We start from the raw sequence: 108,660 nt of genomic DNA on the forward strand, positions 1-108,660 counted from the left end.
ATTCTTCTTGGTTCCATTTCACATTGTTTTAGTGTTTTGTTGTATTGTTTGTAATAGTGATATCACAATTGGAATTGGAATTGGAAATTGATTTATTTGAAAAAAACAAAAGTAGGTATTTGTGCTTGGGATAAAAGTATTAATTAATCATGTGAGCTGAACACATTTTCCTTGTTTTCTGTGTTCCTGCATAATAAATAATACATATTAGATATTTTATTTTTTGGGGAAGTCCTTGTATTTATTTTTTATTGACTGCCAAATCATCATCATATCATTATTGAATCTGTGGGACAGCGCCTGTTTCTGGTTGGTTCTTGAATGCGAAGTTAAAGGGTTCATTGCAACTTAAAACTTCTAGTTGAATAAGGCCTTACAACAGACGGGCCAAATTCTTCTTTCATTATTTATAATTTGTTGAGACGTTTGCATCTTCTCCCTGTGTCAGGGTGGGTTTACTCTGGATTCTCTAGGTTCCTCCCACAGCCCATATACAGGTGCAGGTGCTCTCAATTGCTCTTGGTGTGAATGTGAGTGTGAATGGTTGTCTGTCTGTATGTGTAAGCGCTGTAATAGACTGGCAACCTGTCCAGGGTGTAACCCATCTCTTGCCAATGTCATCTGGGATCAACTCCAGCCCCCTCGCAACCCTGAATAGGCTTATCGGTTACAGATGATGGATTTAAAAAATGGTAGATGGAGTTTTCAAGGACATGAATATTAGGGGTGTCCTAGGGGATCAGGACACCTTCCATGGAGACTGACAGTAAGCCTCTGCCTTCTGTCGACCACCCAACACATAACAACAGCCTGGCCTTTAGACCTCTCATCGGCCTCTCTGACGGAAAGGTAACACTGCAGACTTTGTATGATAAGGACTGGACAAGTAATAAAGTTGCCACTGCTGGGTGGAAAAGTGCATGACACAGACAACGTTCAGCCTTGACGGTTAGGCGTCCACCCACAGCGGCTTAACTAACTGGAATCCTCTGTTGACGCACTGATCTGGCAGGGCTTAACTGGTGGCTCAATACAGCAAGCAGAGGAAATAGGAACACATCCAGGAGGCTTTACTCACTGTGTGTCGTTTGCATTGCATTCCCAATCATACACATCACACAGTGTATTGATATACTATACGTGTGTGTGCCCATACACACATAAAGTGGAAGTTCCATCAGAAAGTGAAGGACAGACTCAGAGACTGAAAAGCAGAAAATAAACAAGCACATCTATTCATAATACACAAAAGAGTGAGAAACAGAGAGCGAGAGAGAGAATTATTTTATTATTCCAAATAAATTAGATTCTCAGAAGCAGAAGAGACATTCATCAGCCAGGGATGACACAAAGTCAACTGAACCTTAAAGGTCCAATATGTAGGAATTTCTCCCATCTAGCGTTGAGATCATATATCGCAATCAACTCTCTCGCACCACGCAGTTCAAAGTACGTATTACAGCTACGGTAGCCTTCACGCTTCAAAGCCAGTCTCTTGCTCTTTTCAATATCATTTTTCTTTTTCTGGGCAAAGAAGAAGACTCCTGCTCCTGAAATTTGGATTTTGAATACGTGCGGTCCTCCATGTTTCGTTCTTCAAACTTGCCGGGGCCGGGAAGCTACGATACCCATTAGCAGCATTAGCAGCACCTGTGAGTTTATCATGTGACAGCGAAAACGCGAAAGGCGGAGCAGTATATCCTGTATGTCCCTTACAGTACAGATCCATTTGTCCGTGCAACGCGTCGCGACGTCACTCTATTCCTATGGGTGACGTCAAGCGACTTCAACGTGCATGCAAAGCATTCCGGGAAGGCGGCGCTGCAAAATGCTGCGCGTCCAAAAGCTGGCCGATGCCCATCTTTATGCAAATGAATCTGTTAAACACGACGCGACTATCCAGTAGAAGTAGACAAATCTTTCAAACTAACCTTTGTCGATCTGAAATGAAGACAGATTCAGCAACTGTATGGCCTATCTCTCGCTTAAAAACAGCAGGCAGATTATAATGCAGGTGATGTATGAATCAAACAAAAACCTAAATTCTAGCATTGGAGTAATGAACTGAATGTTTGACAAAATGTGAGAAATCCCTTTTGCTGCAAATGTAAACCGCGAGGAGAGAGCAAAACTGTACCAGGACTGATATTTAGAAGGTCTGAGATGGGGAGCGCTGAACTTTGAGCACAGTAGGGGTCAAAGCAAACACAAACACACGTTGCTATTTTTACTCACCAAGCCGCTTAGAAGTATTTCATAACATCAGTTTATATTTTTACACCACTAAGCAAACATCTGTTCATATTCAGTCATCATCCTTTAAATTCAATTGGTTCTGAGGATGAACTACACTGTAGGTTCAGCGGTCATGCGTTTGTCTGCCAAAATGTTCTCTACATTTTTTCCCGCTTTGTCTGTAATTAATTTGGACTGTCTGTGTTTGTTAAGAGTTACAAATACAAACAACAAATTGACAATTGTAAAATATAAAGATGGAATGCAGCCACTATTGCACTATTGCCAACATTTCAAGACAATTATACTATATATGTATATATATATATGTGTGTTGGGGAGTAACGGAATACATGTAACGGCGTTACGTATTCAGAATACAAATTATGAGTAACTGTATTCCGTTACAGTTACAATTTAAATCGTTGGTATTTAGAATACAGTTACATTGTTGAAATCAATGGATTACATGACGATACTTCTCTGTTTCACGAGTTTATTCACTCTGACTAAATTAAGGCAACTCTATGCATTTTCCAGAAGCCCCGATATGAAATCGAAAAAAATAGCTATTTGCGTGATCAGTCACAATGGAATCGGAACCGGCACGACAGAGCCAGGGCAGCAATAAGTTTCTATCTTGGAAATTCAAACAGCATTTCACAGGGAGAATGAAATATAACTGTGCAGTGCAACCGGTGCTTGCCAGCAACCAACCTCCTTTCAGCGTCCAAATTACTCCACCTCCAACCTGAAGAAGCATCTTAAAGTAAGCTATTGTTTTAATTAGCCAAGGGTAGTCGTCTGCTGTAGTTTTACTGGTCACCTTGCTATTTTAACATTGACGTGCCCTAGACTAGCCCCGTTTGACATGCTAGCTAACGTTAGCTAAAATTAGCTCGTGGTAGCAAGACTGCGGTTAGATTTTTGTAGTATGCAGTTCGGGACTACCAATACAATAATCTATCTGCTTGTTCAGGTACACATTCAGCTAGTTGGAATAAAAAGAACACACCATTATAGGCCTGTTTAGTAAGCTGGATGTGATAGCTGCATTCCTACACTTATAAAACGCAATTCAATGTGGAAGTAATCCTGAAGTAATCCAAGTATTCAGAATACGTTACTCAGATTGAGTAACGTAACGGAATACGTTACAAATTACATTTGTGGGCATGTATTCTGTGTTCTGTAACGAAATACGTTTTGAAAGTATCCTTCCCAACACTGTATATATATATATATATATATATATATATATATATATATATATATATATATATATATATATGTATATATATATATATATATATGTATATGTGATCAATAACAAATATTGTCCCTTTTGCCAGAGTTATACATACATATTCTACTAAGCGAATCCGAGATGAGCCCACATTTTGGTTTACTGATAAAAAGGATCAAATATATAAAGGATATTGGCAGTCTAACCTTGAAAACACCATACCTGGTGGACTCTGATCACTTTCTGAATGCAATACAGTAAAGCCAGTTAAATAACAACTTCAAAGGAGCAGACAAATACCAACCATTGTTACACACCAAGGTGATATAGGAAGACAAACAAAAAAAACTATCAAGCTGATTGAACCCAAAATAAGGGCTTTGTTTTGTTTATGCTCATGAATTCAGGACATCCTCTGCTTTGTCTGTATTAGATTTCCTTTGCATTAAGAAAACACTTGTGCTTCACTACTATTCCACTTGACTCCAGGGAAACAAGTGATGCAGAATAACTAGGTTTACAGTATGTATCTCTCTGTGTAATGCCATTTGATTTGTGTGTCCAGGCGTTATTCTGCCAGCAGCAGTTTCAGTTAAACTTTCTGTTGTTAGTAGCAGCTACTACTACTGGCACTGCTGTTTCCACAGAAGTTCAACAGAAATGTTGTTACATCCTCCATTTTGTCAGATCTGTGACCAGTTTACAAGCATCTTTTATCCAACATTATTTATAAGTACTCAATTTATTGTAGCTATTTTGTAACTGTATGTAATTTTAGATATTAGTTTTTCTGCGATTGGTTTAGTTTAACAGAGCTAGCCTGTATACAGTACTAGCTCTGTCTGAATAAAAAATAGGTTGCTAATGCATACATTTTAGGTAGTTATTTTGCCCTTTTTCTTTTACTCTTGTGGACTTGTATGTTGCCTAGATTAGTTATTAATAGTAAATATACAACATTAGTATTCTAGTAGGATAAACGGGAAGGTAATCAAGGTCCTCCAAAATGATAACAAGGAAGGACAAAAAATATATAATATAGATAATAGAGGCTATATATATTATTAAAAGAATCCAATATGTTTCAACCGCTGTATCTTCGCCATATCATTTTGGAGAGCCTGGATTGCCTTCCTGTTTATCCTGTTTGATTACCCGTTTCCCAAGAGCACCAGACACTTGATCTATGTTTGAGTATACAGAGCAACCAGTAATCTCTTCTTTCTTCCTCATTAGTATTCTAGTCTTGTACTTAATGTTCTTTCTTATTTGTGGTAATTTGTTTTTTCCTAGCATGAGCGATCCATTTGACAGTTGGTCTATACTGTTTCTGAATTCGTAGTTTTTCTAATTTACCATCATTATCATTAAATGAGTTGTTGTATTATCCAATGTGGTTTTCATAGTTTCATATTTGTTTCCAGTAAGAACTTTTGAAGGCCAACATTTGTCTTAAGCTTTCATTGGAAGTATGTTTTGCTCGCTGCACCTACATACATAATGAGGAAAGCGGATGCATAACAAAAAAAAAAAAGGTAACAGGAAATGTATAACTTTAAAATGATATCTGGATGAGGATGTGTGATCTATATCAGTGGTTGCATGTTGCAGCATGCCTTGTTAACTGTTCTGGCATGCAGAAAAAACCCTGTGTTTTTTTCAACTTTTTCATTTCTACATTGGGGTTTATGTTGTGTTGCCTATACAACAAACCAAGGTTGTGTATTACTTTGTTTAACCTTTTTGAAGATATTGTTCAATAATATGGGCCGTAATATTGTTTCATCAGCGTGATTTGAGCCGTGTCAAGACTCAGTGCTGCCCAATAAAATAAATGACTGCATGGGGCTTCTTTTTCAAATTAACATAATATTTAATACTTGCAATATTTTTCAAGCTCCATTATCATTTAATATCGTTATTGACTACACCCTATACCGAGGGCAGACATCATGTTCATGGAAATATCCAGAGTACTTTGGATGTATATTTGGAAATTTCTAGCTTTGCTTTGCTCTACCCAGTATTCTAGGTCACACTCCTTTCCTGCATACCTTTCATGACTCAATTTAAGGTGAAGGTTCAACCTTTGCTAATTAGTTAATCAGAATCAGTCGTGCCACTCCCATGATTAGGTTAGTATCCGGTTATCAACTGTGTGAAGTATGGAAAGTGCATAACTTTGTGTGTGTATGTGTGAGTTGTTTTTTTGGTGGGGATGGTTATGCTGAAAGGAAGTCATATGACGCCATCATTATAAACGTTCATGTTGGAGCAACCCTTAGATTCTTGAGCGATTGTTTCATTTCCTATTATGATAGTTACTTACACACTTGGGGCCCTGTTTTAACGATCTGAAACGCAAGTGTGAAACGCAAAACGCAAGTAGCTTTGTGGGCGGATCTTGGGTGCTGTTGTTATTATACCGGCGGGATAAATTACTCTTGCGCCCGACGCAAATCTTAAATGGGTTGGTCTGAAGTAGCTAGGTGTGGTTTGTGCGTAACGTGAAAATGACCAATCAGAGCGTCATCTCACATTCTCTTTAAGAGCAGGCCGCTTGTTCCGTGGCGGATCGCTATTATGACGGCGGATTTGCCGGCGATGTTGCTGCGGCCTCTCGGGCGCATCTCCTTAAGTCTGGAGAGGATTGCTGCAGCCATGGAGCGTGGGCCTCCAAACGCACCACCTGCACCTGTTGTGCCCCTTCCTCCTCCCCCCACTCCATCTCCGTCCACCCGCTCCATCAGGAGCGCATCGCGCATTGCCACTCCCGGACCAGATTCCGCCGAGGTGTCCAATCTCACCGTAGTTCAACATCACGTCTCCTTAAGTCCTCTAATATGTCCTCATTTATGTCATCAACACATCATGACGTTCATGGAATGGCAAAAACACAACAAGCCACAAAGAATGCTGCGACTTTTTGAGGATTGTACTGTAAAATGCCTCCTGATCTATCCAAACACATGAAGCGCATTTTCAGTAATATTTTTCTTTGTAATTATGTATGGTTTTCAAAAATGTGAACTGCTGTAGATGAGAGAAGTGTATGCGCGTTGTGCACACGCTACATTATGGCCAAACATGCGCCCCTAAAATAGCATCTGAATAACGCGCTACTGACTTTAGACTAGCGCCACTGACTTTAGACCAGGTTTTTCCTGGTCAGTGGCGGAATTGTTTTCTGAAACTGCAAAATAGCACCACGTAACGTTTGCGACGGAACACGCCTCCTCTTTTCGCTGAACCGCCCCCGGGAGGCAAATACATTCCCTAATTTACCGACGTGCGTCTGTGGAGGGATAAGTCTGCTGTGCGTCGGGTGCAAAATAGGAATGATACATGCGTCGGTGTACAAAGGCGATTGCGCTGAGTGCAAGATAGGGCCCTTGGTGTGGTATGTTATTTACAATATGTGATTCATTGTGAGCACCAGTTCCCCTGAGGCCACAGGAGCTGATTACTTGTGAGGCAGCCGCCCCTTAGGTGTGTTCCTGCAGACACAGTGTATAGCCTACACAGTATGAGACCTGTGGCTGGTCAAATAAACACCAGGCATATAATCAAGCTAAATGCAATTAATGAATAGCATGTACTGAGTAGGTTTAAAATAATAATAATAATTTAAGAAACTACCAGCATGTCAATATCAAGGCCGTAGTGAAGACCAACTAGCCCACTGATGCATTCAACAAGACGAGAAAGTGAATAAGGCATCTTTTAGAACATAAATAGTACTGCATTATAAAAACACCCAAGGAAGTCCCTTGGTGTGGGTGTTACTAGTAGGTTTTGCTTGTTTTTCTGTATATTAAGTGTTTTGAGTTACGTACAAGGGGCTTAAAATCAAATGTTTTCTTCTTCTTATTATTATTATTATTATTAGGAACTAGAATGAAATACAAACTTGGATACAAAAGAAGAAAAAAAACACTACACAGTGGTTTATTCTATTATTTACAACTCTGGAGACTCTTTTGTGTCCATTTCAACAACTGAAAGGGTTTCCAAATTTGTTTTGCTTATTAAGGTTTTCTAACTAGAATGTGAGCATGTGTTTGATCTACCAGTGTGAAGTTGCATTGTGATTCAGCTAAAGATTACAGCTGTTCAACTTTATTGATTATCTACGTATTTACTAATTTTACGTATTGTTTTAGATATAGATGGAGAATTTTCCTCCTTTGGATATTGAACATTTTTCCATGATTTTTATAATTTATGCAGTCTATCACACAAAAATCTCCAAATGTTGATATTCTCCTAAATTCTCAGTCATTGTTTATTTTTATGCCCCAAGTCTGCATGAACATCTCATTACGGGCAGATATTTTAACTTGTCCTAATATTGTAGGAAAAGCACAGGTGTTACAAATAACATTATTGTTGATTCTGTTCTATTCAAGTGTACTAGTATGCCATGACAGTGTGACGGTGAGCCAGCATGCATACCCTGAAACTGAAGAATGATTAATAAACTTTGACTAACTTGACTTGAGGCAGTTAAATTGAATTCAGCTGTCATTCATTTTATTATTCACCCCTATGCTTTTTCTACTGTGCCATGTCAAAATATTTTCTGTGAAAAAGGACAATGACGCTTGGAAACCCACCCATGTGCTGGTGCTGGGCATTTAGGAAAACTTACAGATAATCAAGATCACATGTTTTAACAGTTTTGCAACTTGATTTAACAAATATGCTTTCATATTCTTCTGCACTGCGGAAACAACATTATGCAACCCCCCCCGCCAATGCTCCTGTTCTATGTATTGTAGACACAGTTAGCCCATGATCAGCCAGCCGGCTGATGTCTGTGGCAGATGGCATTAGAAACAGATTCTATCGGTCAGGGTTCAGCTCCATTTGGGTCTATTAACTGATGCTCTATGTGACCTGTGTATGTGTGTGCATGTGTTAATGCATACATAAATGTGTGTGAGTGTGGGGAGAGAGAGCATTGAGTATGTGTGTCAGTGAAGGTAATCCCTCTACTCCTGTTAAAACAACTAAAAACTACTTATTACATTGGCATGGCGACGTGTGTCTGTCTGCTTGTATTCATGTGCGCGTGTGTGTGTATGGGATTAGTCTATTGTAAAACTAGCCATCCCGCAACAGAGAGCTAGACAGACGGCAACATTTTACCCCATTACACACTAATTTTTAAATCTTCTGTCCATCCCATCTGTGTGGCCTGTGACCTCCTCAGTGACTGTGATACAGCTTGCAGACTGGCTAAGCTGTAACAGTAATCACAAAATGAACTGGACGTTGATGAAATAACATTTTGTTTATTGATGAGCACTGTAGCAAGAAAAATTAAAGAGATTCTTCGAAGAGCACAACAAAATTTGAGGCAGTGGTCTCGCTCTGTGATTTCTTTGTTCATTTGTTACCCAAAAGTTACAGAGAGTAAGAAAATGAGGGATTGAAATCTATAACATCACGATAATTGGAGAAAACTTCTTATGCAAGCTTTGAAGATTTTAGCTCTCAGGAGGCACACAATCTTATTAGGGAGAAGAATGTAATGGCATGTGGCTCCTACTCTCCATTATGCCACAATGATATGCAAACTTTTGTAAGGATAGCACACATTTTCTGTACTATTGGTTGACACTGTGTAGAAATGCATATTCTCAGATGCATTAAATAACTGTCAGAGCTAATTTCTCCATTAATTATCCATCCACCCATCCATTTTTGAGACCTAATATCACTTCAGAGTTGCAGTGCATAGAAACAGGGTGACATAAGCATATGATCTGGAAACGGTGCCCATTTACTTGTTTACACAATCTTGTTTCTGGTCCAAAATAAGTAAGATATCAGATCTGAAACTAAAAAATGTGAATGTATACTCACATCTTCAAGAAGACTCTATGGCACATTAGAGCTTCAGATCAGCTCTTTGAAGTGCTGCTATGGTGATGATATGATGGGAATGGATATGGATGGAAATGTGTGTGTGTGTGTGTGTGTGTGTGTGTGTGTGTGTGTGGGTGTACGTGCTGGTGACAGAGATCCCATATATGGATCCCATTAGTTTTTTTTTGCGTACGTTTGTACACAATCCTCATTTTGGGGTGAGGCTCATTTGGGACCACACCCTGGAGACCGCAGGCTGTGCAACGCTCCCCAGTTCCCGCTAGCACAACCGTCCCCTGTCAGGCCAGCGCCCTGTCATCCAGTGTGTGTGTGTGACTGGACTGAGAGAGTGCGAGGAATACAAAGCAGAGAGACACAAGCAGCAGACACAGCATAGACAGCAGCAACAGTACCAACACAAGGCACTGTGAAACAAAGCCAAAAAAACGAGATAATGGAGACAGAATAAAACCTCGCCCTTCCGTGTAAGACCGGTGTTTGTGCTGTGTAGCTATAGGCTACACAGCCTATAGCTACACAGTGTAGGCCTATGTGCTGAGTGTAGGCCTATGTTATAAAGGACAGTTGACTGGCTGAGTTTTTCCTTTGCAGGCTTGCCCGGAGAAGAGGAGTGAGGTTCCTGGGTAGAGGAAGCACGGACCCCTTGTTTTAGCCTGTCGTTTTTACTTGCATTATTTTATAGATATATGTTTTAGCTGTGTTTTGGACTTGTGTCTCTTGTTGTAGTTGACAAATACACTGTTTTTAAGATTTATTATCCTAGTTTTAAAAATAAACATTGTTATTCCTTATCAGTTTGACTCGAATTCCCTTTTAAACATTGCTGTTTTTTTTACTGCTCTCCTCCCGATGAAAAGAACCTGGCTTTTAATGTTTTTTTTAAGTGTTTGTGGCAGATGTGAGATGTGAACAAGGACAATTTGTGCATATGCACTGATGCAAGTGTGAATGCAAGGTATCTTTGACACATCTAGGATAACTGTTGCCTCCTGTTTCCAGTCTTTTGCTAAGCTTTGTTTGCACATCCTGGATCTCTGTACATAAAATTAATCACAAAGCTGTAAGACAGGAAATAAGCATATTTCTCAATATGATGCTGTGTTCCCATTATATTTGCATAAGTCACAGCAGCAGTAGTAATGGGAAGCAAGAACTGTAAAGAGATTGTTACATTTCAATTCATTTAATTGCCTGTAAATATCAGCATACCTTGCTTGAATCCTGAACAAGCTATACTTTAATAAACAGCACAAAGAAACAAATGGGTGAGTGCCACACAGTGTGTTCTACTAGACCGTCTTAGCTGTTGAGCATTGGGTATGTCTTTGTTGAAGGAGTTCAGCCAAGTTATTTTGGAGCGGCAGTGTGTTTTATTGTGTTTTGAGCTGTGCCTTCCCCGTCCTTGCTGTTAACTGCATGCTTTATTTCTGGTAGCTTTGCCAAAAATGCAAAACACCCAAAAGAGCTAATTTCCTCAGTTTATAATTTGATAATGTCAAGTTGGATTTATCCACTAAACTGTTGTAGAATTTGTTTGTTGTAGAATGTTTCAATACTAATCAAAGAGGCTGCATCATATCTGGCTAGCAGGGAGACCCAGGCCTCTGAATCACTTGGGCAATCGGACTGAAAATATATTTAAAAAAAAGCATACACAAGGAGCTGTGTTGGTGTGGGCATTGCTTCGGGCACTGGTAGTAGTAATACAAAGAAATAGGATCCAGGAAGTGTAGTTGGAGTACATCATTCAGAAATGTGTAGGATTTTACAACTGGGGAAAGTTATCACAGTGACAGTGAATTACCTGAGTCATGGATTCCAGCTATGTAAGCCTGTTGGCCAAACATCATTCTTTGGACACAGATCCACTGATAAAACCTCATTCTATGTATTTCCTTGCCATTAGTATTGCCTGGTTTGTACCATGAAGTAAAACCATTGTGAAGGCACCCTAAGCTGTGTGTTTCAATGTGAATCCTAGGTATACATGCATGCATGGGTCCAGATGGAGACAGGTAATAAGGACAGGGAAAGAGCGATAACTAATATGTGGTAATGAGAGTCAGCTCTAAAAGCTCTAAATGGTTTCTTGTAATTATTTCTTCTCACATGCTAAAGGATGTAAATTGAGTGGAATACAATAGGCACATGTGAGGAGTGAGGTAGCTACACAGGGTATGTTCAACTGATAGAGAGAGATGCATGCTGGAGAGAGTGCTTCTGCCTGACAACTATATATAATCCACTCTGGATTTGAATGATTTGGACTGTATATTTTTATATTATATTATATTTTCATCCCAACTGCATTTTTATGTACCCTTTCTCCCTTTCCCTGTCCCGTGACTCACTGAGGGTTAAAGGTGTCAGGGGTGCATTGCACAATATAGCAATTAGAAGAACTGTATGCTGCATTCCCTGGTGTCTATGTATCACAAGTACATTTTTTTTTCATTTAATTTAATTTTATTATGTAAAAGCCTACAGATCACAGAGACAATGGATGGTGAATTTAATGGCAAGGATGCAAGGTAGCTTCTTTTAATGTCAGTGGTGGTTTTCCTCTCCTTCCTTAATCCAGGGAGACCTACAGATTGGATGCACTTCATCAGTAATTTAAGGACAATAAGAATATGCCACTCAAGCTGCCGTAAGCAACATTTACAACCCAGTGCCCAACTCTGCTCATCTAATTAACTAAGCATCTGTTTAATTATGCCTCATCCATTAAGCCCTTAACAGTGACCACAATTGATGTCAGCAGTGACCATAACACATGTCAGCAATGATGTATATAATGACACTGCTGTGTCTGATGTGTTCAGATCATCTTCTTAAATCCCTGTAGTCCTAATGTTGCTTTCCTTCCCTTCCTCTTGTTATAAAACCTGAACTCACACAGTATACACACTCTGCTGCAAAAACAAGTGCAAAAAAAAACAACAGGAGGATGCGCCAGAGACTTGGCTTAAAAACTGTTACGGGGGACCATTACATAAGCTTCAACTTTGTGTAATAATAAACCAGGCTTTTCTCAACTCTTCCCACAAGCCTATAAAAGTAGCAACACCTCCATGAGAGACAAAGTAAGTAATGTATGCCAAAGTAGTATGGTGAAAGAGTGATTTGAAGCTTGTGTTAAATGTTTATTAATGTTTAAGTCTTGTTATTCCTTAACTTACATTTAAATCACCCAGCAGAACTGACAATTGGCGGTTCCTAAGGATTAGCTAACAACCAATCAGCAGCATGCAGGCTGGTGTAAACAGGGGAAAAAAAACATGTCTTCTTTCAGCCAAGCTCAGCTCAGTGTGGCTCAGTGGTTCTGCCCCGCCATGCAGCCCAGTTTTTGCCTTTTGATTTAAGGATTGTTTGGGATTTAAAGCAAAACATACATGTACAGGACTTCTATTTTCAAAAGCAATTGAAAAGAATTGTTGTTTCCTAGGGGTATTTGCCTGGAAAAAAGCATTTTTTTCCCTTTAATAACTGAGAACAATGTAAATCTCTAAGTGATGTTATGTTTACTTTAATGCCTGCATAGTACTGACCTCTGTTGGTGGATGTATGGCAGCACAGAGTTGGCTTCTACATCCAAGATCTCCTGACATGAAATATTGTCCCATTGTTGTTGATTTCAAAATCATCATCAATGACCTATTGCTCTTTATTCTTCTTCTACTCTATCAGTAGCCATGCCAATATAACAATCAATTTTCCTAGAAAAATACATGGCCTTTCAATAGCACACACATACACACTCACAAAGTCTGTAGTCTGAATGTCAGGCGGAATATTAGATGCTGACTATTGGCGGGCTACTTGAGGATTAGGCGGATGAGCTCATCTCCCCCGACAAGCTGAAATAGAAATGAGGGCTTTAATCCGAAGTGGAAGGGCTACTGGCACAGAGTGGAATATATGCAATTTGGTATTGTTCCTCAGTTTTGTAATCCACCATTACAATAGTATAGAGCCTGTCTGTATGCAATATAGCATACTAGTGAAAAGTAAAGCTCATGCAGCCCATCTCACTGACCCACAATAATTTAATCCATGCAGGGTGACACAGTTAATGTGCCACAAAAAGTATGAACAGACACAGCCATGGCTTCAAACATTATTATGAAAACTAATGACTCACTCCATAAAATCAGTGATGCTCGTTAAACAGCTGAAGAAATGCATGTGCAGTGACATTACATTTTAAAAGGTGGGTGAGCAGTATGCAATTGACCCGACTATGGTCTATTTTTGTACTGGATTTATGCCAGTTCACGCTCCTTCTAAAATGTTGATACTGCTGTCTCATGGTTTTAAGTGGAACTGCATGCTGTGAATGTGCTACAGCCCTTCTCTTGTACATGGATGGATACAACAAATGTAGATGGATTTGTTAAGGATTTTATGACATATCATAATAAATAGTGATCTAAAAGTGAATAAAATGTTCAATAAATCCTAACTTTTAAGTCAAATAGAGTATAAATAATACAATGATTCAGTAAAAGTAAAAGGTGAACTATTTCTTTATTTCATAGTTAAATACTGACAGGTGATTTTTTATAAAAGTTTTTTTTTTCTTGTGCTCAGGCAGCTGACAACATACATTACCTTTACTGAACGTGACATCATTGTTGTCCACCAGCATCATCAGTGATCATTAGCTGTTGTCAGCACCAGCACCTCTGTAGAAAATATGTCATATGATTGCTCTTTGTGTCATGAGAAAATTGCAGATTCAGACAATGGTAACAACTGTTTGGAGGCTCTCCCTGGTCTTTTGCACCCTAGTTCAACCATATCTTGGAGGTACAAACGTTGCCCCTTCCATTATTTGTTTATTAAAACCTGTGACATAAAAATACAAAAAATTTCAACGCTGTTTTTGCATCTGAATTGGAACAATGTCACATCATACAAAAACACAACAGAGGAACAGATTATATGTCTGTATTTATTTTCATCAGAACACAATTTTAATCATTGTAGCAGTAGTTTTCATACTTTTTGAAAAGATCATGACTTGTGAGACTGTTTTTATAAATCATTTCATCAAAGTTGTTTGTAAAAAAATTAAAGAAGTTACTTGAACTAAAGCATCTATAATATTACAATATACTGGTAGTATAATAGTAATCATAATAATCATAATCGCAATGATACTTCTATATGACTTTGAACCTTTTTCATTTCTATAATCATAAATCTTTCGCTTTCACACACACAGAACCACAACCTTTCACAATAAGGTTGCGAAGCTGAGGACGAGTCTATAGGTTAAACGTCACCACATTCTCTTTAAACATCAATGATTTCAGACGCTCAAAAAAAAAAAAGAATTAGAAGAAGAAGAAGAAGAAAGTAACAGCATGACATCAACTTAAAATACACAAGAAAACCTGAATGCAAAGACATACATTGTTCAGCATACTAGGGAACATATTTACAACCAAAAAAGGAATGGGCTTCTGCATAGATCCACAGGATAGAGAACGGAACTATTGGGAAAACAGAGAGAGGCTGAGAGGGAGTGAAAGAGGGCAATATTTGTGTACATACCATTTGGTGGTGAGTGAACATGGGGGGTTAGTGGCAATAGGCATACATAGTCTACGTATATGTGCAGGGGAAAAACACAAAATGTATTTTTGTAGGTTGGTGTTATGGAAAATGACAGACCATACCCTACGACTGCTACAGACCATTGTTAGGGATCTAGTCTGAATCTATAGGACCCTAGACAATTTCTTCTCAGTATATTGCAGTAAAAAGTGACAAACCAAAACACACAACAGATAAAATGATCACAGCGGAGTAACTGTTGCGTGCATGCCTGCATTACAAACGGAAGTCAAATCAGAGACTTACATCAGTCAAATCTAATTCTATTAATGTCTGGAAGAAACCTTGCACACAAGGTTCATCCTTGGTGCTAAGATATCTGAAGTGGCATGAAGGCCAATACATATGCACAGCATTCCCAGCCATGCAACCAGCGTGAGGATGGTATGAATTCAGGTCCATCAGTTGGTTTGTGATGGCTGTTACATCACAGCATGAATTGCTGACATGGTAGGCAGAATGAAATCACATGTATGTATTGAAGAGATCCCTTACTGTACATCTGTTTGGGTTGTGTGAGGCTTATGAGATGCAATCTATCGATTGCTAACATGGCACATTTCTCTGACACTGACAGACCCTGTTTTCCTCCTGTTGTCCATTATGTTTGATCATGAAAAGCAGCGTGTGATGTCAGATTGGAATTGACTTTATATTTTACTGAATATAAGGTATGCTTTGGCACCAGTTTAAGGTCATTGTCCACTTCATTCCCCTGCCCTTCTCTGCACTCATTTTTCAGTTCAGACCAAGGTTGGGGGTTCTTCTATTAGGCAAGTGCAGGGGAAAAAAATAGATCTACCCCTACCCTAGTCTGTTTTGGGTCTTGGGGCATTGACACAGTTACATATTGTACAGTACAATGGTTTCATACTACAGTCCATGCAGCTTTAGGGCTGCAGTGAATGAGACAACTAATGTAGCAGGTCCCTGTGGGTCTAAAGACAATGCTGGTTTGCCACACCTGTCCTGCAGGCCCTTTCTGTATTTGCACACACACACACACATACACACACACACACACACATATGCATGCACGCACACACACACATATGCATGCATGCACGCACACACGCACGCATGCATGCACACACACGCGCACGCACACACACACATATGCATGCACGCACACACACACATATGCATGCACGCACACGCACGCACGCATGCATGCACACACACACGCACGCACGCACGCACGCACGCACGCACAATCACTTTTTCCTCCAGCGCTCGGCCTTCCTGATTCCTGTGTATGACACTCCTCATGTGATGACAGTCTTTGTGTGATGACAGTCCTTGTGTGATGACAGTCCTTGTGTGAAAAGTCTTTAGCAGCAGCAGCAGCAGCAGCAATATAAAAGAATAAAAATATCTCCATCTACTGGTAACCAATAGAATAGCAGCATTTTTCTGTTACTGACTGCAGCCATCCAAGATGGGCATGGGTGTGCTGTTCTGAATGAGTTCCTTTTAATGTATTTCATGCAAGCAGTAATGGTAAGGTCTAGCGGGGGCAGGGTCTAAACTGAATATATGTCAAAATAAGCCAATATACTGGTTGTATATGAATAATGATGTATTTTAAATTCTCATATAAGCTGTATAATAAAATTCTTGACATCAAATTGGACATCTCATTTAAGAAATCAGAGAGTGGAAAAGAATGCATTCAACAACATTTTATCTTTAAATACCTGATCTCACAGCCTTGTTCATCGAAGAGACAAAACAAAATTGAGAAACTAAAGAAGAAGTCAGCCCTTGAGGTCATACCATTCCTCTGACATTCCAAGTGTCAGCTGACTTGGACGATTATCAGGTTATGCCATTAGTGCTAACTCAAACAGTGACATGCTCCTCTCTCTGGATTTGTTTCTGTACCTGCTCTCCGGCAACAGCCAGTGGAATGCCTCTGCACTACAGGTATACCAGTTTAAAAAGAAACAGGAAGTGAGCCAAGTTTTACCCTTTGTCTTCTAACAATTTTGCATGTGCATGTGATTATGATGTTTGTACTGTATATCTTAATAAGCCCTTTACTTAATGAAACATTAGTTTGATGTTTTGAGGAGAAAAGTAGAGGACAGTGGGCATGCTACAGGAGCTGATTTGGGATCAGATGTGGAGTGCGGAGTGGGGCTGAGGACAATCAACATAAGAGACATAACATTGCAAAGAGCCTCCACATGCAGTTCATGAAAATCGATTACACGTTTGGATTCAACAGAAACAAACTGTTGATGATATGTAGAGTATCATTCTATACGTACTGTATGGCCAGGGAATGGGGTAGTATAATATATCTACTGTATTAGTAGACTGGGGATTTTCCTTTATGCTACTGCAAGTAGCATGTTACATTTCTAGTGAGACTTTGACATTTTATCTTCATAATAACTGCATGAGACTTACAGTTGACTCATTATAAAAAAAAAAGTTCTTAAAGGTAATATCCAGTCATCATGTTTCTTATAAATAAAAAGGCCTGAGGTTAAAATGACACCACTGATATACGTAGATGTCAGTTTTGTTTCGTAAATTGAGTTTTTGTTTGAGTGATGATATAATAAAATTATTAGTACTTGAACTGCTGGTCACCAGCAGGGAGAAGGAAAAGAACCAAGGGTCTTGAGGCAGAAGAGAACAAGGAGCCTTCAGTCCCCATTGTTTTTAGTTGTTGTGGACATTATTTTGACTGGATAGTACCTTTAAAATTTTAAAACTAAAATAACAAAAGCTTCTTCGTCTGGAACAACAACGAATATTAAATATTGATCCGGTGCTATAATCTTGATGTTGGTTAACTTTGCTGAGCAATGTTGCTGATAAGTGGCCACAATCTGAATGAGGTTTTTGTAAAATGCCTGAAATAACATCTTCGGTTAAGACAAGCTTGACAGTTTTATGTTTTGTTTTATGAGATAAAATCCTATCTGTGTTGTTTTTGTTTGCTGTGTATTAGTTGAACAACTCTTTAAACTCTTTAAAAAGTCAACAATAAAAGATCTATAGCAAAATATTCATGTTATATTCTGGAAATTTAATAGCTAACAGTTATTTAAGGTATAAAAATTTCAACTATAATTATTAAATGGTAATGAACCAAAAATTACCAACACCAATGATACGATTCCCTCTTAATTGTGTCAGTATGTTAATTAAAAGCTATCTACATTTCTGTAAATTTGTTATTATGTAAAATTATTTTCCAAGTGGCTCAGCCCTATGGTAGTGTTAACCTGAAGCTTGAATATCATTATGGTTTGATACAGCTTGGGTCTTACTTGTATAGTTTTTGTCATCAGTTTTATTGATTATGATAACATTTTACTTAACCAAGTAACTGCTGAGATCAGGCAACACACCAACATCACTATAATGAAGTCCAATGGGGCAAGAAACTCAAGCAGTCAGATGACATATATTAAACATAAATTAGAGACAAGCTATCAGTTCTTTGTATTTGGCGTAAAACTAAAAGTTAGTGCACCCAAAATGATTATAATAATCCTTCATTACGCAGGAAAACTGTGTGCACACACTCAGCCTTCATTCTTTCTGCCATATAAGTATTTTCCCCTGTCAGACTTCAGTGATATGAATCATAGTCAAAACTATTAAAAGAGGTCCCAAGTTGTAATAAAATTGAGATATCAATGTTGGCGATATTGAAAGCATACATGCTGTTTGTTCCTGATGTGTTTCAAAGTTTAGCAGGTGTAAGCTGTTTACTGATTTACAGAAATGTTTAGATCTGTGTTAATAGGTGAATATTATCTCACAAAACAAAGCGTAGGAAAACCTTAAACCTCCATTAAACACAGTCCTCATTATGGACATCAAAACCACATTCAAAACCCAGTCAAGTTTGACTGGGATTGCGGCCAACAAACCAGCATGACAGAGCTATAATAAGTGACATCTTTGGGGGGGGGGGTTCCATAAAACATCATCGCTGCAACAGCCTGTTAGCTAGACTTTTAGGGTACATGTCAGCAACACACACTCACCCTCTCATACACTCACATACACACATGTGTAAAGACATGCATGCACACACACGCCCACGCAAACCCACACACACAGTAAATCTAGAAACACAAACCATTGCACACACACAAACTTGCAGTTAATAATTTTTTTTACACATTGTCTGTCTTATTTAGAGAACGCATTTCTTCCTGTATGAGAGAACCAGAAACAAACACAAAGGATGAACATTAGAAAGAGAATATGATTGTGTTATTCCATAGTCAGCCAGTGCAACAGAAACCAATAATTGGAACACAGTGTAAAAAAGCGTAGTGAGAGAAACTCAGCCATGGGAAGCCGACCTTCCCACTCAACAAAGGCTGAGGCATTGTCCCCTTCCTATCTAAGGGACTGGTTGAGTCCCTTAGTATGTCTGTTTGTTTCCTTATTTATTTGTTTTGATTGAGTTGTGTGTCTTTCGTCTTACAGCGTCCCACAATTTCCATTTGCCAGAAAGCGTTGCAGAATGTCCACAGGCACACAGCTCCAGCCGTTCGCACAACTGCGGCTGTATTTTTCCACATTGGTTGCCATGGTGAGGGAGTCCCCCACCCCAACCACCTCACATCCTCCTGGCAGCTCTATCACTCCTCATTGGCAGGGCTTTCCTCCAGAGGCGTAATGGCAGGGAGGCCCAGTCCTGTTGCATTGTGGGATGCAGTGAGGCTGGCAACAGTGTGTAGGAGGACAAGGACCAGGAGGCAGAGTTTGAGCCGGCTGTTACACAGTCTGCAGGCTGCAGAGGAGCTGAGGGAGGTACGGTGCTGGCATGGTGGGTGAGTTCTTTTCAGGGTCCCCCGGGAACGGTTGTCCACTTTCAAGTCCCACCGCACGTCACAGCACTCTGCATCTGGGTCAACACCTGATGGATAGTCCTCCAGCAGCCCTGGGGGTTGTTTTGGGGGAAGGGGGGTGGTGGTGGTGGTGGAGATATAAACAGTTAGCGCACACGTTGTCTTAAAGATGCTGCATGTAGCATTTTTATTTTTTTTTTATAAATCCTGTACTTGCTTCCTGTCACAAAAAGAGTATTGCTGCTTGTCCAGCTTCCCCCACAAGCACTGCTTTGAGAACCAAAAGACATAAAAGACAATAACAACGATGGATCTCAGTGATTATAAATTACTATGAACTTGATCATTCTTGAAATTATCATCTGAAAGCACCGTGGCCAAGAGACCTCAGTGCACTGCAATGTCAGAAAACAAGCAAATGAAAAAAAAACACAATAGTAAACATTGATGCCTAATTTTCCAACACACAATTATTTGTTCCCAAATGATCAGTTTTTAGTGTCCCCTACATTTTTTTGTGTGTTTTCCTTAATCTGCTTTTGTTTCATTTACATGCAGTTGTAGCTGAAACAAGTATTCAACTAGTACATTGAAAGAAAATCAATAGAATAGTTTTGATAGTCAATAATCACTTTTTCAAGCAGAAATACAAAACAACTCAATGTTTACAGCTTCTGAATTATCTATATTTTTATACTTTTCATATATTCTGACATTTTATTCTTATATATGCCTTAGATATCCATAATTGTCCAAATACTATTAAAACACATCAATGAGCTCCACTGTTACACTGGGAGACAAGATGTTTCATTATGATAAACACTGGCATTGGTTGTTTATGTTGACTCAATCCTGCATACACCTGCCGTAAGTACTCACTAGTGCAGCGAAAAAAAACTACAGTGCCCTGCTGTTTTAGGAAATTATGTAGCTTTTTTTTTAAATGTAAGTATATACAAATATGTGATTAGTTTTTTAAAGATTTAGTTTGATGGCAGGAATGGGCTTGGGGCTGAGAGCTACAGACAATCAGAAACTATTTAGAGATGGACTAACACAGCGGTGGTTTTGGCCTTTAGTTGCAAAACAAAACAAAACAAAAAGAATATTGCCAGCGACAAAGATAAAAGCAAACTGTTTAGCATTCTTCATAAATACAAAAATCAGTTCAAATGATCAAAAGAAAAACGCACACAAATAGGAAACACAAACGCTACTTTTGATTTCTTCTGCCATACTGTACGTGAATTTAACTTAATGTTCAACATGACCACCAGAGGGCAGTATCAACATGTGATGTAAGAGTGTGTCTTTTTATTAATCATGTTCTTGGGACAAAACTCTGCTCACACAGTTATACTCTGTACCCCACTCACTCATCTTCCATGGAGACAAAAATCTTTTATTAACCTTTTATTTCTTATTTAGATTTGTGTGTGTGTGTGTATGTGTGTGTGCGTGCGTGTGTGCGTGCGAGCGAGTGTGAGTGCATGTGTGTGCGAGTGTGTGTGTGTGTGTGTGTGTGTCCAGGGCTGGAAATAAGCACTTCATTCACTAACACTGACCCACAGAGTGCTTTATGCTGTTCAGTATACGAAACACACAGACTTGTTGTCACAGTGTTGTGCTGTGAGTAATTGGACAGAATTTGTTGTTATGGTGTATCACCCTGTAGTCTGATGATTAAACGGAACATCCTGTAACTGTAAAGTCACGAGTGTTCACTTTGTGTGACTATCAGAGGTTGTGTCCTATTGAAATATCATTGAGCAGGACACTAGGCTCACTATTTGCTCATATGTGTTCGCTCATTGTACAGTAAGTTACTGTGGTAGAAAACGTATAAATGTATGCTTATATATGAATGTTCTTTAATATCTGCATGAAGGATTTTCCAAAGGCATCATAGCATTTGGAGGATAATTGGATGTCTGTGTGCTGATAGTTTAATGTGGACATATCAGACCTTATTTGGCATTCTTTTAGAGATATTACTTTATTTCCAAGAGTTGTTTTCTGTGCATGCATGTATGTAAGAAAGTAGGATGGTTTTTATCATTTTTTATATTGTTCCATTTGTATTTCTGCACACTTAACTCAGATCTCAGTCTCCTGATATTTCATTGATTCTTCCTCTGCATCAGAAAAGCCTCAACATTACTCAGGTCAAGAGCATGATCCACAGTACACGGGCTGGGCAGAAGCAGTAGAGGTTCGAAAAGCTTGCTACTTGTAGCTTTGATTCCCAGGATTTAGGGAAGTAATGCTTTTTTATCCCTCAAATAGTCAACAAAGCACTTCACCCTAACTGCTTAGTTGAGTTGTTGAGTACTTAAGTTACACTGGGCAGCTGTATGTACTGTACTGATGCTAATCTTTAAAATAAGGTTAAAAATAAAACAAACACAGGAGCTACAAACAAACAGAAGAATGCATAAACTGTAAGATGATGTATTTTGTGTACCTGTGCATATAAAACTGGGGCTTCCTCCATGAATGAGATCATCATTGTCGGGCAGGACAAAGGGGCACCGCTGCTGCACCTCCAGACAGTACTGACCACAGGGGATTCGCTTACTGCAGTGCATCTGGGTGGTCTGGAAGTACTGAGAACACAGCCAGGGCTTATAAACCATCTGGTGGGAGACAAAGAGGTGAGGGCATGGGAGAGAGAAAAACAGGTGGAGGGGGTGCAGAGAGAGGATATTGATGAGTTAGGAAGGGTTGCATTGGATAAAACGTATGCACACATGCCCACTCTCCCATGTATGTGCATCATCCACGACCTCTACAGCTATTGATTCACACAGGACTGAGCAGATATCCTGGTGATCCTGATATCCACTGTTTAATGAATGTGGCTGTTGCTGGGCAGCCATCACTTTGTCAGTAAATATACAGTATTACCCAACATCTTCTTCCGAACAACTGAGTATCACTGTGTACTGCAGCTGCATTTTATAGTTTTACAGATTGCCTTAAAAAATGTTCAGTAAAAACTTGAACAAAAAATCTCTCAGTTATTTAGTTTGAAAACAACAAAACTCAGAGTGAGATTCAGATTCTGTATAAAATATAAATTGTACACTGGGATCCCAGATTTAGTAGTAATTAAACTTATTATTTTTTGTTAAAAACCATATTCATTACTAAATCACATTAGTTGTTTGTAATAATCAGCTTAAGTATGCATTACACAGATCATATAAAGCAGAGATAACTAAGGATGTTGAGTTTCTGTATGGGAGGGGTGGGGTCATTTGAACTGTTCGGCTCATGGGAAAAACAATATCTTCTGAACGGTTTCTGTCCTAGTTAAAGTGTGTTTTTATGGGTGTACATTTATGTTATCTAGGTTTTAGCAGAGCCGGTCTACAGAGAGCCATTTCACTCCCTATTTAGCTCACTCCGTATGTACCGAATTTGGTTGCAGTTCCACCAGAGTTCCACTGGGGGTGATCGCAGGAGAGTGCAAAATGAATGGGACTCTATGGAGCTAGACGGCTAAATTTGTCTCTTTCACCTGATTGTCGTTGAGTTTTTGCAAGTTCAACATGGATTATAGGTTGAAAGTTGAATGAACAAGTACTTATGTCCTTTTGATTTCTTACAGGTTGAGTCGTTGTTGCCCATAACACGCTAGCATTCTGCTAATGAATGCTGATTGGTCAGTGAAGGACTGATTACGACCAGAGATCCCGCTTGACAGCATCCGAAGCGGAACCAGAATGTCAGAGTCAATATTTCGGCGTGGTCTTTAAAACATTAGCAAACCTCTTTCTAGCACGTGTATTGACAGGGAGAGCCGAACCTGTCAGCTGTGTTGTCGATGCCTCAAGAGAAAAAAGAAAGCGACTCAGAGCTTGCCGTAAAGCAGTATCTCTGGCCGTACGATGTGTATGACGTCATTGACTTTTTGTTCTAAAAAGCCACTTTAATAAAATAAAACACCCAACAGTGTGTATTTTCTTAGCCTCCCCTTTCGAATAAAACATCCAAATTACAAAAAAAAAATGATATCCTGAGAAAAGTGGATTTTGAGGGGTATAGCTCCATAGACCACCGTTAATTCTGCACTCACCTGTGAGCGCCCCCTATATGGAACCAGAGTGGAACTGCAACCAGTTTAGAAGTCGGAAGTATCCAGAGAGTGGAACTTCTTCCCTTCTTAGAATTTCTTTGGTTTTAGGTTTGTATGGTTGATTTAGTGTTCATGTTTATCTACATTTATTGCTGGACCATGGCCAAGACCTGGGTGGGGACTGATGGGGTCTGGGGAGTGAGAAAGCATGCAGAGGGGACATACACACTGATTGGAAATCAGTAACTCTGATGCTTGAGTGATATGTTCCAAGCAGAACTAATCATTACAATGATTAGTGTGCTTTTGATGGTGTGTGATTTTGCAACATTTGGTGTAGATCTGATACCAAGTAAAAACAGGGCCAATATTGCCGATACCTATTAAAGATTAAGGAGGATGAATTTTCACATGCTTGTATAATTTTGTTGTGTTTGTTAGAATATATTTTGTGAGAGTAAAGTAAGAGGTTTTTAGAGTTCATGAAGCTGACCTTGTTGTCTCCACTTCTCTGGGTTATGAGAGGCCATCCGGTTTTAAAGTGATAAGACATTATAAAAGGAGTGTGAGAGTTGGGGGGGACGGACACAACAATGCTGCAGTGTTTTGTAAGCGCGAAATTTGTGAAACAGAGTATGGAAATGGCCTTGGCTCTCACAACTCCTTAAGTCTGCAGAAGATTAGAACACACAGGTATTCAAATCCAACAATGGCAACTTGTCTCTTTTGACCTGAGAATGGGAGAGGCTGAGGTCATATTTCCATGCAGTGTGTTACATATCGTTAGGAGCCAGCTGGAGTCAGAAGATCTGGACTGTATCCAAACTGATGACTGCACCACCAGGGATGGGACAGAATTGAATAAATAAGACAGTATTTTAACTTAGCACCACCAGATGCTGGGGGAATCTTTGTCTGTTTGCTAGGTGAAAGATAGACCTGTATTGAAGTATCTGATCCATATGCATACACTCTTGTATTCTGCAATATCATTCACTAAAGCTTGTTATAATTGTAATTGAACGAATCCTGAGTTTTATTTCTCTGACCTGCCAGTAAATCAACACTATTCAGAGTGTAGTGACCATCGAATTGGAGTCAGATTAAGTCTGGCCTTTATAGGGCCAGACTGGTCACTGGTCACAATTTTAGCATAAAATCCTTCATGTTACAGTGCCTTTTCACAATTATACAGCTTGCCATTGTTTTATTTTTGGCCTGAAATAGATAGATGATATAGCCACACAGCACTCTTATTCCTCTCTGCCATTCTTCTGCCATCTCTGTTTGCCTGGCGCTGATGATTCACGTGACGGTACAACATCAAATCACAAGAGGGCGGAGGAGGTGCAAAGTGTTTCTGCTCCGCGATGTGACAGGAGCGGCACTTACACAGACACAGACAGCCAATTCGCCGAAGAAATGTATATAATTCATTATTTTTAAAGTCATACTTTCATAAAGGAAAATAAACATTTATATATAATATTTTTGATAAGTAGCCTAATGTTTTATATTTGTTATGTTTCTTTGCATGTTTAAAGCTGTAGTGCGTAGTCGCCCCCATGAGGAATTCTAAGTAAAGACAACTAAACTATTGGCGTATCCACAATGATACAAGCCTTCCGTGAACATGCACCACCTCCACCCCTCCTCCACGCAGTTGCTAGTAGCCAAGGAGGACACGGAGGATTATAAAAACATGATGGACTCCTCAGAAAAGGTAATTATCTTCACTTGATTTTCTGTGTGCGAAAGTCGCCGGACGACGCCAGTTTCTGAACATAGCCTTACTGAGAAATTCTGAGAGTTGTGTGGAGCTGATAGTCTTAATTGGCTTTATATCAACTCATTTGGCAATGGCTTGAATGTAACGGACATTCATTAATATAAAAAAAGTTACGCTCTAAATCTTTAACTTAACATAGAAAAAAAAATTATAATTTATGTTTACTGATGATTTTTGGTAATGACTACTAATGTAAACTTGATCTGTCTACTGCATCAATCTACGGTTCTGTGTAAATACAACTTGACCTGTTGTTTCACCTTTTGCAAAAACTTAAACGGTTTCCACGAAATTGTCTAGTAAAGTCAACTAATTGGAGATAACATTCTACAAGAAAGTGCACATCTAAACAGTTGCCAAATTAAAAGGCAATTACGTCAACTGGTCGGAATATTGCTATTATCCCAATAAACATTTTTTCTTATCATATATTAAAAATGATACCGGTATTGTGAATGATATGATATGGCACACCCCTAACCCCCACCACCAAAAATCATAACATATTATGATTAAAGATTAAAACCTGTTATCACTCTCAAATAAATGCAGGGACTAGCATTAGACATTAATTAAATATAAGCTACAGTACTGTTTTTGAAGCTATTCAGGATTTGTTTACATCAGTCATGTAAAATTGGCCCACAGTATAATAATCAATAACAATCCAGAAAATCAAACAAAAGCAATCTTTATGACAACTGAGCAAGTGGGCCTTCAAAAATCAAAACACCAAATCGGATGACCTATTACTACAAAATGACAACTCTTTTAATACATTATAAACAGTCAACAATCTAAGTTATTAGTGGTATCCAATGCTGTTAGGTTTCTTTACATCATTAATGCTTGCAAACTAACATTTATTATGTAACACAAACACTGGTGCTGTGTTAAAACAAAAATTACAAATTGCATTGTAAATTAAGGTATGTACATGTATGTGAGATTGGATCAAATATACAGTATATGGTCAGAACAATGGACATAACCAATATTATGTAATGTTGATGTTTGTGTATGGTAATTTGATAATTTATTCTCACCCATTTTCTCAACTCTAAAAGTGGGGACACATTATTTACTTACCACCTTATATTTTTTTCTCAGGCGATAAGCTAGTCACCTCATTGTGCAGTATTACCACCTGCAGCAATTTTCCAGTATTTCCTGTGAAACACTCCAGGGAAGACACTTGCTGCGAGGCAAGCCAGCACCTGCTATGAGCTAATTGTCGCGCCAAAAAACATATATTATATCACTCCCCCACAGATACTTACAGTACAGTACATTTTGCTCTTGTGGTTGGGTGCAAGTGTGTTTGTGTGTATGTGTGTGTGCGTGTGTGTGTGTGTGTGTGTGTGTGTGTGTGTATGTGTATGTGTGTGTGTGTGTGTGTGTGTGTGTGCGTGCGTGTGTGTGTGTGTGTGCCAAAAAGAGAAGAAGAGAGCAAGATTGAACATGTATGTTGACATATTTTTATAATAGTAATGTAGAGCACATCGGAAATATACACAAAATAGCACACAAAATGGAATAGAAATATACTAATACAAAATTTAAGAAGATTTAACCAAAAAAGACTGCATGGATGGACAGTATAGGTAAAAAAAACTTGCTTTCTGAAATGAAATATTAGTCAAACTGAATGTAGATGGTTGCAATCCAGCCATTATTGTGACAGTCTGGTACCTTCTTATGGCCACAATGAGATGTCATTTTGTTTTCTGGAATGTATCATATCATTATGTAATTGTGCAAATATTGCTTCAACACAACATAATAATTGCTTGGTTGAATCATCATCATCATCATGTCATGCTTATTGTGTACTGAGAGGCATATACAATATGCATGACTGAATGTGCACATATGGACATTCTGTACACATGCACAGATACTGTACAGTAAATTGCTTGCGCTAACAATTAGATTTCCAGTTAAAGATAAGGTTGCTTCCCAAGGACACCACACACACACACACACACACACACACACACACACACACACACACACACACACACACACACATACACACACACTGCCCTTCTCTCTAATCTATCACTGTGTGAATGTCACAAACGAAAATGACCTAATATCACATCTGTTACATACAGCATTAGATAAATATTTCTAAATTATTAACTAAACGGTGTATGTGTGAATGTAAGTGTCCGTGTATGTGTGAGAGTACACGGTTGACTTTTGCATTTTGCCTGTGCTACACATTTTCCACCTCATGTCCTCCTGTTCCAAGTGTTTGGACAACTTCTCATCCTGTAGCTGTCAGCACGGGGAGATAAAGACAAACTGGGCGTAATTCAGCAGCATATCACATTACACTAACAATGTCACTGGCAATGAGTGTCAAATAGTGTCTTTTTTGTTTCCCCCCCACTCAGCAGCATCTCAGAAACAACGTTAAAGTCGAGGCCTGTCTGTTCATCAAAATCAAATAGCTCAATAATCAATAATATCCAAACTGAAGAAATTATCTTTAAACGGTGCATAAATCAGCCCCTTAGCTTTGACTTGAGCCTAGCAGAAAAGGTCTCATAAGTGGCAACCATTTTCGTATTGTTTCACATTTCGTTACATTAGAACTCAAGCCAGTATTTAGTCATGCTTATTTACTAGAACCAAGAAGATCAGTAGGTTATATCTAGCTGACACCTAGCGACTAGAACAAAAAAGGGCAAGCGTGCCCTGTGAGCCTGCCAGTCAACCGGACATCTCTCTGAAGTGCAACAGATGTGGTGTAGAAATCACGTCTCTCTTTGGCCCTTTGCTACACAGTCATGTCCTTTTGCACTCAGTCCCACTTAGTGAAGCCCACTGCTGCTGCTGCATACGAGATCTCCACTCCCTCAACCATCCGTCTACAGTAGACCCATGACAAGTAATTTATCATCCTGCTGTCAAATCCCAGAGAGGGAGAAGGAGACAGCGAGTGATAGAGATAGGTAGAGAAGTGGCGTGATAGAGATAGTGGTAGGATGGACTCTTTCTCTCCCTTATATAACTTTTTCCAATCTAGTGTGTTCTCTCAACACCCTTGGGGAGAGAATAAAATACTGCCTTTTCCTCAATCACTGACTCAGTGAGTTAGAGGTCAGCCAGCTGGCTCTCAATTTTATATTCTTCTTTTTCTATCGCCTTTCACTTCCTTTTACATCTCGCTTTTGCTGTCTGAACTCCTGTCACTGTGTCATCTTTCCCATTGAGTGCCACAGCGACATAGTCTCACAATACAGGCCTCACAGTTTAATTTGCGCGTTCACTGTAAATTCTCAGATAGAAGCACGCGTGAAAAACCTACAAGATGTATTTTCAAACAATGGTGGCAAACTAGAATGTACAACACAGGATCGCAACACTAATTCATTTCTTCAGTATAGTATGTAATATGTATGTCAATTTGACCATTCTTTAAATTTAGGATAATTACACACCACATCAGTACACGAACATAGTCGTGCTATACTTACTGCTCTGTTGCATTGACTTTCTCTTATTAACAGAACTATTCCTTCACTAATTATTTACAATTGCTTCTACTTTGCTGTTTTTTCCCATCCTTTCCATGCATTTGGGGCTAGTGGAAAATGTACATTGCTTTGGATAAAAGCGTCTGTCAAATGAAGGTATATAAATGCAATGCATGTAAATGAATAGATGCAATGTACAAGAATATCCTCATGGAGATAAAGAACAAATGTATTACAGTAACTTGCTTGGACAATAGGTTGAACATTCTCCAAGTACCTTAGTTGATCACAAACCTCCATTTCAACAGCAACTGCGTTAGTTTAGTTGCAATCTCTTTGCACAATGCAGAGGCGGCATTACAGTAAAGCAATTAAAGGGAATGTCAAGAAGACAGTGGAAATAAACAGATACAAATGTGTTCTAGCCAACAACTTCAGTGAATATTTGTGGTCGTCTGAGTTGTATCACTCAATTCGCATACAGAGACCATGGACTGTATAAAGAAAGGGTTTTGATGAAATGTGTCTATCTGATCCATGCAATCACACACAGAGTTGGTGCTTCTTGAAACAGAAGAAGTCAGTCGGTAAACCTGTGCATTGCTTGTGGCTGGAAGACTCAAAACACTCCAGTGGTCAGTTTGTTTTTGAAATTTGAAAAAAAGACAATTGAAAACATTAGGCTGAAACCACAATCCAATCTGCAGCTCTACTGTACAATACATTGCAAATCATTTTTGTATCGCAAAATATAATGCCACAATATTTATTTACACCCACTCTCCTCACTGCTCTCCACTAGTTAGCTTGCCTGTTGGTTATCTGCAGAGTTGAGACTCCGCTGTCTCCTATTGGATTATTTCATAACAATTAGGCTAATAAGGTTGTAATTGATGGAAGGCCTTACCCTGCCCTGTGGTATTGGTTTTAAGTGGCCCCGGATGGCCCTGCTTTGTCAGTGCCTCGTCCACAATGTTTTATCTGTACTTGTGGTTGTGGCCAATCTGCTGACAGGGGCTGAGGGCACTGGTAGCAACACACCAGCTTATTGCATCTCATTCCTCTTCAACATGCAGTTCAATACAGTAGTGCTACAGAGAGGCACAGACACACATAAGCACATGTAGAGTCTCATGAGCTGCCATGTCAATTACAACTAACAAAGCCATTCACTGCTTCACTGCATTCAAGCTATCCTCTTTTCTTTTATCCTCTTTTCTGCTCTGCTTATTTAAATGATCCTCAGCTTAAATAATGGACCAGGAGAAGTGTACAGCACAACAGCCTGGTATTAGCATACTTGTAAGTTGTGACAAACTAGGGTATGGGAGTAAAACAACAGAATGGAAATTATGAAAAATGTGTGAATTCAGATTAAGCCTCATTTTCTCTGCTTTTTACCAATTTTGTTTTGGTTTTCTGATTTTTACACTCGTTCATACTGATCACGCAGATGACACTCAAATGTTGTCTCAAACCAAATGCTGTTAGGTCTCCTGCTGCAAAAAGTAGCCCACTACAAGATGGGGGCTGAAGGGTCAAATCGCAAAGGTTACACCAAATATAGTCTGAAAAACACACATATGTAAACAAACGAGTGTGCATGGCTAAACTCACCGGTAAGTCAATGAATGCAATGAAGCACGAAATTAAACACAAAGAAAAAACAAACCATGGTTCTCTGCAAGGAAAGTGCATGTATAATCAATTGCATATCAGTGCATAACTAGCCTGCGTATGTGTGTATGTGCATTTCTTTTTTATTTACAGCAAAAACATGCTGAATAGTCTGGGGCGCCAGCACGTGGCAAGCATGCAAACAGTGTTAACAGCAGTTATATAGAGAAAATGTAACGTAGCTAATGATCTAAACAACAAGACAGACTGAAATAAACAGGCAGGTTTAGCCAAGGTGGTTCGAGGAGCGAGGCTGAAGCCACAACACGGTTCATTGATTGAAAGAGAAGTGGTGCAGAAAGCACTCATGCAACTCCCTGAGAGGCACCTATTTGATTACATTTGCACACACATGCAACTAGAAAAGCTAAACACACCTCATATCTTTTAATATGGGCTGCTCATTTGGCAAACAAATGCTAATGTATTTACCACAAGCCAAGGACATTCAGTAGTATGTTGAGTGAGTTTATTAAAAGGAGAACATATTCAAACAAACTTAAAAAATAGAAAATAGAATAATCTCAGACAACAGACAGCACCACGTTCACCAGACAGTTATGCTGAGACATTTGACAGGGCACATTTCAATGTAGTGGGGTTCTCAGTGAAAAGCGGAAAATACAACAAGCATTATGAGTGCTGAATTGTAAAATAGCAGCAGAACAGGGATACATGAAAAATTAATGAATGAAAGATATGGTCATGGCAGTGTGTGAATTAATAATTAAATAATGAATTTCCTCCACGCAGGAAGTGTTCACTGGTTACAAGAGTGTGTCAGGTGGAGCAGGTGTGAGCGTCCAAGACGATCCGTTTCAGGTCCTACTGTCAGGATGTCATTCTGTCTGGACCAGTTAATAAAGCTATCACCTGTTATAGCTCCCATCAGACACACATCTATAAACATGAACTGTGTGAGTGAAATTTCACTCTAATTCTATTAAGGTGATGATTGTACAGTACAATATTATAAAAGAGAAAAGGTTGCCGTGGTTATGACGTACAGTGTTGTGCATTAGGTAAAAGTGAACTGAACGATTCAGTTTGCGACTTATGAACTTGAACCTATAATGCTCACGCAGCACCCAAGGATTTACAGCACCCGGTATGCCGGTGTCATGTCGAAGACAGTTTACTCATCAATCTTTGATTCCCCATACCTAAATCTGAGCCAAACCCTAACTACTTAGGGGGTGCTATGGGAAACATAGTTTTAACAGGAGGGAAACACTATCTGACAAATTAGGGTTAAAAAAATAAATAAAAAATGGTCGAACCAAACCGAACGTCAACCACATCAGCAACAAATTTGAAATGACACATTGAGTAGAGGCATCTGACCAAACTCAGAGCAGCTTATTAAAAACAAAACAAACAAAAAAACAGAAGAAATAAACGTGAACTTTGAACTTAGTTCAAAATTCGAAGTGAACTATGAACGTGAACTAGTTCATTTCAATCAGTGTGAACTGAACTTTGAGCTAAGTCTTATTTAATTACACTGATGACGTCGTAATTTGGGCCTTATTCACAACTGAACTCCCTTTTAGGCATGGCTCTAGACCTTATGGATTTCCAGAAAATGTTGTACAGATATTTGTGGTTCACAGACAATTTTGCTGATCTTTAGTCTTTTCCTCTAACACCACAAACAGATTGACATAACAAATAAAGTTAAGCAAAAGTTTTATCAGGAAAACTGTATTTGGTGGTCCTGGTAGTCTAAGCCCTAAAATGCCTCTATGAGAATACAAAGAGCAGAGAGAGTGTTAGAAGGTACAACGATGAACAATTATGGATCTGAGGATGGAGATAGATGAAAAAGAAGGAGGACATTTTCCACAGGGAGCATATCCATATGCACAAAACATTTGCCCTAAAACTCATTTTATTGATTAATCAAGGTTATCTGGATGTAATTCATCGGCACTGTCATGCTGACACTTACACTGATAATTCATTTGACAAAGATAATTATCAGCAAGATGGGCCTACTGTGAGTGAGAGTGATGAATCAACACCCACTGCAGTCGTACAGCCTGCTGTTAGCTCTACTAGGCCATGCTTGTATGCATGTGTGCGTGTGTATCTGCAGCTCAGTTATCAACTCTCTCTGCTTCTGTAGGGTCCCATTCCTGCATCCCCCAGCCATGCAAACCTGTTAAATACTGTAAGTAATCCCAGCAACAGACAGCTGTTCACCATAGCTGCACAGTATCACAGGGAAATCCCTTTCTCTTTACGAGAGCACTTATCTCTCCTGCTGCTATACATGTCCCCCCCACACACACACACCACCCCACCTCACTGCCCCATTGTCTCCCTCTGCAGTGTACTGCAGCAGTTGGATGAAAAATTACTTGGAGGGGGGAGGGGGGGCAAGGTTGCCAGCAGAGACATACCAGATAAACACACTCACTCTGTACTGTCTTTTGTTTGTGTGTTGTTTATTTAGCTTGCTCTTTACTGTTTCTTGTACATGTAAAGCATGTAGAACAGAGAGCAAGAGTTAGAGACAGACAAGCATGGGCATTGGTGTCTTTACAGGTCATCATTACAGTATTCCTATCCTACTGTTGTCAGTAGCTTGTTATCAGAAGGCTTTCTGGCAGCTACGCCAGCCATGTCTGGCCCTGCGGATCAGATCACTCGTAATTAAGCTCATGTCATAATTGGTCAGTTGTATACCTTTTTGTTTTGAAGGTACAGTATATAATAAATCAAATGGCACAGTACAAACATGTGCATCCGTACATACAAAACCTTTCCTTATGTAACTGACATCTTCATTCAAAGAAAATCATTCCATCCATGTTTGTCTGGCACAGGCATAAAAGATAAATATAGAGAAAGGATGCAGGAATCTTCAAAGGGTGTCACTAAAGTTAATCTCTGCTTTAGTAATTAATATTTCGATTTTTTCGTACAGTTTAAGACTAAAATGTCAACCCATTTCAACAAGATTGTTGCTTTCTGTAAAGAAAGGTCATGCAGTAACTGTATGTCGATTTGTGTTCCAGTTGTTTCTGCTTAACTCAGTAAATCCTCTACACTGTTGCTAAATGTGATGTGACATCTAATTCATTAGCTACATTTTTAAGATTACATCATAGCATCACTTATAAAAAAGTAAAAGAAAAAGTAAATTCTGAAAACATTTTGCCATAAAAAGATATTGTAACAATTATGTTCACTGCGGCTAACAAAGTTTAAACATTGGTTTAATTTCATTGTTTTGTAGCCAGAGTTGCTACTGTATGCCGCATTCAAGTGTAAATGGCACAGTTCAATTACTGCATTGTTCTATTTGAGAAATGACATTTCCTTATCTTCCCTATTGTCTTTGTTCCAACTCACTATTACTAATGACCTTTAAAAGTCACTCTCTGTTACCCTCTAACCCATTGTCCCAAATCATATTTAAGCTAATAAAATATAATACCATTATACGGACAAAAATACATTTAATAATAAATAATAATAAACCAACATCATACACATATTTCACTTGTTTTCTATAGCATTTAATGTCTGCATGACAACATTGTAATGACCTCTCTCTTTATACTAAATGGCTTTGCCCTACATGTTTTAGAGGCGCCAAAGTTTATAAACAATATTAGTCAATATGTTAATGGAAGTCCCAGAATTAGAAGAGTAGATTTACTTTTACATGAATACAAATAAGGTGCTGTGAACATGAAGCCTGGAACATGTAAGATACAGAAACAAATATTGATGTCTGTGAAAATCCTTACTGCTCATACAAGTAAATGCACATACGTATATGCACAATCTCTTGGAACGCAGCAGAAAACCAACTCTATCAAATGTTTAATTATCAAATGAGCAGCTACCAGAGCTAAGGAGGTATTGATAATGGAGGTCTTGTCTGGGCAGGTCCAGCTACAGTCAGTTGTGAACCCAAGACTAGCTGCTAAAGTACATCACACACACACACACACACACACACACACACACACACACACACACACACACACATCACACACTCACACACTCACACACTATCTTAGCTGTCCATCGTGTTCGATGAAGACGCTTGCTCCAGCGATGGGGGTGGGAGGGGGGTTGGTTCAGCGACCTTGCCGCTGGTGCCACTTCTCGTGGGCGTAGAGTCCGATCCTTTAGCTGCACACTCGTCCGCAGATGGAGCATGGGAAGCCAGATGCCAGGGGGGTACCAGCCGCCCGCTGGTGTCTCTTGATGCACCTCTCGGATCGTCGGTCAGGGTTGGTTTGGTGTATTTGAGAGACTGCAGTGGCACAGGTGACCTGCTAGGCTGATCTGTCGAGTTCCAGAGATTCAAGCTGCGTGAGAGGAATGTTCACTCTCTTTAGGAGGTCTCTGATGTAGTCCTTGAAGCGCCGCTTTTGCCCTCCAGCGGAGTGCTTGGCGCCCATTAGTTGACTGTAGAGGACTTGACGGGGCAGGCGGTGTTCAGGCATGCGTATGGTGTGCCCTATCCAGCGCAGATGTTTTTTGGCCACAACTGCTTCCATACAGATTGAGTCAGTGTTGCTGAGGATATCTGTATGGGGGATTCGATCTTCCCAGGACAAGCTGAGGATCTTCTGTAGGCAGTGGATATGGAAGGCCTCTAGGTTGATGAAATGCTGGTGGTATGGGGTCCAAGACTCTGCCCCATAAAGCAGAGTGAAGAGACATACCGCGTTGTAAACAGCCACCTTGGTGCCGATCTTCAGGTTACGGTTTTCAAAAACCCTGCTGCGTAGGCGACCAAAAGATGATGAGGCTTTATTTATCCGGATGTGTATTTCTGTGTCAAGGGAGCAGCATGAGGACAAAGTGGAGCCGAGGTTAAGTGAAGTGGTCCACTGTTTTAAATGGAACACCATTTATGTGAAAACTGGGGGGTGTGGGGGCAGGGGTAGTGAGATGGGACATGACCTTGGTTTTTTGAATGTTGACCTGTAGGCCAAAGGATTGGTACAGACTTGATATTGTGTTAAGGGCGTGCTGCATAGAGTCCGGGCTGTGAGCTAAGACAGCACAGTCGTCAGCATGACGCTCACAGATTTGGCGGGTCTTTGTCTTTGTGTGGGCCTGGAGCCGACGGATGTTGAAAAGGCTTCCACCAAGTCAGTATTCCACATGGACACCGTCTTCATGTCCCATGACACAGTGGAAGAAGCAGGTGATGGCAGAGAGGAGGATGTTAAAGAGCACCGGAGCCAACACAAAGCCTTGCTTCAGCCCAACGTTTACCTCGAAAAACTCTGACTGGAGTTCTCCCATGAGCACTCTGGCTTACATCCCGTCATGCAAATGCTGTAGAATGTGGAGAAACTTGGGTGGTACCCCAAGTTTGGAGAGGTGTTTCCAGAGCAGCTCACGGTTGATGGTGTCAAAAGCTTTGCTAAGGTCGGTGAAGGCTACGTAAAGGTCTTTGTGATGTTCTCTGCTCTTCTCTTGCAGCTGCCTCAAGACAAAAACCACGTCTGTCGTGGATCTGGGCTTCTGGAAGCCACACTGTGTTTCCGGAAGCACAGCTTCCGAGATGTGCTCAACCAGTCTGCTGAGCATGATCTTGGCCAGGACTTTCCCTGAGGAGAGATATCCCACGGCTGTTGCCGCAGACTGCTCTGTCTCCTTTCTGTTTGTAAATGACCACAATGTTAGCATCCTTCCAGTCCTGTGGGAGGGTCCCATGTTCCCAGATGTTTTGAATCAGGAGGTGCAGGCGATGCGTGAGGGTGTATCCTCCGTGTTTGAAAACCTCTGCAGGGATTCCATCGGGTCCAGTGCTTTTGTTGTTCTTCATCCCAGCAATAGCTTGCCGGATTTCTGAGTAAAGTGATGGAGTGTCCAAGTGCGTGATTGGTGGCAGGTCTGGGAGATTATCCAGAATATGTGGGTCGACAGGGCTGGTGTGGTTGAAGAGACTCTCTAAACGATTTGCCCAATGGGCAAGAATCTTGAAGAGCACGGACCCGTCAGCTTATCAGACTGGGGCAATGGCCCGCTTCCTGGGGCTGTGCAATGCTTTTATGGCATTTCTTGCGCCTTTTGCACCCACCAGGTGTCCTCCATAGTCCGGAGGGCTCGCTGGGTTTCTGTTCTTGCAGCAGTAAAGGTGGTTTTAAGGGTGGGAGATCCAGGGCAGGACAGGAGAGCTTTGTGGCCTCATGCTTGGTTTTTAGGAGTAACTGTATCCCAGCTGAGTTGCAATAAAACCAGTCCTGGTGACCTTTCTTTGATTGGCCAAGCACCTCTGAGGCTGCACTATGAATAGCCTGGCGCAGAGCTGGCCAGTCGGTTGTTTCCTCCGGGAGCTTGTTAAGGTTTTCAGCAAGGAGCAGTCGGAGGTTGTCTTTGGTGGTGAGGCTATTCAGTGCTATACAGTTGAGTTTCTTGTTTGGAGCAGTCCTTGGGCCACGGGGTTGAATGCTCATGAGTAGTTTGGATTTGACCATGAGATGGTCAGTCCAGCACTCAGCTCCGCGCATAACACTGGTGGTGAGGACAGCTTGTCTGTCCTTTTGATGGACAATCACATAGTCAAGGAGGTGCCAATGTTTTGAGCGGGGGTGCTGCCAGGTGGTCTTAAACCTGTTCTTCATCTTGAAGATGGTGTTAGTGATGACGAGCTGGTGCTCTGCACAGAGGGAGAGGAGTCTGAGCCCGTTGTGTTTCATTTTCCCCACACCATGCTGGCCAATGACTTTACTCCATACCAGGTGCTACGTGCCCACTCTAGCATTGAAATCTCCCATGAGTATGAGCCTGTCCGTAACCAGGGTTTTCTGTAGGATGGCGTCAAGAGCTCTGTAGAAATCCTCTTTGATGTTGTGCTCGGCTTCAAGAGTTGGGGCGTATGCACTGATGAGAGTGGCGAAGCGTTCCTTTGCCAGGGGGATGCACCATGTCATCAGTCTTTCATTGATGCCGATGGGGGATTCCGGAATGCGCTGCAGCAGTTTAGACTTCACAGCAAAGCCAACTCCATGGTTACGGCCAGTGCCTTCGGGGACCCCCTTCCAGAAGAAGGTGTACCCAGCACCAACCTCTGTCAGGGAGTCCTCCCCATGTAGTCTGGTCTTGCTGAGAGCTGCTATGTCGATGTTGTACCTTGTGAGCTCCAGTGCCACCAGTGCTGTCCTGCGGTGGGGCCTGTCAGGAGTTACGGCCACACACACGCACACACACACACACACACACACACACACACACACACACACACACACACACACACACATCCTGTGTAGAGAGAGGTTTGACTCTTATGAACCTTATTAATGCTGAACCTCTCAGAGAATCAAGCCTGCTGTAAATAAATTAAGTTTATTCGCTAATTCGGTACAATTAAATGCATACATATACAACAATCATGTGATTAACTATATTTTTGTGAAAATCAAAATGTAGACATCTGACATCAGAAATCTATAGTTCTACTTTCTTTATAAACTCATTCTTATTGTAGTGAATTTGTTTGTACGTTATCAAAACAGAGTAGTTGAGGTAAAAGCGGTTTACACATTTGGAGAAACATGGACTACCCATGTGTCCTCAGAGTTGATTGGAGGTCACAAAACTCGATAAATTACAGTAATACACTGACTCTGTAAATAGCTACCAAATGAAATGGTGAATTGAATATAATGTTATCATATTAAATAAATAAAATTACAGGTGAATACGTAAATTAGATACTGAAGTGTTAGAACCAATTACCCAAATTGCATGATTTCACAGTGATCAGATGAAATTTTCAACAAATATTTTTACTTTGACTTTATTAGATCAGCCTGACATTTACTCATCAACAAGAAATGTAAACAAGTTGATTTATTGCAATTTTACTTGCCAAGGATTTTTTTAACTCATTGCTGCACATGCAACTGCTTTTAACACAACTTAATTTGATTAATATCTGTGTGTCATTCAAGCTGACATCTTACCACCCATCAATGTGAAGTATCTATAGACATATGTTGCCATTGAACATGTTGCATATGCAAATTTACATGCGTACTTGCATGGGGCATAACACATTTTGATGGTCTCTAAACAGTGTTGGGCGTAACGTATTGGTTGCGCGACCGGTACAAGTCGATACAGACATTACATACACTACACCGTGTAATGCCGATGACCTGATGATGTGCATTCAACCAGCGCTGGACTCATTCATAATGAATCAGCCGTCACTCTGTGAGTAGAGAATCCAGTCTGCAGTGTAGTTCAGACACTAATAAACCAGAGATTGGCTTTATGGTCAAAGATAGTTTTTGTATAATTAACTTCAGTCTCTGCCAGAGACGCCTGCTTTTAAAAGTAACGTAAAAGTCCCAAGTAAAAAGTTACTTTCCATAAGGGGTAACTAAGTAAAATAACATTACTTTTTTAAGAAGTAACGAATAACGGACAAACAATACTTTTTAAAAGTAACTTCCCCAACACTGTCTCTAACAGAACCTATGGAATCAATGAAAAGTTTAACATTTTTGGCATTTTCATTGTTACGAATTACATGACAAACCATCGGGACAAACAAATGAAGTGCAATGCATTTGGGATTGCACTAAATAATGTTACTTTAAAAGCAGCCTCTAATTAAAGGTGGCTGTGAAAGCAAAAATCAAATTAACCACAAATGCACAACATCATTTGATAGCTATCGATTACACCTCTCAAATCAGATTATAGGCTACTATGGTGAACAGTCTATATATTGTTTGTGCCTATTGGCTGTGTATAGCAATGCAGAGCCTGTTTTGGGCACACACATTCATACTTCACTTGCACATTCATATACTTCACTTGCATATACATATATACTTCACTTATACATACATGCATACTTCACTTGTGCATACATATATATTTCACTTGCACATGCATGCATAACATGTTTGAGTATGTATGTATGTGTGCATAATATTTTATCTATGTGCATGGGGCTAGTGGTTGGTATGGTGGTGTGGGTAAACACAGGCCTTTAACTCATGAGGTCAGGATTCGAGTCCACTTCCAAACCTAGAGACTTATTTACACTGATTATAACAAACTTACTATTTTGACCTAAACCATGATCTTTTCCTAATACTAACCAAATGTTTTTGCTTGGATTCACAACGTAACCACGTGTGACGTTAACTTGAAGATGCTACAACAAGGTGGCACACTAACCGCCAATAACATAAAGGTAGAGGTTGAGACAGGTGGAGGCTAAATGCATTATGGCAGTGAATAATGCGGCTCATGTCAAAGCTGTCTCTTTCATTGCTCATAATTCCTTCTGTGATCAATCCATTGCAACAGCTGTGGAAAACAATATTAGTCAAGTATCAGAATTGCCAGATGTAAAGTGCTGGGATGAAGTTGGGATAAATCCTGACATCCAGTGTTTCTCTCACAGCTATTTACACCCAGGCCCCACCCCCCTGGCTGTTTGTAGAGAATCGGGAAGGTCATTGTGGTGGATGAATGGGTCAAAAACAGGACTTTCACTTAGGAGACTTTCACTTTGCATCCCATGAACAACTTTTTTTTACATTAAGCTGACTTGTTATTTTCTGAGATTCGCAACTTCCTTTATGTTCTCGGCGTTATGATTCCCACGGTTGTGTGTTTTACTGATTTTGCCATTTCCTTTATCAAAACATTAAATTATCATTTTCTTTTTTAGCTTGTGGAGCGAAACAGCACCCCTCTGCCACTGCGTGCGTGGAGCAGTCCTGTCTGTGCTCTGTTGTGGTTAGTAAAATGCTACGAATGCCCAAAGGAGGCCAGCTTTTTCTGGCATCCCCAAGAGAAAAAGTAAACATTTTCAGCCAATCAGATTGAGGCCAGGTTTGACTGAGCTTGACATTGAATGGTCAAATCATCTTAAATAAAAAAACAGAGAGGCCAGGTTGAACCTGGATTCTCACCAGACACTTACTTCAGACCAGATGCGTAACTATGGTAACTACACGTACGCAGTGGTGCCAGCCGACGTTAGCTAACAGTAAGTTATAGCGGCAAGATTACACAATGTATGGTGATCTTGAGTTTTTTGTGAAAAATGACTTCACTGAACTTGCTTTTGAGCTGCAATGAAAATTAAACACAACGGTAGGCCTACACCGAAGGGGACTTATGTTTTGACGCATTGTATTTTTGACTTTGTTTACACAAGAACACTCAGCGACAAACACAAATCAACAGAGAACCCTGTTATGAAACATTATCAAACAAGTGTAGGCTCTGTTGTAAGGCTAGCGGTGCTCAGTTAGCACAATGACAGCATGTTAGAAAGCACAGCCGAAATTATGTGTAATAAACGGAGTAACATAGTGTTAGCCACGATGCTAACAGCATTGATAACCAAACCACACGGTGCTACTCTTACTGCTATCATTTCTATTTCAGTGGTTTATAAGCAACCTGTTTCTTGTCCCGTTAATGAGAATACAGATGTTAATATATGAAGTCAATGTGGATTCTGACAGCTGGATTAACATTAGCTGTCTACATGAAGCTCCCAGCTGAGGTCCTATAACGTTAACGTTAAGCCGTGACTCATTAAGGAAACAAGAACGAGCAAATTAATGACAACAGAAGCATTTTGACTTGGTGGATGTCAATTTTAAATTCATGTTAAAACAGTACTACTAACGTTACTCAATATTTCTACCGTAAAGTTAGCTCCGTGCCCTAAGATATGACAATGTCTTGCGTTGACTTCTTTATTGACTGACAACTTATTTTTTATGTAGTGCTGGTGCATAAAAATGACAAATAAAGGAATTTTGAATCTTGTGTTACTCACTCCCGCTAACTTTATTGTTCATCAGAAGTAACGTGACAAAAGCATTTAGTTTTGACATGCGGGTAGGTGTGAGAAGGGTGAGATTTGCTAACGCTGGCCAACACATTTATAAAAAATACACATTTGAACAGTAATTTCAGCATTTGATTAGTATTGATTGTTATGTGATACTCTTCGAATTACAGTCGACTTCAGGAATTAAGTCATTACGTAACCATAAAGGCAATGTGATCTCCATACTAAGCTCACTGGCTTCCTCGGTAAAATTTGCCACGCACCGCCACTGCAGACTTGAACCCCGGTCTCCTAAGTGAAAATCCTGTGTTTACCCAAACCACCAATCCCACGCACATACATACATATTTATGCACACATACATACTCATACATGTTATGCATGCATGTGCAAGTGAAGTATGCATGTATGTGCAAGTCAAAGTATGCATGTATATGCAAGTGGTTAATACCAGACAGTATATATGTATGTGCAAGTGAAGTATGTACACGTGTTTAGTACCGTATATTTGTATGTGCAAGTGAAGTATTCAATTTTTGCCTAGGTGGCTTCTCATATATGCCCTGCCAGCCCTAGATGACTATACACACTTGAAAAGCTTTGTAAGTTTTGTCAGTTGGTGTTGACGGAGACTATGAAAAGATGCATATGAAAATTTAGGTGAAACATTTCCCGATCAAACGTAAAGTGAAGAAGCTGCCATGACACGGCTTGTGATGGGTAAGCTGATATTCTAACCAATGTTTCACTATATTCTGATGTTGTAGATTGCGAAACAGCACCACGAACGACCATAAAACACATCATTCCTGACTATTTTTGGAACAGCTCAGGTCAACCAAAACATGTGTTGTCAGCATGACTTCTGATAAGATTAATTTAGAATAGCATTATCCACCAAAAAGGAGCAAACTCAAGGGCAATGCTCCATGTTATGTTCATGTGAACCTATACACATGCGCACACATGTAGGTACATACACATGCATGTACAAACACTGTGGAACATGTCACTATAGAGAAGTCAAGCTCTCTGTTCTGCAGCGGTTGCAGTTTGAATAATCATATAACCTGCCTCCTACAAAGTACTGTTGAAAATAACATTTCCATTCCCACAGAGGAATATGCAGTGGTCCCTATGGGAATCATTCCTAATGGACCAGGGTCTCCATAGAGCCAGAGATGTCATTAGTCCCTGTTTTGACCTCAATGAATCATTACCCTGAGTCACAACCCCTAAATCCCTCAGTATGTCTTCTGCTGTCACTCTGATTACCTTCCCTCATATTCCCGTCTTTACTAGTTCCTCTGGATACAGTGTGACATTCCGCCTCATCCAAACTACACATCTATTGACTCACCCATTTGTTCACAGAGACTACATTTTGACTCTTTCTAGCAACAGCACTACAGCACACAGGTAACTTTTCTTCTCTGACATTTTTACCCAACTACATCTCTTGATCAAAGCTTTCCATCTCTCTGATGTTTTCTTTTTATCTCACATATGGACGGGAAAGTGGGCCAGGATTGGTCAATGTTTAAAATGCAGGACAAAATTAGAAAGGAATGGTAGAATCCGATGTCACATCGTCTGGGTCAAGCCTGAGACATAGCTGCTTTGCTGCCCCCAATTAGACCAAAAACTACAGGCGAAAAGTTTGAGTCTGATATATTCAACCAGGCCACATTCCACCCCTGTGCTTTTTATCTGTCAGAGAAAGAAAGGAGGTGGGAGAGCAAGAGAGAAATGGGGAGATGCAAACATTAGAACAGGAGGAAGGAGAGACTGAAGATAAATTGGTCAGCCCTCCCCCACCTCTCTCCCTCCCTTTGCCTCTCTCTCTCTCTCTCTCTCTCTCTCTCTCTCTCTCTCTCTCTCGGGACTGCTGTGTGCGAGACTGCAGATAGATTCTGATGTTCTCATTTATTTCTTAATGATTGGGTTAGTATGCAGCTTGTGCTCTGCAATGCTGTGCTTAGACAGAAAGCAAGATCACAGAGGCACACAAGCATATACATGGACGCTCATACACACATACACTGCAAGATGAAAGGATTATAACAGATATCTAATGCATGCAATGATAGATAGATAGATAGATAGATAGATAGATAGATAGATAGATAGATAGATAGATAGATAGATAGATAGATAGATATGGTACCAGAGATAACTCTATATTTTGCAAAGCACATACTGTATATATTTGATCAGCATTAAGTCAGTTGGAATTCTGCTGTGCATTATTCTAAATTACACCACAACTGAAGGGAAAGTACAAGATCCAGGAACAGCCTTAGAGTGCACTCGTATGCAAAGGGTGGATTAAGGTAAGAGAGGGGACAGAGAAAGAGAAAGATGGTACTTGTAATGACATGTCATTTTATCATGGGTGCTTCATGCTTGAATTTCCAGGATGGACTATGTTTTTAGTAAACAGCCATATCATTTGAATATTTAATTGAGGACAATGACTAGCTTGTTTGCTTACTTATTAATCTGATTGCTGCTGCCAGAATAAACTGCAGCTCTGTATCATGGAGAGAGTTGTACAGTACAAGCAGAGGAGTGCAGAACAGAGCAGCCCCCACACTGCTGGTAGGCCTACTGCAGGGGAAAGCATCACATTTACACTGAAATAAAATAATAGCTTGGAGATTATCATCATGATCGGGTTAAGCATTCAAGGCCTTAGAAGATATGCACCTACAGTAAATGCATACTCAGTGTTTCTGTGTATCCATGACATGTCTTATCAACCTAAGTAGAGAGCAGCACTGCTCTAATAAAAATCACTGAAAGCTCAAACAGCTATGAATATAAAGCTCCCATTTCAGAATTACACAGTAGTAACAGACTGTTTTATAAAACCCCAATCTACTTGCCTAATCATAGCTAAGCTACTGTAGGCGCGGTAGGTCTGTCAAGCTTTGGATTTCTAAAGCTGCTTGATAAACAGACTTTAGCATAACGTTAGCAGCTCTGTCCTGCTCTGTATTGAATTTGCTTAATTTTCCCAGAGATGACAATGCCAAACGCATTAGTAAGTCATTAAAGCCTTTTCTCATGTAAAAGTGAAACATATTGTTTGATAACACAATAAAGTTAAAGTTAAATCTAATGTTTACTTAAGTAACTTAGGTATTTCCTTAATATAGTAGCTACCTGGGCTAACAAGCTGTTTCTTTATCTCTAGGTAGAACACATGATTCATCACCTGGTGAAGATACTTTTTACATTGGACTGGAATATATATATACCTTTACAAGAGGCTATGTAGGAGCATGGCTGCATCCCATTACCTGCTGGCTTATTATAACTCAAGAACCCACTTCAACTGTCATCGCATATCATTGATAAACACCATATAACAGAATACACTCACATTTAGAGAAAAACAGAGATACAGTAATGGGCAAGGGTTTAAGAAAAATGTGCAGTGTGGTGTTTCAAGGCTTGTATCGTCACATCCAATATTTATCTGAGACAAGAACATGGCTGTAATTCCATTGGGCTGTGATAACTAAATGGACAATCTACTAGCGTCATTGGCTGGCAGAGCGCGAGTCTGGAGGCCCGGCCCGCCACTGCTTGGGGGAGTTGATATATGAGAGGATGAGAGGAAAGCAAAAGGGAGGAGAGTTGCTTAGGGGCAGCACCAGCAGCTTCCCATAATAGTAACACTGCAATACCCATGACTACTATGTTGTATGTACAGCGCCGGTGTACAGGCGTAGCAGAGTTTTATATAAATAATGGTACGGTGTGTGTGTGTGTGTGTGTGTGTGTGTGTGTGTGTGTGTGTGTGTGTGTGTGTGTGTGTGTGTGTGTGTGTGTGTGTGTGTGTGTGTGTGTGTGTGTGTGTGTGTGTGTGAGTGCCTGCGTGCGTGCATTTGCTCTTCATAATCCAGAGATTTTCCACTCTGCTGCCTCCATTGTGAGGAGGAGAGAACACAGGAACTCTTGGTGCGCTCTGCTCCACTTCCAAACACAAGCTCCATGTAACAAAGGCTAATACTACACTTCAGCCTCATCAAGTATATGTGTCCTCTTCAGCTCTAATCACTGTCACCCACTCATAGAGGGCTTGCTTAATGAGGAATATTCTCACCAACCGTCTGCTGTGCTTAAAGTGCAACACTCTTTTCTGTGCACAGCAATACAAGATAACCCATATCTCGCTTTAATAATTGATAGCCCATATCGCCCCGCAGTTCATGATCTGCTCAGTTGGACATTAAAGCTCAGGGCCCTTTTCACATAAATCTTCCGAGGATAGGGGTTAGTGCAGAGCTGTAGTAGGATCACAAGCCAGGTCATGTGACCATATATCTTTCAGAATTGGCTGCAATATTCTGCATTTCTATTGTTGTTAACAAATCCCATGAAAATGTTTCTCAATGCTTTCTGTGGCTCTCAGCCCCAAGCCCATCCATCTATTCAGGACATAAATCTTTAAATATGGCTCTGACACTTTCATTTTTTAAGAAAGGCATTGTAGTTTTTTACTCAAACAGGAGTAAATAGTGCATTGGTTGGGGACTATTTTCACAATTTAAAGCAGAAGGACAGGATATATACAGTGTATGTCGAATTGACCTCAAATGTAGGTTCTTGATTATGAAGGAAGATTTTGCTCAGTGCAACAGTTTGGCTCATTGATGTGCTTTAAATGGTTTTTGAACAACAATGGAAGTCTATGGTCCAGAGGAATGAGCTATTCAGGCTTTGTTTGCAGACAATACTACTTACAATTTACCATTTACAGTTTGTGTAACAGTTTGTTGTCTTCTTGCTGACATATTGGGGGCCGTTGGGTCAATCACTGCAAGCATTTGTGGACAAAATTTGTTCAAATAAAGAAACTTTATTTCAAACTCAAGTCAAGAACCCAAAGTTTTCAAAGTAACAAAACATTTCAGGCTAGATTTGGAAGAAATGTGTCTAAAATTATTCTGAAGACATCCACAAATCTCCAAATCCATAAACACCTGCACATAATCGTATTTGTGTATGTGGCACTTTGATCCAGTGTAGTCCATATTTCTGAGATTATCAAATTGAAAATTATTTATGTAAATGCTGTAAGGGTTTGCCTAGTTATTGTGTGTTGGTGTTTACACTGCTTGCCGCTTGGCCATCTTGCTGTCGGACTAATATTAGCCGGTTTGCTGTCTTGTGTTGTTGCACTTGCTTGATGTTTGTCTGTGTTAGCAAAGTTGTCGACTTGCAAGTTTTTGATCATGACTAATGCAATCATAACAAATGCACGAGTACAGCAGTCCATATTTAGGTTGTCGGTGTATAAGTGAATTACACTCTGAAAATGTAGAGGCACCGTTTTGCAAAAAATACTAATACTACATAATGTGCTGTAATGTTGCTTCAATGTTCTCTGTGTAAATTCGGTACAAATTTTAGACACAATGGTGTGCTACCACTGGGGCTATGATCATTCACTGTACTGTTCCAAGTAATCCACCTAACTAATTATAAATATCTCTTATTATTCCCTAATATTCCAGTGATCTCCCAATGTTGCACTCACCCACATTTGTGTTTTCCTTTTTCTTTCTGACCTTGACTATTACTTTGCCATCTTTTCCCAATTTCAGTTCAATTTTTCTTACCATTTGCAATCTCTCTTATGTTCTCTCATGTATTTTTGTCCATTCGCTCCTCTGATTTGCCACTCTGACAATCCTACAAATAAAGGTGGGGATAAGTAAGATAGATTCTGTGTGGCAGAGTAGTATCTGAGTATGGAGACCCAGCTTGCAGAGCTATGACATTCTGTTTAATGAAATTGAAAATGTTGAGCATATTTCTGCCGAGTCACAATCTATTCTATCATGTAAATGAGTCAGTAAGTGTTACTCCTGGGAATTTATGAAAGCAGGGCAAACTTTTATGAAGAGCGTAAAATTGATGCTGTGTCCTCCACTGGACTGCCTGCAGAGGCCGGACTTGTAGCTAACAGAGTTACCATGACATTATGAATGGACAGTTATTAACAGCTTTTCAAAAAGGTAACAAAGCTGCACTTGCTGTTGTTGGCATAAATAGTGTGCTGACCTTCTTCAGGTCATTCTCTGGCAGCTGTAATGATCCCACCAGGTCTTGCTTTCGGAGATCTTTACTGACAAAAAACAATCATGGGTAATATACTCAGGCCTCTAAACATCCTTATACACGTACATAGCCCACTTTCCTCTCCACTCCTGGTGTCTATGCACTCTTCTAGGAGCTCACATTTCCAACATTTGCATTTAAATTGAAAACAGAGTAAGTAATTCCTTAATTCCCTGAGAATTTACAGTCCCAGATGACCCCACTCCACAGTGTCCTCCCACATACATCTACAAGAACAGAACAATCTTTTCCTGGATACCACTGTGTGCTTGACACCTCCTCTTCCTCCCCCACATACTATGCACAAAAGGGTGTACACGTACACACATGCACATACATGAATAAACACTGAACACGCTTTTACACACACCAAGTCATGTCAGTGTCAGAAGAGGATGTGTGAGGATTTGTATTGTCATAAGGAGGAGCATGCTCATGCACTGCTGTGAGCTCTTTGATTTCTTAGTGATGAGTCTGTTAGTGGGCAGTCGCTGTGGCTTTGGAGGTTAAACCTGATCCTGAATCACATATTACAGTTTTTTTCGATTGCTAAACAACACTGGTCACAACTGAAGCCGCGTGTGAAAAACTACAGTCTGCATTACCAATAGTCACCTGAGCTAAACAGTTCACATCACCTGCAAAACTCATTCCAAGCAACACAACTCTTCACACGTCTCAAAACAGACTCAGTGCAGCCAACCAAATATGAACAATCCTCACTGAGACAACACACTGTAGTGGGGTTTCCATCAACGTATTTTTATGCACATTTTGAAATATCGCATTAGAAAATGTTGATGGAAACGGCAAAATTCGAAAGAACTTCCTCAAATTTGCAAAAAAGGTTTTTATGTTCGCTTGAGGTGGGTTTTTTGCCTTTGTTAATGCGCAAAATGTGAGATGGAGCTTTGCCAAATAAGTTGTGACGTAGCGAACATGTAACTCACATGACTATAGTCCCGGTATCCATCGGATGGGGGAAGGATTGGGAAATGGGTCCCATCCAGTGTGGCGTACACTTGTGGCACAAGTTGTATAGTGGAGTTGCGGTGCGCTATTGCCTGTGCCTCAGCCACGTCGGGTATATTGATGAATTGGATCAACAGCTTGAATCGTATGGCCCTGCACACCGAGTACACAGCGGTGAACGGTTGTCTTACTGACACCAAATATATCTGCCACAACCCTGTATTCTGCACAGGTGGCCAACTTGTACAATGCTACCTCTCTCCATTTAGCCAAAGAACTTAGCTTCTAAACTCTTTGATTTAGCAAGCCGGTTTACAATCTATAACAATGTGTGACGTCAACTTGTGACGAAACTACACTTTGCGTAATCTAGTTTATTCGTTTTAAACCAGTTGATGGAAACGCTTCTAATTCGCATTTTCTTTTTTCTTTCTTTTTTGCGACATTTTGAAAGTTTGCTTAAAATTCGCCAAACAATTAGATGGAAACATGACTGTCACTCAGAACACACACAGTAAAAACACTAGCATCAAACACCAATACAGAAAATACAAACTTTTCATCTTTACAATTTGTATAATTGAAGAGACTTTACACTAATCAATATTTTCTATAAGAAAAGAGTGAAATTATTTTATTTCCTTTTTTATTTTTATTTTAAGTTTGAGTTGAGGTAAACAAGAATGAAAGAAAATCCTCAGTTTGTACATATTCTTTTATTTTGTCTGTAGTAACTTACATAATTACTGGAAATGTTACAAACTAAAGGTACGTAATAGTCCAGAAGTTTTACATGTTTTTTAATCAACAAATTGGATGTCTTCTCTTGCCATGAACCTACATCTAAAAATACAAATGACTGTGGTGTTCCCATTGCTTACACCTCCATTACTTTGTGAAAAACTGTAAGTGCGCAGTTTTACTATAGTCAAGTAAGTGTTCTTCACATTTTCACAACTGTATATATAACCTCAGAGATCTTACCTGGACATTGGTATCTTTGCTCTTTTACCGGTTGTGTTGTTGTGTTTTTCTCAAATGATACAATGTATAACTGTTTCATTCTTATTTGGTGTTTCTTTATTTGCAAAAAAGGCTTTTATGAGCTTTTCCTATATACTTTATATACAGTGTGTGTTCACTAACATGTCTAAAACAACAAACCATTGGAATAAGCAGTGTTTGAAATGCACCAGGCTGAAATGCTTGGTTTTTTGGCAGTTTTGGCAGCAGTGTGTTAGTGTTTGAACAAAGTGCTGTAAATTCAGTGTTGTACAGGTTGTGGTTAAAGCCATGGGATAAGTCTGTAGAGTTTTAAAACTGTGTTAAAGCTATGAATAACTACCTAGAGTTTGGTCCACATGAACTGCTGCTGTGCACACTGTAGTTAGAGTTTTGCACGTTACTCCATTTGTGCCCTAGCAATCGAAAAAAAAACTGTAAAGGTTCTTTTTGGAGCAACACACTTACTTTAAAGAGAGACTTCCCATTCTGAGTCCTGAGAACAGCTTTATTATTTACATGTTTAACTTAATCAATGATCATTAAAAAGCAGAAAGACAGATGTGCGTTTAATTTGCGATCAATCGCAAGTTAACTATGGACAATTCAATTCAATTTTATTTATAGTATCAAATCATAACAAGAGTTATCTCAGGACACTTTACAGATAGAGTAGGTCTAGACCACACTCTTTACAAAGACCTAACAATTCCAACAACTCCAGTAATTCCCCCAAGAGCAAGCATTTAGAGCGATTAATCGCAATAAAATATTTTATTCGATTGACAGCCCTATGACTCATGCAGTAGTCGAATGTAGTATATGGTGCTGAATCAGGCTAAGCCACACCTTACTTGCACATAACACATGACATGATGCGTTCACTGCTCATTGGCCCACCAAAAACATTTAGGGTGATTTAAAACATGTGCATCTGCTGCCTCAGGTGCACCATGGCCTTAAATGTTCCACAGTGTACAAGCAGTTACATAACACAGAAATGCCAGGAAGAGTATCGCCTGCCTTCTCGCTGGTCTTTGTCAGTGCAGCTTTGTGGCATCACAGCGGATTGTGTCATCCCCCCACCACCACCACTGTCTGTCTGTCTGACAGTAGTGACCTGCAGGCCTGCATGCTGCAGCATAAACATCATTAGGATTCACTTCTCCTCTCATACAACTTCACAGTCAGAACAACACAGATAAGTCAATTTTTTTAATAACAAGCGGGTTGTGAAAGCCCTCTATCAACTTCAAAAAAAAATAATACACACCAGGCATGGAGTTATTCTCCTCTTTACAGGACCTTATTCCTGGGAATTCCTCTGTATAAGATGCAGGGATGATAAATGTGTATGTTAATAGAGCAAACGAGCATGTCTCTTGGGAATTCACTCTACTTATCAGGTTTGATATTATGACTTTGGTCTGCCAGCTTACAGCCATGTCTTAATGTCTCCATCATCTAAATATGGTCCCCTGACTCTACGCTCAGCTAAATGTCATCAGCATGCGAATGCGGTAGCCACAAACCTCCCATAAGTGGCTTTTGCCTCTAAGCCTTGAAGGAAAAGGTTCCTGCCTTAATATGCTAAGTAAAGATGAGGGCCCTAGTGCTCTCTTGGCCTGCATCAATTATTAATAACAGAGCTAAGAGGTCCACTCTCTGGGGTTCTGATCAATGCTGAATCGCTTAATGTAGTTTAGTGGGCTGTGTGCAGGGGCGGATTGGCCATCGGGAATACCGGGAACAATCCCGAACGGCCGGTCCATTTCAGGCCGAACCGGCCGGTGGTCCATAAGTTTTATTTTTTTTCATACGCGACCGGCCTGGCCGGCCGTTCAGCTGCAGCGGAGCGCTGTGTCTGTGCGTGTGTGTTTCAGACCGGGCCAAACCAATACTTTCAATCTTGAGGGGGGATACGAGCGGCCCCTCCTAACTTGGACTGGTCCTTGTTTTTCCTGACATCCGATTGGCTCAAACTTAAGGCGCCGAAAAAAGAGTTTACTTTCAGTCAGGTTTGGATTTGGTGATGTGAGGTAGGACAGTTTTAGGTTTTTAGGAGTTTTAGGTATGTATACCTGAGTTGTTTCTGTCTCCAAATGTTTGCTTTGATAAGCTAATTGTTTTTATTTTCTATTGTTGCACACATACACTCTCATCAGGAGGAGAGAGGAGGAGGAAGAGCAGCAGGAGAGAAGAGGAAGAGGAGGAGGAGGAGGAGCAGGAGAGAAGAGGGGTAGCAGGAGGAGAGAGGAGGAGGAGGAGGAGGAGGAGGAACAGCAGGAGGAGGAGCAAGGAGGAGGAGGAGGAGAGAGGAAGAGCAGGAAACAGACAGGTAGAGGGGCAGTGTGCAGGGCTGGGTAGGCAATCATATTAGGCATATCAATCAATCAGATATTTACATATAGGATAAAATGCCAATAGTTCCACATACTAGATAATAACTTAACTGAAGCACATATTGAATTAGAAAATGTTTTATTCTTAGTCATATTTATAACTGATGTTCTTCTCATGCATATGTAGCTGCACAATCAGTAAGCAGAGGCAGGGTCCATCACAGGTGAAGCTGAGCCAGGGAGCCAAGCTGAGAAAGTAAGGAGACACACACACACACACACACACACACACACACACACACACAAATCTCTATTTTATGGGACTGCATTGTAGTTTTTGAGTATATGAGTGTGAGTATTTGTAACTATTTGATCAATCCAACTGACTGTGCACATGACATGCTGGTAGTTAGCAGTATACTGTGACTTATGTGTTGGAGATTAGGTTTTGCTGACCTGGTTGTGTTCAGTGCAGTGGTGACTTGCTTATACAACCTGAGGAGGCAGGTGTCATCCTAAAGTTTTTTGAAGGTCTTCAGCGTAATCTGATTCTCTTTATACCATAAAAACACTATTAGAATTAAAATAACTGCAAAAAATCCTTCTGCTCGTGCACCAAGGGCACTCGCATAAAAGGCCTCTCCATCTTAAAGTCCCGGGCTGAATTTCAGTCCCAGTACGGCCCTGGCTGTGTGTGTGTGTGTGTGTGTGTGTGTGTGTGTGTGTGTGTGTGTGTGTGTGTGTGTGTGTGTGTGTGTGTGTGTGTGTGTGTGTGTGTGTGTGTGTGTGTGTGTGTACGTAAGGGTTGATGATGATAAAGATAAAGATGATGAAGAAGGTGACATGCCATCTGAGATTCCGCATTAATATTTACACATTGTAGAATGCTGTTCTCTATATAAAATGCAAACAATATACATATATTTTAGAATTGTAGTTAGTCATAAAGAATTTAGAATTAAAATAGGATCTGTCCAGGGCCACAGACCATGTAACCTGAGGCCATGTTTTGGGTTTTTGGGTTGAAGCAGCCTGGGGATGCTAATATTCTACTTCTTTTTTTTAAAACTAAGACATAGTGGGTATTTTACAGACTGATTATAGTATTGTTGACTCAGCATATTTAATTTTGACTACTTTTTGGGTGTGGTCAGAGGCAGTTTCGCATTGCCAAACCTACTGTACACCACACATATATTCTAAGATAAATACGGAAAAAATACGCTCTGGGTTGTTTGCATTTCTTTAAACCAATCCCAATCATCTTGGGCGGCGCTAAGTTCTGGACACAGTGGATCTGTGAAATAGTCTCGGAAAGGAACTTGTTTTGGTGGAAGATTTGCAACCCGCAAAAGAAAAAGCCACAAACAATATTAAATGAAGTTAACCGCATCAGGCTTTATCTACCTATATGACTACCTGGTTTGTATGTGAGGTTCTTTCAGGCTTCTTTATATACAAACCATCAATTAGTCTTTATATTTCACGTTGTGACTTCACAAAAGAAGTATGAATTGAAATAAACACGAAAGGTGAGGGACATCCGCTGCCGGATGTCAGGCAATTATTCTGGAAATGTACTTCCGTTGATCCAGACTAGGTCAGACATGATGTAAAACTTTCAAACAACTTTCAAACAATTTACTCCCTGAATTATGTCCCGAGCTATCTTGCGTCTTCCCTTCCAAATGTATTGATGGATCCCATCAAGAGCTCCATCATAAGTTCTTCTTTTTCTCTATTGACAAAGTCAAAGTCTTTCTTTTTTTTTTTTACTCCTGGCCCCCTCTCTTGGCTTTTTTTTTTTAATGGAAGCTCTTTAAATAAATGTAAAAAGTCCCACCTGGGGACAATAATAGCTTTATACAGTTTGAAAACTTGACAAAACATGATTCAATTAAAAGTTAAATGTCCATGATTGCGGCTGCTTGGGTATCAGGATCACACTTCAAATAGTAGCTTAGTTGCTCAATTCTTACTTCAGTTCTATAGTTGTGATACACCAGACAAGCAAGTAAGTAGCAGAGGAGGGTTATCAAGTTGGGGCTATTACAAAGTTAAATCAACTCAAAAGAAAAGGCTACTTGTCTCAACATTAGCTGAGATACACAATATAGCTGACACAACTGTTAAGAGGTGTGATGTGAATGAGAGGATAAGGATGTAGCATGGTCAAAATAAATAAACCCATGGGTGTTTTTATCTGACAAAGAGACCAGCTGCCTTAAACACATCTCTCTGCCAAACAACCAAACACAGGTGAAATCTGCCCATTCATTTTCTCAGTGCAAGCTGCTGCTGGAGCATTTTAGAAATGTTAGCTACAGTAGCAGGTTATCACTCCCTTGGCACACAAACAAACCAACATCACAGGCCAGCATGATGCGAGTAAGCTACATTGCTTCCAGCTCCTGAAGGTGTGCAAATATATTTGTGTGTGTGTGTGTGTGTTTACCTGCTTTTCTTCCCTTACAGTGTATGTAGCACTGAAATAAACAAAGCAGATGAGCCACAACTTCAAACAGAGATCATAGATCCATTATTTAATCAAGTGTGGTTTTCAGTTGTTTTGTGTCGGTCCCAATGCCTTTGTTTCTGAGTTGGACACAGCTACACAAAGACTATGGGTATGACTACAGTATTACTGTGAATTCACTTTGGTTGGTAAAGCATGTGTTTACTACACCGTCTCACAGAGGTCTGAGATCCTCAGATCTCGATTAAAGCGCCCATATTATACTCATTTTCAGGTTCATAATTGTATTTTAAGGTTGTACCAGAATAGGTTTACATGGTTTAATTTTCAAAAAACACCATATTTTTGTTGTACTGCACAGCTCTCTCTCACTGCTGTAGATCCTCTTTTCACCTGGTTTCTGTTTTAGCTACAGAGTGAGACCTCTTTTCATCTTCTTCTTCTGTACTATCTTTGATTGCACTCGCACATGCTCAGTAGCTCAGATGTAGATCATGTCAGCTAGCTAGCTCCATAGAAGTAAAAGACAGGCTGTTTCTCCAACTTCAGTCAGTTACAAGGCAGGATTAGCTGGGAGACTTCTAAATGAGGGCGCACATGTAAGTAGTTCTTTTGTAGATTATGGTGAACTTGTGTGTGTTGTAGCAGTACTTTGCTATTGAGAACGAGGTACCATGCTAGTGTTAGTATTAGCGTTAGCATGGTTGAATTTTTTCAAAGTTTGTATGTGTGTGGAAGCACCAGAGACACAAAAGAACACCCCAAATACCAGAAAAAGTGTTTTTTTCATAATATGGGCACTTTAAATCCTTTTTTTTCTTGATTATGGTAACACCTTTGATGATAAGCAGTCATTGCTTCAATGTACTGCATAGCATCCAAGTGATCACTTTTAAACCATGTCTACAGTACATTTACTGGGGTAACAGCAGCTCCCTATCCCCAGAAAAATAACTTTAAGTTGTACTCGTGAATTGACAACAAATTACATAATTGTAGCCACTACACAAATAATGCAAAATATGCTATACACTTGAGAATGTCCTCTCAAGAAGAAGGTCAGATCAGAAAACGTTTCTATGTTGTTTTCAGGAGGACAGGGACAATGTATTTTCACATTCAATTTGAAGGACTTGAGTCCCACATGTACCTACAGGTTATTTTCCAAAACAAATGCCAGCTGTCTCTTAAAACAATGGCTTATAACCCATTAAAAAAGCTAGAAAAAATGTTTGATGTTAGACAGTATAGATCAACTATATGACCAAGTTTCAAGTCCTCTAAAATCAGAGTTATCAGCACTGATGCTGCTTGGATTGGGTATAAAATGGTGAACCAATGTTACTGTGGAGACTATAGTATACTGTATAGATACAGTGTCTAGGATATACTCTAGTAATCCTACAGGTATTGGTAGAAATTTGAAACCTTCTCAGCAATAAATTATTCTTAACTTACAAAAATGTTTCAGCTTGATTGCCACCTGTTCCATAAATCTTTCATAACGTGACGAATAAAAAAACAAAATCCTGTAAAGCTACAACAGATTGTATCCACCATAAACAGGGCTAAATAATAAAAATCCCAACCAGCAACTGAGTTTTTTCAGCACCTTACGTTAGTGTAAACCAAATCGCTAAAACCACTGTGGTCCTGATTAAAATATCTTTACAATTATGGGATGGATTGCCATTAAATTCGCTGTAGGCCTAACACAGTAAAGGATCCCTCAATTGTAATCACTGTTGTTCCTAGAGATGGTCCGATACCACTTTTTTGCTTCCCGATACCGATTCCGATACCTGAACTTGCGTATCGGCCGATACCGAGTACCGATCCGATACCAGTGAGTCATATATTTCATTATGTTTTAACATCTGTATACTACTATCTCTGTATGGATGTGATATGATTTCTTTCTTTGTTGTCGGTCTGGCTCAGATTAAACTCTTTGTGAAACATGAACAAACGCAAACAAGGAATGCCCCAGAACTTTCTTTTATAGTTATAATGAAAAAGAACATAAATAAACTACTTTAACGTAGATTTTCTTTAGGGCTTCATTACGTGGTATCGGATCGGTGCATAAACTCCAGTACTTCCCGATACCGATACCAGCGTTTTAGGCAGTATCGGAGCCGATACCGATACTGGTATCGGTATCGGAACATCTCTAGTTGTTCCCCTTATGTTTCATAAGCACCACCATCAGGTCAAAATTCCAATATGTCCAAAACTTTGATTAACGACCAAATACGTGCAAAACTAATGACATTCTCATCAGCCTCAGCTGTGCTTTGTGTTCAGTGCTAATTACAGTAAATGTTAGTGTGCTAACATGATAATCTAAGATAGTGAACATGGTAAACATATCTGCATAACATCAGCATGTTAGCATTGTTATTGTCAGCATGTTAGCATGCAGACATTAGCATTTAGCTCAAAGAACAGCCCTCACAGAATAGCTGTAGACACTTAGTGTAGTCTTAAGTTGGTACTCTAAAGTATTGCACCAAGCTCTTCCTTCAGCAATGTTGAAGGAGAGACTGACATCGTCATTAACTGGCATTTTGTCAAATCAGTAAACTGGTCACAGAAATAGGGACAGTAATCACTGTTTATGTATGTGTGTTTACATATGTGTAATGTCTTGCTGTGCTCCAAAGCTGAGTGTTAGTGAGGATAATGGATAATAAGTCTGATGCTCTGTAGAGAGAGAGAGAGAGAGAGAGAGAGAGAGAGCTAGCTCTCACAGAATGCACAATGGAGCAAGCGATGAGACAGGAATGTCAATATACCCTATGAGCGTTGCCTGGAATACCTAAACAGGGTGGCAAGTAGAGACACAGTAGGACAGTGTGTGTGTGTGTGTGTGTGTGTGTGTGTGTGTGTGTGTGTGTGTGTGTGTGTGTGTGTGTGTGTGTGTGTTGCAGCAGTGTATCCTATCCGCGTGTACATCAACAGCTACCAGCACCAACGGCTCTCACAAGAAGATGGAGTGTCATCAGGACTCTCCCAGTACCTTGCAAGGTCAACTCACTATTCCCTTGTCATCAAATATGTAATAGATTCAAACTGTAAGTCAGCAGTAGGATAAATAACCAGTTAATACAATCACTATACTGACAAACACACATACCAAAACACGCATGTGCAGCACTTGTGTAATGACTAAGTGAGGGAGACAGATGGTGACTCATACTCCACTTTAGATTGCCAGCACTACATTTCCCATGAGGCCACTCATAACGCCTGCTATCAGAGGCAATGTTCTTCCTGTTTTTCTGTGATTGGAGTGCTGCCTCATGGGAAAAGGTCAGATGTCAGAGCAAGAGAGGGTGACCAAAAGTGACACGTCACAGAGGAAGATTACAAATAGCATCAATTAGTTATGTTCAACGGAGGCCAGAAGTTATTTTCAAATTAAGTGCTCTAATTTATTTTCTTGCCTGCCTCACATAGTTCTCCTGCTGTACTTTCCTTTCTTACATCTTCCAGAATGACTTTTCAGTAACCTCTTAAGCAAGGATCTTGAACAGGGGTCCAGGACCTAGGGGATCCTCCGAGTACCTGCAGGGGGGCTGCCAAATTATTGTTTGATGGTTTATATATATTTATATATATATTTGAAAATATACATTAACATGAATTCAACATATTATTAGTAAAGATTTTTTATGTACGCAACATTAATCATGGGCTAACTGGCCTACAGCTAAGGTAGCCATAAGGTAGCCATTCACAGATACAGTTAAGCTTAAGAATCTACTGTGCCACATTTTAACATTAAAAGATGATGTATAAACATATGAATATGACAAAAAAAATATTTTAAAAGCTTAATATTATATGCACCATAAAAAGGTATTTGTAAAATCTTTTTATTTTTATTCTACATTATTGTAGGTCCAGTTTACAACTACATTTTTTACAATATATGTAGCAAAGGGTCCCTGCTCCATCTCTCTTTCAGTTAAGGGGTCCTTGGCCTAAAAAACGTTGAAGATCCCTGCTCTAAAGAGAATAAACTTTTCTGTATAGTATAACAATTGATTTATTTTGTTTGTTTCAATGTATTCATAATCAAGATTTGCCTCATTGTTTAAAGGGGTTTATGTGTTAGTGAGTGAGTCGGTACAAACCAAGTGAAGGTTGCAGCCCTTATTCAAAACAAAGTACGTCTTGTCTGAGGCAGCTCTCAGCAGAGAGATTAGTATCACTTCCCCTGAGGTTGTCCCTGTTGAACCTTGATGCAGATTACATTGTTGAGTCTAGAAAGAATTCCTTACTCTCATTTCGGACTACAACTAATAATTATTTTCATAATGAATTAATCAGTCAATTACTTTTCTAATGAATTGTTTAGACTATAAAACGTCAGCAAATAGTAATAAAATGCCCATGGTGACCAATCTTTATGCATTTGTGATTTAAAACTAAATTAAATAAACCTAAATGATTAAGAGATTATTCAAAATAGTTGCAATTAAATTTTCTGTCAATCCCCAAATTGACTACTATAATAATCACCCAAAACTGACAGACTTTTGATAAAATCAGATTCAATTTAGTGTTTTCTACTAAACTCTGCAGATGGTGAAAAAAGCCACTAATAGCGCAGCTCTCTGAACACATTTAGCTGTTTATTTGGGAGGTTTCACTTCCAATTTTTGATGACATTTGGCTCTTCGTCCTTGAGTTCCTGAGTTTGTTCCCTGAGTTTGAAAGCACCCATCATAAGCCATAGCCTTTGCCAAATGAATGTAATGTATATTACTGCTACCCTGCCTGCCACACACACACATTGTGGTCAGCATGTTCAACATAAGCAACATGTTCATCATATTAGCCATTATCTGCAAACCACTAGATCATCTTGTTGACCAAAAACATAAAGCTGCCATGAGATATAAGACAGCATAGCCTTATTGCGCAGACGTGAATTTTTCTTTAAAACTGGCCTCTTAAAAATAACATCTATAAAATCTGTGTGTAGCTACAGTATTTCCTGTACCAAAAAACAGCTTAAAATAATGTTAAGCTTTAATGTTTGTTTATTTTTGTCTGTCCCCTCTTTTGTCCAGTCCCCACATTTTCCACTCATTTTGAAAGTGTCTTTTCACCTCACTATCCTACTTTTGTTATGTTACCACAATGTAGTGGCATTTAAAGTCCAAAAACTGTTATGTTATCATAAGTTTCACCAGTTATGCTTGAGAATCCAACAAACAACACAATAGTCAAGGTGAGAACTTGGCCACAGGCTGTTTGTTTATCAGTGTTGCAATGTTAAGGTTGAATTATTCCTTTTAAATAATTTGTATTCTCATATGCTAGCTGATGGAATGATACTGGCATGTTGGCTATGTAGGAGCTTAAGGTAGGCTGAAAGGTCTTTCTAGCCACCTTGTAAAGCCCTGAGGCTATCACTTATCCCTCAGTGAGGAGAGTAGGAAGGATGAACCGGAAGGCATAAGGAAAGTGTGCGTGTTTGTGGATGTGTGTTTATACAGTATGTGTCAAATATGTCTACAGGGACAGACAGATCCTCACTCTCAGAACTAAGAGCTGACAGCTGCTGGTCAGATACTGCGAGTGCTGAAGAAGACATCCGTCTACCTCCATAAAGGAAAGTGAGACAGCTGAAGCCAATAGAAAGGATTTCTACAATAACAAGGTCAGAGGCAGAGCTTCACAACTACAACTCATTCACATGTGCATGCTCTCCACAGTTGTAGGAAGAACAGCCCAAAAAGCATTTACATTAAATTTGTTTTGTGCTGCCAAACTTGCTTCATATTTGGACTGTTTCCAGATGTTTAAGCTGAAATGTCCAAGAGGGACAGCGAACAGGAAGCAGTCGTACATCACCTGGCATGAATAGAGTGGTTTCCCTGACAACCAGCAGACCTGGTTCCACCAACAGTACTTGTTAGGAAGTGCTAGTGGTGAAAGAATAACCATGTTTTTCATGGTTACACTTTTCTGTAAAGGGCTGAATTTTAAATCAGCATATTATAGTTCAATTTATTTATAAAGCACATATTAATACAACAAAAGTTGACCACAGTGCTGTACAAAAAAAAAAAGAATCTTCAAGACATTTAAATTCTCGACCTTGCCACTAGTAAATACTACTAAACTCCTATCACATCATTAACACAGCACTCATAGATGATCAAAAGCCAGAGTGAAAAAGTAAGCTTTCAAATGTCGTTTAAACTCTATAAGAGAGGAACATTCCCTAATATAAGGAGGTAAGCTATTCCACAGCCTGGGAGCAACGGCCATAGTATCTATGGAGACCAAATATAGGCATGAATATAGATAGCACAATACATATTTTCACTTCCATTGTAATGGTATATGAGCTCTATAATTCACAGTACAACATACAATGAACCATGTTAAACCTATGTAAAGCTTCAGCTATAATACTCATTTATGTTACATTTTGTTTTAAAAAGCTGCTTGACACAAAGGCATTTCAAGACATTTTCAACATCCAAGAATATAGGAAAAAATGAGTTTAAATCAACCCATAACATAGCAGAGATTGGATTTAAACATTCACAAGGTAGCTAATGTATGTAAAGTGCAAACAGCTCTACTAGACAAAGTGTTGTGGAGTAATGAACTGTGATATCAATATTACGGGCAATATTACGCTATTAATATGTGTGTAAATGGGCTTGTACAGCCCAGATTTGAGCATTTTTTAAACCAGCTATAATCAATGTTTTATTAATAACTATCAAATGACAATGTGAAAACAATATGAGACCATGTGAAAGGAGTCTCTTGTACGGGCTTATCCTGCATGTTGTAAACACAATATGGTTATGTCATGTGCCAAGTTAAAAGGTCCAATACGTAATATATTTACTGTAATAAAACCAAAAATAACCCCAATGCATCATCAGATATTAAGTAAACATGCTAAGTTGAAACACGATCTTTTCTGACAACAATGCTAATGCCAGTATTTTCTCCTTCTGAAATTTCCATTCCATGACAGAATTTCTGTTTGTGTTTTAGCCTGTGTGTTGTTATCAACTGCCCAGTGTTACGGGTTACCAGATATAACATTACCTGTAAAAACGTAAACCCAGCACGCTACAGCTGTAACGTTAGTACATGTCAGGGTTAGTCAGGAAAGACTAGGCTTGGACCCAAATGCAGTTTGAGGTGATTTATTGTAACAAAAAGGGTCTTACACAAAATGTCCTCCGGAAGGTAGCCAGGCAGGAACAAATGAAAAACAAAACCCACAACAGCACAGAGAAGAACATCCAACAGGAAACACAGCAACAGAAAACAGGTCAAACAGAATGAAATGATCCAACACCAGACAAAGACAACACAGAGACTAAATAAACCAGGTAACGAGGACTAACAAGGGACAGGTGACACAAGGCTGGGCAAACAGGTGAAACACATTAGGGCAATCACAAGGGAGGGAAAACTGAAGACAGGAAGTAAATTAGACAAGACAAGACAGAAAACCAGACCGTCAAAATAAAACAGGAAACAGAACATATAGACACACGGGAAAACAAGACAGGAACTACAGCTAGACAAGACAAGGGAGGAAACACGAGCTACAACAGAAAACAGGAAACAAGAACAGAACCTCAAAACCAACAGAACCCAAACCCAAAACCATGACAGTACAGCCATGAAAGCAGCAAACAAATGAACAGGATCAACGGAGATAGAGTCTACCCGACCTAAAAAAACACGGCATGTTTCACGTTGCGTGACCAGAGACGTAACAAACCCTGGGTAAATATTGGAGATGTACTGGAAAGATGGAGACAGCTTAGAGCCCAAAAGAATGCCGAGTTGGCTAATTACCTCTTGAACAGGTAAGCATTAGCTTCAGTGTAATTTATTACGGCTACTAGGGACGGGCATTTTATGTAATTTCAACATTTGTGTACTCACATTGAATTATATTTAGCTAGAGTAACCAAGTTAGTTACTTACAAAAATAATTGAGACACAGCCAGCAAAGTGATCCCGACTGGTCCTGGCTAACGCCTCCATGCCAACCCTGCTAACTGCTAACGTTACCAGAGACCAGGCAAGTGGTCCATGGCTGTTTACAACGTGTAGCCTGTTCAGCGGCCGTAGCCGACAACAGTGAGTTATTTTAAGCGGTTCCTACCGTAATTCTAATCTGAGTGTGTCTGTCAGTTGGGTACAGAGCGCCGCGTGAGCACAGGCTTTTATGGCTTTTATATCAATATAGCCAGCATCTAACATTAGCTACTCCGCTGTGCTGTGAAGTATGTCTGGCTATGTGAGACAAGCGTCTAGCAACATTGTCGTGGATGCCGCGGTCTCAGCCTGGCAACCTCCGTGAACTACGAGTCTGGGGCGGGGGAGACGACTCTCTCCAGTATTTAGAATTTGTACTGCAGTAGCTATTTTAAACACTAGCTGTCAGTATTACATATTGCACCTTTAAATACAGAACATTTGAATATCTGCAGCAAGTAATGTGTGTGTGTGTGAACTTTTTATGATCAAGACACAAAAACTCAAAATCATGGACTGTACTGTATAAAGAAACATGAACACAGCACATCAGTGCTGATATCTGAGGGGAAAATTGTAACATGGATTTGGGTTATTTGATTTCAACAATGTTATGATCCACTATCAAAGGATCCACTTTCAAAGGCTGCTATCTGCCTTCAGGATGAGCTGTTTATAGAGAGAACATGCAATGGGTTAAACTAAATTGAATTATATTAATTATATATATTGAATGATTCCACACTTGATCTGGTTAGACCACAGACCCACATGTGCCTGTAGCTCTCAGTGATAAACGAGTGGAGTAATATTTATCAACATGTAATCAATCAGCTTATTAAGCTTATCTGATAACATGGTTCCTCTGAAACACAAGTGCAGACACAGATACATAATGCTGGTCATGGTCTTTCCAGTAATCTCCTCTTAGATCAGTCTTGATTCTTGATACTGCGGTCTCATCTAATACCAGTTAACAAACTGAACCCAAACAAATGCACCATACCATTATCTCATCCCTGTGTGTGTGTGTGTGTGTGTGTGTGTGTGTGTGTGTGTGTGTGTGTGTGTGTGTGTGTGTGTGTGTGTGCGTGTGCGTGTGCGTGTGTGTGCGTGATTTTAGGGGGAAGAGAGAGAGATAGCGAGAGCGAAAAAAATATATATTTTGTGCTGACATAAAACATTTACTGTATTTTAGCACCATATGTCTATGGCTGCAGATATGGAGAGTATTGTAGATTTATCTTTTTTTTCTAGGCAGGTTTCTTTTTTACATGCAGCATGAAAGAAGATAGCTAATATTGCCAGTTGACTGATGTTCACTTGACTTTATTCGAAATGTATGTTGTAAAAGTAAATTATTCATGTAAATACTTAGATTAAAACATTACATACATACAAAATAAAATGTTTAAGGTTTTATAAAACAGACCATTCAGAGAGAGAGAGGAAACAAGAAAGGACAGATAGAGCCATAGGTGTAAAGACAAGGTCCCCGGCCAGAATCAAAGTTATTATTCTTTATCTATAAATATAGAGCAAATGTGTAATAGATAACCACTCATCTACCAGCATATATATACTTTATGCCCACAGGTATAGTCTTTAGCAGGAGAAACAAAAGTTCACTTATCACAGACACCTAGATGAGCACTGATTAGACCGCAGACACTTGTATGATTTAAATGGTTTTCTAAAAGTCTGTACAGATAACTTATAATTATGATAGTCGTCGATTTAAATGGTGGCCATATTTAAAGCTATATTGCGTAGTTTCTGCCGCCCCCATGAGGAATTCTAAGTAATGACAACAAATATGTCGGCGCGTCCACATGATACAAGCCTTTCAAGACTCCTCGAGTTTCTGTGCGGGAAAGTCACCGGACGCCAACATCTTCTGAACATAGCTATACTGAGAAATACAGAGAGAGTTGTGTGGAGCTGATAGTCTTAATTAGCTTTGTAGCAACTCATTTGGCAATAGCTTGAATGTAACGGACGTTCATTAATATCAAAATGTTATGCACTAAAGTTTTAATTTACAGTACATACCTACTCTGAAACAAATAGTCAAAGCACCACTGCTACGTGGCTATAATCCAGAGGGCAACCCTCTGGGCCTTCAAGGTATTCAGTGAAGGCCTAAGAAAAAAATATAAAAATAAGTTTTGTACTGTTAAATGTTTTATTTAATGTATTTATTTTTCTGTTTTTATTCACTGAAATAATAGGAATAATGTCTAGATTATTGTTAACTTGGACTAATTTATTTTTGGCAAACAGTGGTTCAATATAATGGTCGGGGAAATGGACCAATCACAATTTTTTCTTCTGTTGGTATCTGGATGAAGTAGTGGCACGGCCAAGGCCTTCAGTATCTGTACCGAATGCCTGTGTAATGCAAGTGAATGGGGTCATGCATTTGATAGTGATAGGTCTCTTAGCCAATCATATTTTGATGAGTTGTGGTTGGGATGATTTCCCCACATCTTCCGGGCATTCGTGAATACCTTCCACTAAGTCCTCGTCAAAAGTTGTCAGCGAGTGAGGAAGGAGACTTCAGTTCATTCAACGATAGTAACAACAACAAATGTGTATTGATTAACAGTTACAGCAGTAAATGACGGCCGTTACCGAAGAAGACTGTGTGGCTGGATTAACATCATTGTCAAGATCGCCTTTTCAGGTTTTAGGGCACCCTTTTTAAAAATAAGCCTATAGATCTGTAACTTTGATTTTAGGTTGACCTGGCTTTGTTCAATTATGTGTCCTAATTCTCTGCCATGTGTGTCATTGTTGTGTTTACAGCTTGTTTCCGAGCCCCCAAGTAGCCAAATAATCCCTTATATATATATATATATAACGCGTTAATTTTTTTTAAATCGCATGCCGCCATTTATTAATTTATTTTCACTTCACTCGGCTTCGCGTCGTGCATAACAGGCTACTATTTTGACCCTTTGCCATACCTTTACTTAACATCAAGCTGTCATACTTCCTCCTAACACATCCTACTGCTGCTGGCTGCAGGCATGATGGAGAAATGCAGCAGCAGCACAATTCTGAACGGCGCTTTTTATTTTCCAAAACTCCCGGACGGCTCGTAGACAAGTCGAAAGCCATATGCACATGTTGTAAAGCCGAATTAAAATATTACCGAAGCACATCAAGCTTGAGCTAACACCTACGAGCTAAGCATAGTACAGTTAAAGCTGCTGTAGGTAAGATTGTGAAGATCCTTTTTGCCAACAAATTTGAACATCGACAACTTCTCAGTCCCTCCCCCCTTTCTGCTGCAGCCCAAACCGTCTCCTAAGCCCCTCCCACACAACGGAGTTTGACACAACTGCCGGCCGGCATGTCAGACAACATTTTCAATAACTAAACACTAGCACAATGTTTACTCACCAACCGTAAAACGACGCTAACTAGCAGGCTAGCGTTAGCCATTTCAGCATCATATCAGACCGACCACTTTGTGGACTTTTGACTACTAATAACCAAGTGAAAGATAAATCATTCATGGTAATTATGTTCCCTTTCGAGAAGAAATGTGGTTACATCTGCATCGTTCTTCAGATCTTTAAAATCCCGGAGCTCACGGTGATCACTGAACGTCAGTGAGTAATCAAAATTATTTAGAAGTTACTGCACACTATATTGACTCTGGTAAGTAGAGTTGGGTACCGAAACGTGCCGATCCAAACGGTAGTAACTAGACTGAATAAGAACGAAAATTTCGGTGCCTGACTTTACACTTCACCTGACAGCAGGTAACGTTAGCCTACCTTTAGCTAGCAGCTGGATTAAAATGCTGACAGCTAACGTTAAACAGTGTAAAGTGTGACTGTATTTCACTGTAGAGGATTCCAACACCGGGACGTAACAGTCTGCTCTGCAGCGCAGCAGCTGCCGTTGTCAGAATTAAACAACACAGACGTTTCTGTGTTCACTTAAAATAGGTAGCCTCGTGGTGCATTCACAGTAATTGTAAAATACCATTTTCCCATCTGGTGGTTGTTTTTGTCATTCAACAGCAATTTACTGGTGAAATAAGTTATTGTTATAGTTATTACATTATTATTAAATCTTTAATTTTGACCATGGGCTTAACAATAAACAAGTTCCTGACTGTTGTTTAGTACCCTTTGCATTCATTTGATTCCCAATCAAGATACACTGGTAAGAATTTCTTTCCATTGTTAATATGTACTTAAAAACAGTTCTGAAATGCAAAATAACAGAATTTTAATCATGTGATAAAACTAGCTAATTAAGTATAGAAATTCAGCAATTATCGTGATTCAAAAAAATTAATCATTTGACAGCCCTAATATTAAGGCTTAATTTATGTTTAAATTAAAAGAAAATTAAGTTGGGGATGATTCCACTTGTGTCTTTAGGAAGTCAGCAACTGAAAACAAGAGGATCATAAAGACGTTTGAATTGAAAACTCATCATCTCACAACACAAGCATTACATTTTTTAACACCCCAAGACTGAGTGCTTGGTTCAATTACCTCAGAAAATGATTAGTTTGTTTAGTGCAAAAATACACACACACACACACACACACACACACACACACACACACACACACACACACACACTGAAATGCTGCAAAGACAAACACATACTCACCCAAGTGCACACAGGTGCTCTAACCGGTAACTGATTGAATTTACGGCAGCCTAAGCAAGCCTGGTGAGTGGAGCCCAGAGAGCATCCATGGCGTGTGCTTAGAGGTCCCCCAGGACTGTTAAATCAGCCCAGAGTGGGAAGGAAGTCATTGCCATAGCGATGAGAAAAAGAAGGGGCCTGATTTACAGTGGCCCCACCAAATGCTGGAAACATATCTTATTATCATAATCAATCACACAAACTATTGTCACACACATGCACAAAGACACACATCCTGGTCTTCCTGCTTTTTCTCCCTCCCCCGGTCAGTAGCCCATCTTGGTTCAGAAGCTGAGGAGAGCACAGTCTACCCAGTCCGGCTCAGCTCAAGGAGAAGGCCAATAACTTCTGTTACAGAGGATGCTGAACAACATTGTATATTTCATGGCCTCAGTGGTGCTACAAGGGGCTAGGCTATGTCGGCAACTTGTCCTATTTAACAAAAGAGGGTGGTGTACTTTTTTTTTATTTTATGGGTCTTTTTCACTGCGGGAAAGTAATGACCCCTAACTTGACTTGTAACCATTGTCACATGTTCTACTTTTGTTTCCACTGTACTATCAGGCTTTGGGTATGGGCTCCTGGAACTATATTTTCAACACTGCTCAGGAGGTGACACTAGCGTTAATTTCAATGCATGCATATTTGGTGGGATGGAACACAACAGCTTTTGCCGCACTGCAAACACTGCAGATTGAGTGCACGGTGTTGGGGAGGTACAGTACTGGTTTAACATTTCCCAGTAGTGTGCAGGTACCAAATGCTGCATCGCTCGTTATATTTTATTTTCTCTTGTATATTTCATGGCCTTAGTGGTGCTACGGCCATGTCGGTAATTTGTCCTATTTACCATTTCACTTATCATTTACTTCAGCTAAAAGCTGCATACTGAGGATAACTCCCAGTTGTCTTATTACCAAAGGACTAACTTTCTTTTTAGATTATTTTCTGCTAGTGATGGAGACAGACAGGAAAAGTAGGGGAGGGGCGCTGCTGTAAGGACTCAGCCTTAATGGTACACACTCTACACAGTAAGCAACCAGGGCACCCACAGGACTAACCTTTATGGCCTATCCAAAGAGGTGTCACCCTTGATGTTTATCTAAAACATTTCGCTTCGTAAAACACAATGGAAACACAAGGTGTAACCTACAGCCAAAGCCTTACAGGTTCATAAATGTTTTGGGGAACCTCCATGTCATGGGTCGAAAAAATGCCATTATGTGTCTCACGGTATATGTCTGTATTTCAGAACTGTTGCTGACAGCTGGATTATAAGCCTTTATTTCCCTTAAAGTCAGCCCACACCTGAGCCCACGTGAATTAAGTCCTGCAGTGTTTACAGAGAAAGAGATAGGGGGACAGAGGGAGGGAGGCGGGAGGACTCCAGAGCACTGAAACTGTAGGACAGGAGAAGATGTTAAGTTGGAGGTGAGAAATAACTGGTGCAATGCAGGTGAGTGAAGAAGAGGTTGAGCGGGAGGGTAGAGGGGACTGAGAGTCAGGCCTCTGCAGTGCTTTGCTGTGGAGAACATCAATCCAGAGCCCACTTAGCTTCCATCTCTGCCTTCAGATTCCAAAGGGACCCTATATTCAGAGAACAGGAAGGACATGAGCCGACCCTGCGGCACTGTACACCACTAACTGCACTATGCAACATTATTCACTCTTATTACTGACCCCATGTGTGTACTGCAGTAAATACAATTATCTTGTATTCAGGGGTGATTCCAGGATTTTCTAAGTGTGTGTGTGTGTGTGTGTGGGGGGGACCCAGGGGATTTTATCAGAATATAGCATATTAAAAACTGCTTATAAATATAGGAAATATTGGATAGGATTGAACAACACAATATAATTTTGCTAAATAAAACACATCACATTCATTATGAATTTCACTAGTTTTTATTTTCAACAAATTGTGTATTTAGATACATATTTTCTATGGGCTCTTAAGGCAAAAAATTTGGATAGTCATCATGGAAATATTAATTGGTCATGTGACAAGGGGGGTCCCGCCCATGCTTGTAAGATGATGAAGCTCAATTTTTCTATCAATATCACCATGCAGTTTATAAATCAACCTGCTATTTGGTTTTGTGCTTAATGGTTTATTCTCTGTTTTCAACTGTTTCTGCTGTAATGACACTCTAAATCCTGCCCTCTTCCTATGCCCCAGCTGCAGCATTTAACAGCCTCTTTCTACAAAACAATAATTGCGAAATGTGACACAAGGAATAGTCCACTCCAGCTGTCCAACGCAGATAGTCAGAAACAGGATCCATTATCAGCATAATTTACAATGCTCCAATCTGTAAAACATTGGCCCAATATTCATGTATCTCCGTGTAGTTTGTGTATATTGTTGTCCCTTTCCCTCTGTGTTGTTTGGTTTGCCTCCCATTAGAGTGTTGACAGACAGTGGATGCGCCATGCTGTGGAGATGCAGAGAGCGTGGGAGTTGATGGCCAGGATTATGTCACACAGCGCAGTAGATGCCTGCATCCTCACATTTATGAAGAAAGCATTTCTAAGAATCTGTATGAAGCAAAATGTACTTTCTTTCAATTTTATGTTTTTAAATTGGTCTAGTACTGAAATGTTGCCTATTATTAAACTCTATATATTTTGTGCAAGTTATACAGTGTGCGGGAGATTTCTTTGAATGTTTTTAAATTAAAATTTGAGGTGGTTTAGAACCATTTATTCATCATATTTATATACTGTGATTGTGTTTGCATATCCTATTACCCAAATGCTAAAATACAGAATATATGTCAAGAAATGCTTTATTTTTTCGTAATTTGTTTTACCTAAAGTTTTTATATAAATATATATATTTATATAATTATTTATTTTTAATTTAATCTGTACTATATCATTCTAAAATAGTCTGTTTTTTCACATTTATTTTTTTAATTTGCACACCAACTTGCAGAATGACATAATGCCAAAATGTTTGTGCCACAAACGTGTGTTGATGCCTCACTTAGTTTAGCCTCACACCTACAGTGCATCTCTCTCTTTCTCTTTATCTCCCACTCTACAGATTAACTGAAGCTGTTTTTCTTAAGCTATCCATCCTCTCTCCTTTGCATCATATCTGTTTGCATTATTATTTTCTTCTCTCCTTCTCACAAAATCTCATTTTTGCTTTTAATCTGATTCTCACAGCACTCAGAAAATATACAATAGCAAACTGTTATATATTTCTTTATCAAGGCTGCTGAACCACAAATACATTTCCTTCAATCCCATTCCAGACTCCCTTGCACTCTCACAAAGAATATAACCGGTAATTATAGCTGTTCCACAGCGATGGTCAGGGCAGAGCATTTTTAACTCGCAGGGAAGATGTCCAAAGCACAATGGTTGAATATGTATAAGACGTGGCATTGTGGCAATTGAGTCCAAAGGCAAATGCTGATGAGCTATTGTCCAGATGATGGCTCCTCTAGCTATTTGGGCTATATTTTATTGAGTCAGCCTGGGTTGACTCAATAACATGACTTTCCTAAACTGGAACTGTACTGATTGTTAATCAGAATCAGGTGTGTTAATGCAGGTACATTTGTGGAGGACAGTCTGAAGATGAAGTTGCCCAAATTTGGTGTCAATTGAAACAAACATGTGGGAGGAGATGTGTTTTACAGTTTTTGCAAAAAGTAGAGTGATGGACTTCAAAATTGCTACATGGTAACAGCAGAGGATAGTTTCTGCTCTATTGGGGCTACAGTTTGGCATAAGTTGCGACGCTGTAGCATGTACGGCTGATTTGTTATGAATTTTTAAAGTTTAGAATGTTAGATGGCTGTTGTAGCGCCACAATCAGGACAATTAGCACACAAATCGCACTGATTAAGTTTAGCAATGGACTTATGTGCAAAGTTTAGTGAGTTTTCGTGCATGGGAACATGGATTTCTTAGGAAGAAGAAGAAGAATACAGGCAACAAACAATAGCAGCAAAACTGCATGGACCCTAATAACCCAGGCAGATATTATATCTGTAAAAATGCTGGCTTGATCTATCTAAAGTAATGACTTTTAGCCATTCAAATATAGGTCTCATGGCATAAATGTTCCACATTGGAGCTATTTAAACATGACAGGATCACAGGATACAGCTGGAATGCACATGCAACATTTGGCATCTGGTGAGTAAGAGGTAAGAGTGTTGAGGACAGCAGTGAGCTGGAAAGTAGTAATTCCAAGTAAGAAGAGTGTTAACTGTTTGTAATACTTATTTTGGACCTTAATGATTATGTATCTCTGTGGCAAACACCTTGGCTGCATTCAGGGCCGGATTGGGACTCATTTTCAGCCCTGGATTTTCATGCCTTAGACCGGCCCACTTTACTTCACGAATAACTATATTAAAAAAATGTAATCAAAACCTTAGTATATAAGTCTGCAATAGCGCCCTATCCTCTACATCCTTGTAATTCGGTGTATTTTGTAAAATATCACCAAGTGTTGCTTCACAATGTAGATTTATTAGAAAAGTTAACATCTTAACAACAACCCAATGATGTTGAACAATATCAGAATCTGTTTCTGTGCAAATAAGTAATCAAAGATTAAATAAAGAACAAGATACATCTATTTTTTCCTTTGAATATTTCATACAACTTTCATAATGGGTCACAAGTAATATTTGGGCCTAAAAAGTGATTATATTGTAGCTAATCTGATCATGTTTGCTTGTTCACACACTGTGATACAACAGCTTACAGTAGATGTGCCATCCACACTGACAGCAGCTATCACTAATGCACACTACTGGCTCACCACACTCTTATTAATTCTTATAATATTCAGTCAATGATCAACTCTAGCTGCCCAAACTGGAGTTCTGGGCTCATATAGCTGCTGCTTGGTAACCTTACTGGCTCTTCATTGTCACTGTTAGCAGCAAACTGGACTAGTAGGCCTAGCTGCTGCTGCGGAGCTACAAGAACAAGTTTGATTCATAAACATAAACGCTGGTTTGCAGTCACTTCTCCTAACTAACTCAGCTTACCCGTCTCAACGTCTTCATTTGGCGTTTTGCTAAAAATAGAAAAAGTTCATCTGGCCGCGTCACTTTCTAGAGCTCTACTTTTTAAATTGACGCCTTCAGTGCCGTTTTGCGCTTTCTATTACCCGTTTAAAACAGCTTCTTTTTGCTCGCGGTGGCATCCTCCAACAAGCACCAGTGACTTGTGTACGCTGACGTATTTTTTATTTATTTTTTAGCAAGGTGCTGCCGTCGGACGACTCCGAACATAAATCAATAGGTCATCATTAACCAGGCTGCACTCTGCGAGTGGGCTGCATGAATCAAGAGAACGCTGGGCTGCGAGAACAAATAAATACTGTAAATACAAAAAGTGGGCTGCGAGTGCAGGCAACATAGGGACAGCATCCATAATATTCAACTATGATTTAAACCCAGTGCCATACCTGAACACCGGCCCTCACAACCAAACAACCAGACCGGCCCACCGGGAATTCTCCCGGTGCTCCCGATTAGCCAATCCGGGCCTGGCTGCATTGAACGCAAAACGTAAGTGAACCATAGGCGGATATCTTTTAACTGGCTACACCTGCAGTGCACACACGGCGTAGGATCGTCACATCACAGGCAAGACGGTGAGTTTTTTCTTTGGGATTGTTGTTGTTTTTGGACCCGCCAGCACAGCACTATGAAACATTAACTTTTGATGTAAACTTTTTTGGGTAAGTAACATCTGCAGAATATAGTGGCTGCATTAAGGGATTGAGTTACTTAGCAATCTCTAGCTGGTACTGGCAAAATAAATGTGAGTGTTTGATCCGAAATAGCCGATATGCTACATGCTATAGCTAACTTGCTAAAGGTACCCTGTGACATTTTTAAGTCTAACTTTTATCGTTATTGAACGATAAAAGTTATAACTTTTATCGTTCAATAACGATAAAAGACTGTGGTCTGATAAATATTTTGGTTTCCTGAAGATTTTTTTACTCTTTTGTACTCCACCACAAAGAGGAAAATTCATAAAAACACAAATGTATAGACTGAAATGATAATTCAATGAAGTTACTACAGTGCTCTTAGAAAGAGGGAAAAGGCTTACATTCAATCTCTCGCCCTGTTTATTTTACCATTGTTACCAGGTCGGATCCAGAAAGGTTGCTGTCACAAATCTTATGGAAAAGTAACTCAGAGGCTTATTCAAAGGATGCACCAATCTGATATCATGACTCAAATAGCTGGATTGGGTATCGGTGACAATGGGGTCGATCTATTCAATTCAAATTCAAGTTTATGTAGAATGTACATTATATACTGGGATGTTGATTCCAGTTTTTACCAATGTGTTGCTGCATTTAAAAGTTTGACACTTGAATTTTAATTACTGTTAATTTTGAAGATGTTTTACCAACTTTTATAACTTGATATATTATTTTACTAATAAATTACAATTCAGTAAATTTATTTATTTGTTACATTTTGTTTTACAAAGTTAGGAAAGCAATGTTTAAGTCAAGCCTGATGTTCCCTTATAGATAAAAGGATTGACCCTAGTCACTTCCACACAGTGAGGCGTACAGCTTTTTAATTAAACACTGGTTTCGGATCGGCACTATGTATTGGTCGATACCCAAAGCCCAGGTATCGTATCGGTGTCAGGACTGAAAAAGTCGGATTGGTGCATCCCTATCTAAAACATGACACTGACATAAATTGCTATCACATTTATGTAACATGATTCATATTTGAAAGGGGTTTTAGAATGCTTTATATCATTCCTGCTCAGCAGTACTGTAAGAAGATAGCTTATGTAACTGATGCCATCTTCTCCCCATCTTCTGCCAAAACACAGGTAGTTTCCTTTCTCCTAACTGGATTATCTGTAATCAATAGTGATTATGGGGTGGATCTTCTCTGGCCTATAGCTGGGCTGTGTGTGCCAGGAGTCAGGAGTCAGTAATCAGTACAGCAGAGGGTTGGAGAGGGCCAGAGTCTTTTCTCAGCCAAATACAACTACTGCCAGGTTATCACTATCTACACCAACAATATCTGCACCCACAAATTTGCACACACACAAACAGAAAGGTATGCACAGTCCTATAAGGAAAGGGGCATTTGTAGAGCAACGTGTAAGCAAGAATATTTGCACACATGCACACACACTCACACACATACACACACACACCTAGAGTATACACATGCATACTGTAAATCACATGATATACCTGGAAGCAACAGAATGTTCTAAAAAAAAAGTTTGAAAGTGAATTATCACTCAGGGTTATTTTCTGATACCCCTGAGGCTTCCTTCATGCCATGAAGACAATTAGTAGTCCTGAGTCATAACTGGCTAGAACCAGGGGTGTAGGAGTGAAAGCTGTTAAAAACAGCAGCAATAACACCCTGATGTGAGAGTGAAAGCTACTGTAGAATGCTAATTTCCCAATGCTCACTGAAACATTGCAGGCAGAGACTGCAAACTTGCCAGCCTATATCAGAGTGGAAATGTATTTGAAGTGCAAAAGGTGGCTCAAGCTCATGCAGTTGCTGCCATTTAAATTGTTGAAGGTGTGATGCATATGAGGTGAAGTGTTGCCTTGGATACTGTAACAGTATGGTGGCTTGGTTGCATAATGCCCTTAAACTTCTCACAGGAACCGTGCCATGCATTTTCTTTGACAGCAGATACGCTATACACTCAAACCAAATGCATGGAAATTAACATAGCAAACTGATAAAACAGATGGAGGCCAGTCAGACGCTTACTCACACATATAAATTTATAAGCCATGTAAGGTTATATAAAGTCATTTACTCAATCGGAACTTAAACACTGTTGGACTCTGTTGAATGCACTTTAATGTAACAGCATGCACAAAGTCCATATTTAAAGGAACACGCCGACTTATTGGGAATTTAGCTTATTCACCATAACCCCCAGAGTTAGACAAGTCGATACATACCCTTCTCATCTCTGTGCGTGCTGTAATGCTGTCTGACGGCCGGAGCGGCAGCAGGCCAGCACAGAACATGCAGGTGAATGGTTCCAGCAATCCTACTGCTCCGAATAAGTGACGAAATAACGCCAACATGTTCCTATTTACATATTGTGATTTGTAGAGTCACAGCATGTACAAAAAACAACATAACATGAGACATCGCCGTCTTCTAACTGTAAACAAACCGGGAACTACATTCATTCTGCTACTTGGGCGGAGTGAGACTGGCTTGCTGCAAAGCAAATCACTCCGCCCAAGTAGCAGAATGAATATAGTTCCTGGTTTGTTTACGGTTAGAAGATGGCTGTGTCTCATGTTACGTTGTTTTTTGTACACGCTGTCACTCTACAAATCACAACATGTAAATAGGAACATGTTGGCGTTATTTTGTCACTTTTGTCACAATTTGGAGCAGTAGGTTGCGGAATCATTCACCACCATGTTCTGTGCTGCCGCTGCTGTATCGCCACACAGCGTTACAGCCACAGAGAAATGAGAATTTTGTATCGACTTATATCTGGTACGTGATTAAGCTAAATTCCCAATAAGTCGGCGTGTTCCTTTAAGAAAATGATCAATAGAAACTATTGCCCCACAATGCAATGCAAAATGTAGAGGGAAGAGGGAAGAAATGAGCAGCAGTGACAACTTACAACACAGTCACAGCACAGCCAACAAATTAACTAAGAGGTCTGTCAAAAATAAATTGACATGTAATTTGTGCTGTTCTATAGTCTATTAAATACATAAACTTACAACACAAATGTGCTGAGATCTATTAAAAGATTATATTTCTATCATATTAACATCCCATAATGTGCTTTCTATATTATGACACTAGTATCAAACAAGCAAACTACTTTCAAAAATGTTGTAACTACTAGATCTTTTCTTTGAAATGAATGACTTCCTTGGGCTTAAAACCTCTAATTCTACTAGTTTTTGTGGTAATTATTGAGGACACACATTCACACAATGCACTTGGGTTTATCTTATACACATGCAGACTTTGGTCCCTTCTTTTTTTTTTTTCTTTCTGGTCTTACAGTGAAAAGAGAAGAGTGAGAAAAAAGGTTTTCTGTTCACCTCTGGGTTGATAAGCTCAATAAACCATCAATCACAGCTCATGTGCATCAGTCGCTCTCTGCTCTGCTTTCTGTGGAAAACTTTATTCATGGCCTGGCAAGACGTTTTTTGCGCAGGGGACTCGCAAAACAGGACAAAGCTTTTCATCTGCATTCCTGTATGTGTGTATGTGCGCTTGTGTGTGTGTGTGTGTGTGTGTGTGTGTGTGTGTGTGTGTGTGTGTATAATTCTTAGTTTCTAGAACGTTTTGCAGCCAAATATGGGGGCTGAAACACTCAATACCTGCAGGGAGAACTGCTCAAACACACCAATAGTTATTTCTTCCAGTAACACACACACCCTCCATTGTGATAACTTTGACTCATCATTGAGACATCTGTAACGTTTTTGGACCCAGAGTGACATTCTCACATCCAAACATGCTTGTTAAAAAGAGAAGAAACATTTTCACCTCTGTCTGAAATAGCAACTATGTGTCAAAAGTGAAATCTCTCTCTCTCTCTCTCTCTCTCTCTCTCTCTCTCTCTCTCTCTCTCTCTCTCTCTCTCTCTCTCTCTCTCTCTCTCTCTCTTTTACACACATACAACACACACTTTCACTGTCTTCTCTCTCTTAGTGCTGTTCGAGTCTGACTATAAAACAGTAAACACATTCACATGTACAGTGGAAATGCAAAGTAAATCCAATAACTGTATGGCAATAAGGCCAGCAGTGAACGGTAGAGTTAAGATAAATGGAAGATGGTAGATTAGATCTTGTGTACTGAGAGCAGCAAAGTAACTACCCACACGTTTATACTCTTGTGCACATTAAACTATTTGTAAATAACTCAATATTATAGCCATCCAGTTTATTCAGTTACATATCAGACATGTACTGTAGGAGACATCATTGGGACTCATTGAACACATAATTCACACAATATCCGACAAGTTCACGCATACATGACATTTATAGGAAACTGTCATTTTAGGAGAAGGAGAAACTCTTGCTACATGATGGTGGGACATTGCTTTTAAAGAAGATGGTGTGACTGATGCCAGACGGTAACCAGCCTCTAGCACGTACTCTGACAGTGTTTAACAATGGGTTACATCATATTCCAATCTGTCCATGTTTACCTGGGTGTGTGGGACACCTCTTGTGACAAAGATACCAAAACACCACTGCTACACCCTCTTCGGTCTGCACAATGCTATTGTATGTTGCATATTACTGTAAATTGGCAAAGGCAACTACTCTACTCCCGGTACTGTATTTGTTGTTAAGTGAAGGCCATCGGAAATAGGCTGGTACAGTAAGTGATGACTGTGCCGGCCACAATGACACCCAGAAGCCTAGAGCTACAGCACACTCACTCAGAACGTAGCACAGTCTCTAATTAACTAATGAAATATTAAGCACCTCTTCATTCTCCTTCTATTCTGTCTGCCTCCTCCTACACTTTTCTTTCCATGTTTCTCATTACCCATCCTATTTACCCCCATTTTTCACAGATGTTTCAGGTTCTTATATGCTGTACAGTATAGATGAAAAATGCTCTGTAAAATGGGGGTAAAGTTATAAGATGTATGTGTATACTGTGTTCTCATTTTCCAAGATTTATTATGGTCATTATTTAGATTACTGTAAATAAATTATTTATAATTAAATTATGACGTTTAAAAATGAGACGCACAAGCATAAAGAAAAACTGATGGAGTCAATTGACAATTTCCCTTCTTTCACTGAAAATACTTCATGACCAGCTACTTTACAACGCTGAGCAACCCCATGTTAGGCTCACATTGTACAGATAAGTGTGTGTGTGTGTGTGTGTGTGTGTGTGTGTGTGTGTGTGTGTGTGTGTGTGTGTGTGTGTGTGTGTGTGTGTGTGTGTGTGTGTGTGTGTGTGTGTGTGTAAGCAGGCAACGCTGTTTGGAAGGTCAAAAGCATTTTTCTTACAAGCCGATAAAATACTTTCTAACAAAGGAAAACAAAAACAAGAAAGTAAAAGTGCTGCAATATAGAGATACACATAGAGCACACAAAGGAGCTCACACAAACTAAACAACGGCCACTAGGTCCATGTGCTGCTGTGATATTGGCAGCTCCGCTCAGTGCCTATCAATAAAGCTCTGGAACAGGCCAGAGGGCCAGGACCCCATGTTGTTCTCCCAGGTGCCTGATCTATATTAAGGTGGGCTTCCAGACCAGCTGAGCCAGCAGGGGGTGCACAGCGAGGGGAGATGAGGCGGTATGAACAGTAGTTGGCTACCTCCTCCAGCCACAACTCCCTCAAAGAAAAGCAATTATTAGCCACACAGACACAAAAGAGCAAGCAGGTTGACACACACACAGTCCGGAAATTTCACTTTGGCAGAGGGCGGGAGGGAGGCTTAGTGTGATCATGGGAGCGAGCGCAAACATTACAGCATTGTAATTTTATTTCGTATTGGTTTATTTCTGGATTTAATGGTGTTTATTACCTATACATACTTAATTTGAATACTTGATTTCTTTTTTATAATATTATCAAAATGATTTCTCTTTTGGCTTTTGAACTATTTTAGTTGATGACTAGGGGAAGATTGCTGTCAACAAAGGACCAATCTTTGAAATAGTGACTGGTTCTCTTCAACATCTTCCTGCACTTTTATCCTTAGATAACCTACATATTTGTGTGTTCACTCCACATCTTGTTGCATCTTTGTGTGATGCTGAACACTATCTGCTAGACCAGGGAACAACACAATACACAGCCTCTTGGGACACCGTGTTTTCGGGATACTGTGTCTATATTAGGTGACAAAACTCCCGGTTCTCTCTCCTCAAATATATTTTTAGTTAAAACAGGTTTATATTAGAAAAAGGTATTCATGTTCTCTGTTTTGTAAGTATGTTTTATATTTTGCATCTCGATTCAATGCAGGAATCGGCAGGAAGTAGCTTAACACTATACAGTATAATAGAATGGCAAGTCAAAGAGATTGGAATTTATCAGAGATTGATATTAGTATTTGTGTTGAACAAAAGAAAAAGAGAAATTCAGAGCATCAGATTGGTGAGTATGACATGACTCTGTTGGTGTACTGAATACGGAATTAATATTATGTACAGAGTTAGTTAAATGCTAAATGTACATCATGCTAAATGTACATCCACCGTGTAAGCAGGTCCTACTCTGCTTTTTACCCACTTTTTTGTTTGTGCTTCACATGTAGATTATTTGAGACTGGGTCATTACTTTACTGCACTACTACCTATCTCATAAGTAATTTAATACATTAATTTGTGCATATGTTATTACAGTACATGCAGCAAATGTGTCCTTTGTACCTTCAGAATTTTGCAAAAGGCTCCCCTACCCTGTATGCCTCTCTGAACGATCATAGAGTAACTTTAAAAATCAGCTTATAGAACACAGACTTTTGTATTTCTTTCTCACACCTAGTAAAATCACATACCAGGAGACAGTTGCCAACACCAAAAGTGTGTCTGTATATTTGACTGTAACAGTATTTCAGCCACTCACTTGTTGTATCTCAAGATCCACTGTGGTGTCGGGGCTTTTCTGATGCCGAAGGTGAATCAATGAATTATCAGGGACTGAGAGGGTGCAATAGTAAGACCTCTATTTCATCACTAAAGATCTAAGTTCACGTTTGCAGACATACAACTGAACTTTGTGAGCAGTGCAACAATATTATAAACTGAGAAGAATATCAAAAAAAACTCCTCTTTTCAGCCTGCAGTTTCTTGGAAATCATGCACAAAAAACAATTCTTGGAAATGTCTTAAAGTAAGCCAAATAAGGACTGATATGACCAGGTAAGCCTGACATTACACCAACAGCATACATATATCTTGTTATTCTCAAGCAAAGATCTATACGTATGGTTTTCTACCACAGTGGTGTAATTCTCTGATACCGACAATACTACCGGCAACTCGCTGCCTGCATCCCATTGTGGGCCATTTTGGACTGGGCAGCACAAAACACTGTTTGAATTACATATTACTCATTTAATAATTGTTTTTCTGATAAATTTTAAGATCTCTAATCAAGTGATTCACTATGAATCACAAGCACATTTGTTCTCAATAGAGTATCCCTACGCCAATATTCAGGGCAAACCTACCAAAAGCTTCATAGTAAAGTACAAATATATCTTCTGACCCCTGGTTTATTCAATACAAAATGAGAAGGAGAAGGAAAACAGTGATGTACACACTATTCCTATTCCCTTGCTTCCTAACAGCTTTCTCATTTCAAGATTATCACTCCCAGTAGAAAGGCAGTGTCACTGAAATATTCAGCAGAGGTTTCGTCACCTAATATAAACTCAGTGTCCTGAAAGGTAGAGTGCCAGTGTATTGTGTTGCTGACTGGCCCACCTGGATGTATTCAAACGTCACACATACGTAGATGCAGCAAAATGTGGAAGAAACCCATAAACATGCAGGTTTCCTAAGGATAAAAAGGGAAAGAAAGATGTTGAAGATGATAAATCATTTGAGGATAAGGAGAATTTGGTGCTGTCCTGTTTGAATTTACCGATTCCGTGATTACTCATGAAAATGTTTCTGCAAAACAAGACGACATGCAATTTTGTGTCAGCGGATCAGTTTTTTTGCTGTTATGAGAAGGGTGGCAGGTGACAGGCTGCACACCTCCAACTTCTCCGCAAGGTAACCAACTTTACTGTATCCTGCTGTTGTGTGGAAAACTATTCACACTGTGGGCACCATGAAATCAGATCGTGATTGCAATTATTTATTATTATTTATTATTTAGTTAGTTTGGCTGCACTGTAAACAGATACACCGGTTGTATTTCTAACAGTGTAGCTGTTCAAGTAGTCTTACTGAGTGCACTTAAGTGACCATTGGTGTCATCAAATCAACCAGGACTATTTACTGTATATGGTTTTCACTGCTGTACATCCATCCATTTCTGTACCAGGCCTGGAGACCAGAATGATGTTGTTAACTTGTGCCCACAGTTTGAGAAAGTAAACTGTGGTTTCAGTGCCTCCCTTTGCCAGCTGACTTCCCTTAAATATTTTTTTTATTAATATCTTATATTGTATTATACAAATAGTAATATACCTAACCTAACTATTTTTATTTATTGTTCATTGTATGAAATCATATCGTTACATGCTTTTTTTAATGAAACAAAGTCAAATTAGCATTGCCCTTATATCAGTGAAGGTAGACTAAATAAAATCAAATTATCATTTTTACCACAAACTACAGCAAATAATGAACAAAATAACTATAAATTGTATTCAAAACACACAGTGAACTAGGCCTGGACTAGGCTATAACCTTCAAGAAGGTAATACTTAGTGCCCGGCTGTTGTATTAGACTGCATTAGTTTAAGCTTGGTGAACCTAATAAACTGGCAATCGAGTATATGTTTCACATGTTCCACCATATAATCTGTAATTAGCTAGTCATTGTACAATTTCAAAAGGTTGAAAGAAATGCAATTTAGCCAATTAAGACTACATTACTCAGTCTTCAGCCACAAGGCACTTCATCAGCATAGTGACTTGGTCCTGTGAGAGATTATACAAAAGGATGGTCATAAATCCAAAGGGATTTAAGATTTGATCCAGACCCATGCCTGGATTTGAAACTCAACTGAGATTAGCAATGAAAAATCTTAATAACAAGCCAATCATGAATGTTCAGCAAGGCCCATGGAGGATTCTCTCTCTCTCTCTCTCTCTCTAACGCTCTCTCTCTCCCTCTCTCTCTCTCTCTTTCTCTCTCTCTCTCTCTCTCTCTCTCTCTCTCTCTCTCGTGTTCTCTTCCTCAGCCAGGGACACCTGGAAAGGAAAAAGTCTACCTTTCATCACCAGAGGTTGATAACATCAGGCTTCAGGGAGGCCATGCTAACGTGGGACCAAACATACACAGGTGCACAGCTGACACTGACTCTCTCTCTCTCTCTCTCTCTCTCTCTCTCTCTCTCTCTGTGAGTGTGTAAGGCAACAAACACAAGCACACACACAGGCACTACATGGGCAGACCTCTGACAACTAGGAGGGCAACCCTACAGCAGCTGCAGGTGCAATGTGCCACAACAGCTGCTGTAATATCTTTCACAGAAATCTCTACACTGCAGAACAGTATGACATTTAATCTAATAACAACGGCTGCAGTATTTGTATAGTTGCTCTGAAATATTCTCAGGAACAGGTTTACATACATTAAAACCAAATGTATGATCTGCTAAAAGCTTTGCAAGTCCTGCCCCCGATATGTCCAGGTAGACATGTTATTGTTGAAGAGACAGAAAATGCTTGAATCTCATATGGCATTTCAAAAGACATTAGCACCATTCTCAGAACAGCATTGCAACTGTCAGTGGTTGACACTTAAAGGTGGTAAGGGTCTGTCAACAACCTGTAACTCCTATGGCGCCATTTTGATGCAAACAAGCACTCACCCACCGTTAGCATTCCATTGACTGCCATTCATTTTGACGTCACTTTGACAGCGAATAACTTTACATCTGAAGTGTTTAAAGACTTTATTTGTCCATTGTTTATTTCTAAAGAAACACGACAATGTATAAAAGGCTCCATTACCTTGTATCTCACGTTATGGCTCCATAGCAGACGTTTTTGTAAAAATAGGCTAACGATTGTGTCATAACCAAGCGACTTACTGTTGCATAGTAGATGAATTACCGTATAGTACAGGAGAAGTTCGCAGGCAGTTTGAACTTACATTAGCTGTTTAAGTTGAATTACTAATGTTAACTAGCATTTTAGTTAGCAATAATTAGCCTGTGCCCATTTTATCTCCTTACATATACCTATGCCCTCCGTCTCTGCAAGATTGGGAATGATTGAGATTTCTCTTGGCACAGCTACCAGAAGACAACTTTCAGACAGGTTGCTCACATGACATTTACGTCGTCTCTCTCAGTTGGAGGCTGCGCAGTAACGCTCAGCACTCACCGGAAAAGTGCTTCTAATATCTTTCACTGGTCTCCGTCCAGAGCAACGGGATCTGTTGGTCCATTTTATATACTGTCTATGAATATTACCTGTTACTTTGATTTCTATTATCAACAAGAGAACTGTGTAGTTTGGTTTGTCCCAGTAATTGCTACACGGAGGAAACTCTTTTTCTCAACTTTTACCTGCAGTTTGTTTTTATCTATGGTTTAAATCATGTCATGACTCTCAAGACTGAAGTTCCTATTATTGTCTCACTAGCATCTAACAGTTCAATAAGCTGCTCAAACCTTGTTGGGTGCCATGTATCTCCTATACGCCACGTCAAAAAATTCTTTCCTTCACGCAAAAGCACCCTATGACATTAACTACATTTGATTCACATTGTTTATTTTTGTCTCATAACTCCTAGTTAATAGTTGGAGTCTCAAAGTGAACTACTTTTAAACTACAGTTAAAAGTAAACCAAAGCAGTGTTCAGAGTCCACATACAACATGAGGCTGGCGACTGTTCACTTAAGGTAATGCAAATTGATATGAAAGCACGTTCACGCAATAAAAAAAAAAAAAAGGTGTGTTCTGAGCTGCATGACTCACATGGTGAAATACAGGGTCAAGAGTATAAAGGAGCGGGTCTGGAGGGATTCAATAAAAAGAACTATTCCTTAAAATCTGTCTTAGCTGTATCACACACATACAAACACACACTGTGCACACACAAAATGTTTGTTGTTAACTACAATAAACTGTAGAGGAACAACATCCGACTACAAAAAAGTTCGGTCACATTTGTGCTAAAAAAAGGTGGAAATGTCGCTCAGAGTCTTAACCGTGGTGTGGTTGAATGTTTACAGCAATACTGTCACCAATAATATGGTGCTGCTACTACTATGATCACGCTACCTGCCACTTGATGCAGTTACAATTGTTTTTACACCATTTAAAAAATGTGTACTTGTAACAGGGCGTTTATGTCATTTATAAAAGTCACAATGTGGAGAGCTGACTCCTGTGTCAGGTGCACATAGCTATGTCACATCATTACAAAAAAGGCCCACACTCCAAAAGACCAGACCATGTCATTGCGGAGACGTCAAAAGCCGATTAGACACACAGTAATGGCCAATCAACAAAGGTTGGATGTGGTCACTGGATACAAAAGTATTGGAATGAATATATAGACAAAACATTTATATGCATGCACATGTACAACATCTGTAATTTCCTATCTATAGGTAGTACATACATTAAGACATTACAAGACTAAAAGAGAAGTCCTCATTGAGCCCGTGGGAATTTTATTAATAGAATTGTATTTTAAAAAATCTGTTTACATTCCGGTTTTGTTCATTTATATCAACACAGATGTGTCAGAGATTTCTTCGATGGTATAAAATGAGAGTTCTGAAGCTGGGTGCTTGAATATGTCTTGCAAAAGAAGCTTTTGTCTGGTTGACAAACAATTTCTCTACTAGCTGCAAGGCCACCTAGGGCCTAATCCCTCCAATAATGTAAATGGAGTGCTATCGGTTAAGCTGAATTCACAAACACATAAACATGCTACAGTATGGAGCAGTACATGAAGACTCACATTCAGTTAGTACCTAAAATATGTATAACAATACGTAATAACATTATCCACCAAAAAAAGAATTAGACAAGCCGCAGCAATGGTAAAAAGACATGACTTGTGCAGTAGTTTGAATACCCTTCAGCCTGGATGGTCATTGGTTATTAGGAGAGCCCTTAGTCTATATCCTTTGCGTTCCACTTCCGGGATTGCTCCGGTGCTGCAGGAAATTCCACCGGATGCATGTATCTTCCGTTTCCTTTCGCTTTCTTTGTGTTGGAATTTTAAATTCGGTGGATTTATGAGGACTATGGTTAACTGCTCCTCAGATCTCTGCAGGGTAAATTTAGACAGCTATTATTATTATTATTATTATTATTATTATTATTATTATTATTATATCATATTATATCTAATATGAGTTTTCTCTCGCACGACTATTTTGCAGCGGCTCTGTGCGGAGTTTAGCACCGCCCATGACAATTCTGATTGGTTTAAAGAAATGCCATTAAACCAGAGCACGTTTTCCTCCCATCCCTGAATGCTATGTGGAGTAGCCAGACTCTCCTTAAGTGCGCTTTGGAGGAAGGTCTGGCAAAGCGAGTCTACAGAGCCCTTGAACATAATGCTCAGTGAGTTTTTTAATTAATGAGAAGCCTAGACCTGGTGCGATGAGGAAATTAGAATGATAATTATCTTCCTTCCTGAACTCACACTAAACGCTACATTAAGTGAGTGTGTTAATGAGGTACATAGGTAAGTTGTATAAAGTAGTCATGAAAGCAGTGACACACGCTCAAAAAAGGATCAACCAAAGATTTCCAGCCAACTTGTAATTAATTATAACGTACAAAAAATTATTGTTGAGTGTGCAGGCAATAGATAACATTTATTCAAGCATAAGCATGTTATGTTTGTCTAGTTATCTGAATTCCTAAAACTGTCCTGGAGCTAAATGTATTGTGACACTATTGTAGCTATTCTACTTTTTTAATGCATAGATGTACTCATGTAAACCTGACAGTCATTTCCGTGATGCTACATTTACAAAACTATGTTTCTGCCGGCAGCTGCAGAGCTACACTATGTTTCCAACTATATTTGTTTGCTTTGTGGTAAAGAACTTTTACTTCTAACACAGGACCATGATGGGATTCCTCGCTGGTTTACGGGCCATGTTTAGACCATGTTAAATTGCCATTGGGATGTTGTCCAGTCATAACAGATAGAAACATAGGCCACTTAGTCTTGTGGAGAAATAATGTTTGTTACTATAGAACCAGAGAGTCATTTTTCATTTTCTACCTGCGTTGATAGTGAATAAATTCAGAATCAAGAGAGTAAACACCTGTCACAGGCTCTCTATGTGGCACTTGTATTACTAAAGTAGTGGAGAAAGAAGTACAAAATGCTTTATTCCCTTGATGAATGGATTTGGTAAAGGCCTGGAAAACCATTTAAAATTCTTCTACATTTTTTACATTAAAAATTGAGGAAAATGATATCAAACATACTGAATGTGAGTGTTCAACCAAATGCCCTTGTATTGCAGGATTAAGTGTTCCATCTTGAATGCATTAACCTTTATTAATTAGGCAAAAGTTTTCAGTGGTATATTTATAGACCACTGAACCATACACTCTGACTGGATTAGTTTAAAGATGGCTGGTTAAAATGTTAAATAGGCAGAGAAAAAGCATTCATACTTATACTTACACTAGAAGTATTATAACTTCATAAACCAAAAACATGCCTCACTCTAATAATATTTTCTATGCCTACTTACAGTATATACTATAGGTGTGTCTAAGCCCTTTCTCTCCATTTTGTCTCATGTCTCACAACTCCAAACACCTTCTTTGCTCACTGTCCTCGCTCCCTCTTATTACAACAGCCAAAGGGGGGATGATGAAGCTATGAAGCCTCATTGGCCCGCTATTGATCCCCATTTAATACTCAATTCAATCGAGCCCTCTTATCCCTTCATCCCATTATCACCTTACCCCCCCCTCCCCCCCACACACACACACACACACACACCTCAACTGTTATTCCAACAAACTAATTTGCATGTGTAGCTTACATGGCCCAGTGTTTGTTAGTGAAAGTAAAATGTAAGGTCAGACGTGTAAAGAGACTGGAGCACACTTATTGGTCTATAATGTTTGATAGTGAAAACAGACAAACATTCATGATGTTTTCTGTCCTTGACCTGAGAAGCACTTCATTCAGCTGCACATTTCTGGAAGATGTGCAAAGGATGTTATGGAAAATATCTGAAGGGTAGCAAAGTTCCAAAAGATCCCTACCATTTAAAAAAATAGTTAAAACATGCAAATAATCTTTGAAGAATACTACATGTGCTATGTGAATTTACAGTTTTTATCGATACCAATAAAAGTTTTGTTTTGAGCAGCGACACTAGCACCAATAGGATCAATACAAAACAATAGCATCCATCACATTTTAGATCATATGAACTATGAACCATGAACAGTCTTCTTAGTGCTGCAGTATTTGCATCTCTGCTGCTGTGTGCATGCAGAGAATTCTCCTAATGAACATTTGTTATTTTTCCATTGAAACATGTAGCGTTTAAATGTGCATGTGATTAAGTAATTAACAGAGAATAGTCATACGAAACCTCCTGATTGTCAAATTATTTTGTAATAATTAAAGTATATTCAGACGGAGCCAATTAATAATGCATTAACCTAGTGAATCATGACACATTTCTCTCTCTTACATATTAGCGTATTAGCTGCTTTTAACAATAAAAAAGTATCAATAACGGTGATCATGGGCCTGGTATTACTTGGAATCAGATCGAAACCAAATTGTGTGGTATTGTCAACCCCTAATACAATTCGTATGAATAAATTATATTGTAGAGATTATGTATTTCTGTTTTTCCTTTGTGCAGTAAATGTGGTAAGTTCAGTTAAATGTAAAGTATGGCAAACAGTGTTTGCAGAAATAGTGAGCTTCTGTGTATTCAACTGAAACTGTATACATGGCTAAAGTGGTATTATACTGCTCTTACAAGAGCACCACTCAGCAGGTAAGCATAGTAAAAAAACACTTTGGCTGTCATCAAGCTAACTCTGCATAACTAAGTGAACCTGTTTGCTCATTCATTTACCTCTAAAACAGGAGAATACTTTTATTGCATATTGTTAAGCTGCCTGTTATGAGATCTCTTTCCATTTGGTGACTGTATAATGTTGTTTTTGTTTCATAGGCAGTTGAGTCATACACAGCCCAAAATATTAGGAGTTGTCTTTATCTGTTAAACTTCAGCGTTCTGCATTCTTTCTTTAATCTCTGCCAAAACACTCTAAACTCAACTCCAAAACTGCAGCCCTGGGCTTTCATCCCCCTCCCTCCTTTACATAATCACACCATCAACAAATAGGCCTATGACAGGGTGTCAGCCCAAAGGCCAAATAAGAAAACTATTTAACACCAAGTCAAGCCCAGCTACTGACAATAAAGCTGACATTTGTCAACTTTGTATTTTGCAGCAGAGCTGGCATTGCAGCTAGGGTGCTGCATAATGCAAATCAGAGAACCCATTTACTCCAGACAAAAATGAAGTACTGGTAGCAATCCCACTGCAGGTGCAAAATGCTCACTCCCTGTTTGTCTCAGCCCCTGACCCTCGAAATGTACTCTCTTTCTTTCTCTCTGTCTCTCTCACCCTCTCTGTTGTTCCTACTGCAGAAAAACTGCAGATCTGCGTCACCAAGGACACAAGAGACAAGTCTGATGGATTTGCTATCACTCTCTCCACTCCTTGCTTTCACTTTTTGCAGGCATTTTCACTAAACCTGCCTTTTTCAAAAAGAAAAAAGCATTCATTCAGGGAAAACCATCCTAACCCACAACATGTAGTCTATTTCAAAGCTGCAACAAACAACAGAGAAACCTGGCTGCACTACATCCTAACACAGACCAGCTGTGAATCAGTTTCCCAGTGCAACACTTACGGTAGCGAGGCCATGCTGAATTGCCTTATAACACCAAAATATCTTCTAAAGGATATACTATATGTGCATAACAAAGACGATTAGTTCTGTGTTAACATGTTAGCATTATCCTCTCCCCCAAGAACAACTAGCAGGGTAGCTTGCTTGTGCATTAGCATTCTAGAGAAAGCTAGGAGGCTAAGTGTTAGAGGCTGATTAGCTGGGATGTGTGAAATCAGACAGAACTGGCCTGAGTGCAGACACCCATATCCTTCCCTGACCCACTTCTCTCACACGCGCCAGTTCTTTTAATTAATATGCTTGCTGCAAACAACTCAGACTAACTTGGTGCAGACTGCTCACAGCCTAATAAGCCAGTTTATTCAAGCAGCATTCAGAGGTGGGTCAAGGGATGGGTATGGAAACAGAGGGCAAGAGAAAGGAAATGTATAGAGCTGCACAACCAGTATCTCTGGTTATGATAGCAGTGGTTGACCTTGTATTGTTGTGGTTTCCATAGTAAAACTACATCACATTTCACTCAATTCCAGTCCATTTCCTGTCACCATGGCAACCTATCTTTTCCTTTATTCCAGCTATTCCTTCTTTTCACCTCTTCTTTCTCATTTGTCCTGCTTTACTTCAGCATAAGCTACATCAAATAGTGTGTCTATAAAGAGAGCTGTTAAGTTATTTAATGAAAATGTGGTGCAGCAAAAAATGATTCATCTCATCCGGTAAATCACATGACATTACTTATTATTCCCCAACTTTTTAATAGTGCATGCTATTAAACGAAGCACTCATGTACTAATTTTGCCAACATGAGTAATGAAATCGACAGCACATTAACAACGACTAAGAAAAGAAAATGAGGAGAATGGGTGCAAGAAATCATTTGAACTGTTAACTTAAGAAGCTTTTACTCTCTCTCTCTCATACACACACACACACACACACATAAACACATACTGTAGACATACTCACACACAGACATGGTGGGTAGATTTTGTTGCAGTGGATGTGTCGTTGGTGTCTTCACAGTGACATTGGTGCTGAGTTACAGTGCAAATGAGAACTTTAATGTCACCCACACACAGACAGATTAGAGCTGTGATTACACTGAGCCCCAAGAACACAGGAACACAATGCTACACACAGAGACACACATTACACACCACACAGGCCCAGATCACACTGACACATGTCCACTAACAAACATAAATGGGGTTGAAGTATCATAAGCAAAGACTTGTAAAAACATCATCATGTACTCCACTTGCGATTTTCTTCTTTCTACTGTTGCAGCTTCAAGAGCGACAGACATACAGAGGAAGAGAGAAACATTGAGACAGAGAAATCCAGGCAGGCAATGGAAAATAATTTTGAATGTTTGGGCACTAATATACTGACCTCAGTAGGCAGATTGGGTATTGGCCAAACATCACTGATTGGATACAGTTTTCTGTTCCACATGATTCATTTAGAGCGGTAAGCTCAAGTACGTAAGGCTACCACTTTCTATATATGCTTTATTATAAACACAATATATTATGCCTAACTTGCTAACTAACTTTAGACTGGAATAATAGGGTGTTTGATTTCGGTTTCCCAAGCTAGCTACCACAAAGGTAGTGTGTTGGGTGAAACTTATAATACCCTATACTATATTTGAAATAACAGACCCCTTTGGAATTAAAGGGAATAACAGTTTACTGACTGCTTTCTGGAATCTACAAATAATATGACATATTTAACCTTTCAGTTGAAAGAAAAAAACAAACACAAATAACACAACTAAGACCCCTTTAAAATAACAAATAACCTTTGAGTAATATTAAACAAAATTACCTTTAAGAAAATTTGTAAATCAATTAATTGTCTGAAACAATGTGCCAAACTGAATTGGCTTATACCAAAATATTACAACACAAAACTGAAATCCCCTCAGATTTCTTTGGCAAAATCCTTATGTTTTACCCCTTTTACCACACTTTACCTTTTGCAGACTCAGATCATAGGTAAGACTCTAAATCCCACAGTGGTCCCACGCACACACTCACAGTTCGGAGTCAGACCTGGAGAAACAGTTAATCAGAAAGCACACAAACAGTCCTTTCCCGTCAGCAATGGCGTTATTTGACCTTGTAGCATCTGAACAGCAGCACACCATGGGGTCTGTCTGACCTTGAATCCAGCATGGGTCCAAGCTCACACTCAACTCCACTCGCTCACTTAACCAGTTCATAATCTTTGACTTATCTAACGTTACCAGTCACACAAGTTAATTTAAAGAAACTGCTGCTTACCGATTCTACCAATACCTATGACTAATACACTTAAAGGTACTCTAAGCGATGTCACGTGTTTTTAGGCTACAACATTTTTTGTCACATACAGCAAACCTCTCCTCACTATCCGCGAGCTACCGGTCCCCTGAACACACTGTAAAAAAACGTGGTCTCTGTAGACAGCCAAGGGTCCACACACACCAACAAAAACAAAGTGGTCCAACCTGGGCCATGCAAACATACACAAACCGTGTTGCAGCGTTCAGCCAATAACGGTAAAGAAGGATTTGGACGTCAACAAGAATTAACGTCACCCAACATCGCTTACAGCACCTTTAATTAGCGTATTGTTATTACGTAACAACTATCTTTTAGCAACTGCAAGGCACTCCTGGAAGAGTTACATTCTTTAGCATTTCAGTTTTGGTCTGTTTAAAAAATGCAGCCACACTCAGGTGAAGTGGTTTGTGAAGAGATGAAGAAGCTATAATTATGTAATAATGCCAAGGGAAGCCTTTTCTGTGTGAACACTGAGTGTGGCACTGTCTCTGATCCCTACTGCTCACAGCAGCTCAGCACTGTTTGTCAGGTCTGTATCTGTTCACAACAGCAGTTACTCTACAGCATGAACTGTGTGTGTGTGTGTGTGTGTGTGTGTGTGTGTGTGTGTGTGTGTGTGTGTGTGTGTGTGTGTGTGTGTGTGTGTTTTTGTGTGTGTGTGTGTGTGTGTGTGTGTGTGTGTGTGTGTGTGTGTGTGTTGTGTGTTGGACATTAATTGGTAAGTATCTGCTCTAACATAAGCTGCAAATGATAACATAACTGATTTACTACCTACAGTAGTAACCTTGCATTATTTTCAAAAGCAAGCTAACTATATTATTTCTTGGGGTTACAACTTATGTTACAAAAACACCTGGGGACTGGAACATTGACCCCTTGGGAGCCAGTCTGCTAGTGTCCAGAGTAACGTTAGCAGCTCCATCATGGTTTTTATCTGATTTGGGGACGTTTACACTTGTGCAACTCCAGCCAAACTTGCGATAGATAGTGTTCCTCATTATGAGGTTATTCCTCATCCAAAAAATTGAAGCATACTTTTTGAACATACAGTATACGAACATTAAAGCATACATCTATGTAGCTTCAGCCACAGTTGGGGGATGGAGGATGGAGACAGAGGAAGAGAGAGCCAAAGTAATTCTGTCAGTAACAGTCCTGCTGTCCTCTGTACAGGATATGACCCTCATCGTCGCATATCAATCAATCACCATCATTCCCTATGCCAGAGTTATGCTACCAACATCTGTGAGTCCTGACTGAAAACATCAATCTTGGATGGGCGGTGTAAGGTCGAGCCTGTATACTCCCCATCATCAGCTCTCCCTCTGCATGTATAACTTACTACCTCAGTATCATCAGAATTATTCTGTAGTCAATCTCAAGCCCACCCCCCTCTCTTCTTGTCTTTTTATCCCAATTTCTCTTGACGACTCCATCTCTCAATCTCTCTCGTCCAAAATCTCACCCCTGCTTTCAAATCAATAATTCAGTTTGTGAAAGTCGCCCTCGTTCTCTCTCGCTCTCTCTTTTCGCTTACTCACTCACACAGTCACATACACACATATACAAGCACAGTCACGTATAAAGTAATAGGCCTTCCATTATATCCCACCAACACTGCTGATAACACAAAAACAAATCATTATATCCTAAATGTTAGAAATTTGGACAATCTGTCTGAGGAATTCACATTTTCTTTTCATTATGTCACATTCAAAGACACTGCACTGCGGGAATGAAATAACACACACTAGTTTATCCTGTATGAATGACAGCACATTATGCTCATGTACTGCAATGCATACCACAACTAACTGACACAAAGGACAAGAAGACACTTAGGAAAAATGAGAAGCGCAGGCATTTATTTGCCAACTGAAAGTGAGGACAATCACATAAAAAATGTGGTCAATGAAAATAATTGGGAAGCCCCTAGCCCTCAGTTCCCATAGAAAAGCTCAGGGAAGTGGCTGTGCGCTGCAGTTTAACAGAGGTGGGGCAGTTAAGCAGATGTAAATTTGTCAAACCAACTACTTAGTTCTCATACTTAAAGTCCTTTTTTAAAGTAAAAAATATTGTTTGAAAACACCTCCAATAAAGTTAAAATTTTCCTTTTGTGTGGCTTGTCATAGTCTGTTTACTATTGCAGTATTTTCTTCGTCTCATTGGGAAACAATCTTTAACAAGCCACACAAAGGTGGGATTTATACTTTATCTCAAGTGTTTTCAAACTGAATTTTTACAAGATAAACTGAAGACAAACTGGTCGGTTTGGCAAATGTTCATCTGGTTAACTTTCCCAACTCCACTTAAGGGCAGCATACAGCCAAGCTCCATTGTGCGCCAGACAAACATTTTATAGACTATCACAGTCTGTCATAAAGAGGTCTTCACCTGACAGCTGTTTAAAACATAAATGTACAACAGTGTGTTACAAACCAAGTTTAGAATCAATATTGTCTCTATTTTCAAAATGACCTTCCCTGAACTTACTGTTTTTAATATCTGTTCAACGCAGTAAGACTTTTTAAAGTTATGCATGAGTCAATCTTTTTAATTACATTTAACCCTTTCAAATTGTGGTTGGATGGACATGCAGGGTCCTTCAAGGATTTCCTTCCGTTGCAAGTGAATCTTATGCTCTCCAAAGAGCACGGCCCGTAAAAGTGCTAAAAGGGGGATATAAAGGGGTACTGCTGTAAATCCTGCCATAAAGAGAAAATATGGGAGACAGCTTTATCCAGCTAAGAGTCTGCAAAGGAGGATAAGGGCTACAGGGAGTAAGATAGGGAAAGGAGGAGGAGATGAAATGGCCAAGGATTATGTGACGTGAAACCACCCTGATAAATGGAAGGAATGGAAGGAAGACTATGTAGTATTACAGTGGGGAAACAATATCTATACCAAAAACACATTAATTCCCTCCAGGTTAGAGCAATGCAAACACAGAGTGGCAGTCTGGACACCATAAAAAAACTAACTGTAATCTTATTTGAAGCTCATTCCTACTGTCCAAATACTCAATGAGTGATCAAATTGTCTCTGAAATGAAGACGTCTCTGGAAGAAAACTAAAATTGTGTTTTAGCATGTGTTGAAACAATGAATCAGAGTACAAAGCATCAACCTTGCTTGATATGTAATGTTTGTATACCATACATGAGTGGTGAGTCCTTTTTGTTTACTGTTGTGTGCCTGTGATATTTGTTAAAATATGCTGGAAAGAGGATGTGAAGGGAGATACCAGAAAGTCAAAGACATCCGTTTCCATAAAACATTGTCAAGGGCCTGAAAATCCTGCATGCATGTCCTGTATATTTGTGTCAGCTTGAATGCTTTTTACATGTGAATGTGGGGACCATGCACATGTCTTTGTGTGTGTACAGTATGTGTGTGTGTGTGTGTGTGTGTGTGTGTGTGTGTGTGTGTGTGTGTGTGTGTGTGTGTTTACAAAAAAAAGAGTGTTCCAGTTCCTCCTCAGCGCTTTTAAAAAGTCAATGACAGATGAATAATTTACAGAGGATCAGTCAGGGCCTGTCAATACCATTGCAAAGCAAAATTGCAACAAAAGAGACAATGTTTGACAGGACTAAAGCACCATAAATGTTATACAGGTAGTTGCCAAGTGGGATAAGAAGATGTAAAAAAAGAAGAAGAATGAAGCATAACAGTGGGAAAGATGTGAGTAAAAGGATGAAGAAAGAGTGACACAGCTGAAGTTGGCAAATGGCAGATGGGGGCTGAGGACAAAAGCATCTTTGACAAAGAGGAAACCTTCAGCAGGTGGAAAACCCCACTAACCCCTCCACCATCCATCCACTTCACACACACACACACACACACACACACACACAAAACACACACACACACACACACACACACACAATACACACACAAAGCAGGTGAAAAACCATTATGAAATGGTACCGATAAGACCCTCATCATCAGGTCAAGCACCCCTCCATTCCTCTTCTGTCTTGCTTTGTACCTTTCCCATGTTCTATCTGTATCCATCAATAAACGCTCTCTCTCTCTCTCTCTCTCTCTCTCTCTCTCTCTCTCTCTCTGCCCATCCCCGCTCCATCCACAATCAAATTACTGTGTCAGACTGGAGGAGGTGTGGGGGTGAGGATTCTACTTGCTTAAAGCTTCAGCCCACTCACAAAAATCAGACCACCACACATACTGTAGGTCTCACATTCTTTAAGCCTGCATCACGCACCAGGAAAGGTTCCTCAGTGGTGAGGTGGTTGCTAGGTGCCACTGGAATAATGATGTGAATAATCAGCCTCTTTGGCTTCATAATGAGGGCTGTGAGGAGGACAACAAAAACTCATTTGCATCAGTTTGAATGGAGGCGTTTAGTGTAATATTGCCTAAATGCTATTTTAGAGGTTTTCCAACCCTTCCTGGAAAATACTTTTTAGTAGAAACACAAGCGATCACACACACAAACACACACACACACAAACACACACACACACACACACACACACACACACACACACACATATACACATAGACCTGACTAAAAAGCAACCTTCTATCATGCTGCCCTGGAAACACAATGCAATATTGTTGTCTTGATTTCTTTTACCGTATTATCAGACAGGGATAAGAATATCCATCATGACTGAAAACATTTAGAGCATCAAAGCAGAGTCACATTTTATTCAGACTTGTTATACACTGCATTACCACCCCCAGTGATTTTATTTTTGAATGTCACCACTAACCTCCGTACAAATACAAAATATACTTCAGCTCATGTTGCTCATGTGGCAGAATAAAGGGAGTGAGTTATTTTGATAAAAAGGAATACGACAGACATTCTTTGGTTTCAGCTCCCTAAGTGTGATGATTTGCTGCTCTTCTTTATAATTTATGATGGTAAATCTAATAACTTTAGGCTTTAGCTACAGTATTTAGATATATCACCCTGGTAATTGTAATGGGCTTTTTTTTTCTGACATTTTATGGACAAAATAATTAATTGGTTTATCAAAGAAACAATCAGCAGATTCATTTAGCATAAAATAACTTGTTAGTTGCAAACTTTAAACTGGAAATGTACCCAATTTTAAGTTAATCAACTTTTAAGGACTAATTTAGCATTTTGGGAAATACCCTTATTTGCTTTCTTGCAGAGAGTTAGATGAGAAGATCAATAACACTATCTTTAATATTCCTATCAATTCTTTTGAGATCAATAGCTGATGGAAACAACATCAACACTTGCATGCACTCAAGCATTCAAACATGGCCCCCTCCACATCCCCCCTCCTACGCAACAACACACTCATCCATTGACAGAAACACTAGCCTGATTAAAATTGAAAGGATTAGGTAGGACCAGGTGCTTAAATGAATTGTTTTTACAAAACCCATAGAAATACAGTATGTCAGGGGATCTGAGACAAGCACCTCACGATGCACACATCACTGGGTATTCCCTCTAATCTAACCATTGATTTGTCAGTCTCTCTCCCTCTCCACCCCTCCTCTGTTTGCTTGTGTCACGTGATCACTGTCAGCCTCTCTCCCATGTGTGTAGTGTTGTTGGCTATGCTACAGTATGCATACAGTTCATGCTGTGAATGTACAGTATGTGTGAGTTTATGAACATGAAACTGCATGTATGTGTGTCGATCTTCTCTTGCTCCTCTGCTCTGCTCTCCCTGAATCAGGACATGCTGTGAGCGGCTGATGATGACTCAGTAATGTGAGAATGTCACCAGTCTTGGAACTGTGACTGGTTTCTGTCTCTCTACCAGAGATGATCAGACTGTAGCATTGTCAGCACACTTTACTTTTGCTGCTGTCAGTTTCTACTTTAACTTGTTGTTTTTGTTCCCATTTAAAGTGTCTTTTATGCAGGTGAAATCATGCTATTTAATAAATGTATCTAAACAAATAGACACGTATTGCAATCCCAGGTTTTCCACGGCTGCATCAGGGTCAGCACTACTTCGCTCCAGGGGGTGTTGGTAACACACCTGAACCTGTGGCTACAAAACACCAGAAGAAGAAGACGTGCACTTTAGTAGTGTAGTCACAACATTAGAACCTAGCTAGGTACCTAACACCTGTCCATAAACTAGCACAAACACATGGATGACTCACTTGGATGGAAAGAAACTCAAACCGCTTAATAATGTGACAACAACCATTACTGTATGGCTAATTCTAGTGTTATGTCAGTGTTACTTCAGCAGCCATTATCACAGGGATAGGCCCTGTAAGTAACTATTTCCACAGGCCACTTACTGACATAGTTACACTGGGCAGGACAAATGGTTGTTTTGCGTCTTGGAGAAATTGATGTATTGAAACTTTTTTAATATCTGGCAATATGTGTCATTGGGGTCTGAGTTCATGCTGATGTTCTGGGTGACTGACAATAAGGTATTAAACAAGTACTCCGCAGTTTTAGCATTGCACTTCTATAACATTGTCGGACTCATGGACAGTTTTTGAAAAAAGGATGAAAATCCATGCAGCAGAAACAGAGATATTGTCTTTTAAATTGCACACATTATTTTTCCTTGTCTAAATCCTACCCATAATGCAACTCTAACTGCAGTTAGTTTGGTCAGAGATTCGGGTTTGTTATGCTGGTAGCAGCTAGCTAGCCACTAGCCTCAAGCAGAGATGAGGAGCAGGCTACAGAGGTCTTGTAAGCTCACTTCTTTCTAACTCTACACCCCCAGATTTGTTTCTTTTTCAAACTTGCAGTCTTCAGACCCAACCCACTTTGCCTCAAGTGACATCACTTGAGGGAGTCTATCGTGCAGCTCCCTCTGGAGCCACAAAAGGCTTTATACATTTTTCAGATATGCAGTAGTACTCCCCAAGACCAAGACCAAGGCCTAAATACACATCTTATTCTTTATTTACTATTTTACAGAGAGTTTTTTTTTGCCTCAAGTGCATTCATAATTCAGATGTCTTTACCTCTAGAGTCTAGGAGATGAAATGTAAATAAAATGTGATGTGCTGTTCCATTCAATTTCTCATCTAATATGAACAACACTATCAAACAGCATACTGACACTACTCTAAAAATAGTGTCTACATAGCACATTCTTGCACTCTGGTTTATACATGTATACGCCTTTAATGAAGTTCTGCTTAAATGAATTAAATTTTTATCAATGACTAATTCCATTGAAAAGCACATTTATCTTACTTTTAACCCTCGTATTATGTTGAAAAAAAATGACATTGATGATGTTACGGGTCAAAATGACCCATACAGTGTAAATACACTCAAAACAAACTTTTTTTCCTAATCACAAACATTTTTTCCCCCAAAACTGTTTTTACCAATTATTTAGTGAAAATATTTCCGGTATACACTTGCATATTCCATGCATAGTAGCTAGATTTGGCATCCTAGGATGCCCATATTTTGATGCCATACTTGGCAGGCTTGTTGGGCATGTACTGTCAGAAGGGACAGCGCCCCCTGAATGGAACAAGGTGTTCATCTACAGTGACATGGGGACCAGGATTGTACAAGACAGGTACAATTTTGACCCATTTATCCCATACATCTCTGATCTCAGCTAGTTTGTCTCTTTCACTCGACCAGCTTTCGTATGAATTGACTCCAAAGACATTGTTGCTAGAAATATTGGCCTTCCATTCTCATCATTCCACAGACTGACAATTGCTTCTCCCTTTGACTTGTAAACTCTAGCTAATACTATTCAATTTTATTTTATGTATAGTATCAAATCATAACAAGAGTTATCTCGAGACACTTTACAGATAGAGTAGGTCTAGACCACACTCACATAAATTCCAAAACCCCAACAATTACAGTAATTCCCCCAAAAGCAAGCATTATCAGTGGCTGTTGCGACAGTGGCGAGGAAAAACTCCCTTTTAGGAAGAAACCTCGGCAGACTCTTGGTAGGAGGTGTCTGACGGGGCGGTTGGGGGTGATGATGAACAGTGGTAAATAATAGTCACATTAGAGATAATGGAACAGTGACCTTGATGTAGTCATGGAAGTTCATGTCATAGCAGGGGCGCATCGTGTCATACTGAGTAGTGCAGTCTCCAATACCGGATCCTGACTACTCTGTGTGTATGAACATCACAGCAGGGTGTTGTGGGATGAAACGTGGCACTGCAGAGCATGGGTGGATGGGGCGGATGCTGCGGACGCAGCAGGACTAGGATTTCAATGTATGCATGCAAGTCAATCTGATCCAGTGGCTTCCATTTCTTTTGAAATACACACCTCCCCTGCAAGTTGGTCATGTCCACTATGATCCTATCTATTGATTGGGATATGAAGAGATGAAATGGTGATTGAATATCATCAACTAGTGTGGCAGAAAATCTTGTGGGGCTTGGAGTCATCTTGATGACAGTCTGCCTTGGCGTCAGTGTGGTGATGTTGACCATTTTATGTTAGCATCTTTAGCTGTCCATGTTGAGGATGATTGCTGCCCATTGTTTTCAGCTAATGTATACTACACCAGACTGGTCCCCTGAATCTTCTTCATCATAGGAAAATTCACAATCCGGATCGTCAATAGCATCGCACACACAAACAAACACACACACACACACATACACACACACACACACACACACACACACCCCTAAATGGGTGTTGAAAGTCTCTGGGTCAAAATGACCCGCAACATCATCTTTGTATACAAACTCTGAACAGACATTCCACTACACATCAGTGTGTCCAGATTTTATGAACAAGTTCATGACCCTAAATGAGGAAATGTCATACAATTTCATGAAGACAAATATAGGTTAACCAGTATTTTGGTCAACACAAAAACGCAAACGGGTCAAATTGACCCTTAACATAATACAAGGGTTAATGAGTCTACAGATCAGTGGTATGCTCATGCAAAAGATCTGAATTAACAAATGAATCTCAAAACAAAGGAGAGCTTGAGACCAGAATTGTGAAACAGTGCTGGGCTGTCATGGTAGCACGTGTATCTCAGATGGTTTGTGTTCTAAAATCAGACACCTCACATTATTGCTTTTTTTAATCCAATTGTAATTTTCCTTTCTTTCGCCACAAATAGTGCAAAATAGGTTGCACAGACTCATACCAGTTTTTCTCATTAAGTCATGAAGATGCTGACTATTTTATACAGATATGAGCTGTTAAATACCTAAAATCATTTTATCGGAGAGTTTAATGCATTTTGTATGGAGTCAGTTATCAATACCAGCCATTTCCACTCTATCTAGCCCCTTTTCTTTCTTCACTTCATCACAGAAAATCAAACACAAAAAATAACACATCACCCACTCATCAAGTCATTCAACTAAGCATACCAGTGAGACAGAGGAGAGAAGAGACAGCAAGTGCATTCATATGCAAGTGTGCATTTGTAAGTCATAATTTGTTTATGCCATAGATCTGATTGAATTGGATGCATTAAAAGGACTCATTGCAACTTTTGTCTCATTATGAGTTGAGCTGATCTATGGCCTACAGTGATTGGCTGGATACATGCAGCTTATTCTTGCACACAGTCACACACACACACACACACACGTATGGGCAAGCACATATTGTTGTTTTTTTTACTTTTTCAGCTGACCCAAAAGCACCAGGCAAACAAGACACTACTCCTTCGCATATTACTAACTGAATGAGGGACAGGACTTTTTCAGAGTAGTGGCCTGCAGGGAAGAGGGAGAAACAAAATATGGAGAGAAGGAAATGGGTGTGGATGTGTTGATTGGCGGTGAGGCCCAAGGCAGCGAAGGAGGGAGCTGTACGGTCTCATTGTGTTCCGCAGACGGGGAATAGAGGACGACGAGGAGGCGTTTCCATGGGAGTGCTGCTGTGTTCTTTTCGAACAAACGCATTCCCTTATCTCCTGCCTGGGGAGAAACAAACACTGGCAGCTCATATGACGGGGAGTTTCCCTGGATCTATTTGAGCTGCGTAGAGAAGCAACAGAGCCCTAATTGAATTTGAGGGGGAGAGAGAAAAGTGCAGGGCTTGCAGTGTTGATAGCCAAACAATCTGTACATTCTGCTTTAATTTAATTTACTTTAAAAAGCTGTAAGGTTTAAAAAATGTGTAGTTTAGCACAACATCAATTTACAAAAGTGTTAACAAAAACATATGCTGAGTCAGTATATTTTCTTATAGAGTTACTACCTCTGAATATTGTCTCAGACTTTGTATATAATATGTATGAAATAGTACAGTATTTATCTACTGTACTTTGTCACTTTGAGCTCAAATTTCATGGTCCTGGGTAATGTGCTCTATATAGCTCTGATTTAGATCTATATTTTTAAGCCATGCTAGCTGCAAGGCTCTAGCAATGGCAATGTCAGTCTGCTGACAGGCTGCATATCTGCTGTCTTCTCTATAAATATTGAGAAGATTGCATTAAAATCTGTACAGACATTTATGGTCTCCAGTCAATGTATCCTATTGACTCTGCTGATCCCGCACTTTGTTTTGGTTCAGAGTGAATTTTAGATGGACTGACAAGAGCAATCTCTCCACACAGTTCTTTAGTAGCTGTTCTGGAGCTTTCAAGAACTTCTATGGACCTGGATAATGGAAATGTAAAGTGGAAAATCTCCATCTGCTGAGGAAGAACATATGATAATAATCAATCGTAATATGATTGAGAGGCCCAGAACAGGTACTAACAGTTTCAATCTCACTACTTTCTAATTATTGTATGAATTGCTATCAAATTTGATAAACATTAATGTCCGCTCAGGATAAATTATGATCACTGTGGTGATCCCTTCATTTTCATCTAGCAACATCAAGTCAAATTTTCAATTTGTCGAATTACTTTGTGTTTAGTGATAATTAGCAAATGTTAAACTGAACTAAACTAAGATGGTGACCATGGCAAACCTAAACATTAACATGTTAGCATTGTCATCACTGACATTCAAATTTAATTTAAAGCCCCTCTGTGCCTGTACAGCCTCACAAAGACACTAGCATGACTGTAGACTATTTTTACTACTTACTGTATCTCTGGTTTGCTTCTTGTGGTGCTCCAATGCAACATTTCCCTCCTGGGGATCAATAAAATCTTATCTTTACTTAATTTAGCTTTGACGTAGACTCCAGCAGGGACTTTTTGTAAATCTGTTTTATTTAATGGAACACACAATCAGCCTTTCCTCACTGCGGAGTTAAAACATAAACAGCTACATTTAATAGGGGCTTAACTAAATAGTCTTGTAGAAAGAGTGATAGAGGAGAAAGGGGGATTGAATGAGCAGAGGCTGGGTAAGGGAACACACAGTGGGATCTGTTTGGACAGGCCTGTAATTCAAGGGAAGGAAAGGACCTTAGCCTAGATCAGTATCTATCACTCTAGCAGGAAAAGAGAGCTCAAGACCCACATATTTCTAGGAAGGGAGAGGGAGAGAGAAAGCAAGGCACCTGATGGGAAGCACATGTATAAGGAGGAGGGATAGAGGGCCGGAGGTGATGTAGAGACCGATACTGGACACATATGTGTGTATGATGTTGGTTCCTCAGAGCTGTGACACAGATGGGAGAAAGACAAAGAGGGAAAGGATGTGAAATGAACGAGAGTCAATGAAAGATAGAGGGAGAAAGGAGATCAACATGTTGAAACAGAGCCCTGGAGACACAGCCACCAGAGAAGCGGAGAATTATGGGAGTGTAAATTAAATTACACCGGAAGGGACAGTCAGGTCTGGACCTGCAGGAAACACTGCACATGGGGCTCTTTGTGTGTGTGTGTGTGTGTGTGTGTGTGTGTGTGTGTGTGTGTGTGTGTGTGTGTGTGTGTGTGTGTGTGTGTGTGTGTGTGTGTGTGTTCGCTCACGCACGTGCATGTACATGCATGGGTGTGTGTACTGTTTATACGTGTTGATATTGTTGCCTCTTTGTGACAGTTTCTAATCTTCAATTCAATGTTAATATTTCTGTTACCTACTTTAAATTCACCTCTAAATTTTACCTCACATTTCTTCAATTCCTTCTCCTTCCTTTTCATCTCACTGCGTATCTGTTCTCCCATCCCCTAAACTTATACAACATAGACAACACACATCTACAACATACACAAACACCACCTGATGTTAAATTCATTTGAACCATTTGAAAAGAAGCCTTGAGCAGTTGTTTAAAATGTGGATGAAGAAGTGGAAAGGTCTGAGACAAGAGAAATAACAGAGATAAGAGTGTGTAAGAGTGAATAGAAATAAGTATTGTTTCAAGCTGTCTAATGTCTTTTTATGGTCCAGCAGAGAGGTTCTTCAAGGAGCGGTAGTTTGTGATGCAGGCCTGGGGTGCTGTGATTTCACAAAGGTCACACGAAAACTGGAGCAGATTAGCAATTCAGATTGGGCTAAAGGGGCTAAAAGGCTGCTATAGCCCTGCCTGAGTCTGATTACATTAGCAAAGAGTAGGAGTGCAAATGCACACTAGTGATTAGATGGTACATGAAGAAAAAAACTATAAGATGCTATAGGAACCAGATTCATGCACATACATACAGCACATATGCATGAACACATTCTCTGACAAACAGGCCTAAGAATAAACTATGACTCACAATAAAAAAAATATATAAGCAGCACATGATTCCATTGTGAAGGTTTACCCTTAGTATATCCTCCCATTAGCTGTCCTTCCTCACACACACATGAATTATCAGCACTCACAGTCCATCACCCTGACCATCTGCCCTTGTGCAACATCCATCTTGTAGAAATGGGTTTGGTTTGCAGGATCATCATGAGGGCAGTTTTCAGAGAAGATTTCCTGCTTTCCAAGGTCCATTCCCTGACCTGTGTTATAGTGCTGTTGTGGTGGTGACACTGCAGCTCTCTTGATTTTGGATAAGTTTTATAACAACTGACATAATTGTTAAACACCTGAATGTTCAGGACAAGGAAATTGGTTATGCTTTACAAAAACATGTTACATGACAGTTGAAATGTTATCTGCCAAGCATACACACAGCTGTACTGTTGATACAGTACAGGCAGTATAAGAATGCATGTGCTGTATCTTACAGTTTTTGACGATTGCTCACACACTGAAATCAAAAGTATTACTCAATTATAAAAACCTTTTTTTCAAGGAGCAAAACATTGGCCCAGATGTGCACCACTATAAGCACAATGTGAGCTTCACATTTTTTGCAAAAAAATACACACAGTGATTTGCAAAACACTAAACACACTTGTATTCATTAGACACAGAAGTATATCATTATGTCACTTCCTTGCAATTCCAAAGCACTGACTGTCAAATTACCACAACTATGAGCTGATCTGTGAAACACAGCCATCAGGTGTGTAAACACATGCTTGCTTAATTTTAGACACACCATTCAGGTTTAAGCACTATAACAATGCAGCAGGTAAGTTCACCTGCCTTCAACCAAAATGAAAGGAATCAGAAGAAGAGGGAGGGTGAAAGGGGGAATCCACAGAGGAGGAGAAGGAGGTAGAGGAAGAGGTACCCCTCATTCAGGCCATGGAGGACGCCTGTGAACAGGTTGCCTTGCAGCTGTGCAAGGATGGATTCGACATTCAAGATGGTTCTTCCCACATTGTCTTGCCAATGAGGATATCGCCTGTGATGTTGATGAAATTCTCTGGCCAGATCCAGCTAGGCAAAGAGATAATGTCTAGTATTTTTATTTGTCAGATATTTTCTGTAATTGTAACCTGTACTGGATACAGTATATTATGTTTGCCTGCTGTTTGCTGAGCTAACAGTGTTATGCACACTACTGTAGTAGCTGGGAAAACTGGGACATGTTTTGTTGTGATTCTCCATGTTGACATGTTGACTGATTTGGGTATATGGAGAGAAATAAATTATTTTTTCCTCAGTCTGCAGCATTGGTCTTGTGTAGTGTTTGGTGAACGTATTGTATATTTGCACTTTGTCTGTGTACTTCATTTACTGTACTCTAATCACTGAGAAGTAGAATTGCTAAAAGTGTTTTAGGTTAGCAACAGCAGTGTGTAACTGGTTCAAACAGAATTAAATCAAATGAAACATGTTTCATATGGTAACAAAATATGATTTTTAGAAATTAGTGTATAGTTTTTGCAAGAATGTTTCATTTTGCAAAGGGTCTGAGGTGTTCTGCTGATTGGGTGTATGGTTGTGCTAATTGTGTGTAGTGTTTTGAAAAAAACGGTCCCTGCTTTCAAAATAGTGCTTAAGCAATCCAAAAAAACTGTAACCAGAGGCAGTACAAGCTAGACTAACATCATAATGCTCTTTTGTTCCTATCCAACATCCCGAGTGTCATTAACTGTTTTCCAAACGTACCATATCAGTGATTCTCAGTCTTGTTAATGAAAGACCCCACACTGCATATTTCCTATCTATCAGGTGGGTTCATGCGTTTCTGTTTGTCTGCACACACCTGATAGATAGGAAATATGCAGTGTGGGGTATGCAGTGTATGCTTTAGTTACAGTAATCTTGTATGGGTATAGAGGTGGGAAAGATGCAATGGAGTGGTCCGCTTAGTTCGAGAAATGAGGTTGGTCCTGGTCTTTGTGCCAATAAAGGTAACTATATAGCCATACTTCACTGCCAGACTAATTAAAACAATGACAACAATTCATATCATAATTACACAGCAAAATAAACAAGCCTATCCTCCTGAAAGGCCTTTTGCAGGGCCTTCTTTCAGCACCATGGACAGTGAGCACAGGAGGATGCACACAGCTGTCGGGAGAGACTGAGCCTCTGCAAACGTCCAGTGCACAACAAATGAACCAGAATGAAGTGTAATTCACCCAATATATCCCCACCATGTAACTATTTGCAGGTACATATTCTTTGTTCAACACAGTTCAGTCAGTGGATCTTGATGCCTAAAACACAAGACAAAGTGTGTTTGTGTGTGTGTGTGTGTGTGTGTGTGTGTGTGTGTGTGTGTGTGTGTGTGTGTGTGTTGTGTTGTGTTGTGTTGTGTTGTGTTGTATTGTGTGTGTGTGTGTGTGTGTGTGTGTGTGTGTGTGTGTGTGTGTGTGTGTGTGTGTGTGTGTGTGTGTGTGTGTGTGTGTGTGTATAGATGATTTAGACCAAGGTATGCTATGTTGTTGACATTCACAACATGTACTCTAGGCTGCCATGTTGAAACAAGTAAACTGGGGACAATAGAAAGCCTGGATTAGGTGCAGAAATCACTCTTGTGCTATTAACGATATTGAAATGAGCACCACTCAACAGCCCTCTCTCCCCTCATCTCATAGAGCTGTGGTGCAAGCCTGACCCTTGCTCCAAATGTCAAATGTCACTTCCGCAGTCACAGTTCACAAAGTGGTCCATATTAAAAGATTAAGCTTGGAGAGCTAGAGAAAAAGAGATACAAGGAAAAAGGAGAGGGCAAGAGAATGATGAAGGACTGTAGGAGTCTGTTGACAAGTCCTCTTGTCCCCCATGCCATTGTCATGTGGTGCAACTGTGTGTTTGTGCAAACCCTGACAGCCCAGCTGATGCAGTAAAAGCACTGGTAGCCTACTGGTAGCCTGATCTCTGAAAAAATAAATACCAATAAGTGACAAATATGCCCAACGGTTGTCATGACGACTGTCAACACTTTGTTATTTTTGTTTGTTTTGTGTGCGTGCGTGCGTGCGTGCGTGCGTGCGTGTGCGCGCGCGCGCGCGCGTGTGTGCGTGTGTGTGTGTGTGTGTGTGTGTGTGTGTGTGTGTGTGTGTGGTGTGTGTGTGTGTGGCCTCGTTAGTCCTACCTTGCATTCCTCCATGCACGTCCTGACCGAGTATGCATCCGTCTCGTATTTCTGAACCAGCAGTTCAAACTCCCGGTAGTTGTCCTCCGCCCGCTTGTCAAGAAGCTGATAAGCCCGGACACACTTGCTGCATCCCAGCAGGTCTACCCCCATGGCCATATCCAGGGTGCATTTCAAATCGTCCGGACTCGTAAACCCGTAAAACAAATCCAAAAGTGAGTATGAATTACAAAAAGAAAGGTACAAATCGCTCAGATTCACGTACGCCAACTGTGTCCCCTTTTCCCCTCTACCGGAGAGGCCCAGGCACACGGTCTTCGCGTCCGTGAAAGTAAAGCAGTCTTTGGACAGGCTGTCTGGATGACAGGTGTCCATTCGCCACAGAGGTTTGGTAGAATTCCCTAGAAAAATAACATCTTGCTCTCTGGCGAGATGGTTGGGGTCAGGTGATGTTGGATGTTGGTGGAGGGAGTTTGGGTACTCGCCCATGTCCGTAATTGCAAGCCCCTCGTCCGACCGCTTGTCTCGGGTTCGCGTCAGTTTTGCCTCGGCGCAGAACCACAAGTGATCAGAGAGCAGGACGGTGATGAATAGCAGAGAGGCCAGCGACAGTCGCCATCTCTGGGCCCGTTCCGACTCGGTAAATGGCTTCTCGTTCTCTCGGGATGCAAACCAGTATTTTAAGCCCTCATCATGCTGCCGACGCATCCAAGCACCCCTGGTCATATTTTAGGAAAGTGCTGCCCTGGCCGACTCCACCGCGGGGGCTGCTCTGCCACAATACTCATTGACTTGGGGAAACGGACTCCGGTTGGTTTTCCTCTGTAACGGTGCCGTGCCTCCGCCGGTCCAGGGCGCTCCTCTATCGCGCCCGCAGCAATCGGTGCTACTCCGATCCAATTAGCGCGCCCGCACAGATTAAGCTTCGCGCTGCCGCATCCCGGTTCTCCATGGCTCTCCGGGGGGAAACGGCGTCCTCTTTGACCGCATGCCCCCCTCTCCCTACCGTTCCTCCCCGGATTTGTTCTCTCGTCTGGGGCGCAGGGAGACCAGCAGTTGCGAGCCTCTCGGTACTGATGCTGCGCGTCTGCCGCCTTTCGTTTTGCAGATTCACTTAAAGAAGAGCAACGAGCCCTTTTGATGCACGCACACTGTCCGGTACCTGGGCGGAAAGCCTAGAATCCTTTCTCCCGTTGGCCATTGTCATCTTGGACCGCGGTTAAGTTGCCGCCATGTTCGTCTTGAAACACTTTTTCGGAGAGCTGGGTCGGTTTGCGTCATCTCCATCGTTGCGATAGCTCCATCGTTGCGCAGTGGCGGAGCAGCTTATTACCTATATACACACACACACACACACACACAAACACACACGTACACACGCACACACACACACACATACACAGTCACACACAGACATAGAGGGAGGGAGAGAGTGAGCACAGACTCACACAAAGGTGGTTAACGGTGTTTAGGATATCCTCTGAGCTCTTCATGACTAATAGTACCCAAATAGCAGAGCACAAACACATGCACTTTTGGCGACATCTTGCTTTTGGTGCAGAAGAGACACGAGTCCATTCACAAGTACTAAAATGCAGTTACAGTAAGACATCACACTGACTGTCTAAGATTCATTGATCCAGCTCATCCAAA

General features: G+C 39.9%; 1 protein-coding gene across 1 annotated transcript; it reads right to left on the reverse strand.

The window, feature by feature from the left end:
• Nucleotides 1-16,145: 16,145 nt before the first annotated feature.
• On the reverse strand, nucleotides 16,146-108,377 carry LOC120569358 (transmembrane protein FAM155A). The gene is made up of 3 exons (XM_039817230.1): nucleotides 107,008-108,377; nucleotides 22,298-22,469; nucleotides 16,146-19,922 (listed from the first exon to the last, which is right to left on the reverse strand). The coding sequence occupies exons 1-3, from the start codon at nucleotides 107,731-107,733 to the stop codon at nucleotides 19,621-19,623; spliced, it is 1,200 nt and encodes a 399-aa protein (XP_039673164.1). The 5' UTR covers nucleotides 107,734-108,377; the 3' UTR covers nucleotides 16,146-19,620.
• Between the last annotated feature and the right edge of the window lie 283 nt (nucleotides 108,378-108,660).

The sequence above is a fragment of the Perca fluviatilis genome, chromosome 12, assembly GCF_010015445.1.
Source record: "Perca fluviatilis chromosome 12, GENO_Pfluv_1.0, whole genome shotgun sequence".
Lineage (NCBI taxonomy): Eukaryota > Metazoa > Chordata > Actinopteri > Perciformes > Percidae > Perca > Perca fluviatilis.

Bases quoted from the DNA above. Each gene is read 5' to 3' on its own strand.
- LOC120569358 (XM_039817230.1), bottom strand. From the start codon at position 107,733: ATGACCAGGGGTGCTTGGATGCGTCGGCAGCATGATGAGGGCTTAAAA. The intron at 22,470-107,007 runs GTAGGACTAACG...GTCTCCCACCAG, and splicing joins CGTGCATGGAGGAATGCAAG to ATGGTTTATAAGCCCTGGCT. The intron at 19,923-22,297 runs GTACACAAAATA...AACAACCCCCAG, and splicing joins CCCCAGTTTTATATGCACAG to GGCTGCTGGAGGACTATCCA.